The sequence below is a fragment of the Psittacula echo genome (genome assembly GCF_963264785.1).
Source record: "Psittacula echo genome assembly, chromosome: 2".
Classification (NCBI taxonomy): Eukaryota; Metazoa; Chordata; class Aves; order Psittaciformes; family Psittacidae; genus Psittacula; species Psittacula echo.
The window spans coordinates 71,333,227-71,477,405 of NC_137737.1; the positions used below are offsets into that span (position 1 = coordinate 71,333,227).

Below are 144,179 nucleotides of genomic sequence, written 5' to 3' on the forward strand. Positions count from 1 at the left end.
TATAGTTCATGTATGTGTGAACAGGATCTTTAATGCGATATAGTAGCAGCTCCAGGTAGGTCAAGCTAGAAGAGTGCCAGACTTAATCCAGCGCCCCTGCGTTCATATTACAGGTATTACTGACCTCTTCAGATAGTGAATGATTTTACATGTCCTTGTCAAAAGCTATTTTGGGTGTCTGTAAAGCTCTGCTTCAAGGTTGCTGATGGATAAAGGCAACGCAGCAGAGAGAGATGAAGGGTGTTAAATATGTGTCTGGATACAGTACTGATCTGAAAGATGGGGAAGGATATAGTGCACAGCCTTTCAGGGGCTCCTGTTTCCTGTGGCTCCTGTCTGTTCCCTCAGTAAACCTGAGGGACATCATTTTTATAATTCTGTATTTTCATGAGATTTGATCAGGGGATGATGCATAGTTCCTGCTAAAGAAAGAAAGCTACTGTTCAGATTAACTCTTTCTAGGCAAGAAAAGCCTATGCAGATCAAATAACCACAAAATCATTGCACAGTTCCATCTTCTGTTTAAAACCATAGTAATTCTTTTGTTTACAACAGAGGACATTGAGGATGCCTGGTATCTAACTCCAGCATTCCTAGAATTGCTTGTGAAGGTTTCTCCCATCATACCCAATCTTGGACCAAGAATCACTAAAGTGAGGCTCCCAAAGCCATGCTGGCAGGCCCTGTTTTGTAGTTTTACAAATGCTTCTGATCATCACAAGTGCTGAATTCGTAAATTCTGCTGGAACAATGTTAAGTCAGTGTGACGGGGGATAAAGTTGAATTTAAGGTTGTTTTGATACAAAGGGAATTGGGTGACTTGTTAGTAAAACATTTTAAAAAGCTACTGAGAAAAAAGGCTTACAGTGGGCAAAATGTTGTGAATTTATTGGGTAAGTTGCACATGCAGACTGCACGTTGTGCATTATGTGCATACAATCAGCTGTTTATATACTGTAAATATATTTTAAAGAAAGTATTTTTAATATTCCTGTTTGCTTTTACTGACAGCTATGTCTAAGCCTCCCAGTTACTTTCAGAAATATCAAACTTCACCACTATCTTAGAGCATAGGTTTGTTAGTTTACACAAATAAAAAAGTATAGATGAGGGAAAATCTGTAGCTATGATATTTGAAAAGTTGGAGATCATTTTGCTTTACTCCAGAGCCATGCGAACTGCAGTAACTGGTTTGGGGTTGCTTACCCGTTCTGGGCACCCAGCCAGCCTAACTTACAAAACTGCAATTACCGTGATTGTTAGGAATAGTTCCACTTCTTCCCTTGGATTTCTTCTGCCTTGCTTCTTTTCTTCTTTGAGGAAGTCTTAAATTTTCCTGTCAGTTCTGAGGAGACCCTATTTTCCCCTTAGGGGTTCCAACAGAGACACAGTGTCGCAGAAGCTCTCCCACTCTCTGACAAATGTAATCTTTCCAGAGGCAGCAGCAGGCAGGAGTGTTGCTCCTCGGGATCAAATCCCTGCTGGCCCCAACCAACAAAGCAGTTCCTGCTGCTGGGAGACCCACAGTGTTTGGGGTTTTTTAATTTTATGGTTTAACACAAAATTTCTAAATATACATCTAATTTGAAGGCTGAGAGGCTTTGGTATTTGTACCATTCCTCATTTATGGCCACACCATTTCTGTGGCAGTTGCCAGTGGTTTGCAAATGAACCCTCCTGTGGTATTTTGATGCCCCTCCACAGAACACAAATCGAAAAGAAAGAACTGGCACCAGGTGCTGACCACCCATCAGCTTTTGGACTGCAAGTACTTTGAGGTACCTATAGTTTGAAGGCCTTCTGGTGAGACAGTTTTTACTGCGCTGTTGCCTCTGGCCTTGCAGTCTCCAAGAGGAACAAGCCACTGCTTTTGTCAGGCTCTTCTCCAACTCTTTCCTGTCTGCTGCGCTGGCTGGATGTAGATGTGGATGGTTTGAGTTATCAGGGAGAGCATGCTGGATGGTGCAGTTTCATGTTGCTGGTGTGAGCTGGGATCACAGCTTGCTTCATGAGAAAGCCTGTGAGGTGGTGATAGTCTGTTGATCTAGAGGGGAAACTGGGCATGTCTGTAAACTTAGTAATGTACTCTGCCGTTTTATCATCAGTGATTTGCCAGGTCAAGCATGGCAGCTGTCCAAGCACAGCGCCTGCATGCCTTTGCACAGCTCTTTGAACAGGGTTTCTGTTGTGCATGGTAGGAAAAAGAGACGTAAAAGATTCTTAATCTAAGCCGTTGTCCTTGCAGAGGAGCTCTTTGTCTTTCCTGCTTTTCATGTAGATTCTGGGTGGGATGCTCTGATTCTCCTTTGGCTGTGCAAGTGCTTTCAGTTTGTGATGAGGCAGTGGTCTGAGAGAAAATCCAGCGCTTATCTTGCTTGTGCCTTGCACTGCTGTGTCTTCAGTGATAACACGTTTCTGTGGAACATGCCATGACTCTCCGTTGTTAGTACTGTAGCTCTTCTCAGGTTACAGTTCCTCTTCGTCAGTAGGACTTGCAGGAGCACTGGGAATGTCAGAGACAAGGAAATAGTGATAGTGAGTCAGGTTCTTGTGGATTGCTGGCCAGGAATCTTCTATCAGGGAATTTCATGGGTTCAAACCAATTTCTTGGGGTACAAAACTCTGGGTTTTCTGAAGTGCTGAATATAAAGTCAGATGTCTCTGTGCATGTCTCTTTCTAGACACTGGCAAAATGACATTAATTTTCAGCCAACCAACCTCTGGACAATTTTTATATGGCTTGTTTATTTTATACATATTAATGTTAGACTGCTGTCTTACTTGCTTATTAGGTTTTGAAAGTTCAGTAATCAAAACCAATTTACCAGAGGGGAATTGAAAGAGAGAGATGTGAAGGGACATGGTGAGAATCAGTGATTACTGGTTCAGTGGCAAAATTGCAGTTTTAGTGCCTCTGTGTCAGGAACTGTCGAGAGGCAGATGTGCCACATCTCTTGTTCAGGAAGTTTTGTTCCCAATGCGTTATCTTACCATGTGAGTGTTGGGTAGACCTATTCTGCTGTTAGGAAGTGTAGTGAGGGAACGGAATGGCATTTTAATACAGGCTAACCAGAGCTTTCCAGAAACTTGCATACTTTCAGGTTTGGAGGGATCTCATTCATAGCATTCTTCTATCCTTTTTTATTTTTTTCATTAAAAGCTGTTTTTCAACCAGTTATGTTTAAGCAGGTTAATGTCTGTGACAAATCTATTTGCTGTGCTACAATAGCTAAACCTGTAAGAGAGTATCAAAAGGAGTTAAGTGTGAAAAACTACTGACATAGAATTGTTTGGGTTGAAAAGGACCTTAAGGTCATCTAGTTCCAGACCCCCTGCCATGGGCAGTGACGCCTCCTGCTACACCATGGATGGTAGTGTTGCTGGGGGTATCCACTGTAGGGGAACCTGAGCTGTAGACCTTGGGCCTGCATCTTTTTAAGGATTAAGCACAATAGTTTATCATCTTGTGCCAGGACCTTTCAGAAGCATTGGGGATCATCTGAATTATTTTTTTAAGTATTTATTCTACTTCAGAGCTGGGTTACCCAAGGTCTCCAAGCTTCCTGCTTTACATCATTAGGACTAACAATTTGCAAAGATCTTCTGTTGAAGGAATTGCAGATAATTCTGCTGCCCCCCAGTCTGATAGCAGTAACTTCAGATGATTGTGATTCTGGGGGAAAATATATCTATTCTCATGAGCTGAATTAGACTGTCCAAAATATCCAAAAGTTTGTGGAGATGTTGCCCTTGGTTCATCCATCAGACTGGCTGGTGCAGTTAATTTTGCTTCAAGAAAATTGGTGTCAAGACCTGTCTTTTTTCTTTCTTTTCCCTTGGATGCACGGGCTTGTTTCATTTCTCTCCAGAATACAATTTTCTGTTAGTATGAATGAACATGTAATTCCTTCAGAAACATTAAGAAATGAAAGTGTGACTTAGTGACTTCAGTTATTCCTAGACACAGTATAATGCTGGCTTGACTGATCTGACAATCTTCAGATTACTCCAAAATACCTCTTGTGGCTTAGCTTACCCAGAGCTAAAACCCTGCTCTGTTTTCTATTTTTGCTCACTCAAGCTACGATATCAGCAGAAGCTGTGGTTAAGTGTACACAAATGGCTTTAAAACAGTTTCAAGTACATTCAACCCATGGCTCTCTGGTTTCCTGACCCAGAGAAAAGGTCTATTCTTTACTTCCAAACATAAACTTGAATGTGCTGGAACTTTTGTGAGGAAAGCGTAATGTATGGCCTCAAAACTGTCCAATTGTCAGTGCTTGTCAATTTGCTGTTTGCTAGTAATAGGTGAGCCATTACCTATTTCAGGAAGAGAACTAGAATGTCATATATTCCTACACTGCATTATCAAGGCTTCTCTGGTACTTTCAAGTTTTGGCACCAACATTGACAGTTACCTTACAGTGTGTCTATACACCCTGTAAGGAATGATGCAGATTGGATAGTAGTCATGCAATCAAGATAGCAGACAGTTTTGATAAGACACCTGAGGGACTAAGCAAGGCTAAAGCTAGCTAAATTTTTTATTCCAATATCACTAATTCCTAATTCTACTATCCACTGATTAGGCTTCTGACACCCAAACCGGTGCTTTAGTTTGCTTTCATATCTGAAGGAGTTAAAAACTGGGGAAAACATTTTCCTTGTTTACAAAAGTATATAGAAGTTCTCTTGGGCACAATTCAGAAAGATACTGTTTCTATGTTCTTGCATTGCACCCAGGTCCAATAATTCATGATACTCCAAAATTCTCCAGGTACAAGTTGTTCACACATCAGTACTACAATCAATGTATAAAAGCCATTTTTGAAGTACCACTGCTGCTGGGAGACTGTGACTCCAAACCAGGTGCAATCTATGCCCAAATGCTTCTTAGAGACGCCAAAGGAGAGATCTTTATATGAATTTGAGTTGAACTCCACATGGTTTAACTATACAGAACTGTAGGTAAGGTATCTTTCCTTCTGCTTTTCAATAAAACCAAATCTAACTAAGGAGTTCTCACTTTACCACAGCATTGTAGGGAAAATGACCCATTCCTAAGAGATTGCAAAGAAACATTTCCTGAATGTTATTTTAGAAGTGTAACAAAATAATTGAGAGCAGAATGACTACCTATATATCATCTTCCCCCATCTACCTCCTCTAGGAGAAAATGTCTATATAGTTAACACCAATAAATTAATTTTCAACTTTTCATTTGATGGAAATTAAGAGCTGATAAAAGATTAACAAAACATAAATATCAAAGTAATTTGCCAGATTTGTTCCAGCAACTCTTACTTTGAAATCAGAAATGAAATGTCTTTGAAAAAGACAACTCTAGGACCGAGCCACCTTTAAAATGTGTTAAGAAATATTAGTTTTATTTAACCAGTTTTCACAGCTGAATATTTATTCTATAAAAACTTTACAGATTGTACAGTTTATATATATAGTTCAAACTACTAAGAACAAAGAAGTAGGTCCCACAGATGCAAAAATACTGTACCAATCCAAGGTAAAGGCAGATTTACACACTGTACAGCTCTCCACTGGGAAGGGGAGGTGGGTCAGTTCCAAGTAAAAACTTCAAAACTGTACAAAAATAAGGTTTGATTTCTTTTTCATTCTTCATAATACATTCAATAAGATTGCAAGCACAGATACCCAAGTAATAATAGATATCTGCAGTCAGGAATCAATAACCACTCCTGAAAGGAATGCAAAATAGGTCTATTTACACAGGGCACTCTTTTACACCATACCGTATATAGTGTATATTTAAAATAATAAAAAAGCATAGACAAAGAACATTAAACATCTAATATAAGGTAGTTGTTTTTTTTTTTTTAAAAAGGAGTTTTTTGTTTTTTAAGTAATAGTGTGCCAAAAGAATTTTAACTTATTAAATAATATATTCTAAGTGAACCTAAAATTTATGAACATAAAATGCATTTTTGGTGTAATACATCAATTAAACCAGCAAATAAGAAAAAAGAACCAAAACCAAACCCCAAACTGTATATAAAGTAGTATTCTCACCCAGCAACAGAAGCACTTATGTAGTTATTAAAAAAAAACCAACAACCAAACAAAACAACAAAAAAATCAAACCCCAAACCCAAGAAAACAAAACAAAAAATCCCAAACCCAGAGAGATTTTTGAAAACCCCACTAAAACTAACTTATAACTTAGGATATTCATACATAAGATATTCAGTGATTCACTAATACTGCAAAACAAGCTCTTCTTTATTTTTTTTTTTCTTTCTTTTCCCTTCCATTTCCCTCCCACTTCCCCTCATTCCCTTTCCCTAAGAGACAGTGGTTTCTTCATGTTATCTGGGTAAGAATTGAACATATTCCTGCCCTCTTCCTCCCACCCCTCTATACCTCCCCCCAAAAAAGGACAGAGTGTTATCTTAGCAATAATCCTGAGCACACTCTCTTTTTGGGGATATATGTGATGTAAGCTTAACAGGGTTTAATTCCCCCATATTTTAGAATGTTCCATTGCTTGAGGTATTTCAACCTTCTTCTGAGACAAGGCGTTCTATCTTAGCTGACTCCTTGGGCAGTGAAAGTAAGGGCTGGCTAATACCCGTTTCAATGCTGTAATCTAATGAACAAGAAAAGCATTATTCCAGACTTCCCTGCCACACAGAAAATAATGCCAACACCATTCACTTTTTAATCCATTCTCTATTTGATACAGTACTAGCCAAAGATAACAAAAACTAGAGCCTTTAAAGAGATGTTTGGTAGTGCACTCTATCTTTTTTTTTTTTTAGCTTGTGTGTGTGTGTCTACATACACACTCTCACACACATATTACATTTTTTATATATATATATATATATAAAAAAGACATATATATACACACACATACATTTGTGTGTGTGTATATATCTATATGTAACAATCAGGGAGAAAGGAGTTTTGTTCAAATTTAAGTGATACAGTACTTTTAAACCCCTTGACAATAAAAGGGGAGGGTATCCACTCCTGTTCCCAAGCTGAGCAAGGGGTTAGTTTATATAGGTTTTTAATGGGCACTTTATGTTTGCCCTGATGTCCCAGAAATACAATTCCAGTGTCAATGGGCATCTCATCAGAACTCATCAATTTTCTTCTGCAGATATTTTAACATTGAGTCCATTCCTTGTGCTGAGCCCCAGATTTTCTTCAAAACTTCACATTCCTTTTCATTTGCTTGTTCCAAGTCCACCTTCATGATGTTCCGTACTAAAGCTTTGGATTCTTCAAGTACCTGGGCCAAACAAACAAAAAGGGGTGTTGTGTTGTGTTACGTGTGTACTTACAAGTTATGTGGGTGGATCCTGAAGTTGATTATGAACCTAAGCTTATCATACATAACTTATCATACTACAACCCTAAGAAACACTTCACAGTTAACAAGTACACGAAAATGTGGAAATGATGAAAATAGTAAAATTGTAACCATGAAAATATATATTTATGGTTTTATATTGATAACTAGAGAAAACTCCAGCTTCATTTTGGTGACATCTAATCATAATACTGTTATCCAGAACTGCTCCAATAACCAGGCAGACCTTGACAATCTTGGGCATTTAAAGGAGGCCGAAAAATCTCACTTGCTTTTCCATTTAGAAAGCTATTGATCCATTTCAAAATCCAAAATTTCCAATGCACAGAACAGTTAATTTGTACTTCATCTCTTCTCATAAGATTAAAGATGGGTAGTTTTGGCTATTGTGCAACAGCCAGTAGTGCAAACAAACATGGGGGTTGGACTAGATGACCTTTGACGGTCCTTTCCAATCCACATTATTCTATGATTCTATGTATGTGCTAGGCGTTTTGCAGTAAAATTAAGTTCAACATAATGTCAAAGACTGAATTTACTTTCTTGGTAATCTATATTATTATAACTGAAGACATTATAGTACAACTCAAAGATTTCTGTGCAGTACTTAGGGCAACTGTTTACACTGTTGATGAGAATAAGTTAGGCAACTATGGTAAACACAAGTATATTGTAAAGAGTCCAATGCTGTTTTCAAGTTCTTAACCAACATGTGCTATAGCATATGATAAGAGTCGGATACAAACTTTAAAAGCAGTCCTTAAACCCCAGGAAATAAAAAGACAGTGCTATATTAAAATGCTGTACTTATTTCATGAAAATGGTCTTTTTTTCAGAAGGATGTAATGATGTAGCCTAGTAAAACTGAGATTAATATTTATTAATCTAATCATAAACATGTATTGCAAGAAAATAAAGGAAACTTACAACTGAGTTACATGTGACCAGTTCCTTGATTCGAACCATTACTTCTTGTGTGAATGTCCCGGGCCAAAACACTTGAGAGACGAGTCCTTTGGCACAAGCTTCCTGCGCAGTCAACTTTCTTCCACTGAACAACATTTCATTGGCCTGAAGGGATAGAAAGTTACTTCTGGTATGAAATGTAATGAGACAAAACTCATTAAAGGAAAAATGTTCAAAACAAATAAGGAAAATGCCTGCACTATTTGAAATAGTTTTATTATAGCTCTTCCAAATTCTAACGAATAAAGAAAAAGACTTGCCTACAGGTAGGCAGCTGGTGGTGTTCACTATACTATGGCAGGTGTTACAAAAAAAGCAGAGGTCTGTGATTAAGGGTTAAATGTGAAACTGGCTTTGCTCATTTCCCATTACTGAGCATTCATTAGCTCTAGCTATCTTGCAGCATTGCTCACTTGATTAACTATGTAGTAATAGGTTACAATGCCCGGCAGATCTGTAAAGCAGTGACAAAGACGTCGTCTTGCCCTCTGTAGTAGTGTTAGTTGCAGCAATGAAATCTTTGCTAAAATCTGTCTGTAAATGATAAAGATAACCCAGGTTTGGTAGCAGACCTCCTGGGAACTGCTAGTTCTTGGTAGCCAACTAAACTAACTGCAACTAAATTTTGTTTTAGTACTGACTGGTCAATGTGGTTTGTTTTCAGCACTGCTCCAAAGTCTGCAGCAGGATCTCGTTTATAATGCAACATTTAAAATACCTGGATCATCTCAGAATTTGACCTCCAAATCCCACTGCACTGAGCAGGATATAGTCCAATTTCTGATCAAATTTATGGAAAATAAACATTCCCATTTTTTTCAGGAGCTCAATATGGAACTGATAAATCCTTTCAAAAGCTGATTTATCAGTCTAATTAAAAAGAAAAAAAAAACAAACCAGTATTTAAAAGCTCTGTCCATAGTTGAAAGGTACAGAACAGAGTTCTACATTCTGTGCAATAAGGTGACCTCTAGTTCTCTAGACTTTTTTATATGTAATTATAATACACTTGACTATTTATCAGCTTCCCCATTAAAGCTTCATCCTACAACCATTTACACTTACACTTTAATTCTACCTTTAATGAAGTTTCTTACATAGTTAAACATTTTGGTTGCAGTGACATCTGCATGGAAACAGCCAGTGAAGATAAAGGCAGAGTAACCGCCAATCTCAAAACCCCCAAATAAAAATGAGTATGACTGTTTCTTTATGACTAATTTATATTGAAAATATGCCAAAACCATCACTGGACTCTTGAAATCTGGGAAATGAAATCTGAACCTGACAAGAGCAGCATTTCTGAGGACAAAATTTGTAGGTTTAATGTTTTCTAATGCTGGAAATTTTGGCAATTATTACAGCAACTTTCAGTAAGGATCTCACATGATCTAATTGCTGTAGGAACTGTTCCCAGTTTTGCTATTTTACACTTGAAGCAAGTTGGAAACTCGGAGGCCTATTACTTGCCCCTTTGTAACAAAATATGAAGTCTGGGTTCTACTGGCAGTTGGGTTGCTGACTCCCAGTCCATAAAATTTACCAGCAGCACATTTCTCAGAAATTAATATGGGAAGTTAGGATTCACATACATCCATTTTAAAAAAACCAAGCCTCAGTCTAAGGATACAAAGTACATGCCTGTATAGTTCTACCTTCTCTGAAAGCAAAATCAAATATACAAGGTTTATTAACTATCATGACTCTCCTTCTAATTTTCCACATTACATGTGAATAACCTGAAACATTAGCTAGAAAACCATCTGTGCTACACACAAGTTTGTTTAAAAACAGAAATTATTTTCCTATGGAGATAATGGGGAAAAAATTTTTCCAAAATAATTTTAAAAGCTACTCCACATTTATATCAAAGACCCAAATGTGAAATCAATCCAACTGGAGTTAGGAAAGTCAGAAATTTAAATCAGCTGGTCAGGTCTGCACATTCTTCACATGTATTTTTGGTAACCGGGGTAAAAACAAATGCTAGAAAACCTTAATTTGTTTTCTAGAACTCAGTAGCAACCTGAAGTCCCACAAGTGATAGTGAGGCAGGTGCCTGTCTTCTGCCAGCTGTAACACAGCAGTAGCAGGAAGCCTCACATGAAATGAGTGCTCCCATGGGTTTTTGCAGTTGACAGGCTTTGAAGGGAAATGCTTTGCTCTGGCATCCCGACTTTTGATCTATACACAACATGTGCTGGAGACCCACTGCTAAACATGTTTTAATCCAATAATCACACCTTGTGTCTGCTGTGAAAAATAATACACTTGGTGGTTACTTTCCAAGACACATAATACAGCAATAGAAATGACAGTGATAAAAATATTCATAAATATAAGATTCTCATTAACAACCTTAATTTTCTACTTGGTCTCCTTCCACAGAGGAACTTCACAGGGACATCCTCTGGTCTCTCTTTTACAGCAAGTGCTTTGAGGCTTATAGCGGAGCTTCTGTGCAAGCCCACAGGCACTAGCTGCTGAGGAGCATTTTGACTCTCTTGCACTACGATCAGGAGGCTCTGTACCACCTGAGCCCCTGTCTGTGATGTGGACTGCGGGCACTGTGGAAAAGCGTATCCTGACTGATTGACTGACAGACAGAAGAGCATGAGAAATACTGCCAAGTGTGTCGGAAACTGGCAGGGAGACCCAGCGTGGGAAGCTTGAGCACGTGGCTCCTGTGCTTTAGATCCAGGACCAGAAAACCAGACCAAGAACTCCACAGCAGTCGCACAATAACAGATCTCCCCAAACAGGCACCACCTTAATCTCTGCGATAGATAATTTTCAAAAGCTAAGTTTAAGAATCCTTCTAAAATCTTTGGCATTCTCAATACAGCATCAGTTTTGAAACCTAAGGTCTGGGCTTCAGATATCCTGTAATAACAACCTCTGTTGAACATGTTCTGTGGAAAAACCCTCCACAACAGAGCTGCTCAGCAGCCACAACTGACCTTGCAGAGAGTTGAGTATAGTACAACAGTGGACACTCCCCCCTGTCCCTACTACGGAATTGTTGCCACTGGAAGCTTTCAGTTTAAATCTTTAAAAATGAGAGCATTCACAAACACACACGAAAGTGTATACTAGGGAAGAGCTTCTTGTATTTTTTGTACATCTTCTAAAGAAACAAAAAGCTACAACCACAAGTCTCTAAAGGACAGGGATGGATGGAATGGATGGATGAATGGACGGATGGCCAAATAAAAAGGGAAAGGAACAATCAGTTGCTTGAAACTTGCTAAGATATTAAAGCTACTCTTATAACTGCTAATCTATTTCAGTTACCTTTTCTCTTCTAATAACTAAATCCAGACATCATACAGTTAGTTAGTCATTAGGTCAAGTGCATTAGAAACTGATGCTTTTAATGTACCAAAATCTGTATTTTTAAATCAGTAAATACCTACAGAGAAAAATTTGCTTTTAGAATAGACAGTAATTTCGGAAAACCAGGTGTAGCTACAAGCTCTTGTTTCATACTGTTACTGCACAGTTTCAAACTGGAACGGGGCATAGGTCAAAGTTTTCAAAGAACACAGCATAAAAAATAGTAAGTAACGTGAAAAGAATGTAGGTAAGAGATTCTTAAATAGCTTTTTGTTAATTTGATTCTCACATCCAATCGGAAAGCAAGAAAAGGGATACTAAGAAACACGTGGCTTATATTTTCAGCAGCAGTGCAAAGCTTTTCCATTTTTCAATCCAGCAATACTGGAAATTGAGTCCAAAACTAAAAAAAAACCCAGTAAATAACCCTCCACAAAGGTGATCTGGGCTATTTCTTCCATAATGCACTAGTGTGAAACATCAGCAGAGATGTACAAAGCGAGCAAGTTCAACACGACTTCTTGAGAATGAGTGCACAAAAGCAGAATTACTTATCTTGCAGATCAGCAGGAGGCTGCTGAGAGCTGGTGCCACAGTGCTCTGCTGTGTAACAACACAGTGCAGAGCAACCCATTCTCTGCTATGCTTGGGTGCTGTTCTGAATGCAAGATATTGGTGGCTGGTCCTTACAAGGCAACAGCAAAGAAGGTGTGTCCTGGCATGCAGGATATAACCCTTCTGCCACTGTCAGGGTTAAGCGTGCCCATGACATAGGATTAGGTCCCTGCTTTTTGTTCTGTGCATGCAGGTGAAGACCAGGTTGCAACAGCATGGAGCAGAGAAGCTGTAAATACTGGATTCTCATGAAAGGTTTTCATGAGAGAAAAAAAAAGACAACTCAGCAAAGGTAAAAAGTCTTCAAATCACTCTGGATAAGTTATCACAACTGCATTGCCCCTACTCTGCAAGCTACTTACAGAAGCCAGGCCCATTATCCGAGGGAATGTAAGGGATGAACATCCATCCGGCCCTTGTCCAAAAGTAGTGTATGGTGTCTGAAACCAAGCCTTCTCGTTAGCCCAAACCACGTCACACAGAGGCAATATAGATGCTCCAAGTCCAATGGCTGGGCCATTTACTGCTACAATGATAGGCTTCTTAAACTGAATAAAAGTATTCACAAAATTCCTGAAGAGAAACAGAAACATGTACTCACTATGTATTTATAGAGAGTAAAATATAGCAGCCCTTGAAAACTTAGTAAGAATTCATCTCCACAGTAACATTACTTTCAAAACCAACCTGATAACCTTCCATGATGAGGTGGTTAGCTTGGATGAGGAGAGTGCAGTGGGTATTGTCTACATAGGCTTCAGAGTGAGGCAGTCAGCACTGTCTCCCACAAGACTCTCCCAGTCAAGCTGTTGATGTATGAGCTGGATGAGCAGACAGTGAAGAGGACTGAAAATGTCTGAATGGCTGGCCCAGAGGCTGGTGAACAGCAGCACCATGACTAGTTGGAGGCCAGTAATTAGTGTTGCAATGGCTGTTTTTGCATATCAGTGAAACAGAACACTTCTACTATATTGCATCCATCACTACAGGTTATCATGCTCAACTCATCCTAGCAAGCTGAAGCAGATGAATGCTGAAAACTTCTGGAATGATCTTATGCAATCCATCACGCAAACACTCCCAATTCAGAGACTCAAGACAATTTTAATCGTGTTTGAATATTCCAGAGACGACCATCTTAGCATATATATGAAAAATACCATTCCTGTATTTGAAGGGGGGGTTTAAGTTCCATTTATCCATTTTCTTAATAACGAGTAATAGGTGACAAATCAGTATTCTGGAAGGGACTGAATTAGAACTAGCGCCAGAAGCCCCGTGTTAAGAGCCTCTGTCCTCTGGCTGCATTTGAAGTCACTGCATGAGCAACTTTTACTTGGAATGACTGAAATATTTCCTTGGGGGGGAAGGCAACAAAAAATCCCCCCAAAACCCCAACCCAGCCAAACAGAAACAACAAACCCCACCTCTTATCATCTCTATGAGCCAAATGTGCCTCCAATGAAACAGACTTTACACATCAGAAGGCCTTTTTTAGGGACAGGAATATTGATAATGATAACAGAATATTGGTCTCTGAAGGAATATATATGCTCTGGAAAGAGAGGGTCAGGCCCTCAAAGCCAGTGTTCAAATGATAAACTGAACTACTTGTTTGTACCATTTAAACATGTCCCTAAGATCCATGCTTTTTTCCATATATATTCTTCTAGTTTGTAACAGTTCAGTTAATTTGCTTTAAATATAAGGTTTGGCACCTAGTGTTGGGATGATGGTCACTAGTTTTAATCTACTCCTCTAAAATATCCGCCATTCTACAGCTCTGAACGTACATACTAAGTTACGCAGTCAATGCATATCTTGTATTTGCACGTGTTAAATTTGTTTTCCTGAAGCCTTATAGATGTTTAAATCTTTTAAAATTGGTTTCAACTGGAGGAGTATGACCATACTAACAGTTTTCATAGGTAAATTTTAGTAGTAAAAATTGCAATGCATTAAATGGTAACCCAAATAAGAAGGGACAGGGAATATAAAGAAGTGCAGCACAATATAGCATATAACAGGGGGGTGTCTGAGATCACGTTGAATTAGAGGCTTTTGAAATAAAGATAAGACGAGGCCCACTACGTGAAGAATACCCACTCAGACGACGGAAGATAATCTTACATACCTAATAGCTTCTGCCATCTTAGTGCTTTCCTTTTTTCTATCATCCGTTAAACGTCGTATAAAATAAATAAAATCAAGACCACAGCAGAAAATGCTACCAACTGCACTGAACAGAACAAGTTTACTGTCATCTGCAGCTGCTGTGTTCAGTGCACTCTGGACTTCCTTCATTACCTGAAAATCAAAAATTCATTAGAATCTTTTTATTCCATTATTAAAATGTAGTACATTGCTCTCCTCCCCCCTCCTCCCTCTGAGAGCTTTAATTTCTCCTTAGGATCCACTCAACCAGCAGATTAGAAAAGTTCACTTTTTTCATCACCCAAACATAAGAACGTTAAATAAATAAAAAAAATGGTATGAGAAGCTTTGCATTTCAAAAATGTAACTAGACAAAGATAATGAAATCATTTAAGAACAGATCTATGAGATGTTATCAGTCACTAAAGCTCTCATTCAGCATTTCTGTAATTTGGACAGCAGGTGGCACATGCAACCAGTTCACAAAAACCCAGAACCTTAAATCAGGTTAAAGCTTGTTTCAGGTTGCACTTCGTAAATCACCACGTCGTACAAAAAGCAGCACATCTCTATGTTCAGATAACACAGTTCTTACACAAACAACTGATTTTAAGTGTAATTCAGTTCAGTTTAACATCTCACAAGCAACAACGTGAATCTTGTTTTGTGTACGTTTGTGCCCGAATAACAGGGATAAATGAGGCAAGGGCTTGGAACTCCCCCAGCACCCTTCCCCCCAAAATCTGAATTGTTCTGACCTCTGGATTTAGAGAATTATTTTCAGACGATTTTGTCGATAACAAAATATGTGTGAATCCATCTTGTTTCCTGACAACAATGTCTCTGTACCGGTAAGCGCTCTCCGTCTGCCTCACACTGAAACGTAGCCTTTTATCAAAAGGTTGATCTCTCCTGTCATCAATAAACCTTCGTTTGCTGGCTGTGACTCCTGTTACAGATGTCTGTATGTTGGTTGTACCATTGGCTGCTAATGCTTCCATAAAAGTGGATGTACCTGGAAATAATTTAAATAATAGCATTCTAGTAATTACATTATACTGGGGCAACAATTGCAAAATCCCTATTAGCATGAACACAGGCTAGTCATATTAAGAACACACAGTAAAGATGAAACTCAGTCCCCTGGAACTGAAATGTTACAGAAATAGACTCCATGCACAGAGCAAAATTAAAAGTGACAAAGGGATCCAACAGATTTATTTTACAGTTGTGAGAAAATACATCTTAAACAAGGCAAACACACCAATCATCATATACTTATTTTTAGAAGGAGGAAAAGGTTTATTTAACATTCCTAATACCAATGCACTTCAGTAGGTTGATGCTCTGCTTTCTCCCTTTCCGACATCTTTAACTCCTTTAGCAGCACCAAGACTGCAAAGAGAAAGCAGAAGCCTTTTGTTTCAAATGCCACGAGAAGTTAATAGATGGAAGAAAGTGACACAAAAAGCCAAATAAAGAACTTGATTGACAAGATCATATAAAGCATAATACTCTAAAGCAAAATGGAAATGAAGAAATACTGACTACCCTTCTTTGAGAGGGAAACAAGACCCATGCAGTAATGGATATTTAATGGATTCATAGACAATGAGATATTTCTCAAGTCTAACCAATTTTTGCTATTAGAATCGGCAAATAGAGCATTATGTCTTTCTGGTCTAGTTCCCAGTTACTTAAATAGACAGAATTTGAGGGCATGCAAGTAAACAGCCCATTCCTCATGACACAGAAGGGACAGGTTTTTCTGTATTCCACATTAGAAACATAATACCAAATAATTGGCACTTAGAGAATAGGAGAACATCTTAGATGTGTAACCCATCTGTATGTTAAAGGCTTCATGTAAAGTCTCCATGCAATCTGTCAGATTAAAGTAATGGAAGTATACATGGGGGGAGGGGGCAGCAGAGCTAAAATGTTGGAAAAATGTCTTGCAGGATAGGAAAGTTTTGAAAGCTTTTTCCTGAAAACTGAGGTCTAAGTCTGTTAAAACCTACTGGAATCCCGCAGCCCTTGTCTCACAAACAGGTATTTCAGAACATCAGGCATATGACATCTCAAAAAGTACAGTTGGACCAGAAGTTGTTAATTAAATGCCATTGATGGATCTTGCTTAATTCGGTATTATTTTTCTGAAGAAGCTGCATTTCTAACGTTCTAATAATATGCAGTGCTGTGAGTTTCAACTAAAAGACTTCAAACGCGTGTCCAGTGTAGACATTAACCAGGCTCACCTAAATAATTGGAATATCCTATATCTCTACACTCCAATTTTATTCAAATGTCGCTCACTTTGACCCACATGAAGTACGAGAGATATATTAAGAGAAAAACTAACTTAAACCCTAGAACATCACATGTTTTTCCTGTTATTTCAGGAACTGCCTGCAGATATAAATGAAGTCTTTATATAAAATATTTTAAAATAAATGAATCTTTGGTTACAAATCTGTTTTGATTAATTAGGCAAGTTGTCTGTCAAAGGAGCTATACAGTAACAAGGTTTTATTTTCCTTCTTAGGGTCTTTATTGGTGTATTAGTGATTTAATCCTTAGCATTTGTGAAGAAGACAACTCAAGGTTTGTCAATTGTTTAAAGTGAAGGGCAAGAAATTGAATTCAGTTTGTGATCAGAGACAGAGGTAAACAAAATGAAAAGGAAAGTTAATATTAAATACGGAAATTTCATGTTTATTCCTAATTTTTCACCTCTTATCAATTTCTTTTCATTACAGCAGAATAAATCAAAATTTGATGCAGACCAAGTAAGCAGCTGATGAGGGATGTCTTTGATACTTTTCCCTTCTAAACCACCTTACATTGATTACATTCCTTTAAAAGAATTCAGAATTTGCAAGAACAGCACCATTGTATTTCACTAGGAGCACAAGACTAAATGGAAAAATGGCTGCAATGGTTTGCTTTGCCATGGAAAAGGTAAATTAAACCAAATGAAGTCACCTCTAATTTCTAACCCAGAGACAAGATTTTAAGACTTCTGTCATAGTGAAAAAAGCAGAGAACCAGGAGAGCACAATAGACTAGACTAAGCCAAAAAACCCCCTAGGAGTCAGTAAACTTGTATAAGAGCTATGAGTAGGTCTTTTCCCACGACTCATACTTCCCAAAACATACTCAAATACCAGAAAATTACTTTTGAGATGTAAGCATCAATGATCATACACTTTGAGAGAGAACTTTTGGCAAAGAGACCAAGATATAAACACCCCACACCACTTTTCATGCTTATTGAACTGGCAAAGAGGCCTTCTGATTTTTTGTATAAACTCTGCCTGCACTTGTCAATAGTTGTAGTTTCAAACCACAAACAAGGGACAGCTGCAGTTCAGTGGAAGAAGTCTCCTACATCCAGTCTTGTAAACACACTTTGAGGCTCCTTAAGACTGGAAGATTAAACTTTACTGCCATAGATTCCCCCACATGAAACTTTTCCATTGAGGTTACTTATTTTCAGGTTAATTACAACTGTATTTTATAATATTGAAATATAGATTCAGTAACAAACCAAAAGCAGTTCTGCATTTTAATACAGCAATAAAGATAGCATAGCAAAGACAAGCAAAACACCACAGTACTCCTCTTTTAAACTGAGTCTTCCAAAACAATAAGGGCTTGGAAAAAAGGCAGTTTACCCTTGATATTGTCAACTAATGCAGAACTATGTTGTTTAAGAGGTAAACAAACTGCTCGTATAGTTACAAAGACCCCTTCCAATGCCAGCTATTAATGTAATGTGATCTTCTCAAAGCCGAAGCCATACTACTGCTCAAAGCTTCACCATACAGATGGAAAATGAAATTAAGAGGACTACTTGGTTTTGCAGCTGCTTATCAAAACCTGGTAACAGCCACATTTTCATGCAGCTGCTCTCCTAAGGAAGAGAAGAAAAACCCCAACAACCCAACAGATAAGAAAGGAGCTGGTCTTACTCAAAGACACAAAATACAGAACAGCGAAAACGTCTTCATTCCCATTCCACTGGCAGAAAACAGGAAAAAAAAAAAGCCACCTCTCCAAAATATGAGTGGGGTAACAATGAGAATGCCAGACATCTAGATAAACAGAGTTAAAACCAAACCATATAATGTGCAACTTCACAACAATCCAAAAGTCAAAATCCCACGCTTCTCTCTAAGCTATTCATGCCTCCCAGTTACCGCCTCCCAAATTCTTGAGAAGTTCAATTTAGCTTACATAGCAAGCCTTGAATACAGACACTTCCCTCCCTCCAACAATACTGGGACACATCCAAGCAGGTGCTCCAAAACCAGCTAAGCCTCTTTAGCATGCTTATTTTCAAGTACACACGTACGAGTGTTGGTACTTCCCATTCAAAGGCTTGTCTGACAGAGTAAGCTGTTTCTGAAAGGCTTAGCACAGATGTCTAAGGAACAAGTGTAAGAAGATGGGAGGTGTGAACGTGCTGCCTGAGTATTTCCCCCAACTCCAGCCACCAGAAATTCAGCAATTATTAAAATCCGTATGTCCAGAACCACTGGCTGCACCCAAGCCCACATAATTAAATCCTCATTCCCATTGGGATTGTCCGATTAACTTCTGAAACCACTACGGTTTTGTCTTCTGAAGTATCTTTTGGCAGTAAGTTCTGCAACCATATGTCTTCACTTTAGCCCTTTCATCACATCCTTTCTCCAGGTTGATTAGTCCCAGTCTTATTTACCCTTTCTTCTTTCAGGAGCAGACCAAGCCTGTCATTCTCCTTCATGCCTCTTCCTTTTCTACTAAATCTTGGAACAGGGTCCAAAGTGTCACGCAATATTCAAGATGGGGATTTATAATGTGGTATAGTCAAGCCTTTTGTCCTCTACTCCTTTTCCATAATAATTTCTAACTATTTTTTTAAACTAGCACCGGGCAGGTGTTTGCAGAAAGCTGCCCAAAACAAACCCATTGCCCTTTTCCTGAGCAGTAACATGGATTCAGGAGCCAGTCATTGTCCAGGCACGGGTTTTTGTTTTGTCATGGGCATAGTTTTGCCTGGGAGTCTGCTTTGTCCCTCCCCATTGCTTGGCATTCTTCTGAGCTGAAAGCAGTCTCTCGTTTTAAATCACAAAACCACTTGGTGTTTTCAGTTAAGTCTGCAGTGCCCACCAGGAGCTTCAGGGACACCCATGCCTTCATGTGCCACCCACATCCTCCCCTATACTAGGTGACAAAATGGTTAATAAGTGTTCTACCCGAATAAGCAAGTGAGAAACAGGGGCAACAACAATTTCTTACAGTGTTAACTGCAAAAATAACACTGTAACTGTAAGTGGTTATGACTCAAGTAACGGAGAGGGGAAAATGTGACGTGCAGAACTGATTGGGGAAAAATTGTCAAATTAAACAAACAAAAAGTGCTAGAAGTTGGGTGTATTTTTTCCAAAGTCCTTCCTATACTCCACTGCTTTACAGTCCCCTGTATACATAAGCCACAAGAATCCCCATTAGTTGTCCAGTGCAGGTTGCCTTATGTGCCCTTTTTGCCTATAAAGAGCAGTTTCCTATATGTTCATATGTACAAGCAAGCTGTAACTATAAACACCCTTAAGCTTTTCCAGTGTTAACTCTGCATGACATCAAATATCGCACACAATGAGATGCTGACCCTGGACAGTAATACCGCAGTGTAAATGCAGTATGTAACATCTTCCAGTAATTTTTCCACCTCTGCTTTAGCAATTACACAGAAAGTATTTCTCACAATTGTAGTGTATGGGCACAAATCACAGAAATTTAAAATGAGAGTTCTAAAAAAAACCTATGTATGCTCCCATTTTTTGTCTCAGTACATGTATTTATAGCATAAATAGCACTTACATTTTGGAATCAAACAAAAGTTCCAGCATCCTTTGACATTTCACTATAAATATTTGTGAGAAAAAAAAAAAATCTTAATTTCTTGTACATTTCACCTTAAATTCCTGTTTTGCTCTGTGTTTCTGAGAGTGTTCAGAAGGTATATGCAATTTACAAAAGAAAGGTACATTTTAGTTAAATCCGTCCAGAATATGGTGCTGTATTGATGCAACACAGAAAAATCACAGTTCGATCCATAATAAGCTGCATGTACCCTAGTGTTAGCACAGGCATCCCCAAAGATGCCAGGGAGGAGAGAGGTGGGGAAAGGGCAATACTTCTTCAAACTATGGGCTGCTGATCACTGTGATAACCTGCTGATGGTGCTGAAACCTCCTCCAGACTCTTACAGTTGGGAGGGTGTGTGTGCTGTAACGTTATCATTTCTAATAAGGCTTCAGCCACTTCTTGATTCTGTTTCAAGGAAATAGTTACACAAGCAACAATCAGATGTTCTTCAGCTGGTTCTGCAAACATGTCACCTTTCCATATTGAAAACCATGTGGGATTTAACCACAGATTAACTGGCAAATTACTGCAGTAGTACTTGGTGGGACATCAACTCAGCAGTAAACAGTCCTGCAGCAGCCAGCAGGCTTGATTGTCGATGTGTATCTTCAAATCCTAAAAAACCCCCACATTTTCTCATGCCCTGTAATGTCTTTACCATATATTTTGAAGAGGTGTTGATTTTGAATGTCACTTTGAAACATTGCTCCCATAAAAATCTACAGTTCTTATAGGACACTGTTGCCAACAAAATTAACACAAGGAGACACACATACCCCCACCTTAGTAATAATTCTCTACTTAATTAAAAGTCTTTCTATCCTACACCAGTTTTCACCTTTGCTGCCATGTCACATTTAGAGTAGTATCGTCTACAGTAGCCATTTTTTTCCCCTTTTGCAGCTAGCTTTCTCTGTTTCTTTGATTATTTACAGCATCAGTCAAATATATTTATATGTTTACAGAGAAAATGGCATTTCTCCACCCTCGAGTTAAATAGGTTTACCTTAGTAAAAGATGGGAATAACAAAATACTGGACCTAACACTTAAGACCATGCCCATAAAAACCAAAGGATAAAATTAACATGTAATTTGGCAACAAGTGTTTTAGAAAGTTTAAGTTTTACTACCTTTGAAAATGACCTGTGCATTTTTATGCATAAGGTGTTAAATAAACTTCCCATAGTCTTACAGTGGGAGACAAAGTCTCCCTCCTAACAACTGCAAAAGGCTTTCCAAATACATCTCCATTCTTCTTATTTCACTGGAAATACATAAGCAAACACTCCTCAGGTGAGCAAATTCTTTTTCTCCTTAATCATAGCATCAAGATAAATTAGGATTGTTCTCTTCCCCCTTTCCACTGCAGACTTAGACTCATCTGGGAGCAATTTTTCTCCCATTGACTCAGGATGCTACTGGCTGACAAGTAGAAAACAATGCACATAATTCTCACCATTTTAGCTGTTGCTCTAGGTGGCTGCAAGGAAAAAAAAAAATATGTAAAGATTCTTAAGAGCCTCTGATATTACTCCAGTCCAGAAATCCCAGCCATATTTCACAGGATGCTATTCAACCTATTTGATGGGGGAAGCAAAGAGTTGTATTTCTTCTTCTCACAACTAAGTACAAATAAGAAAAAACTTCCCCAAGTTACAGACACCTTTTGAAGGCCTTTTAATACTGGAAACATTTCATAAGGAAGAACCCTCTTATCCTGATACTCTTGGAGCTGCAGGTTATGATACCATTTGAGAGTTAAGTAAGGACATCTCTCGGGGCTCATCTACAGAGGAAAGATATCACAAAATAGGCTAAGGCTTACACTTGAAATATACCCAGCTATTCCACACTAACTCCTGAGGTGAATACATTCTATATCAAGAATACTTCATTGCAATTTAATCCAATCCAATCCCCAAAGTGATTTAAAAAATTACTTTCTTCCTGTGGAATAAAAGTGCCCTAATGTAAGGCTAGCCTAGAACAGATACTGCCAAAAGACATCCCAAGCAGCTTGCTGTGTGGACACAAACATGCACATGCCATGTATACATGACAAAATTCTTGTAATGACATCAAAGCTTTCTGAAACATTTTAGCTAAATTATCAGTGGGATTTACGTACATGGGTATAGCGCCACTGTGTCGGCAGAATACTTTCATTTACTTCTTTTAAGAACATGTCAACAGTCATATTTCATTCTTATCACATACATAAGGCCTTCGCTACCAGAGTTTGCAAGAGCTCCATTCACAACTGCCCCCAACATTTGGCGTTTCAATGCAGAAAAGCAGTAGACAAAGGAGGCTCGAGGGCTTTCTGAGGTTCAGGACACCAATGTGTAGGTATTAAACTTTACAGGAGATCCCATCCTTTGAGTGCTCAGAGTACCTGGAGTAGCCGTCCCTGCTGGGAAGAAGCACCTCTGGTTATACTTGTCTACCTCAAGGAAGTACATGTCTTTCCAGCTACTGTCTAGTATCTACTATTAACAGTATATGTCTCAATTTCCTGTGGGATATTCACCAGCAGGTTTATTAAGAGGCGGCAACAGGTTGCTAGCTTGCAGCAGAGAGGCCACCTTCCAGTACCCATGTGTGCACAGCTGCGTGCCTTAACACCCTGTACTCGGGTAACTTGCAATACATGAAGTTGCTGGCTGCTGCTAACATGGGGTGATCTATTCTGCCGCAGCACCCTCTAACAGAAACTACTGACCTTGACAGAAATAACTGACTGGGGTTGGAAGAGAAAGCCTGAAGGAGGAGTCTCTTGAGTCTTCACTTGAGGCCTTTTGGGTACATCTTAGAAAAAAGCTAAATATTGCAGTGATGGGTGTTTAGTCTTGAGCCAAGGGGGCTACTAGCTTCTGGAGCACTCCTACTGCCTCAAGGCTTGTGGAGCAAAAATCAAGAACTGGGCATTGACACCAGGGGGAGGAAATACGGGTGGAAAGAAGATGAGAGGTCTCAGGGAAGTACAAACACAGCTCTAGAGCCCTTTGAGGAACGGCACATTCAGAAATGCCTGTGCCAGGCACGTTCTTACTTTTGATTCAGAGGTACTCAACAGAAAGTAGTCTCCACTGAAAAGTCCAGGATTTAAGCCAAGATGATTTCTGAAAGACCCTGCCTTTAGGCAAAGCACACAACTGTTGTTTAAACCACATCTAAAGAGGCATTTGCAAACTCTTCTAGAGGCAATCTCTCCACCAGTTTTCCCAATATTCTGGGAAAATAAGCCCACACTAAGAGCAGGATGATGAAAGGTGTCTTTGGGTATCCTATGCAACAGGTGCTGAATAGCTAGGTGCTCTGAACTCAAGAAGTAATTCAGAGCAGTGTATCACGTAGCCAAATTTGTCCTTTCATATTGCTGCAGAGGAACAAATCCCAAATATGATCCACAGGCAACAGTTGAAATGGAGCATGATGGAAAGGAGTAAGTAAATAAAACCTGTGCTCTCCAGCTGAACCTGATCTTTCCTTGTTTTGGCAATACTAGCTAGGATCAGCAAGTATGTAAGGATATGCCCGAATTGAAGCAGCCATGGAGAATGTCTAGAATTCTTTATTCTTCCTGTACTAAACAACAATAATTAAAACAAACAAACAAAAAATCCCACCAGAGGAAGTCCTGAAGTCAACAGACTAATGAGAATAAAAGACTTGGATCAGATGTGTTGCATGAGGAAAACTTTTATAATATATCCTCCCTTGATTAGGCTTTGTGCCATATCACTGCAGGCAACTACTAGAAAATACAGGAGGCATTTGTCTTCACATCACCTTGCCCCACAGCTTGACCTCAGCACAAGTGGTATGGTTCTCTACATTTCGGGATTTGCAGAGACAGTGAAGATCCTGAACGTGGCCATGAGTCTTGGGAAAACACCCATCATAAGAATGCCTTTTCATCAAATTTTGAAATCAAGAATACATTGGCAAACACTAAACTATATAAAACTGTGTCCAGGGTAAATCACTTGACAATAACCACAGCCACAGCAGTGAACAGAGAAGGCAATGCTTCAATCTTGGCCAGCAGCTGGCAGAAACTGGAGGCAGTGAGCTGCCCTAACACAGCAGGATGGATCACACACATCATGGGTAGTAGTATTTGAGTGAGTACTCTCAATATTGCAGAGGAAAGCAATCAGCTTCTCTTTAAGACCTTAGTCTTTCTACTTCATTGACTGTTGTCATATTTATGAATAATCTATCAAAGGGAAAATCTCACAGACAAAAACCCTAAACTGGTAACTTCATAAAGCACTAATTAAGTAGTTAACACTTGCTGCCATACATAGAATGTAGTGCAGAGCTGCAAGTGTCTTCCCTCAGGCAACAGAACAAGTCAGTATAGAAGCCAGGATTACTAGTTACAGGTGGTCCCAATCCCCAAAAGCTACTTTTCCCTGTAAAAATCTGCATTTATAAAGAAGTCTTATAGGTCTAGATTTAAGTACAAGTAGCAATACTGATACTATTGCAGAAGAGAGAGTTACGGAAGCAACAGAATAAGCACTATGATATTTAAGTGGAACATATTATTTCAGCAGCACCAATATATTAATATGAAACCACAGCCTTGAAGAGATTATGAAGACCAATACTAGAAGGCTGAAATTTTGAAGGGGACAAAATAATCAATGCATTAGGAAATAACAGATGTGGCAGGGGGAAAAAAATAAAACCAACCAAACCGAACAACCCCCCAAGGAAAACCAATGTGGTTTAAGGCAAATTTCAGAACAAGTTTAAAAAAGCCAAACCAGTTAAGATCCATTTCAGAAAACAGGATTTAGCACCTACTATCAGCTGTGCCAAAACCAAGGGAGGCTTTCTTAGGTACCATAATGCCTGTTACTACACAAGACCAAGAACAAAGTATATCATATCTAATGCTTTAAATCAAAGTGTGCTGTGGCCTCAGAGATAATTTTATAGCTTGTGTATTTGCAGTAGGGAAAGTAAGACTTATTTGTGTATTTGGAGATGGAGGTAGGAACACATCTTTTCACAGGAGCTGTCCTGGTGTGATCATGGTTCAAGAGTCAATTTTAAAATGCTATCACTGCAAGGGCATGAAAGGGCTTGCACCCAAAACCTGGTAATTTGAGATAGGAGGGCAAAGAAAAGGGGAAAGATAAAATAAATAATAATAATAAAAATCTCCATTTGAATTCTGGCCTTGGTAATTGTTGCAACTCCAATTACTGCAATTCCAAAGCCCAGCACAGGAGCCTCAGATATTCAGCAGGAAGTTCATAAAGCTGTGCTCAGACTTACATTTAGTGATTCATGGGTGACAGGCTCTGAACATCTTTAAGATACAATAGGCACCTAAAATGCTGAATCTTGCCTTAGGAAACAATCCATTAACAAACACATAGAGAAACCAAAAATATTAGATGAAGTCACTACATAAAAGACAGGAGAATTACTACTGAGTAAAGCAAAGATCGTGTACACAAAAATAATGGGACTAGTACATAACTAGTCACAACTGAGAGCTTGATCCATTTAAAACATGTCATAGATGAAACAAAATGACAGATGACTTACACAACTGGTTGTTTCCTAAAACCTGCCAGGAACCACCTGTTCCAGACAGATTCCAACACTAAACCAAGAATACAGAAAATAAAAGCAGGCGAGTATCAGCAAATGGAATTGAAATTTAATTTCTACCAAGATGAATGCTGTGCAATTTTAGATAAATGCGTTATGTAAAAAGATATTGCATTAAATACTTTTTAGACAAATAGCAAGACAGCCCAGTCATAAGGAGAATGTGTATAAATGGAACTAAACTTAAACAGTAATTGAATTAATTTCTTCAGGAGTGAGATGTAGCTTCAATTAACTCCACATGGTTAAACAGGTCAATAGGAACTGAGGGGGAAAATAGAATATGCTATACTTACAAGAAAATAGGAAGTAAAGAACACTGGGAAGAATACAGGGAGATGCTAAAACAGATAAAGAACGGGTATTAGAAATGCAAAGCAAAACTCTAAAGTTCTCATAGTTATAGATGCTAAACACAAAATATTTTTCCAGTGATTTAAAAAAAAAAAAGAATAATTTGACCAAAAATAAGAGTGAAATGTAGTGTAAGTAACAAAGCCAACTAAAATATTAGTGGGGAAACCAGCATGCCATAAGAAACCAGAAAAGATTTATTATAATGAGTATGAATATATTGTACATATGACAGACTACAAGGCTTGAACATGGCAAGATTGCTGAGTGACAGTAAAAAAAGAGAAACAAACAAATATGATGGTCTACATGGGAAATGCATCAGAGTAAGTGAAATACCTCTGAGACTTGCTTGCTTAAAGATTAGAAAATTTGGAAGGTATCTTGAGTAATAAAATTTGTATTCATTTCAGAGGGAGTTGGGAAAAAACCTAAAAACAAGACCCAAATCCCACCAAAATGCTAAAACAAAAAAGGGGACAACAAATGAAAAGGCTTTAACCTCTGCAGTTTATTTCTGTTCATAAACAAGACTGCTCTCAAAGTCATGTTTCAAAAGTGTCATTACATTTAAAACCTACTGGAGATTCAAAGCAATACTCAGGAAAGCCATGCTGGATACTGCAAAGAAATGTCATCTTCTTATAAGGAAGGTTATATGGTTGTAATAGAAATATATGTGCCATATATTTTACCAATATTTTGCAGTTTCATACCATCAAAAAACATGCAACAGAAAGAAGCCTCCCCATCACATATACTCACATGTAATGTAAATGTCAGGCTTTGAAAATATCTCAACACAGAAGCAATCCTATTTTGCTCAGCATCAAAGTTGTATAAATAAAATGTAGTGATATAAAGTTGGAAATACATTGAAAAGTATTTTACTTTATAAAAATGCAAACATGAAAGTTCTTACTGATGTCAAAAAGTGGGAGTTAGTAACAACAAAGATTTCAGGGTTATTGCACGATAAGAATAGTAACATTCTCTGTTGTTGGGAGTTTGATATACGAAGCTGTAATAAACTCTGTATCTCCATTTGATCTCAGAATATGTTGCCATATGGTCAATAGTTAAGTGAAACAATGATATTGCTTACAGCTTTCTATTCTGTTATTTATCTATACGTCAGCGTATTGGTGATTTACAAACCCAAACACCTCGTCCATTTTTACTTACTATGGTAGGTTACTTTTCCCAGTGTAGCTACATCACAGAAAATATCACACTATCAGATATAACCCCCACAGCTCAATTAAAATACTATCGATATCTCAATGGAATTTATCTTCAAGCTGTTCTTTTGAATCATTCTAATTAAGAAAAATGCTGCAGTGGGATCCCCTTTTTCATTGGTTTGTAAACAATTACATGCTTACTGAAATTTCTAAAAGAAGGATTGTGGGCTTTGTTTAAAAGACAAAAAATTACTATTTCCTCCCCCCCTTCTTTCAAACCAATAAGAGACTATGAGAAAGCAACAGCACGTTCATATGCTGGCTCAGATCAGACCAACACTTCAAATGTATTAACCAAGTTCACCCCTGCTACAAGAAGGAAGAAGTCTGCCGCATGTTTGTCCTTGTGCTCAGCTGTCTTTGCCAGCAGACTGGCACTCCATTTAGCTGGCAAGTTCAGGAAAATCAGTCAAGGGCCTTCTTCCATGAGCTTCTCCATACCCCTGTGATCTGGGCAGGCAGCACATAATTAATTACTCATCATTAGTTAAATACCCATATAGTTTACATAACATGAAAATTAAGATTTTTTTCCCTTTGCTGCTCTGTTTCTTCCCTGTATAGTCTGTCAGACCAGAAACAAGTATTCATCACAGGTATTTCTGTCTAACCCAGAAACAAGGCAGCTGGGTTTCTTAATACCTTCTCTCCCTCCACCGACAGATTGCTGAACAATTCCACCAGAGCTTCCAAGGTTAAAGCAAATTCCAGTTTAAAACTATTTACCATCACCAGTGTTTTTACCCCCTTTGATTTTCCCAGTTTTAAGACAACTGGAATCCTTATCTAAATTTACAAAACCCATAATATAGTTAAATATAGTTCAACTGCACCAGGATAGCCACGCAAAAGTATTAGTGTTTTCTTATTCTGGGCTCACTATTTGGACAGAAATATCAACTTATGACTAGTAGCAAGAAATGAGTAATAAACTGACATAAACAAATGAAGATATGCCAAAAAAACCACAAGACCTGGCAAAATTAATTTAAGAGGAGGAACAAGCCAGACATTTTTGGGGGGAGCGTTCAGTTAGCTTTCAGATTGATCAGTGCTGTTGCTGACCAAGCAGGAAGCAAGAATGTGTGGGGAAGGGGTGGTGGAAAGAGGATAGGATAACAGAGAGTAATGTGAAAAGCATATCTAAAGAGAACAGCAATGCATTCCCAGTTTAAATAATACACGGACTAGCACATAAGAATTATAGAAAAAAGCAGGTATTTCTTCATGCAAAGCATTTAATTATAAGACTGAGTCCCAGTATTACAAAATTATTGATCTGCACAGGAAAGTGGAAGAACTGAAGTCAGCAGAGAACAGGTATCACTGTAGTGCTACCATATTCTTTCATGTTCTACACTCCAAAGCATTTTTAAAAAAACCCACCTGGTGTGAATCTATCTCCTAATATTTCAATAACATGGCTACATTAACATTGAAATTATGAACTACTTTTGCAAGCATAAGGCAACTTCCAGTTCAGAACAGATTTGTGTGAACTAGTTTATTTGTACTGCAGAAAACATCACGTGATGTAAAGTCTTTAAACTTTCTCAATTAGAAAAATCAAGAGAAAAACCGTTGCAGGTATCTGCAAGGGAAATACAGCACGCTTCATTGCTGGCATCAATTTGTAGTTTATCAAGGCTTATCTACACAGCAAAGAAATGAGAAAAGTGATCACAGAAAAGAAAATGGCATCAGAAGCAGACAGGATGTCCTCCTGAGACATAAGCTAGAGTGTGAGGTGGGAGGTGAAGCCACATATCCGCTGAGGCTGCCATAATCTACAGTGGTATGAAGCACAAGCAGGGAACATAAGGGAAGTGTGACTACTTGTCACCTCCTCTTCACAAGCAGGGTCTTCCCTGACTGTTAGGTCCAGGGCTGTCCCAGTAGCATGAGTTTTGACCATAATAAATTCTAGAGTAAACTGCATGGAATAGGAAAGGAGACCAATGTTCAAGCTGAGGCTCCATAAATTAATCTAACAAATGCTCCAGTGAGCCCTTGGAAAATGTTGTTAGAGTGCCCTGACATCTCTGAGAATTATATTAGCGCAATATGCACTCCGAAAGCAGATTCGGGACTGTTTAGTTGCTGACTTTGTCAGCCTTTTGAAGGACACAGAAAACACTGCAACTGATAAAGCCTCTAAAGCTGCTGGGAAAGTTGTTTTTTCTAAACTAGCAGCTAAGGTAAATAGAAGAAATGCGCTTTGACATGAAGTCTACTACATGCCATGACACGTTGCCTACCCTTTAAAAGGGACATGGTTTAGTGGTGGATTTGGCAGCATCAGGTTAACAGTTGGACTCTACCACATTAAAGGTCCTTTCCAACCTAAATGATTCTATGATTACCAGCCCATGAAACAGCTCTGTTTTCAGACACACTCACAGGGTGCCACTCAGGGTGGTTCTCTCACAACTGCTCTTTCCAAAGACAAGTCCTTCACCATGCACCACACTGTGTATACCAGCCAGCAAGCAAAGCCTTTTGCTTTATTTTATGCTGGTTAAGGTTTAAAACAGTACAGTTTAAAGTTTAGAATCCCCTTTCCTTTTCATCTAGCTTATATATGTTCCTTATAATATACGAAAAACAAATACGATGACCATGAAGTAGGACACAGTCAAGAACAGAAGTGGGCAAACAGTGGATTTTGATCCAGAGGGTGAACTGAGACACAATAAGAAACTTCAACAGGTGGTTCTTTTGTTTTTAGATTTACTCCTTCTAAGTAACATCTTTCAAACTGTTCTGAAACAAAACTAAAATGATGCTTCAAAACAAAGCCAGATGTGTATTTAATAAATTGGACTCATTTGTAAAGAGGATCCTGCTCGTCCTTGTTCTAAGCTCTGCTTTTGTTGCAACTTCTATTGTTAAAGCGTTGCTTATATCCATTCAGAAGTAAAATAATTATAGCATTTATTACTAGGGTTAATGCACCTGTTCTAATTACTTTGCTATATGAACACAAATACATATTATTGATATTACTTGTATTAAAGATAAATAAGAAACATAATAAAATTTGCAAACACTAATACAGCATTTACCTCACTAGCTTCTCCTTGAGAAAGGTTAAAATTCAAGCAGAACAAACCCAGCAGTACATCCTACAGGTAGATTTAAAATTTATCACAACTTTAGTCCCACATGTGTTTAGCTGAAAGCCAGAAATGATTCAATCTCAAATTCTGAGATTGGAAAGATGTTTCCCATATGTGGTAAAGGGAAACCAATGGCTTGAATTCAGGCCTGTGCTGTTTCAGGATCACTCTTTGAAAGGCTCTGTCAGTGATTTTACTCTGCTTTGGTGACATAAAAAACTACACGTCAGTGGTCACAAGGCAACTGGAAACAACAACTTCTCACAATTATATTCCTTCCAAAAGCATTGGAGAAAAACCTCCGTTTCAGTCAAGATTCCTCTACAAAACCCAAAGCATTTGTCCCACACAGCCTCACTACCCAACCAGGCAAATAACCAGGACCCATAAGCAAAAAGGGTGAAGTACGGTCCATTTAAAATAACAGACATCCATTACACTCTTTTTCAATCCCACTTTATTGTATGCCCAAGAGATGTCTTTTAATGTTCTTATACAACTAAATACTTCAGGAAAAAGTAAATCCAACCCAGACTCTGAAAGCAAAACAAGATTTTCCCATTTTGTAGTCCTCACAAGCAAAAATAGCTCAACAAAAAAAGTCTAGCACCTCCAGAGACATGTGATTTTCACTGAAAACTTCCCTCATTAAAACTCTTCTCCCCTGCATCCATGCCTAGCTCGAATCATATTTCTGATGTCCCAAGGGCATCTACAAAAGCAGATGGCATTGAAACTTTATTACACTACCAAAACCACCTTCTGCTCCAACAGATGACCCTCAAAAAGAACCTACCTCCATGCTGCAGCTCCTTACTTTTATTTCTGCAGTGACACAACAGCTCCTAGTCTTTTTACTAGCTGGCACATTCTTTAACCACAGAGCTACAGGTGTTTCCCAGTAACCCCGATGGATTCCCTTGCATGTGAAAACCATTTGACTGAATCAACAACAGCATCTGCACAGCAGTCTGGGGGGAGGAGGATGGATTAAACGACAAGGGTCTCTTCCAGCCCTATTTCCCAGTATTCTGTGATGCATATGTGATCACTCTATGTAGCATTTATGCCTTTTGTCCTGACCTAAAAGCAGTTGCTTTTCAACAAGATGGAATACAAAGACAAGGTACCCAGACCTATGGTAGCAGGTGTAGATTAGCAAACTGTGGATAATGACAGTCAGATTCTTAGCTAACTGCTGCTTTCAGTCCTGATGGGGAGCTCTCTGCCTCTGTCCTTGAATGAACCCTGAGGGTGAAAAATCCTCTTCTGTGGAGATGTTCATGTATTTGTCTGGGAAGCTGCAACCACAGCTCCAATATGTGTCTGTACCTCTGCTTAGGGTTTGATGCTATGTAAGGTCTTTGTAAGAATGCTCCTATGGATTGCAGTCTCCATTCCGAACTGATCATTTCTGCAATAATATGACAGTTACTCCTGTTTTATACATTATTTGTAAAATACTTCCAAATCAAGAGGCTGGACTCTATGACTGGGTACAAGAAATGATAGCCTTCTAACAGTTTCACAAGAATGAGAAAAATAGCCCGTGGTAAGATGAAACTTCTAATAATAAGTGATCAGATTAAAAATGACAACTCTCTTTTCTCTAAGGGTAAGGAACACAGTCATTCATCTGGGAAACTGCTAATCTCCTTTGGTTTCAGCACAACCAAAATACTATCTAAATTAAGTATGGGTGCTATTATCAGATAGACTTTGTGTAATACCTTTTGGACTGCTCAAGGGAGTTTATGACCAACTCTAGAAGTCATTCTTTGAGATGACCTTCTGCAATGCTTGGCGTTAAGCTAGAATTTGGCAGGGTTGCAGGAAGAGAAGTAAAGCTAGCCTGATTCCTCTGATATTATTGGCATTTAAGTTTGGACCATGGTAAAATCAACTTTCCCCTGATGTGGGGGAGCCAGGAACACCTGATAGAACAATGGTGAGAGAGGTGAGAGAGAGTTCAAGAGCAACATGTTTGCCTGGCTTACCATAGTCATTGAGGGGGGATGCCTACAGTTACTTTTTGAAGGTATATTTTTCTTTCTTGATCTTACAGTGGTTTTGTGTCTGCATGTGTCTCCAGTGTTGCCCACTATTGCTATATTACTTCTGAATGCTGAAAGTTACTTGGCCATACAAAGCATATTGGGGGAAGGGGAAAACAGGTTTTCCATAGTCCCAACCTAGCAGAGCCAGTTCTCTCTTGAGGGGCTTCAACTTCCTCCTTTCCCCCCCCCCCCCCGAACTAAATCAAGCAATACTTTGCAGGTAAAAATCAACAGGAGCAAAAAGAGTGTTCAGTAGCTGAACAAGAGTTTCAGGAGGGTCTTCCACCTTGGTGATGCTTTAGGCCCTCTGTCAGTTTGCAGCTGCTGTCCCAGGCTGGCAGGCAGGAGGCAGCGGGCGGGGATCCCCGCCAGGCAGATATTGCAAGGATGCAGCAAGGGCATGGAGTCACTCTTCTACAGTGAAGCACAGGATTACATTATAGAAAGATGGAAAAGGCTGATGAAATTCATCAAGAAGGAAAGGGGGCGGGGTGTGTGTGTGTGTGTGTGTGGGAGTGAGCGGGGAAGGAGTTGAAGCAGAAAGAGTCTTTAGCTGCGTGCCAGCAGAGGCAGCTACAGCTGGTTGTAATTTGGTGAGCAGCCCCTTCCCCACCTGGCCTGATCAAGAGCGAGCCTCAGCTGTCCCTCTTCCAGCCCACACAGCCCTCCTGGCACAAAAGGAGATGGTTATAAAACTCACCCCAAGGTGTTTCTAAAGAAGCCTAGCTAGCAGTGCAGCATTTCTATGCTGAGAATATCCATTCATTGAAAAGGAGACTGCTTCCTCTACTGTGAGCATCCTGTTAGTAGGAAACATTTGCAGGCGCTGTTATGTTAATCTCCAAGCCAAACTATGTTCAGTGTAGGCGATCTTCAGGCAATGTAATGGATAAAAAATGAAGAGGGTTTTGCTGAGAGTACACGCAGTCAAGTCTTTTTAGAAAAACTTAACAGGTGGCCAAGTCTGAAAGGATTTTAACATGATAGCAAAAGCACATCTCGTGACACAAAGGACAAAGCTCTGTTCAATTGCAAGTCGTTACACAAAGGCTCATCTAGGCCTGACAGTTCAGGTATTCAGAAAGCAAACTGCTGAGCAATACACGACATTCTCAGCATATGGGAATTCCTGACATCCCATACATTTCTGCCATGTAATTCCCTCTAATGCAAGCCCGATACTCACCACAGAAGATTCTGTTACTGACATTTTCCTTTGCTTTCCTTTCCCTTTCCTTTGCTTTTCTGGTAATGGGCTTAAGCTTGGGTGATATATGAAAAGTCTGATCTTTATGCCCCTCCTGCTCCCAAAAGGCAAAAAATCTCAAGCCACTGTCCCAGAGTTTAAATACTGCAAGTAAGATGGCCAGAACCAATTCCAGTCCCAGTAAATGTGATCTATAATGATGACTCCCTGTTACAGTTTCAATGGAAATCTACCCATCAGACATCGCTGCCACTGAAAGTCAGCCTATGTGAACATATACATAGTAAAAATTCCATGTAAACTTTCTTTTGTTTTAAAATTTCTTCTTGGAAAGGATGTTCCCTTATTTATCATAGTAAGTTATGCTAGTTTGCACTGAATATTGTTCCCGCTCATCTGCTTAGCAAAGCTGCATTTGATTATGATTCAAGAGACTCAATGACTGTTTAATTTAGTTTTTTCATATTTGTTTTTTGCCAGTGTAACTGATTCATTTATTCATTTACTGTGTGGATTTTAGTATTAGACTTTGTTAAAATCATTCAACACTGGCTTATCTAATTTACACCTATAACCTGTATTTCAAAAATCGCTTTTGTTATCTCTTGGCAAAGACTCATTTCTTGGTTAATTTAGCAATGTGACCATGTTAAAGCCTATTTTCTTTCACAAAATATGATGAAATATATCTATGTATAATACATACTCTTAAGTATTGCTACAAAACAGCAAATATGAAATGTAGTAAGACATAAACATTCAGAAGCACACAGATATTTCTCTGCATATACATATACATTTATCCCAAACATACTATATTGTGAAAATCAGTCATTCAAAGTAAATATTAACATCCCTATTGAAAGCTCAATGTGCTGAAATTTCATGAATTACTATTATTAATAATATTACTAATAAAACCACCCAACATTTACATATTGTCCTCGAACATCAACAGGAGATTTAGAGCAAAAAGGCCAGTGCAACTCAGAATGCACTAGCCAGACCATAACCTTATAAGATGAGAGAGTAATAATATGAACATTATGACACCATCAACATTATGGCAGTTCTAGTCACTAAAGCAGTGGAGAATAGATGGAATATTACTTGTGTTGTGCTTGTAACAACTGCAATAAAATTACTGTAACAGAATCCTGGGTATTCCAGGCAAACACATTTGGTCAAACAGAGTGTTTGTCTATGGAATTCTTTTGATTTATAACAATGTACAATGTTTTGAGAGAAAGATACGCAGACAAAGAAAATAAATGCCCTCTAAACTTTAAAATATTTGTCTTTTAGCTGTTAATCTCTTTCACAATTTAAAATTTCTAACAATTGTTGCACGAGGAAAAAACCAAACATAGTCCCTCAACCAACCACAAACACTGACATCCTAGAAAAATCTAAATATTTTGAAGATGGAAACAAGACCAAACAAGCAAAATAAAGAACATCCTTCTGTAGGCCTTTAGGCTAAAATTAACTGGCCAAAAAGGGGGTCTGTGGAACAGTGATCATACTTAGGGAGATTTCAGGGAATAAGATTTCCAAGCAGGAGATGTTTTACTGAAATTGTTACTCCGTGAAGCCTTGGGTGCTCTTATTAAATGTTCCTTGTCCTCTTACAGATTTTTACTGTTTAAATCCTTCAAAGTAAGCTAGAAAGTAAAGAATAACATGTTTTCTGCAGGTTTCATTTCTATCCCACCCTATGCCTTTTCACCTTACAGCAACTGAAAAACTGTGTTCCACTGTGAGGGCAAACCTGAAAACCAACCAACCAACCAACAAGCTAAGAAACCTATTAGTACCAAAACCTTACTATTGGGATTGCATTGAAAAGCTAAAACAGAACAGAAAGACTGAAGATAACATACAGAGAAATAAAAAGTATAAATCTGAACTTAGTATTGAGGCATCAGAGGAGGGTTTTTTGTTTGAGTAGCAGTAAGCTTAGGACAGTATCATAGCATCTGCCTCTACTGTAAATAAATAAACTGACTTCAAAGACAAAAAAAGTTTCAAAAAGCCCCTAAACCATATCTGCATATCTTTCCAAGTGAAATGCAACTTTTTATTAAAAACACAAAATAAAGCTTTGAAGAAATACTAGCTCTTTCATGGAAAGATCAGAGTACAGTAAACTATCTAAATAATTCTAAAGCAATTAATGACTAGAATTATGCACTTTAATTATGAGAAAACCAAACACCTGCCAGTGTGTTGACAAACGGTCATACTGGAAATGAGCACAAAATTCTGTTAAGAAAGAACATAACCATAAAATAAGATGAGCTATGTGACAGTGAAAGAGTACTATGTCGTTGGTATTTGCCTGTTTTAAACCAAAATCCTGATCTCAGGAATGCTACAATTAATTATCCATTATTGCAGGTTACTGGAAGAAGCTTATAAAATTGCTAACTCATACTCTGTAATGCAAACAAGACAGCTCCACCTCTCAGCTGAAACTATCTATTTTATTTATATTATGTACTGGAACTAGGTCAGAAAAGTAATTTCACATGTGTCATAGGAAAACACTGATGATATGCTCTCAAAAAATAGTAGTCAGAATTGCATCTTTCCTTTTTAAAACAACTGTAACTTTTACAGGCCACAAATCATTCAATGATTTGCTACTGAGCCTTTCTTCCACCAGACTGAATTTTGCTAGAATCACACGAGAAAACCATGGGAAATTCAAAAGATATGGAACAGACAGCAAAACCCCTTATGTTCACAAATGAAATTACTCTTCACTGAGTATAACTGTCTTCATCAAACGAAGGGATTTAGATCAGCCTGATACTTTTGCAGCATTTACTGTCAACCTGAAGAGCTGTCTTACTGACTTCACACCGAGTTTAGCTCCCTGGCATGACCAGACAGCAGAGATTTTTCATGTACTTACAGATGTAGTCTCAGGGGATCTTATTATCCTTACCTTTAATAACATGGAAAAAAGACAATAACAAATTTATCCTCAACATAAAAAGGACATGGCACTGTTGGAACAAGTCCAGAGGAGGGCCACGAGGATGATCAGGGGACTGGAGCACCTCCCATATGAAGACAGGCTGAGAAAGTTGAGGCTGTTCAGCCTGGAGAAGAGAAGGCTGCGTGGAGACCTCATAGCAGCCTTTCAGTATCTGAAGGGGGCCTACAAGGATGCTGGGGATGGACTATTCATCAGGGACTGTAGTGACAGGACAAGGGGTAATGGGTTCAAACTTAAACAGGGGAAGTTTAGATTGGATATAAGGAAGAAATTCTTTACTGTAAGGGTGGTGAGGCACTGGAATGGGTTGCCCAGGGAGGTTGTGAATGCTCCATCCTTGGCGGCGTTCAAGGCCAGGTTGGATGAGGCCTTGGGTGGCATGGTTTAGTGTGGCGTGTCCCTGCCCATGGCAGGGGGGTTGGAACTAGATGATCTTCATAGAATCATAGAATAGTTAGGTTTGGAAAGGACCTTAAGATCATCTAGTTCCAGCCCCCCTGCCATGGGCAGGGACACGCCACACTAAACCATGCCACCCAAGGCCTCATCCAACCTGGCCTTGAACGCCGCCAAGGATGGAGCATTCACAACCTCCCTGGGCAACCCATTCCAGTGCCTCACCACCCTTACAGTAAAGAATTTCTTCCTTATATCCAATCTAAACTTCCCCTGTTTAAGTTTGAACCCATTACCCCTTGTCCTGTCACTACAGTCCCTGATGAATAGTCCATCCCCAGCATCCTTGTAGGCCCCCTTCAGATACTGAAAGGCTGCTATGAGGTCTCCACGCAGCCTTCTCTTCTCCAGGCTGAACAGCCTCAACTTTCTCAGCCTGTCTTCATATGGGAGGTGCTCCAGTCCCCTGATCATCCTCGTGGCCCTCCTCTGGACTTGTTCCAACAGTGCCATGTCCTTTTTATGTTGAGGACACCAGAACTGCACACAATACTCCAAGTGAGGTCTCACGAGAGCAGAGTAGAGGGGCAGGATCACCTCCTTCGACCTGCTGGTCACGCTCCTCTTGATGCAGCCCAGGATACGGTTGGCTTTCTGGGCTGCGAGCGCACACTGAAGCCGGCTCATGTTCATTTTTTCATTGACCAACACCCCCAAGTCCTTCTCCACAGGGCTGCTCTGAATCTCTTCTCTGCTTTCCAACCCTAACTACTCTATGATTCTATGATTTAAATTCTACAGAATTCTAAATTTAAGGTAGAGAGATGGAGATTACTATCTCTTAATCATTTTGTTAATTCAGAGCAGCAGACTCAGGCAATGAAATCTGAATTCTCCCTAACTTTAGTGAAAAAAAAAACCACTTGATCCTAGAGTTTGGCCAGTACATTTTGTTGGCAAAAACCTGTTACACTGACGATAAAAACCAAATACTGTTGCTTAAAGAGGATTTAATCTAACTCAGGCACAACAACTCCCCACCTCCCCCAATTATTTATTACCTGTAGACAAAAAAAAAATCCTGACTAATTTGAATATGTATCACATCAGTAACAATGGTGATCTGTGAATTTATAAGGCAGGAGTCTCTGAAACACAGGACTGATTACAGAATTGTGCATCAGTGCTGGGAGTTTCATGGGGCAGGTAATATTAGACATATTTAATGTTAGCCACAATTAAGTTAATTCTCCCCAACATCTGAAATACGCTTCTAGTGGTATGTGTACACATTGCCGCAAACTACACTATCAAATAAATATATGAAGACTTCTCCTTAGAAAATCCACATTTAAGAATTGCTTTATGCCACTTCCCTCACAGGTGCACTAGAAAGAAGCCATCCCACTACAGCCTTCACGTCACAGTAGTTACAATTTGCCACTGACAAAAGCAAAAGAAATTTGCAATAGAATGCAACCACAGAAGGCCCTAAATTAAGTATTTCTGGTCAACCTAGAAACTAAGACAAGATTCTCATTTACACAGTGAATCAGGATACCTTTCCTATCACTGTCCTGTGTCAAAAGTATCACTTCACACTCCAAACTTTCCAGACTGCAGAAACAACTATCTCTTAGAAATGTATATTGCTCTTGGAGGTATATTACCTATTTCTTGTAGGAAAACGTTATCTCTGACAGAAGTATAAAGATCCTCCTATACATGCTGTGATAACCCACGATCTGCAGGCTACATTTAAGTTTGGAGATGTGCATTTTTATTTGTCAATCCATTGCACAAACATTTGAGAACAGTTGGTCTCTTTTGCTACCTTGTTGAAAAGGAAATAAAAAGCACAGGACAAAACCTACCAGTTATTTTCCTTAAACACAGATAATTTGTCATTACATTTACCTGCAAAATATTCTAATCCTTCTGAGTGGTGGCCATGGGAAGCTGGTTCTCAAAAAGCTTGAGGTCCTATTTACCTTGCAAACAAGAAAAACCCAACACAGCCTAGAATTGTCAACTTTCTAGAATGTGTTGCGATAGAGTCAAAAGTTTTTCAAGAAATTCTCAAGGCAATGCTTCATTGCTTATGGCATTAAAGAGGTGGATAAAAATCACTCTAACAGTTTTAAACGGAAAAGCATGTGGGGCAAAAAGACAAGCAGGTTTTCAGGAAACAGGTATTGTTTCTTTAAGTCTGAGATAGGAAGCCAGAGCTCGAACAGGAAAAGTTCTTAAAGTGTTTAGCAGGAATTCACTGAACTGAAGCTGCACCAATTTATAATTAGTGACTTCACCCATTGCACCTCTTTTTTTTTAAATCCTAACCAGGTATATTGTTTGAGCACAAAAAAAAATCCATGATTCTGTACAGTCAGCAAACAATCTAGAGCCAGATGCTGACATTCTTGCATTATTTCAAGCTAGGAGTGATAAAATAAAATAAACGCTGAAGGCATTCTTTCAGTACATATTTTAATATCATATAAATGTGAGCTATTTTGAGATTACTATTTCCCCTCAATTTAAAGGAGCTGAAGCCCAGTAACAAGACTCATAATTCACGTATTTAGGGTCTAAGTGATCTATAAATCATTTGACTTCACAGACAAAATGAGATTAAAATAACTATGGGACTGTTTTGTTTTTTTAAAGGATGAGGATCACCACCTGAAACAATTACAAAACATAAGACATGCCTGGTTTTACCAACAAAGTCGCAGCTCAGAGGATGGGAAATATGTGGGAAAATAAGCATTGTGACGGTGTTATGAGGAGGAACAAGCATAAACCCCAGATTATTCAAACAAGCAGTGTACAACTTCTTGGAAAGTCTGGAGCTAAAAATGGAACAGCAAGTGCAACTGATTCAGCAGTGTCAACTACTGAAACTGCAAGTACTGTGCAATAAAAGAATCTGTGCACTATGAACACCAGGAAGTATTTCCATGGAAAAGAGATGCACTGCCAATTACTCCTCCAAAATCAATACTTAAAGTAACTATAATTACAAAGTTCCTTGGTCAAAACATGTAGTTCATGCTACCAAAAGGAAAACAGACCAATAAAGTCCAACACTCCCAAAAATTTAAATAAAAGTATGTGTGGAGGAAAAAAAACAAGAAAGAAAAGAAGTGAATTAATGTGTGTTGCTAATATATGCAAACAACATCACCTGATCAGACTGAGCAAGCAATACGTCATAAAGACAAAGATCTACAGATCTTGGGCTGCTAACCTCCAGAGTGATCTTTAAAATCTCATAGGCAGAACATTTCAAATTTATGAGCAATTCAGGAACAGCACACACTTGGGTTTCAAAACCTGATCAAATTCACTGAACCTGATCAAAATGTGAGCAGTCATAAATTAAAACAGATCAAGGTCACCTTACCTGGGGCAGTTCAGAGGCTGTCATCACACACACAGCCCACTTACACAGAGGGCATGCAAAGACCTTGTATGGGAGAGGGGGCTACAATTTCACAGCCCACAGGCACTGCTCCTCTTGGCAGAAGAGGAAGGTAGGACAGTGAGCACAGCCCAATCCTGCACCTAGGCAATGAAATGCTGGGCCTTTCTGCTGCCAGTCAAACCCCACAACCACAACCCTAGCAATCTCATTGAGAGAAATACAAAACAAAAAAAAACCAAACAAAAAACTCAAAAGAGACAAAAAAGAAAACACTTTCTTCACGTAGTGGGATTGGTGCAGTAGATGCAAATAGGGTATTAAGCTGTGCTGTGAAATGTGTGACTTGTCTTTAGCACCTTTTTCCCTTCAGAAGGATAAAATCAGGAAGTCTGCAGAATCTAGAAGTCTTTCAAGTGACAACATCAGCCCGAAGTTTGAGAAACAACAAAACAAGGTTAGGAAAACTTGGAAGGTAGTCATCACGGCTAGACAAGACAAGCGGAAAAAGGTATGCTGTGACAGATCAGGAAGGTTACTGGGGCAGTGGTTATAGGAATACACGGAGGGGAGACTGATGCAAAAAAATCAGCGTAAGTATTACACTTCCACCTGTAAATATACTTGGACCACAGCCTTTTTGCAATAAAATTTTTACTCATATGGAAAAAAAATAAAAACATGCACTAGAAACATGGCATTACAGACTATGAAGCAGAACACAGAAAAGTTTATTTGGGTTATAATCAGTTATAAAGTGTACACCAGTCAACAATGCGATGTAAAAAAGAAGGGCAAAGCTCAATCGTGAGGTACGCTGGTAAGAAAATTGCATGTGCCAGGAGATGATGCTTTCTACTAAGTACTTGTGAAGTAACTGCTGAAAAAATCCAGTTTGGGGTACCATATGCAAAGGGAGATACTTTGGACTGTCTATGGTGGATCAGCAATGGCAAGAGATTTAAAAACAGGACATATGAGAAAAGATGAAAGGAATAGGTTAATTTTAGTACATAAGAAGGAACTATGGAGATCTGACAGCTGTTCTACAGCATGTGGAAGTAAAATTTGAATTGTTCATTGGAAGAATCACTACTGAATAGCATTGGCCAAGCCGTATCAGTTAGAATATATTGGGGAAAGAAAAAGAAGAGGACTTTTCTGATCAAAGCAGTATGAAGGGTGAGTTAGAGATGGTTTAATCCCCATTATGAATTTATTGTAAATTTTAAGAACAGGTTGTGCAAGCCCTGTAAGGGAAAACAAATACTTGCTCAATTCTGCCTCAGTACAAGGATGGACAATCTGATCAATATCTCCTTTAGCCCAAGCTGCATCCCTAACAACATCCCTGAGGTTTAAAAAAACAAATAAGAAAATCTGCTTTCCACATGCATAGTCCTGTTTTCAATGCTATTGTATTTTGAACAAAGGCCAATATTTATTGCTTCAGTGACATGTTGCTCTACACAGCTCTTAAGATGTTAGGCATTTCTAAATGGTGGAATAGCTTTCAAGTATCAAGCTTTCTATAAACACATGCCATCTTGCTAGTTTGAAGCTATTGGTAGAAATCCATACATATCAATAAAGACAGAGATCATGAGAGTCACTAACTCTCTAAGCTCCAGAACAGACACCACAGAATTCCCGTCTGGTAACAGCATCTATATGATCTCCCAAATTCTCCAATTTTGTAACAGAGACTGTGAGGCTACATGTCCAAATAATAAAATGATTCAAACGTGACTAGTATTTAACAATGACAAGGTCTGACTACAGTTTATAAGCTTAATTTGACTATGTGATTAGGTAGATGTGAGATTCTCAGAGCTAAGAAAGTCCCTCTTCCCCCACCACAATCAGACTTCCAAAGCTGAAAGTTAACAAGCAAAAACTATTCAGATTTTGGTTCCCTCAGTCTGTGTAGGATGGCATGACATATTAAAAATAAGCACCTAGCAAGAGCTGATGATCTTACTAATGTTGTATTTAACTACCTAACATGTGGCACTGCAGAAGCATATCCAGGTTATTCTTGAAAGTGCACATTAAAGATGAGGGGCAATGGAAATAGATTGTAACCAGGAAAATTCTGACATAGTCAAGCACTGGAGCAAGCATCCCCAAGGTGTCCAGTCTCCATCCTTGCAGATACTTTAAACAAGCCCTGAGAAACCTTCACAAGCATATACAAATGTCTGATGAGAAGCAAACCAAAAAACCAGGAATTCCAGCGCAGATTGACGCACATAATTTTTTTGAATAACCAAATACAACCCAATGTATTCTGTTAGAATACATTGCTTGATCTTGGTAATTATTCCTATTATACAGTTGAGTAAAGAATAGGGACCTATTCATTAAATACTGCCTTTTAGATTATATTTTGCTTCTATCTTCTCTGTGACCTGCTATCACATTAGTCTAATGAAATCAAAAGGCATCCTCCCTCATCAGCTGGTTCCAAAAAGTCATGCTGATTAATGGCCCAGACCACATTTTGCTTGGTCTGAATTTAAAACTTCTTGGCTGAAGTTTCAAGTCAGTTACTTCCATTCTTTTCATTCACAGGGACACAGCTGCCATAAGAAGATTGGAGATGACTACAGGAAATTGCCATTAAAAAGGCTCTATATTAGCTTAGTTGAGATATAAAGTAATCTTTCCACTGCTGTAGAACTCAGTTCAGAGGTTTTTATGTTCATGGATTACATACTGCCTGTATTTGAAGAAGCTGCTTAGTGACACTGCATGCTCCTGTGAAGGGGATAGCAGATTAGTATATTGCGTCAGGGTTATAAGCATAGAATCGTAGAATCATAGAAAGTTAAGGGTTGGAAAGAACCTTAAGATAATGTAGTTCCAACCCCCCTGCCATGGGCAGGGATGTCTCACACTAGACCATGTTGCCCAAGGCCCTGTCCACCTTGGTCTTGAACACTGTCAGGGATGGAGCATTCACCACTTCTTTGAGCAACCCATTCCAGTGCCTCACCACCCTCACAGTAAAGAACTTCTTCCTTATATCCAGCCTGAACTTCCCCTGTTTAAATTTGAACCCATTACCCTTTGTACTATTGCTACAGTCCCTGATGAAGAGTCCCTCTCTAGCATCCTGGTATCGATAATTAGAGGACCTTGGAGTTACTCATACTCATACTCATTTTGCTCAGTGAAGAAACCAGCTCCTAACCACTCTCCCACCACTTCAGCAGGTTTTTTTAGCAAGAAGTCTTTTCAAGACGCATCTAGGCCATGCTTCAGTAAGCAGCAGTACCAGTTTCAAGATCTTCCTGTGCCCAAGGCCTGCTTGTTTCAGCCCATTTGAGTAGGCTGGCATAAATTAAAGGATATGGAGAGAAGCAAGAAGCCAAACCATGAGGTGGTAAGAAGAACAGACAGAACGAAAGACATCATTGTGCAAGCAGATGTAGGAAGCACCTCTACTTAATGATTAATCACAGTACTTAACTGGGGGGGAAAGTATAGCTGGCTTGAGCTATGTTGTCTAAAAGAAGTCTGTGGTTGTATTTCTCCTTGCCCTCAATGAAGCAGTATAGTCTGAAGATTTTGAAGAAGCTGCATTCAACAGAGAGAATGAAATTGGAGAAGGCACTTAAGCAAGGCACAGGAAAAACAACCCAAGCAATTTTAGAGAAAAAAGTCCACTCTTTTTGCCAGGACCTTTCCTGCCTTTGCAAGGGTTCAGGTACAAGGAGCCTGAGGACAGTCCTGGAGCCAACTTCCAGAAATTTTAAGTTGCAAAATTTTAATTATGCAAGAAAAAATGCAATGTGTTTGTGAGACCTATCTTAAAATCTATTCACATTGGATGTCTCTGGCTTGGAGCTCCTACTGGTATCTCTCCAGGCTACAGCTCAGCCTGACACAAGTAAAATTAAAAAAATCTCTTTGGCAACATGCTATTCCATAGGCGCTTGCAACAAAACCAACCAACCAATCAACCAACCCGACAAACTCCCCCTCCCCCCAAACAACCCCAGCCCATTTTTGTTAAAAAGAGAAATCACAACCAAAAAAACCCCTCTGTACTTCTCTTGTATTCATAAAGGCCTTTATGCCAACTCAGCTTTCATGTTCAAGACCAAGTCCAGAGTTTATGTAGCAGAGGTTTAGCAAGGAATCATTTGAGCCCACCTCTGTTCTCTTCTTCAGTTGAGAAGGACACTAAAGGAAGAAATTGCTAATAGCAAAAGCAAACACTTTAACAGGATGACCTCAACAGAAGTTTCAGTAACCAGCCCACACAGTTTTTCATTGTCAGCACACTCAGGCATTCAGGGAGACACAACAATCTGCATAGGTCTTGGTGGGTAGACCAGAGGTTGCCAGAAGGAACTGTTTGGAGGACACGTTACCAGGGCTAGGCTATGTGTACATGGCTGAAACATAAGCTGCTTTTCTGAAAGCAAGCTCTTTTAATAGGAATCCAATTTATTTATTTATTCAGAAGCAGATGGCATCCTCTCAAGATGTTATGCAGAACATGACACACAAAACAAGTATTTTCATCTGAGCATATTTTTTTTAATCAACTCCCTGCTATTCAGCATTAAATGACAAACAAAAATTTAGTCTCCAGAGTCTGGTAATAATCCAGGCTAACTCAAGCTAACACAGGATATAGCAGTAAGTGATGAAATGTAATGACTTGTAATACACTGAAGCGCAGACTAGATGACCTCAGTGTCTTTTGACTTGGATGTTGTATAAAAAAAGCATTCCAATTGTTGGGGGAAAATTACAAATTGCAGCCTCCATGCTGATGAGCACATTTGATGGAGAAACCCCATGACCCAAGATTAGTCAAAAGTGCCTTAATGCAACTTTTTGTATTTACACAAAGGAAAACAAGAGGCAAGAAATCCTATCATAAAGCGTTGTCAGTAATACTGCCATGCAATCACTGTATTGTAGGAGTCTGTATGACACTCCTGATAGCTTTCATATTATATTTTTATGTAATTCCTCCCGAATCATAACCTTTAATTTCCATTCATTGCAAAGCCTAAGCAACCACTACAAGACTTGTGGAAAGATACCTTGTTAAAGAAACTGTTATCGCTACATACAGACAAAACAGAATTTAGAAGGAAGTCAAATACCACCAAATACTGCCTCCTCTCCTGACCCTTTCCACTCCACAACTCATTGCTTAGACCACTGTGTGGTCATAAACCTTTAATAGATTCTGCACGGTTTCCTTCTAATAGTCATATATATATCCAAGTGTGTTGATGTGCAGAGGTTCATTTACCACACATTAGTACAATGTATTACACCAAAAGTGAGTCATCCTCTCATTACAGCCTCATACAACTCATAATTAAAATATAAGGAACTCCCACAAACTAAAGTGTTTTTAGAATTTTCTGCATGAAGAACATGCATGGTCCTAATATTTTCCAATAACTTAACAATTTATAATTTTGTTTTTAAATAAAAGCATGCTGAAAGAATACCAATCCTAACTGAAAGAATTTTTACATTTATGCACTATTTCAGGGTCATCCAAATTCAGCAGTCATTTAATTCACATCCGACTGTTTAGGTCCCTTTTGTCTTCTGCCAGTGTTTCCATCTTCTTTTCAATGCCTCCCCTGCACCTCCACCCAAGATCAGCACCTTCCACTCTCTGTGGAAGGAGGTCCTTCCCCCTGCTCTCCCTTTCCTTTACGAGCTCTGTTTTTCATTTCTTCCATGAGCAACAGCTGCTCCTGCACACACCATCCTGAGACTGCTAAACCATCGCTCAAAAGTCAACAGGCCTGGGAGAGCTGCTGCTGTTAGACAAGACACACAGATGCTGCAGGAAGAACAGGGTAGCTGCTTCTGCTAGCAGCTTCCCTCTCACAAGCAGGAGTTGCAACCCTGGATCCCTGGGATGCAGGAGAAGGAAAGGACTTCAGGACTTGGACTGTGCTTCACTTTGTTGTGCCTGAACATGGGTAAAAGAACAAAACTGAGGGGTTTTTAAAATGTATGAATTCTGTCCGCTTCCCCACTCAGTTTGGTATCACCAGCAAACTTCAGCAGGGTACACTTGATCTCATCGTCTGGATCACTTATGAAGATAAGAAACAGCATCTGGCCCAAGATGAACCCCAGGGAGACCACACTAGTGACAGGTCACCAGTTGGAAAAGGAGCTACTTACCACCACCTCTTGAGTGGTGCCCATCAGCCAGCTCCCCAGCCACTGCACAGACCACTTATCTAGACCATAACATATTGGTTTCTCTAGGATGCGGCTGTGCGAAACTATTGTAAGCCTTGGAGAAATCCACGTAGACAATGGCCACCATTCACCCCACATCCACTGAGAAGGTTACTTTGTCATAGAAGACCATCAGGTTTGTCAAACACAATTTACCCCTAGTGAATCTGTGCTGGATTTTCCCAGTCATGTGCTTCATTTCACCTGTGACAACCCCCAGGAGGATTTGCTCCATAACCTTCCCAGGACTGAAGCAAGACTGATGAGCCTATAATTTCCTTGGATCCTCCTTTGAGCAATTATTGTAGATGGGGGTGACATTTGCCTTCTGCTTGTCTTCTAGGACACCCCCTGATTTACACAACTTCTCAAAGATTATGGTGAGTGGCCATCTCTCTTAACACTCTCAGGTGGATATTTTCAGGGCACATCAATATGTAGGGGTCAAGCTCTCATAATACCAACAAAACAAGCTCCTGTAACAGTTCACATACCAGCTCTTCTTCACTGATGATGATGGGTCTGTGTTTGCATCAACCTGGATTTTTGTTCCCAAGACCTAGGGCCCAACAGTGCTGGTAAAGGCAGAGGTGGAGGAAGTGCTGTGAACCTCTGCTTTTTCAGTATTGTTGGTGACTAATTCCCTTCTCCAGTTAAACAGCAGGACAATATTTTCCTTCTGCTTTTGTTTGTTGTTTACGTACCTGAAGAACTCTTTCTAGTAGTTTTTGACATCTATGGCCAATTTGAATTCAGGCTGAGCTTTTGCTTTTCTTATAGCACCTCTTCACACCCTGCCATTGCCCTTGTAGTTCTCATTGGTTATTAATCTGCTTTTCCATGTCTGGTACTCTTCCCTTTTGGTTTTGAGCAGACTGAGGAGCTTGCAGTTAAGACAAAGGCGTCTTTTGCGCCACCTGCCTCCCTTACCTTTAAAGGGGATGAACCAGTTTTGTGCTTCCAGGAGAGTGTTCCTGAAAAGTCCCAGCACTCAGCAGCTTCTTTATCCTCTGTGGAAGCTTCCGATGGAATCCCTTCCAACTGAGCTCTGAGCAAGCTTAAGTTTGCTCTTTTACAATCTAAGACCTTGTCTTAGTACTAACCTTCAGTGTGCTCAGCAGGATCCCAGACTTTTTGTTATCACTGCAGCCAAGGCTATCACTGAGATATTGCAAAGCAGTACTGTATTTAATTGTCTTTTCACAGCATCTAACTGATGTAAACAAGACTGATCTAAGGTACAACAAACATTGGGCAGAGCAGTTCTAGGACTTTACAGCAATTTCTGCAAAATCTAAATGTACAACCCCCTCTCCCCCTAAAACAAATCAAACCACCAAACCAATTTACCTTCCTAATCTCAATCCTACAGAACGTTTTCACTCTTCTAAGTGAAGCCAGAGTACAATTAGAGGAGAGTTAAAGAGTATCTGTGAAAACTGGACATAAGCCAAGGAACTTACTGACCTATAAACAAGTTTGTGAAAGTACACAACGATCACATCACTCTGCAACCAACAGAAATCCTCCTTAACTGCCGAGGATTGCCAGGGGTGCTGGAGTATGTCAGTTTTCATCCAAGGGCTCCAACAGCTTCCTCAAGGGCTTTCTCTAACCCTGACACAGTACTGCCAATCCAGTCTTGTGCAGATCCCTCCTCCCTGGGCAGGGGGAGAGTGGGTACAGCGCCTTAGCAAGGGTGGTAGGATCACAGCAGGACTCAGCCAGCAGAGAAACCAATGAGCACATACAAAGGGGAGGGGAAGTGCTTTAGAGATAGAAATATATAACCAAACTAATTAAAACCCATAAAAAATTGTCTTAGTGTAAGGGATTTTTCTTTTTGGACTCTCCAAAGGATAAGAAGCCTATCCAAACAATATATTAAATAATTATAGAAAGTAGGCTACTATTTAAGTATATTACATATATATATAAAAATATCAACACATACAAGACTGAAACATCTGAAAATGTAATCATTGGGTTTAAGTTGTCAGAAGATCATAGCATAGCTAATTCTTACACTGGCAAAATTTAAGCAAAAGTACAGAGATGTTAATGCCAGGTCAACCACAGACCCATTGAGTGACTTTTACACAGGTTTATCCTGAAATAAATTTTATTTAGTATTACCCCCATCCTTTTTAACCTGATCATATGTAAGCATATGGCCTATTTATATTACATTACTCTACCAGGTTTGTGATTTATAATATGTAATAGTGCAGTAATAATTTCTTCATATTACATTTTAACTGAAAAGAATCTGGAGAGATGTATTTTACTGGGGTCTAAATTTCAGCTGTCACAATCTAAAACATGATACAAAGTAATTTGGTACTAAACTTCATACCAGGAATTTTAAAATAAAAAAAAACAAAATAATTTTTTAAAAGTGGAAATAAATGCAACTCTATCATAAGTATTCATACGCATAAAACCTCTAATGGAGCATGGAGTGCTCCTTTACATTTTATGCATCAATCACTAATCTACTTTTATATCTTATTCAATCTTAAGATGACATTTCAAACTGGCCTGTGATGAAAAAAGAGTAACAGGGAGCCCTTAACTTTGACAATATATAATAAGAGGAATAATGATTTCTTGAAAATTACCACTGTGAGAGAGTAAAACAATACTAGAAAAGAAAGGACTTAAGAGCAAAATATCTTAACAAACCATTGTACAAGTCAATTTTCTTCCTCAACATTTCACACCAAGCCAAAAATCAAAGATCAGTGTGGGATACTGACTGGTGTTGCTTGTGTTACTTTACCAGAAGACTTAAGAGCTCAGCCTTTAATGTTAGCTACATCTGTATCTGGAAATGCAAATCAAAAGAAATCTGATTTCAAAAAATGCAGAGCATCAGCACTTCCCCATGAGGTCAATAAACATAACAGGTATCTAAACTGTCAATTGAAAAAGGAAAAAAAATGGAAAAGAGCATACCATTGATTTGTCATGTGTCTTAAAAGCACTCATGCTTGGATAATTTTACCCATTGCTTTCAAAGCTGATTAAACATAATATGATTGTTACTTTCTCCTTTTATTTTACAGCATCTAAAGGGCTGTTGAATCTAGCATTCTGGACAGAAAAAGAAAACCTTTGAAATAGGCATTTCCTCTGATTCTTAAGAGCAGAAACCTCAAGTACAACTAAATCAAGTTCAGAAAACACTCATTTCAAAGCATTTATTTCAGAATAGGTCCTCAATTCTGACCCACAGTTTGGGCAGCTACTTCATTTACTATCATCACTGTCTTATACTACCATGATCATTTAAGGAAACCCATTCTCTCACTTATAATAAAATACATATTCTAAAATTTATTTATACCTTTTTTAAATTGAAAACTTTCCACTTCCTACAAGAACCTCAGATAAGCAATATGTTTAAATTTCTTTTTTCTCTCTCTCACATATTTAAAATGGATTTTTTGCTGCCCTGCTGTTTGTGCTCAGAAAGGTCATTTCTAAAAACATGCCCCAAACTAACTGACTATACACAACCCAATAAAGCTAATGGAACAAAAAGCACTCTCAAGGTACAAAGCAAAGAAATAAGAAAACAAAATGTCTCACTAGCTTTCAGTAACACTAATTAAAGATGTGACTTGTGTTTTGTATAAAACTTTGAAATATTTAAACCAGGTTTTCAAGCTAATTGTCTACACATGCACCACAAGTAAAAATAAATGGTTCTCTAAACCAAAAACACAGAATAATCTGTCGTCGTTTGTATTCAGAAATTAACGGAGAAAAATCACAAAACACATGGTAAATTGTTTGAAATACCCATTATTACTGTATAAGTTTTCCTGCTTGTACTATATAACCCATCTTTGGGTTCCTTGGTGAAAGGGTTTTGCCCTGCACTGCCACAAATACATCTCCACACAGTCACCGACTTTAAGAGAAGTCCTAGCAGGATATTCTTTCCATATGCTGAAAATTACTTTTAAATTATCTATGTCAATAAAATGTTATGCCTGGTAAAATAACAATTAGCTTTGTGTTTACAGTTGGTTTCAGCTCATTCCTGTGTTTCTCAGAAGTGCCCAGTGAATTTGAAATCCATCCAGAAACCAAGGGAGGAGGGAAGAATGCAATGTAAGAAAACTGTTTACACTGCAGGAGGTTTTGTGCTAGCTATCCTGAAACACAAGGATGAATGAAGATCAGTATTCTTTACTTAAAGCACTTAAATTTTGTGTTTGTTTGTGGGGTGGGTTTTTGGGGGGTTGGTTGGCTTTCTTTTCCCCAGATGATTGTTTCATACAGTTCTCTTAGCGTCTTTTCAAGGATGTCCTGTATGAATCTGGAGAAGAAAAAGGTGCTTCACAGTAAGGACCTCAGCAGGAACCAGACCATAGTTCCACCTTCTTTCTGCTTTTTCAGTGCCTACACTACTATCTTAACAACAATTGGAATTTCTGAATGTTTGCACTGTATGAAAGTAATTTCATAAACAATAGTTGAGTGAATTTAGTTCATAAATAATAATGGCTAAAAGTGCAGAAAGAAGCATAAAAATTCCTGAATTACAGTTTTCTGGTATGTTACAAAATGTTTCCTTACTTCTAAAGCAAGACATTCTTTGTAAAACCATATAATTCCTATACAGTTTACTCTCATTACCCTTGTAAAGGCCTACAATTCTTTTAAATAACCATTATCTCTTCATCTCTTGTACTCAAATACATTTTAGCAAACAGCTCTCAGGACTAAATGGAAGCCATATCAAAAGCCATTATCTTTCTGTTCTGAATCTGACACTCTTTGATTTCTTTAGACGTTCCCTTGTCTTATTTATTAAATTCCAGAACAGACATTTCTAACTCCATCAGTCACTATTTCAAGACTATAATTATCTTATTCTCTAAAATATTTTCACTATTATTTTTTATCCTCTTTGTTCCTGTTGTTTCAGTTTTCATCAATGGATTGGCCTAGATTCTTCAATGATGTACACGTTGGAAGTCCATCTGGATACCTTTCGTATGGAACTACTTTTGAGAAGGCAGCCAGTCAGTTTCTCCACTCCCTCTTATTCTAGCCCATCTTAAAAACAATACAGTAATCCAAGTTGAAGTCTGAGGGAAAGCAGTGCTAAAGCATGGAAGACACTATGCCAGACAACACGTATTATCTACAGATACATTATACGCCATGCTTGTTTGAAGAGTAATGACAAATGTATGTGACAAATGGAGAAACCTTGAGAGCTTCTCTAGTCTGAGAGTTGCCCTTAGCAGTGTTTAGGTACTCGTATCTGTATCCCGGGCTAAAAACTGTTTAGGACCCCACAAGGTAAACAATCTTCTCAAGTCATCTTCCTGCTGTTCATCACTTTGCTTTGCCTCCTGCTTTAGATATGTCTCTCTGAAGTTTCTATTTTCTTACATCTTAAGTAATAAATAACTGTTTCTCTGTAAGTGTCGTACCTTTGCTGTTCACTGCAACTTTTTTTAAGTAGAGCACTCATAAATATAAGTAAGCACAGATCCTGTTGCAAAGTCTTATGACATCCCACTGCTAACCTCTGACACAACTACAACGAACTATGAAGCATACTCCATTTTCCATCTTTCCAGCCCTTTCTTAGCAGCCTTTTAAAGCACAAGTACTTACTTTCTTTCATTGCCTCTTTCAAGGAATAGTTTCAGAGAAAATAAATGACAATCTGCACTTCTTTATTCATGTTTCACTATGGTGTTCAAAGAACTCTTTATACAATGCTAAGATGCTCTTTCCTCCCCTTCTTCCACAGTAAATCTTAAAACTTCCCGGTTTGGTAGTTCAGAGCACTAGTGCTTATAGATTGCCTTTGTTTCTTAAAGGCATGTAAAATATAACAAACTTGAAAGCATTTTAAATTAATAATACTTACTTAACAAAATCCAAAAGCATTTTTATGCATTCTAAGATTGCAAAATTAAGAAAACAGTTACTAGAGCAGAATCAACTGTGTGATAATTTGTGGCTTAATGCATTTTAGTGTGTTCTTAAATACATTTACAATATCAATGGAGTGTACAGAAGATAATTTAGGTATTTTTTGCTTGATTTGAAAAAATGCATACAGTATCACAAATGTACGTCTTCTGTACTTATTTTCTTTAAAGAATAGCATTTTGCTGTATTATTATCAATAACTCACAGCAGCAGTTTTGGATCATGACTATGCCAGTTTGAATACTGCAACTTCTCTGGCTGGGTAGGAAGTGCAGCTATCCTAGAGCAATCTGGAATGTGGTGATTTTGTTAGTTGTCATTATGAAAAAAAAAGATATTTTTGCCATCACCTATAAAATACAAACCTGCTTCCAGCTGTTATCCAAGCAGCTAGCTTAAAAAATAAAATAAAATCTAAAATTTTCAGGTTTGCATCTCCTCAAATCTAACCATTTTCTCTCTTTCAAAAGCATTGGGGAAAAAAAAAGTTTGTTTACTAATTTTATGATATTTTACCCCACCTGTAGCAGTCCACCTATGAGGATGTTTTGTTGACTTTCTATTTTAAGTAGATGATATGATCAAGGCAGATCTTCTCTGAACCATATTATGAATGTTTTGGTCTGGTTTTTATGGATTTTTTTATCAACTTATAAGGATTAATCTTCTTTTCAAGAAAACACAGATTCGTAATGACAGTTCCCTTAGCAAACATGCACTCCGTCCACTTCACAGCCTTAACAGAGATGGGATATATAAGTTTTTTAAGAATTGAGACAGCAAGCGACCATCAAAGTTGTTGGTTACTCTGCCAGGCACAACTGCAAAAGGCACTGCACAAGTATTTCTGATTGCGCTTCACACTTCTACTGCGTTACCAAAAGCTGTCCTGAAATTCTACAATTTTCACAATGGTGGAATTAAAAAAACCTGTAGCCCAACGTTTTTACTCTATTGCTCAATCTGATCTTCAATACATTTTCTCTGCATAGATGTGTGCAAAGTAGGATGAAGCAAGCCCTGTAAACAGGGCCTTTGCTTCACAGTGCTTCATCTTCCCTAAGTTTCAACACAGCAAGTATGACAAATGTGTTCTCAGATATTACTTTTGTCTCATGTTGGTACAAGTACTGCAGGAGAATGTAATGGCTGATCATTATTGACCTCACCAGAGCAGTCAAGACAGACTTGTACTCCAGATCCTCAGTCTGTGTAAACTAATACATCATCAGGAGAACTGTACAGCCAAGAGCTTTATGTTTACCAGTGGGCCTGCAGGTGTAATATAAATATCAGTGAAAATAACAAGAGTTTTTCCATCAACGTAGGTTTGAGGATTTTCTATGCAAATGGACTATTTTTTGAGGACTTTCTTGCCTAGTTTGGGGTTTTCTGTTTGTTTGTTGGGTTTTTTTGTGCATGTGTGTTTGGGGTTTTTTTTAATATATTTTATCCAGTTTTCATTAAAGGTTTTTCAGGGACAGTATTAAAACAAGGAAAAAGCATGTTTCTGTCTCCCTCCCCAGGGACACATCCTCTCCCTTCTTAGTCACTTCCAGAAGGTTGATAAAAATAAGCCTGTCCTTAAAGGAGCAGTTGGTTAGGCCATATTATAACCTGTGGTTTGGGGTCAGGGAAGCAGGGGAAAGGAATGGGACCACTCTTTTCTAAGTAGCTACCTTTTATACCAGCTTAGCTTTATCAAAAGTCTACACTGCAGAGCATCCAACTGGGGCATCTCTGTTCTAAGCATTGGAGGAAGGCAGAAAAAAGAATAAACCAGTCACTTATGCCTTATGTTCTCAGGAAACAGCCTTAGAACTCAAGCAAACCCTGCACTTAAATCCTGATTTATTATTATGATAATCTATTGACATAAACCAATACGGCCCTGAATATGAGAGATTTTCACAAGGACTTGTCAACCCTCAAGCACCCTGTACAGTAACAATAATCTGTACCAAGAGCTGCACAAGCAGTGGGGCAGGGGCAAGACAAAACCCAGAACAGTGTGGGATAACAGATCAATTTTCCACACAATAGAGACCATCCAGTCTACCGTATTTCTAAACACTTTTGCATTTATATTAACCCAGAAAATACAGATAAACAAGAAAATGGCAACAATTCTGAATATTATTTCAGTTATATAAGCTGAAGAACTTGAAAATGACATAGTAATACAGATGGAAGAATTGCTGGTAGGTTAAAATGTTGCAATACAGTGCATTAGAGAAGTAATAATGTGAACTTTTAAGGAATAAAATCTAAATGAAATGCAGCTTCTGAAGAAAAAGAACACAAAGGTGTCTTTAAGATTGATTAAATGAAAACTGTTTTACTCTTTACTCTTAATGATTTGCTAAATGCATACACAATAGAAGATACAAAATTACACACTGCTGCATTTGACAAAGAAGTTTAACCAGTAATTTCAGAAGTTAGACAGGCTTTACAAAGGACTTTAACCCATTTCATAGGCTTTTGTTTGCACTAATAAAATACTTGGTTGCTTTCCAGATCACTCAGCAGAGATCAAGCCACCATCCAAGTGCAACTTACAAACACACTGAAAAAGGAAGTTCCTGTCTTACTGCTTTTTTTTGGAATCGCATTTTACTACTTAACCAAACAAAAACAAACAAAAGAAGAGCTCAAAGCTGCTTCTGTCCTTCCAGGATGCTAAAAAGAAATCCAAAAAACTTCAACTTTCCTTTAGTTGTACTGTCCACTCTAATTCACACAGCAACGAACTTCTACAACTCTCCTCTTGATATTGCTTTTTGAGAGGGTTATATGCATATAGCTTGTGGTCTATTTGGAAAATTAATGTGGTTCATGCCCAATACACCATTGTCAACTGCTATGCTCTTCCCATGAGACTCGAGAGTGGCCTAACGAGCTGCGCTGGTGACAGTGAACTGTTCCTCACGTAAAGCCCAATCCCAGACACAAAAAGAGTGAGGGAAGAAAGTAACTGGGAGAACTTGGGAGGGAAATGGGTGAGCTTCCCTCACCCTAGGGAACAGGGAGCCACTAAACTCTGTCCAGCTTGGCTTGGTATTGTACTGAAAATGTACATTTCTCCCTGGTTCCAGTTGCCTCCATAAGCACTTCTACACTTGCTTGGTTCCTGTCGAAGCTAAAGCTATCAGACACTTAACCAAACAACAGACACTATTTTCCCTGGGTGTTACAGTGGATTTTTGGTTTTCTGAATCTGTGGTTTTTAATCTCATAAGCTGCTTTAGGTAAGGGAGAGAACAGGTAAGAAACAGACCTTAAGTTGACTCATTTTTTTCTTGATGCCTGGCTTTTCTTTTGGTGCTAATACCATTGTTTTGCGATAACAGCAGCACCATTATCCAATTGAAAAAGCAGCAGACACCTTGTAGGGTGAGATACTGCAATCATCTTTGTATTCTCAGACAGTCTGCTACTCCTGCAAGTTATTCATCTGAATTAATTCATGCAAGGAGGGAGATGCTAATGCCGCTGTTCACATTGGCAGTGCTTGTCTGCCTAACAAGTGATGTAATTCATTGCATTTCTTGTATTTCTTTTCTTCCCGTATGCCAGCCACCAGCCTGCCTTATTCTAATTATAACATATGCAGCTAGATGTGCTCTTCAAGCTCATTTTATACTTTAAGCTTTGTATGCCTTCCTGCCCAAAATATCCCTTTTTGTGGCATTTATTCTCAATTACATCCACATGTTGGACATTGTTAGCTAAATAGAAACTGTAGCTAGAAACAGCAATAGACATTGTAGAAACTGTATAGGGTGACCCAAAAAACAAACAAAAAACCTAGGATCTGCCAAGCAATGGCACCTGGTTTATGGTCAAGCTTTGCAGAAGGTGAACAATCAATACAGGTATTTAGTCCTTTCTAAAACTGCAAGACAGCTCTCTAGCCCTGAGTGATTGACAGATGAGATTCCCTTTACAGTTTCACTTGTGCACTCTATTAAATAGAACTTCCCAATATATTAACAGTGTACTATGCCTAAAACATTTGCAATAAAATTTCAAAGCTAGTTTTTAATTCAATTTTGATAAAGGAAGCCTTCATAAACTTTGAAGGTATCAGAACTTACTGTTAAGACATAAGGCCACTTTTTCTCTTGCCTAGTTTTGAGTAATATACATAGCTTGTAGGTGCCATTAACATCTTTTCCACAACACTTCGTTTCTGTGGTGGTGTTTTTCTGTTTCATTCATCCACTTCAGGATCACTTCTATTAGCTTTTCATAACAGCTGATGATCAACACATATTTCAAAATACCAGAAGCACAGCAACGTTCATTCAGTGACCCATTCCCACTTCTTCCATATATCACCCTTCTTAGACTTGTATGTAGTATATTATCCCATTGACCCCGTTTTCAAGGCCAAACCTTTAAAATATGAACATTCAATACAACGGTTCTCTTTGTTTAAAAAATATACTTTGGATAGTGACTAGATTTTAGTGTGCTGAAAGCACCAACTCCCACAGGAAACATTACTGTTATTTTATTCCCCTGGTATTCCCCTGCATATTTGTATAAATATTTGCTGATGCCTTTTCTGAGACTGTAGGAACTTTGGAACAAGAACTGCATCATGGCAGTTTGTCTCGTGAAAAGCCAGACAAGGTATTACAATAACATCAGTATTTCCTAGTAATTGCAGTCATGGGATATTCCTATGCATACAAGTTCTTTTTTTCCTGATGTGTACTTTTACTCTAAATGAAATAAAAATAAAAATCAAAGCTGAGGAAAACAAAAACCAGAACAGACTAAACACTGAAGAGTTTCATCATCCTGAATTGGGACGAAAAAACTAGCACTAGTCACACAAAAGCAGTCACAGCAATAATCTCAAGATTAGGGACACTCTTTTCATATTAAAATTTTAAATTATTTTTCAAACACTATTTTAAAAAAGCCCAACACCTAAATTTGCTTTAATTAAAAAAGTCTAATTTTTTTAAGGCGTAGTATATATTTTTCTAGAATTTCTTAAAGATATGCCATCCAATTAACGATTTCTGTTTTGACTACTGGGTTTTCCCAACGGAATTGTTATAATAATAACTCCTAAACCAGCTCAAGTAAAAAGTTATTTTTCAAAACATGCTTTTGTCTTCCTGACAACATGCTCCATGTGGAAGTAGGAACTCTTTAAAATTAGCAGAAAGTGTATGTGGAGGAGGTGGGAAATTTGGAAAGAGTGCTCCAAATGCCAGATCTATCTATATTATTAATATGCCAGATCTGGTGCATGTGAAGATGAAGGTATGAATTTGACAGTGTTTCCCCTCAATGAATACCTCTCATGATGTATGATTCCTCAGGCTGGTGTTGAAAGTGTGATAGGTGTCCATTTAAGACAGAAGGAATGCCTTAAGTAAGGAGTGAAACGGGATCCTGCATTGTGACAGTCCCATGCAGAGGAGGGAGCGAAGCTCTGATTTGCTACATTTTGAATGAATAGCAGTGTGAAGTTAAAAATAAAAACAGCAAGAAGAGCACAGCTTTAATGAAGAGATAGAGAATGGATCAGCTCAGGAAGCTCCAAGGCCAAGCTAGCTGTAGGAGATAGGGCTGCCTCTCTTGGCTTTTCTCTAAATAAAGATTCACTCTGGCCATGCAGAACAGCTGAATTGGAGCCTGGGCTTCTGTGGAAAAGGTATCTGTCCAAGAAATTCTAAAAGCTAGTAAAAAAAGGCTGATGTCAGATATAAATGTAAAGGTTTTTTTGTTTGTTTGTTTTTAACTTTGTTTCTAAATTTCATAATCTGAGAATTACTGCACAATTTCGATGTTACCCCCCAAAAGTGTTGCAGATAAGCATAACAGCCTGCAAAGTTGTAGTAAATTTGGGTATTTAGTTTCCGTCTCCTAGTGCACTGAGGTGCTCAGCCTGGGGACTAGTGACAGTGTATCAGGACAAAGAGGGAAAGCCTCAGTTAATGTGTTTGTACTAATATACGCCTCCAGCAGCAGGCAGAAGGTAGAAACATATTCTGAATTTTTGGGAATCTGCATATTGTGACTATCTCAGTGGCTCTCCTTCTTTGATCTACACCTCAAGATTCCACGAAAATGTATGAGAAAAAACTCATATTGCCATCATTTCTAGGATCAATTGAGAGCTTTCATTGGTAGTTGCCCAGACAAATGCCTAAGAAGAGCTGAAGGAGGTGGTGATATTGAGGAAATTGTAACATATCAGTGAAATGGATAAATGAACCTTAGGTAATACTTTATGTGTCACCTCTGTTCCTGTGCAGGTCTTTCCACTTGATGACCCGTAACTGGGCCCTCACTGTACCACTATTATCTGAGCAAAAAATTGGTGGGAATGATTTACTCATTTGTGGTTACTCATCTACCCCAAAAAGGCCCTTTGTGTACCTTTTCTTTTCTGAATGCCATGAGGCAAAAGCAGAGCTTATCAATCACTTCACTAAGAACAACACCATACTCCAAAATGCATATTGATTGTCATAAAACTATCATGCTTGCACACACACTCCTCTACCTCACCTACTTAGAAAACTCTTGTACTGGCATTTCTTGCATTTTCCCCTCTAGCTTTGTTTGCATCCTCTAAGATTTACATTCCTTCTTTAGCCCATGCAAAGGAAGAGATATTCCTGGCATCTGTGTGTGCATTACCATGGTTACCTAGTTCATCTGCAGCAAAATGGGTTGGTCCATGACCTGACACTGCAGCTCCAAGAGCATATTCCTCCCTTGTCCACTGCTTTTCCCCAGCTGTTTTCTTGGAAAATCTGAATGCAACAGTGGGGCACCCAACACAAATTCTCCCAAAGACTTCAACACATTTTTCGCCTGTATAGTTTGTCTCTAAGCATGTCTTTTGGCAAGGCCTGTCCTTGGTTTTCAAGCAATTTTTCCAGCAAGCCATCATCAATAGCATACCTGCAGATTCTACCCGCGGCATTTTATTTATTTAAGGACACAGAATTACACTTCATAATTGAGCCTCAAAAGCATGCTTACAAGAACACCTGTGACTACAAAACAACCTGGGTCTGTCAGGGAAGAGCCAAAGTTTGGGGCACAAGAATGATGACCATGAAGTCTTAAATGAGGGTCTCACCTGGGTGAAGGGAACAAACAGCTTCCTCGCACCAAAGTAGTTTGGGTTTCACTGGTATCGCAAAATTTACAACACAAGCTGAATAACCTGTCATCTACTGAGATAATAGCAACCCAGGCATCAAACCTAGATAAGCTCTCAATATCAAATGAGATACAAACAACAAAATATTGATAAAAGAGAATGAAGACAGAATTCAATCCAGGCAGAAGGCATAAGTAGTTCCACATCTGGCTCAAATTTTCACTGAAACAAAACTTACCAACTTGGCTTTTTTTAAGCAACATCATTCTCACAGTTTTTTTTCTGGGCATATTTATAACAAAATAGATACATCAACTGTTATGAAGAATGCTCAAGTGAGTCCAGAGGAGGACCACAAAGATGATCAGAGGGCTCAAGCACCTCTCCTATGAAAGTGGGCCTTCTAGTACCTAAAGGGGTCCTACAAGAAGGGACTTTTTACAAAGGCATATAGGGATAGAACAAGGGAGAACGGATTCAAGCTGACAGAAGGGTGATTTAGATTAGATATTAGGAAAAAATTCTTCACTATGAGGGTGGTGAGACATAGGAACAGGTTCCCCAGAGAAGCTGTGGATGCCCCATCCCTGGAAATTCTGAAGGTCAGGCTGGACGGGGCTTGGATCAACACAGTCTAGTGGAAAGTGTCTCTGCCCATGGCAGGGGGGTTAGAACTAGATGATCTTTAAGGTCCTTTCCAACCCAAATCATTCTATGATTCTATGACCTATTCCCATAATTTATGTTTCTAATATTTATACCAAATATGACCTTTTTAAATAAAGCAATGAGTTAATCTCTGGAAATGGTACACTGATTATGTGTACCACATAATGTCAAGGCAAACACAGATGTATCTCATGGTGATTCTGAAAACACAAATATCAATGAATCTCTGCGAGGAAAACAAAAGCTGGCAAAATTCAAAATGGCTTTGTAGCCATATAGCTATGGAAAATAAAGTTGTGAAGTTCTCCAGACTTGATTTAACATGGCTGAAACAGACTGGTAATTTGTTTGCATCTGAACAGCAAAAAGGATCACTCAAATGAAAAATCTACACAAAAATGATCAACTCGTACACATACCTTTTCCATTTATTGTTAATGCTGATGCAATTGTGGCTGTTACTGGCACTGGCAATTGTGGCACTAATGGATGTATCCTTGGTCGGCTGCCCATCCTAGCACGCTCTGCACCGGGTCCTAATAAAGCTCCCACTGGTTTTTCTGCTGCTACTTCTGGTGCTACAGAGTCTTCTTGATCCTGTTCTATATGGTCCATTTTATCCGGGCTTTCGTTCTGGAAGCCATCAACTGTTGTCCGGCTCTTCATTGGACTTTTGGGCACTAGGATTTTAATACCTGATTTTGCAAGGTCCATATTTTTCCTTCCAGAAAGAGATGGTGAACTGTTTTTCCGGAACTTCTGGGTGGCAGAAAAGAGTTGATTATTTTTTGACTCATGGTCTTTACCCATAACTAAAGATTTAGTAGATGTCTTTGAAAAAGAACTATTGGTAGATCTAGAGATTTGTTTTCTGGCATTATTTGGAGAGGTCCTGTTTGTCCTGGTTAATGTGCTTTCTTTCTGCTTTTCATTGTGGCGTCTGTTAAATTCATGTATATATTCCTCACAATTAACAAGGTGCTGCTCTGGCTCCCAAGTATCATCTTCACTGTCGTATCCTTTCCATCGCACCAAATATTCTGTTTTTCCCTTCTTGTTTTTCCTTTTGTCAACAATTCTCTCTACCTGTCAAAAAGGAAAATTAAATATTAGACAGGGACATATGTAAGTAACTTGCATGCCAATAATTTGTTAAGTGGAGACAGATTTAAAGATACTTTTATAGTTCTGTAATTCTGTATTGGAGATCTATAGCTTACAGTCTTTCACTGCTGACAAGAAATTCCTCTCTTTAAACTTCTGATTGTTACTTCCATCTCATAAAAGATGTTCTAAAACACCAAAATTGTTCTTCACTAAGTATTTTGCATGCACAAGAATCTGAATATGAGACATTACAGTCAAGAAGCAGCACTGGCCCCAGCAAAGTTTTGACACCAACTTCAATGTGGATAGGATTTCCCTCTCTGAATATAGAGATCATGTTTAAATACGCTGTATAAACACAGTGTGTTTACCTTATAAAACGTATCAATTTGATATTGTTTGAATAATTTGCTTGCTTAGCATAAGGCATATGAGAGTATCCCTTACTTACAATGAGCTATCCTTCCGCTACCAGGGACAATACGGTACAGCTCAGAAACTGGGACAATTTTTTTTTTTTTTTTTTGAGGTTGTTTCTCTCGTGAAAACAGAGAACTTGTTTTGGCCAGTCTTTGATACACGTACTTGAACAAATTACCATGCCTCACTTATCTGCAAATAGAGATGATATTTGTGTCACAAGTATTAAGCATGCACATGCTACACCTGCACGTGGGACTCACAGGCTAGAGGAATTCAGGCACTGGGGGGCAAAGCCCACAGGGCAGACAGCAGCAGCTGCAGGGACAGAGGATCATGCCTTGTCCCAAAACTCATGCCAATCTTGCTACTCCTGGAGAAAGGGTATTCTTCTACAGAAAAGAGACGTAAGTGCAAAGCTAGTTTCAAGATTATCCCTTCTCATTTAATTTCTCCTACTCAGGTTGATCCTTCTGGTAAATCCTCCGGCCCATTTAATTTCAGCTAAGGGACCAAAACAGCTTTCTTCCCCATCTCCATCTTCTTTTTGGTTATTAAAAAAGCAAGGGGGAGGGATGGGACTATCACTTATTTCACTTATTAATTTAACTCCTAGCCCCTGATAAACAAAGACCACGCATGTAAGCCAAAACCACATATACCTAGAAGAACCTCTGAAGACCAGTAACATTTATTGGAGTGGCACTCACCAAATGAAGCATTTACAGAAATGTTTGGAAAGGGTGAAAATATGAGTACGTATGGTATACATATATATTGTATACACATATGGAATATGATTCATTACCAAATCACATTACTGTTAACAGTAGATTCTCTTAGGAGTACACCTTAGTCTTATATGTGACGTTATCATAATGCACTGCCTCGTTTTCTACAGTGAGGTTAAATGATTACTATTATATTGCTGCTGAGATTATAATAATTACACATCCTACAAATTCATGTGATACCCTGCAGGTGTTGTACTATGCTGTCCTATCATTAACATGTTACATAGCTCTCTTCGAATAGGTCTCAAAAAACCCAACCAAAACAATAACACACAAATAAAATCAAACACAAACTAGCTCCACCTTCACCTTGTTACTCAGTTGTACAATTCAATACATTTTACAAGTATTATAATGCAATACAAATTGTCCAAATATTATTTAAAATGTTAAAATATGTAAAAACCATTTTTATTCTGGTTATTTCACTTTTTAGTAAAGTCACTGTGCTTAAAAAGCCATGCAGCTACAAAAATGAAACTATTGTTTTTCTATGAAATGTTATTTAAGAGCATCTTAACAAAAATGCTACCCCTAATAATAAAGTGATTATGCAGAAATGCGCATCCTTTTTTTTTTTCAGTAGACACTGCATCCAAAGACTTTCAAGTATTAAGCCAGAAATGTTAAATTAAAACTTACAAATAAACCAATGAATCAAACCTGATATATTGTCAAAAAACCACCAACACCCCAATTACCACTATAGTCTTGGTTATCCTCTCTCAACCTTCTAAAATAGATTTTAAAACTATGATTCTCAGAGAAAGATCTCTACCACTAGAAAGGCAGCTTTATTTTTTAGCAGGAAATCTTTGTAAGAAACAGCATTGATTACTAGGCACAAAGTTCTACTAATGTCTTTCAATACTGAAAGGCCACCCATAAACGACATGCCCTTTTCAAGTACAAAGCTATCCCTCTCATCCAAAAAACCAGATACCTTGCAGAGATAACAGATGAACTCTAGAACAGGAGATGCAAAAATCCATTCCCAACCCCATGATTTATAGAACAAACAGAAATGCATAAAGAAAACCATTATATTTAGCTGTATTGTCCAAGCCTCCAACAAAACCTACTTTGACGTGGCTTCTTTTGATTAAAAGGAGGTATTTTTCCTAACCCATTAATTCTTCTTGAAGACAACTTATTTCTATTTTATTTACAACACAAAAATTACAGCAATTAACCTGTGATACACAATTTATCCTGTGGCTTTAGAGCTTTAGTGAGGGACTTTTTGGATTGCCTCAGCTTGATTAGTCTAATTCCCCTAGGACCACTTGAAAAACTACTTAGGAATATTCTGCCTCAATACTTTTGCTGATGATGACAGCTACATAAGTGTTTTTCATCCAGAGCCGGGAAGAGGAAGCTGGAATGCTTCCATGACGTGCACAAGGTTTGAGTATAAAACAGGAATAGGAATATCCATCCTGAACTAGTGGCTTATTTAAACTTTCATTGCAAAAACAGTGACTACAAACTTGTATTTCTCTTTTTCTACTGAAAAAAAAGAAAGCTTTTCAAAGTCTCCCACATCTACTTTGGTGTACAGTCATGTGACATAATATGAAATACAATGCAAGACACGTCACAGTCTTATGTTAGAAGATACTAACAACTTACATCCAAATATTAAAAAAGCAAACAAACAAAACAACCACACACATAAAAAAAGGGAATCTAACTGGATAGGGAAAAAAAGTCTAAAGTCAGCTAACACGCTGGAACACTTAGGTAACATCTGCATGGGTAGTATTGCTTTTCCCCTCACTACCGTTAACTTGGAGCTGAGCAGGTGCTTTTCGGATTTTATGCCAAGATAGTTCAGAGTTAAAAACTGGCAGAGTGCCCCTAAGCACCAAGGGAAGAGCAAGACCACATCCTTTGCCATAATCATGGCAGAAATGCTGGTAACAACTAGTTCATGTAAACTACCATTTCCACAGTGTCCAATGCCTTGTGCCATGGGGTAATATTTCTTTTTAGCAATTAGAAGATCCTGCACTGTCAGGATTTGCCATTAATGGTTAAGTTTCCAAGTGTTGCAGTAGAATCAAAATAGAATGGAAAATTATATAAAAAGAAAAGATAAAAAAAGTACGAGGGAAAGTTATCAGGCAAAAGATAACATCTCCCAGTTTATTTTAGCATGCTAAATTATCACTTTCCCCACATGGGGTAGCGATCAATAACACTCAAAACCTCAGCCAACAGAAAAACTAACAGAAAAACAACATGCTGCTCAGAGGTATAATCCAACAGTGGAGTGCCCAAATTATAATCCCACATACCATAATTATATCTGAGATTTCCCGTCTGTAAGACAGTAAATTTCCCTTCCTTGAATGTGGTGAGAACTGGTTCATGTTTGCTTTCTCTCCCGGAGGAAGCAGATACTTTGATTTTAATTGCTTTTATTAGCAAAATATACCACATTTACACTTTTTCAAAAACCAGACAAGAACAAGATAAGGTTACAGGCCAAACTGCTGTACGGCTACAGCTATCCTGGTTGAGAATGGCAGCACTGTAACTGCTCCTCCTTGCCCTGTACTGAGACAACAGCTCCTCCCCATCTGTAAGCACTTCTTCTGTAATTATTCCCTAATGTAGTTCTGTCAAAGTGACCTGGTTTACATATTAAGAATACCTGAGCTAATGTAGGCATCCTGAAATAACTGGTTTGGAGAGCAGCCGCGTATGCAGTATTTTCTGACGCATCTAAAAGCACTGCAACTTTCAGCAGAGGACAACAAACACCTATGGGCAGGACAGGCACAGAAGTCACTTCATTATGCTGTGGTCAGAAAAAGGACATGCAGTCTTAATTGATGGTGGAAGATCTTTAGTTCAGGTCAACAAAAGTAAGCATAAAATTCAAAAGGTAGTTCTCAGTCTAAAGCACTGTAATTTGGGCATATTTGTAAACTCTATAAGAAGGATATTCTCTGTGTGTAAGTCTATATGAATCCTTTATATATATAAAAAGATCATACTTTCATTTAACAGATTTCAAGAGATTAAACTAAAAGTACAGTACTTGGGGGAGGGCAACAAAAAACAGAATGAGCAAAATAAACATAAAAGTAAGCATGTAAATATTCAAAGCACTGCCTTGTTTATTACAAATCCATTTTCTATTCATATCATAGAATCACAGAATCATAGAATAGTTAGGGTTGGAAAGCACATTAAGATCATCTAGTTCCAACCCCCCTGCCATGGGCAGGGACATCCCACACTAAACCATGCCACCCAAGGCTCTGTCCAGCCTGGCCTTGAACACCTACAAGGATGGAGCAGTCACAACTTCCATGGGCAAGCCATTCCAGTGCCTCACCACCCTCTCAGTAAAGAATTTCCTCCTTATATCCAATCTAAACTTCCCCTGTTTAAGTTTGAACCTATTATCCCTTATCCTATCACTACAGTCCCTAATGAAGAGTCCCTCCCCAGCATCCTTATAGCCCCCCTTCAGATACCGCAAGGCTGCTATGAGGTCTCCACGCAGCCTTCTCTTCTCCAGGCTGAACAGCCCCAACTTTCTCAGCCTGTCTTCATACGGGAGGTGCTCCAGTCCCCTGATCATCCTCGTGGCCCTCCTCTGGACTTGTTCCAACAGTTCCATGTCCTTTTTATGTTGAGGACACCAGAACTGCACACAATACTCCAAGTGAGGTCTCACGAGAGCAGAGTGGAGGGGCAGGATCACCTCCTTCGACCTGCTGGTCACACTCCTTTTGATGCAGCCCAGGATAAGGTTGCCTTTCTGGGCTGTGAGCTCACGCTGAAGCCAGCTCATGTTCATTTTCTCATCGACCAACACCCCCAAGTCCTTCTCTGCAGGGCTTCTGTGAAATCTCTTCTCTGCCCAACCTGTAGCTGTGCCTGGGATTGCTCCCACCCAGGTGTAGGACCTTGCACTTGGCATTGTTAAACTTCATCAGGTTGGCATCAGCCCACCTCACAAGCGTGTCAGGGTCCCTCTGGATGGCATCCCTTCCCTTCGGCGTATCAACCGAACCACACAGCTTGGTGTCATTGGCAAACTTGCTGAGGGCGCACTCAATTCCACTGTCCATGTCACCGACAAAGATGTTGAACAAGACCGGTCGCAACACCGATCCCTGAGGGACACCACTCATTACCGGTCTCCAGCCGGACATCGAGCCATTGACCACAACTCTTTGCGTGCGGCCATCCAGCCAGTTCTTTATCCACCGAGCGGTCCACCCATCAAATTGATGTCTCTCCAATTTAGAGACAAGGACAATCATGTTCCTCTCTGTCCTCATATTCATCTCAGGCTAAATTAATTTAATAATAAGTTAAACAGAATAGCATCTACGTGACTCCATACTCTGTTGTCTTTAAATAGAGAAGAAAGTCTTCAACTAACATAACAAGGCTATGTTTACATTAGTGCTTTGGTTCAGAGCAATAGCACAATTTAGAAGCAAATCCTTCTCCCCTCCACACTATTTCCACTTACTGTGCAATGGTTTTATTCACAGACCACTCTTTGTATATGTGATGAGGATTCTTTATGGAGAAATATAAACTGGAAACAGAAATGTGCCAATGCAATGGTGTTATCAGTCATGCTTCAATCCCTAAGGGGCCACACAAGTCCAAGCAAATAACAGCTCTGCACAGTTTCAACACACATTGTAGCATGTATATTTGATCTTGAGAGGCTTCACTAAATGTAGGCCAAAATAGAAGTGCCACATAGCAGAGTATGTAGAGATGAGGTCAGAGCACCAGCTACAATACTCAACGGATTTTCTCCAGTTGAGACAAATTACTACAGTAGACTTTCCCCAGTTCAAAGACTGAATCTAGAATATATGCAAGTCTTGCACACATGTGTGTACTATATGTGAACAGTCGCCCTTGGTTAATTTGGAAACTGTTCCATATACAAATGGGACCTAAATGATCATCCATAGCAAATCAGCAATGTCTGTGAACGACTATGTCCTCTATTTATTGCAATCTTGCAGAGGTCAATGATAAACAGTATTCAAATACTTCTCACTATAAATAAAATAAACACATTCAACATTAAAATAATGCAACTCCTATATAGCAGCATACAACGCATGAGAACAGTTAAGTGCCAAGTTTTGCTTAAAGAAAAAGGAGAAAGTGGTTTTGGGGAGGCAGTTATTCAAAAGAAATTTAATGATGATGTCAAAATGCACCTGAAGGTCTGAAGAATTTGCACTAAAATCTTCAATTTATACATTGTATTAGAAAATACATTACTTACAATAGTATGGCTTAACTGAGTTTTGCTCATTGGTCACAGGAGATTGCACCAGCAGGTAAATTTTAAAACCAGCTTAACACACATATGTTCAGAATACAAAAGCCATAGTAGTGTGGTTTAAGTTCAAACAACATCATATAAAAATTACACTAGAATACCATATACATCCTGGAGTTCATCTTTACCGTAACTCCCAATATTTTACTCCCTTCGTGTTAGCCTGGGGGTGTACATGTAAGCCTGCCAGCATGTGCTTCTGGAGCTGACTGATTTGATTAGCAGGACAGAATGATTGGATTAACAGTTGATGAACAGCTGTAAACTGAGCCACTGCATCCTTATGGCATAACTGGCCACAGCATCTACACGGTGCAGGACTCTGGCTATGGTGATGACTGTAGTACATATATATTGTTCTGGAAACGAGAGCTGTACAAAATTAGTATGGATCAAATGTGGGCAGATTATTGCCTTTGTGTCAAAATAGCTAGAGCAGATGATATAGCTTTTGTGTTTCTTTTATGACAGCTCTGGGATGAGGGATGATACCTGATCTGGCCTAAGGCCTGCCAGTACAGAGTTCACATGCTCAACTGTCTTCTGGCAATTGGGACCAGCAGTATAAGTTTATACAGGATCCTTGCTTTGCAACCCGCAGCCACTCCTAACCTGCTTTTGAGGAGGCAGTGTGTGTAGTGAAGCTGGAACACATTCACACCCATGAACAGGAGTCACATAAAGGACTAATACACTTTAGGTAGTCCTTCATGTTAGAAGTGGAATCAAGAGAACCGTATATCTCAAACTTCCTTCCAGAAAGTAAATAACTGTGCTAAAACAAATTTTAAGCTTTCTCTTTTCCCCAAGCTTTACTTCATTCAAAGAATGTCCATTCTTTTAGGATTCCTGGACACAAGTCATGCAAGAGCTAACTTTGTGGCTCTCTGCAACACTCAACTACTATACTGGCCTGCAGGTCACAACTAAAGTTTTAATTCACACTCTGTATAAATTTCTTATTAAGTTGCCTATAAAAACACAATTGTTTCAGTGAAGCTCATAATTTATCATCAGCTTTATAACTTATATCCTTTCAAAGTGTTAACAAAGACAATAGACAAAATAATTACTGCATTCTCATCAACGAGCCAGTGGTTCCAGGGAATCACAGCTGTGGTGTGTGCCATGCCTGGCTGCACACCCACCTCCTGAAAAGGCACTTTAGGAAGTTCTATGCCTCGTACTTACATTCAACAAACTCGGTATAACTGTACCTGCAACTCCTTTACGATCTACTGAAAAATACAGTTTGCAATCAGAAAAAAGGCCTTAGTAAGGAGCCTTTTCCATAGAGGACACCAGGGAAATTGGTGGGGAGGGAGTGCCTGTGACACAATCATTTTGCCTTAGAGAATTAAATGAGAATGCTGAGATTTACTTCCTCACAAGTCAGCGCTGATGATTGATGCTAAAATGTGAGCATCACAAATCTTTCCAGATACAATTTACATTGAAATAATCAAGCAAGTTGCAGTGCAAGTTACAGCCTAGTACAGAATTGATCAACTGCTTTAACTGTAGTTATCCAACTATTGCAAAAATGGTTAGAAAAATCTCGTCAACTCACTGTTCATAATTGTTCAAACCTTTTTTTTTTAAAAAAGAGATAAAACAGACTTACACATTTTCTACTGGGCACAAAAGCAGACTGAAAATACATGAAAAGCTGTACAAATACTGAATATAAACAAACACCTGCAACACTGGATTCTTACCAAACATGCACAGTTTGAAGAAAGAACAAGTAGTGTCAAATAGGCTTATTGTCTTAAATGGAAATGGCCCTAATCAAAAGGAACTATTAAAAATTACTAGCATTTGATTCAAGATATACATTTTGGGCAGTCAAAGCTATTACACAGGCATTATTGTGTTATTAAGTTATTAAAAAAATTCTCATTGCTCGTTATTAGAAGATCTCAGCATCACCTGCACACAGAATTCTAAAGGAAATGCTTCCCATCTTCAATTCATTTGTAAAAGCTATATCCCACGAAGCAAATCCTGGATCTTATATTTTTTAACTCTAAGGTAAATATTCTGCCTGCACTTGTCAAATTCTCTTGCTGGTATCTCTCCACAGCAGTCATGAGAAGTGCAGGTCTCTAACATGGCACAACCAACACTATACCAAAGAAAAAAAATAGAAAACTATATCATGTATTTATTACTGGCAACTGGCAATACAAAAGACAAAATTATCACCCAAAATTGGTCATGGTTTTGGATGTGATAATTCAGGAAAACGTAGTAATCAACTAAAGCTACCTCACAGTAAGAACTTCAACAGCTTGATTACTATTTATTTAAAGTATAAGACCAATAGAAACATTGTTACTTCATCCTTCAGCTAGAATAATACAGAGTAGCAGATGAAGAATTTGTCAACACTAAGCATCAAGACTATGGACTTTTACTTTCAAAGCAGGAGAAACTGAACCTTGAATCTTGAACAGTGCTAAAATACAGACTCTATAAAGACAAGTGACTGATAGAGATTCAAAATATTTTATCTAAAAAGAGTGCTTTAAGGAGAGAGCAGGTCACAGCAAAACCGCACTCCAAATACGTTAGAGAACACTGGCACAGCTAAGCAAACTTCAGAAACGGGAACTGTAACAAGAAAGAGGAACAGAAAAAAAAAAAAGAAAAATCACAGGACTGTTGAAGAGTGAATTTGGTATGCTGTACCCACTTTATCAAATTCCACTTAATTCTACAATAACACTTCTATCCACCAACACCAAACAAGGCTTTTTAGCAGCCTACTGCTTGCAGAAGGGACAGTGGCATGAGTCTGCTACTGTAGGTCAATAGACCAAACCTCAGTAAGAAGGGACACAGACCTCATAGAAGCTCTTTGAAGCTTCTTAGGAAGCTCTTTTTCCTTTTTTCTTGCAGAGGTCCTTAGATGCTTGTCCTAAATAAAGATAGTAGAGATAGCTTTCTTGGGAATCACTGCATACAAGACACAATATGCACTTGTAACCTCTTACCAGGCTCTTCTCACCTTTGCACCAAAAGCTTATTTCAGCAAGACATAATTCAGGCTTCTAGATAAAAGACCATGACTGCATTTTTGTTTTCAAATACAGAAAAACACATTAAACAGTTCCAGACAATAGTAAAGAATAACATTATTTACTGGGTCTTCCTGTATTCCTTACCTCAATTCCACCACCTTCTAGAATGTGCTGTATATTAGCACAGGTCCCCAGTCACTCTGTCTGCAATATGACTTCCCTCAGTACTTGAAATAATCCCATCTAGAAAAGCTAGTGATATGAAAATTTCCCCTAATTAATCAACCTCAGGGCTGCACAGCTGCCTCTTAGTTCTGACATTAAGCTTCTCTATATGATTTATTAGTAGATGAATTATATTTCCAGTTGGAAAAAGGCATTTCTCTGGTTTAGGCCTCAAGTCCCTCTACCTCCCCAGCTTTTAGTCTTGACCTAAACTCTTGTTCCTTATTTAATACCACTGCAGTGGAGTGTGACTCCACTCTAATTTTCTTTTGAAACCAGGCTGTGTGGTACCAATAAAGCCATGCGATCACTGGTAACTCTGCTTGGCAAAGATTCTTCCAGCTTGCCAATTTTAAAATTTATTCAAAAAAGCAGGGAAGTTTTATAATGTCCTTCCAGTGTGTACATTCCTAACAACAACAAAATCAGAGTACATACAAGTAAGTCCGTGATCTTTGGCACATAATTAAGTTTTAACTAAGCCAGCACATGACACATTAATAGAACAAGTTTTGCAATAAGGTGTTCAAATGACTTTCTTATTTCACCCATGTTTGTAACTTTCCTAAACCTCATTTTTTCATCCTTCAAACATGCCAATTGGAAATAAAACTAGCCACATTTCATCACTTTATAACCTCCTGCTGGCATAATTAGACTGAAAATATATTTCCAATAATTACGAATTTCCCAAATTGTATCTAATGTTTTAGGCATGATACATACTTTTTAACATCACTCGTCATTCAGCTTAACACATTACACTGATATTACAAGTCCTGAATTAAAGGGACTGATGCCTACAAGATTTTCTTCTATTGTCTTTTGAAGATATGCACTGTCTTAAGCTCAATTATATACTGATCCTACCCAGCACCCATTCCTATGTGCATGCTAAAAGTAACATACACTAGATATTAATCTATGATATGAACCACTCAATGCTGGTTCATAAAACATGTTGTTTCATCTCAAAATCCCCCATGCCTTGTAATGCCAACAAATAAGCATGAAAAGTGGTTTAGGCTTGGAAAATGGCAGCTTCATTAACAAGTTAAACTCATTTTTCAATAATTCAGATTTTTTTAAAAAAAGCTAGGTAGCTGCAACTTCTCTATTACATGGTTAACAATAATTTCTGAGGTAATAGAGACATAAAAACTTTCTGCAGAAGAATCTCTATTCACTATGCTCTGGAACGAAGTAAAATAAGAAAAAATACACAACTTCCAGAATTGGGTAATAAAACAAACAAACAAACAAACAAAAGTTATTTGTTACTCAAAACACTTCCTGTCCATTATTTTTGTCCAAAAAACATTGTCTCAAAATTGGCCGTAGCATGAAGTAGCCAATGATCTCTTAATAGAACACTCGAAAACTGTGCTCTTTGAGGTCATAATGCAGACATTAAAGAAACCTAAACTACTTGTTCTACAGATTTTGCCAATGCTCTTCAAAGCATGTGCAAAGCCAGAGCTCGCTAAAAAGAACCATGGCTGAAATCTTCATATAGGCAGAAATGATATGCACTGCCATTCTCAAGAACATAGGAACCAAGCACAAATTTCCTTCTCTACTTGCACTCAAGTCTTTCCCTCTGCAGAGATATCATATAAAATAAATTGTCAACTTTCTATTATTACTATGAAAATATTTTAAGTAAACTACCATGTGCTGTTTTTCAGAGGAAGCACATATTTTTTCTCTATTTTCCATCAGATATGAACATTGTACTGGCTTTCGGTGCATCCTCAGCCTCCCGCTGTACTCACTTCTAAGATAACTCTGTTTAAAAGAGTGGTTCTTGGTGGAGGGAAAAAGAAATAAAAATAAATCTCTCATGCCATCTCCTTTGGTTTCAGTTGCTTTTTATCCCTTTCTCTATATTTGTCCCTGTCTGTATCTGATACAATTTGCAGTAATTTTCCTAATTCCACATCATAGTTTGCTCTCCAAGTAATGCATTGAGGATTTTATACTATAACAGTGTATTAAACCCTTATTAATTTCTCTAGTTTCAATACAGAAGTAATTTGTAAAATATCTTACAAAATAACAGTTTTTATTTTAAAAAAACAAAATCATTGTGTAGACTAGTCTATGCAGCTGTTTCTGGTACAGTCACTGTTCACAAACAGTTTTTATTATATATAAGGATTTTAAGTTAGGTCTGAACCTTTCTTTTTGCTATAGTTACGTATACAATTTCACTGATGGATCACAAGTTGTTATTTCTACATGGTATAAGCTGTAGAGAAAAAATGACTGTGTCACTTCTGTGTTTATGAAATAGACAAATTCACTAATGGGTGTGTGGAGAAGACTTAAGCATGTAATAAATACCCTGGCATCTATTTTCCCCTTCACTCTGTCTTTCATATTTAAAGTCAGTTTAAATATGCACTTTTTTACCGAAGAGCTGGTTTTGGTATAGAACATCTTAGCACTATTACCCTTTCTCCGCTGAAAAAAACCCTGATATCCAAACTAATGCCACAAAAAAGAATGTAAAATTCACATAAAATTAGCTTCACATTGCAACACAAACATCATTCACAGATTGCCTGCTCTGAGAAACAGTCATTGCAGGCCACTGTCAACAGGGGGGAGTTACCCTTCCAAAATAGCTACTGCCTCACAAAACACCTTTCCTGTACTAGTAATGCCAGTCAGTGTCTTTACACAAAGTCCTCCTCAAATTCTGGGAATGTGCAGGCAACGTGTAAAATGTTGGTCTTCCAACTGTCTAGCCTTGGTAATCCCTGTCTACACAAAACACAAACAATGTACTTAAAAGCAAGTTGCCAAATTCCAGAAATACGGCATTATACTTATTTTGTCATAGCACAATTAAAATAACATTGAAATACAGAAGCATATTTCACTTTCAAATTTGACTGGAAGTGCAGGTGAGAGCTCCTTTCTTCCTACATGTTTTTCTTTGTATCTAGCATTATTACTGCATATCTCTACTGCATCTGAAGAATTTATGCCGAAAATTCCTTGCCAAGAGTCCATCTGTTTCTAGAAATAGTCACATATTTTGAAAATCTTTTGAATTCAGGATCTTCTTTAAAAATAGATAATTTCCTTTTTTTTTTTTTTTTTTTTCCTTGATACTGGCAATCAAGTCATCTGTTGGCAATGTCCAGTATTGCTTGCAAATTCAAAACAGCTTTTTTGGTTAACTTGAATATATTTGAAACCATATCTTTAAAAAAGATGTTTGCATATTAAAAGTCTTTTGTGATAGTTTTTGATAGCTTTTTAAATACTTTAGCACTGTAAAGTCCAATTAGTGCAACTCAGCACAGGATTTAGTCTTCTCTCTCTATATATATCTAGCTACTCAAAAATTAAACTAAATTAATTTATATTATTACCATTACAGTGATGCTACAGAACAGAATTGAATGTCTAAAACAAATGCACAAATTCAGATGTAATCTAAAGCACTGAAGATTTTGTAAAGGCTTTCCTGGAAACTGTGTCCAAACCGCTGTACTTTGTCATATAGTTCATGAGCCTGCATCTTCCATACCTTGCTACTTGAATAACACAAAGGTTCTGCTTCTTCCTTGCTATTTTTATTATTACTCATCAGTGACCAAGATATATACCACTGACAAATTTAGACTTTGATTTTAAGGCTATGCTTTTCATTATATTGAGTGACTATTGATTAGAGAAGATGGCTCTGTTACTGTAAAGAACATGGCTGATCCCTCCCTTTTCCAGAAAGAAGCAACATTATGAATTAAACTGGTGAATGGATCTGCCTAAAATAAGTACATCAGAAATGTTTTGGTTTTCAACTGGTTTACTGTGTAATCATACCTTTATGTGACGGAAGTGGGACAGAGATGGGGGAGTAAATGGAGATTCACTCCACTTACTTTTTACTCAAAAAAACAAGCAAGCAAACAAACAAACAAAAAAAAAAGTGGAGATTTACCAGCAGTGGTGAGTTTTTCTGGAATAATGAGAATGTGGAATTATGGCGAAAACTGCTACAGTTCCATAGCAGCATGGTTTATATGGGTTTGCAATGAACACAAAAGAAATTTAATCCAGAGTCCCTCAACCTGACAAAAAATCAGGGATGAGGAAGTTACCTGAATGAATGCTTTATTTTTGGAGGTTACTTTAAAGACTGAATGCTGAGTTTATATGCATGAAATGAATTATATCAGTATTAAAGATAAGTAATTGCATAATCAAGAATTCTTTAAAGACTAATTAATTATGCTTTATAGAATACTGGAAAGTGTATGAATTAAAACCTTCCAATTTCTAGATTGCATACGTTTCTTTCACTCCTTGTTTTTGAAATTGCCAATTACATGTGGATGATATCACAGTTTTGAAAATGCAAAAGCTTTTCTACCCAAAGTCTTTAAGTTTATAGCACAATGTCATTTTAACTTACAATCTCACATTCAGACATAATTATTCAAGGGCCATACTGGAACCTTCACTCAAAGTGCTCTGTTTCAAAAACAACCGACCAACCCCAAAACCAATGCATGACTACTTCCAAACCAGAAAAGCATTCAAGTCAAGCTTTTTTGTTTGTTTTTCTTCTTTTAAAAATCCAGCTATTCAGATGACAATTTCTGAATTGCATTATTCTTCTTGACACTTCCAGAACTCTGTGACACCTCACTGGAGTGAGGAGAAAGGAAAGTGAAACAGACTCCTCTTTAATCCCAAATGATAAAGTTACTGATGAATGTGAAATTTCATTTCAGTTTCCACTATACACAGAGAAGTGTCACTTTCAAAAAGAAATCTGGGGAAAACGGTTTATTTCTTCTAAAGAATTTTATATGCATCTCTCTCTATGTTCCTTAGAGACACCCTGCTAGTAGCACCACAACTTGTAACAGGATGCTTTTTTTCCTACCTACCTATCACAAGATATGAAAGAGATACTTTTGCAGACCAACTACCGCTACAGCACACATTTATTTTGCCTTTTTTTTTTTTTCCTGCTTAATATTATGAGAGCAACAGCTCTTTTGCTGTGTGTAATGTGTGTACTGGAAGCAGTGTAAGTTTTTTTCTGCCATTAGCCTTAATTTGCCTGTTTCATTCTGCTTCCTTACATCCCAAAACACTGCCGCGTAAGTTCTGCTAGTTCTAATACCTTCACAGCTTTCCAAGTGCCAGTATCCTGTCTAGACCAAGGCATCCAGTTTGCAGTCTACATCACCATTTCTCCTACAAAAAAAAAAAAAACCAACAGATTCACCAGTGTTTCCTTTTCCCTCAGAGGATTTTTCCAAGGCAGCATATGTTTACAGTGAAATGCTTACTACTGCTGTTTTAGATGTGTCAGTTTGGATAAGGGGGTATTTGGATATCATGATGGATAGATTATTCACATTGTCAGATTGCTGTACTACTATCTGGATTGAGCAACCGTGAAGGGTTGCTAGATCAAAGGTATTTTGAAGAATTTGATATGTGTATTTAAGTAAAAAGGAAAGGAAACTGAGCATTCAAAGTACTGTCACAAATTAGGGAAGGTGTTCCAACAAAGTGGAGTAAGTTCTTACTTGAAAAAGATATCAAGTCTTTAACAAAAATCCTATTAAAAGTTGCAACCAAATTTAGATAAATTCAGTGTGACAGATAAAATTAAGAGAAATAGGATGGAAGCTACTAACCACAGTAGTATGTTTTGCAGTAATATTTGTCACTTTAATAATGTTAATTGATAATATTTTTAACTGTTACCAATTACTGGGGGAGAGGATTTACTTGTCCTACACAGCAAGTACTACAAATTGCTGTTATTCTTATCAAAGAGCTTGGAGCCAGCTTTGATGAACCAGAGTGGTAATACCCAGAATTAAAGAGAAATCCTTCAAGATTTTCCTAAACTAACAGCTGAAATTGAGGTTCTGCTGACTGTATTTAAAATTTAAGTGTCTATGGGTAGGGGTGGACAGGTAAGACAAATAACTTTAGAGTTCAGCTTCCTAGAACAGATGGCACTCTGAGGGGCTTCATTTTTGAACTCCTGCTATTTGCAAGGGTTGGTAAGTTGAGTTACACTACGTGTAAAACAGAACCCTCTGCTGAACCAGGCTTTAGATCTCAAAGGCTCTAGACAGGTCTTTCTAAAGACCAGTGTCTGCCTGAGTTTGCTTTTGTCTTACCCTTTTCCCAACAGCTCACATCACCTCCCCTCAGAAACACATCTAAAGCATCATCTTTTTTTTTTTTCTTTACTTCCCAGCGCCATTGGGCTCTTCTTGCTTAAACAGCTCATCACAAGTATGAAAATGTTCTGCTTTGTGGATCAGACTTTTTTCCAGCCTGGAAAATCCCAGAACACAATTAAATTAATGAACTTTTTGCAGTTTGCTTGAATTTCTCAAATACTAAATAGTATAAACCTGAATACTATCCACATCACATGTGCAGTTGTCTCTCCATCTTTCTTTCAGAACAGGTGATCTCAAGTAACAAGAGCTATCAGAAGACTGTAACTGTTCCCAAAGAAGCTAAAACTAAATAGACTGACTCTTCAGTCTGGGGAAGAGATGAACAAGGTTAAGACGTATATAAAATGATGAATGAGAAAATGTACAGGAAATATTTCCTGTACTTCCCATAACAACAACAACAAAAAGCAGAGGATATCTAGTGGGAAAAAAAGAATTAAACATAAAACCAAGTTGCAGAACATACTGCTACAACACATAGTGGAGAGACTAGACAGATTTATGATAGGTCCATTACAGGTTGCTAAATACTGAATGCAAACTGTAGCTCAGGAAGTTCTTAAATTAGTTTCCCTGTAACAAGAAGGGTATGCCAAAGGAAGAGTCACTCTGTGCTGTCCTATTCTTTTTTATCCATTCACTACTGTCATTTCAAGACAGGACACTACTTAGGTGGATATTCAGGCTAGTCCAGTAGAGCATTTCTTATATCAAAAGCCATTCAGTATACTTTTTTAAGAAGTAGAAAGATGGCAACTGATACTTCATTGACAACAGGATAAAGAAGCTTTATGAAGCCAAGGCTATCTGCAGATCAAGTACTTGAACTGGAGTAGTAGCTGCTATGTTCACTGCTATGACACTTTAAAGTTAGGGTTACAGAGGCATTTTGGAAAGTATAGGCTAAATAAAGATAACTACTTATTAAATTTAAATGTTGTCAGGAATTTATCAAATAAAGTCTTCTCTTATCAGTAAGGCAGTTTTCATTAAATCAACCTTTCCATTGAATTTCAGTTCTCCTGAAAGTTTCTCCAACAAAATCACTTTTTCAATCTTTGTCTGATCTGAGCTGGAACACCTCAATGCACTCTGCTTTAGTGCAATTCAAAACCAATTTAACTTTCTTTCCCTACAAAAGTTGACATGACGGCCTCTCCTCCAGGCTCCTAAAGTTCCCACTCTTTTCAGAGGATGATAAGCCCTTCCTCAGAAGATGATGCAATTCATCACATTATACAGGCATGCCTCCTATCTGCTTGCAGGAAACACAAGACATACATAACTCTTAGCGCATACTGGGATAAATAACTTGCCCAAAGATCCTGGTTCATTTGGGTAAATAATATACTGGGGCTCCTATATGACAGCACCCTGAAGACGACATGCCACAGAGGCAAAATGCAGGTTAAAGTACCAAAATTCAGCTCGACTTCAAGATTCCAAAAAAAAAAAAAAGGCAAGATGAGAATTTCTACTGTCAGTTAATTTCAATTAACTTGCACCAAGAAAAAGCCTCATTGTCCTCTGCTGTTCCCCCCAGACCCAAACAAATACTGTTTGTCAGAATTTCTGTGTGTTGGAAATTCTAAGTTTTAGCTAGGTCTTCACAGAAATACTTTCAGCAAGGACCCCAATGTTTGAAGGTAGATTAGCTTCCAAGAGAGCAAAGCAGAAGACATTTGAAAACGTGTAACACCTTTAGAGCAGAAAGTCACCAGACAGATAAAACCCAGATTTCCCCAGACACCAAAACTTCTATACCTACACAGCCTGCTACAGTCTCCAGATTCAACACCTTCAATAGAATTCAACCATACCCTACAACAAGGTAATATTCAAGCAATCACATAACTAAGATACCAATGCCAGAAATGAGTGGCAATGCAAAAGCTTTGCCTTCTAAATTAAAACAAAACAAACCACACAACCTCACACATATATTTCCATAAGAATACATTAAAAATACCAGCATAATTGAGACAGTATCTAACACAATGACAGGAGGTACTTCTCTTTTGGTATGGGCACTGATGCAATTTAAGCAGTCCCTGTGTTTTGGACCCTCCCCCAGCACAGGGCTTTTTTAGACACACAATGAACCAGTCAGGAAAACAGATCTAGCTTTAAAATATCCCACTAAAGAAAAAAATATTTTCCAGTATCATGCCGCACCATTACTTCGGAAAAACTTTTCCATGCACAGGGGCAGGAAGGAGCAGCCAGGTACAGGAAAATAACTTTTCTGCTTTTTGTGGCACCAGTGCTAACTTATGCTGATATAACATTAACTTTAGCTGTGGTGTGATGGAACAGAATGAAGGTCTACAGATGCTTACAGGTAAGGTCTTATGTTGCGGGTAAATTATAAACTATTACTGAAGCAGGCAGTCATAATTTCACTATTTGTCTTCCCCATCGCCTATATCAATTACAGGGATGTGGCAGTTCCTGAAGAATCAGTTTGATTAATCAATTTAAAGCTAATCATTCTGAGGAATAACTGTGTTATCTTTCCTTTTATTTTTTTTTTTTTCCCCCATCATGTAACAGGCATCAGAAAGGCTTTTTGAATTACTTTGAACCCAAGAACTTTGACAGTAACTACATGATGAAACTGAAATTGAGAAAGTTCTTCAAAAGATAACTGGGTCCAGCTCAGAGACCTTTTTATTGGGTTTGATGGCCTTTGCAGGCAGGAGATACAGTTTCCACTGAAGACGGCTCTTCCCTGGAATTGCAAGATCTCTCCTGCTTGATGTGATTTGACAAACCCAGTGACTGCAAGATATGGCACCACTCGCTGATAATCACAATCATTCTTTTGCAGATACCAAAATCTCGAAAGGCATCTCATAGTGGGTCATGGAACATTCTGTCCCACTGTCACAGTTTATTCTGTCTTACAGCCACTTTTTATCTTCCCTGTCTCCTTTCCTCTCTTCCTTTTCACAATCAAGTACCTTCTAATAACTGAGCCATTTAGATTAAATGAGTAAGTATTAGAATGTTCCTACCCTTTAAGCAAATAAAGCCAAAGCCTTCGAAAGGCCATTTTATCATATCACCTAGCCACTTCTCTGGCTTTCCTATAAGGGAAGTTTCATGACAACAGCTGAAGTATTTCTGCCACAGTCCTATTCTTCCCACTCCCAGAGTGTCTGAGACCCTTCCCTTGGGAACAGCACTGGAGTCCACCTGATCTCAGGGAGGGAATTCAGGAACCTTTCTTCCCACCTGTACCCTCACCTGGTATAAAATTCACCATCTGTCCGGGTTGCCTTGCCAATAGATCAGCTCATCCGCAGCCCTCATACAAATCAGGAAACTGTAGTTTGGGGTGGCTCAAGAGGGAGAACAGACAGAGTCCCATCACAGCTCAGCTTAAGAGCTGCAGTGGAAATGAACCTTGAAGCTGCTCATTTCCATCTCCTATTGTTTGGATACCTGGGTCCAGCCCCCGGTAATTGAAGACCTTTTCAAATGCGGAGTCTCCCGACTCCTGACTCATCCTACACTTTTTGCTGGGTAGTTAACTCTTTACTTGCTTTCTCAAGTAAGCTGAATGAGTTAGGTGGGCTTTTTTGTTTTGGTTGTCAGAAAAAACTTAACAACTGCATACAAAGAATAAGAACTAAACCAAATTGCATCAAATAGAAAGTCAAATTTAAGGAAGAAAATAAAAGAATGTTCCAGGTACTACAAATGGGATAGAACAAAGTCCAGCTAGCTCTTGCTCAACCTGCTTTTTAAATTTATTTTTCTCACTCTATCCTTCTCTTCATCTAGCCAACGATCAAATTTACTTTAACTCAGATTTGTTCCCACCTTCTTTCCTGCTCTTTTTAACTCTCCTGGACGTACATGGAAAATGGAAATTAAGATCAGTTTAGTGGGAGTTGCTTTCTCCAGCTCAGTTCAATAGTCACATCACTCTTTTTCTTTAAGCACATCCGCAGCTTCCAAAGATTCAGAGTCCAGTTTTGTTTTCCTTTATAATTCAGTTTGTTCAGTTGTTCTTTCTGGGGATACCCTTTCCTATTCACCATAGGTGCTTTAACAAGAATGAATAAACTCAAGAGGCAGCAGAATGGATTCTTTGGGAGAAAAAAAAAAAAAAAAAAAAAAAAAAAAAAATTAAAACTAAACAAACTAAGACCATCACAGGTTTTAATCCTGGTTTAAATCAAGGTTTTCTGCTTGCTTGAATCTTACATTTTGACAGCAGATGCATCCTGCATTTTAATAAGAGGCCCATTTTCAGTGGTTGGTATTAAGTCACAATGATAAATACCATATTTTAACCAAAGATGGCAGGTTTTGCAGAACAGGATGCTACATCGCTCACATTTATTAGTGTGATGATAAAGGTGTGAAAAGATTTACCTGATTTTTTATTTTTTTTTTTAATTCAGCCAAGAAATGCACAATTCTTAATCCTAAAAGAATTACGGAAACTCTGACTTTCTGGGGTTTTATTTATAACTTACATGGATTCTTATTTGGATGTAAACTAAAATTTAACTATAGTGCTTGAGCTTACCTTTCCAATTGTTTATTTTAGTATTATTTAATGAAAAATAGGTTATGCACATAAATAATTGATTGTTTTTTGGCTTGGTTGGTGGGGGCTTTTTGTTTTTTATTTAACATGATTCTATTATAAATTGTTTTAAGAAAATAATCAGCAGCAGGGAGCTAAACTTGGTTTCTTGTTTATGCTTCAGGATTTTTGAAGTAAAATATCTTAATTCATATCTGTTCTTTCACTTAGACAGGAATATATGATATTGATTTCTGAAATCCAAAATGTTTTCTTAGCTATTAATAAGTTAACTGAAGTGCTTTAATAAGTTGAAATGAAGAAAGTACCTCTGTGCATTTATGAAAGTTCTACTACTGCTAAGAATGGATCAGGTACTTGAAACTCAAGTTTACTTAAGCTCAGCCCATGACTGATTCAGTGATGTAATTCTCTGGCAGCAAAATACAAAGTGCTTTATACTTTTCCGTAGTTTTCTGTACCTTGGTAGGCTACAGAAAGTTCAGTCGTTAACAGGTGTATTGTATCTTAAGTAAGATTTTCATATGCATTTTAAAAATGCATGTGGCCATATCATCACATATTCAGAATTTTGTATTAGTCTGTATCTTATTTGCTGATCTAGTATAATATTGTCACTTTCATGTTCTGACAACAAGAGATTTAAAAAAATTGTTCAGATCCAGTTTTCTTACAGCTACCCAAGAGTTACTATATCTGTTAAATGCTATTACTTCACTGCCTAAGCCTCTCTCCCCAAAGAAAGAGTAGTTCTAGTAGTAAACACCAGCTAAATTAAACTCAGACCAAATTCTAAATTTAAAAAACAGTTTCAGCCAATTTTTTAGACTAGCAGTGGGTATCTGCTAATGCACAACAGCTGGGGACAGCTATTTAAATCTAGGAAATGAACAGCTCAGTTAGGGAAATATGTTAAGGAACATGAGCAGCCCCAAGTACAGCATATGAGGATTCATTCAGATAACCATTTTCAGATCTGGGAATCAACATACACTCCTTTCACATATCGTGAAGTGTATCCGATACGTGTACACCTCTGTCACTGCATCTGGCCTAAAAATCTGCATACATATATGCTTCAGACTTCAAAAAAACACCAAACAATTTTTTGAATGTATCTTAAAATTGTCCGGAAAAAAAAACCCAACTCAGTCTAAAGGACCGTTTTCCTGTGTATGCATTTTCCACGTAAGTAAAAGTTGCAGGATTGCCTTTGCCTTTTAGAAACCAGAAGTGGCTATTCTACTGCTAGCAAGGCACCAGCAGTTACTTTATCCTGAATTGTTCCAAAAAACTTTTCTTAATGGTGGATCCAGGTATAACGGGCCTAATGACAACAGTATCTGCTTTCATATTTAAAGATTAGTGTAGTAGAATATATACAATTTTAACTACCAAGCTTTACATTTAGTGGTGTGGTTCAATCACGCCAACACAGTTTGTGAGGCATTTTGCTGACTACCAACAATGCTAATGCACCAAAATCAGCAGAAACAAATCTTTCTGTGACACCAGAGGAAATCTAGAAAAACACTCAGCTTGGCACCTGCCAAAAAACCTGAAATCCTGCTGGTAAGTGCGTAGTTCCATAGCTGATACAAAAAAATTTAAAGTACAGTAAGAGAAGGAAGAGGGTAGAGAGGACAAGAGGGTCAACAGAAGGGCACTGTAAAGAGTACACTCTGAAAAAGAGCATTATTTAAAAGACAACTCTGCATCCCTTGCTGTGTTCAGTTCTTAATGTGGAAGAATAGATGGTATTTTTTTTAATAAGAGCTTAAGGAAATAATGTTTGAAAATAAGGATTCAAGCAGAACGAAGAAGGAAACTGTCTATAAAAGAAGCCAAGTAAAAAGAAGGTGAGGATTAGGATCGAACAAAGGTTATAAAGGTTGCACATAGAAACTACTGTACAAAAGCAGTTTCATCAAAAAGACAAGCAGGGGGCTTTTTAGCTCAGTATGCAATAACAAATTTGAAGGTGACTTGGAGTAGAAGGTGGGAGTAAAATGGCCAAAACGGAAAAGCAGGAAAAACATTATGGGTGAAGTGGGCTACAGCACTGCAAGCAGAGCTGTTAAGACAGTTGCCTTGCTGAGGCTCAGCAGCACCGTGGCTTTTGAATCTAGATGATAGCTTCTAGTTAAACTCAGTCAGGACTCACAAAGGATTAAGGATGTGCTTGAGCCCCAGTGACGACTGTGGTCTAGAAGCTATGCTCAGACTACAAGTAATACCCAGATTTCACCAAAGTCTATACAAAACTCAGCTGCTCAAGATTTGTTTAAACTGTATTTACACACTTCAGAAAAACAAAACAAAACAAAAACAAAAACAAAAAAAAACAAAAAAAAAAAAAAAAAAAAAAAAAAAAAAGAAAAGGGCAATTTTGAGATACAGCACTAAACCATCACTTAGTTTTTCTCTCAGGCTAAACAAGAATTATTCCTACAGTGGAACTGGACAGTGTTGAAATAATCATTTTCTTTAAGTATTGCCTTCCAGAAAGGCGTTCTTTTTCTCAAGAGAAGCAGACAGATGTTTTGAAGTATCTTCAGGGTAGTGCATTATATTCTTCTCAAAACCTCCTGTCCCCAGCAACTGGTCTAAGGTCTGAACTTGAGTTCTCAACATGAAAGAATGTTTTTCATTATTTGCCTTGCAGAACAATCCTTACTGTCATTCCCAGCCTAAGAATGTACTGCAGGTGTAAACAGATAGATGGACAAATATATTTCATCAAGCTTTCCCATAATCTGGCACTGACAGAGATTTGGCAACCTTCCAGTAATCTTTAGTGCCTTCTTTATTTTATTATAATGATTATGAAGTCTTTTTGAGCAATATTCCTGCACAGCACTGAGTGCATTTTGAGAACATAGTATTCTTGAGAAGGTTTCTCTGATTCCAAAACACTTCAGAGATTATGAACAAACAAATTCTTAAAGACAAAACAATTACCCGAAGAAAGAAAGTTTTCTTGGGAAGAAAATGGAGGAGTAAGATTCAGAAGCCTTATAAAGCCTTTTGTCAGTGCTGCCAGGACAAAACAATTTTTTATACTACTGTGAAAATAATAGAGCCTTACAAGCAATCTTTTGCCATCTCTCCATGTACATCTGTTACCACTGAGACCTAGATTGTCTTTGAGAGGATGTCTAAACTCAAGGGCAGAATTTAAGGAGGTACTAAATGCTAGCAGTGAAAATGTTATCTACTACTCTGGTTTGCTCTTAAGAAGAGGTTGCTGAACTGTCTCGGACAGCACCACAATTACAACGAATTTAGAAACCAATTTGTTCTTCCTGAAAGCTGAATGGCAGAGTAGAGCTTCTTCAACACCTGGCTTTGTTTTCTACGAATCAGAAAAATATGGGAGGACAACACAAAGACCAGTCACAGCCAGATGTTCATGCTGAGAATTCATCTTACTGAGAATGAACGGGAGCCCTTTAATGGAAGCTTGTGGAAAGTGTTACCCACTGGGTGACCTGCTACCTGGTCATCCTGCTTCCTTCCTTTTAAGAATCTTCTTTAAGAATAAGATAATAAGAAGAAAAGGACCCCTTCTTCTTAAAGTTCCCCTCTCTTTCTTCCCTACCTCTGCAATGGCACTGTTGTTGCACAGATACATACTGTACCCATTTGGAGAACTAATTCTGCTGAGAAGCAGATCAGGATAATATTTATGTTTTGGCTGAATTTCTGGACCTGGTTCACAGTCAGCCATAAAAACAGATGAGCCAGCACAATGGAAGAGAATGCACTGGCGGAAAAAAAAACCAACCAAACAACAACAACAAAAAAACAACCCCTAAAAGCCAATGTCACCTCCTCCCCCCACATCATGCAGAACTCACTTAATACATGTGAAAACTACAGCCTAACACTCAGATGGAGAAACACTAGTTTTATATCAATAAAGTAGAGAAATACAGGGAGACCAAAGGCTGACACCATTCCCACCCCTATATAAACCTTGAAAGAACCTGCTCACCATCCTCTGCAGTTTTCCAAAGAGCGCTAAAGCACAAGGTGAGTCAAGAGACTACCTGACTTCTTTTCAGGGCTAGCAGCTTGTCCCCCACATAGACAGCAATGCACATCATGAGAAGATGGGATCCCCTCCAAAGAACTCTGGTTCCACATGGTTCCTTGTTCCTCTGTTTTAGAACGAAGTATCCTAAACCTCAGATGAGCAGGTTGTGCTGGTCGTTGTCCAGAGAGATACTGCCAAGGTTCAAACGCAAGATTAGACTGCTGTTCCGTAAGAATGGATCGAATCATAGAATCACAGAATGGTTTGGGTCGCAAGGGACCATCTAGTTCCAACCTCTCTGCCAAAATTGATGAGGGGCTGCTTTCGGCTTATCATTTCTATGCATCAACCTAACTTTGCTCATGCTAAGGCAGTCAAAATCAGCCCTTTATGTTGCTGTGTTTCTTATTCCAGGGAAGTTTTTAGAAATACGTTGGTTCACAACAAAGGACAAGAAAATCACATGTCTGAAATATTAACCGGTATTCCTCTGGAAGTGTATTTCTAAACAACTGTTTTGAACATTTTTAAAGCAAGCTTATTTCTGGAAACACCAATATGCAGAACTGAGTCATACACATCACTTGTGGTTGTTTGAGAGCTGCCTGCTGATACAAGGCATTGTCAAGATATTCTCAAAGTCAGCAAGGTACAGCCAAAAGGTACCAAGTCCAAAATGTACAGATTTCTTTTGATGCATGGCATAACTGGGATATTTCTGAGAAGCATTTGCGCTATGTGTTCTTCAGAAAATGAATGGAAAATTTTACACATAGCAAGCTGTGAATGGAAGGACTGATTATGTAAAGCGTGGTTCTCTGAAGGGGGCAGAGGCCCTGAGGTTGAAGGTGATTTAGGGTATGAAAAATTTCTTCTTCAGTGATGACATCAGTTTTTAGCATTTTGTTGGGATGTGTGGTGGTGTGCTCCTATCAATCCTCTGATGTCTAAGCTTTTCCATCAGTGGGGTAAGGACTTTAAATTAGATCTTGATTGTCACAATTTGGAATCCATCAAGGCAGAAAACTTCTATTTCTATAAAAATGACCAATTTTTGTGTGGTCAAGTAATTTTCAAAATGAACAGCTAAAAGGAATTGGTAAGGAAGTGAAAAAGATTAGAAACTGACAAAAATCCTCCGGCTTTATTTCCATGTATCTACTAACAAATGTACTTCCCAATTAGAAAATTTTACTGTTAGAAGAGGTACAGAGGACAAGCACTGTTGCAGCTGACAGTGAATACACAGTTCTGAATTTATGTGTAGATTAGCACCATGTACCACAAGAGAAAAAGTAGTCTACTAATGTTACTGTCAGCACTTTCAGAACTGTTATTACCAGCACAACAAAGAGACCTTTCTCTTTTCATACAGTTGGTTTTCAATTGCTCAGTCCAATTATAAAATCTTGTGCTTTTACAAAGTAGGCACCAGAGGGAGATCTGCACTTTAGTTCAACTATGAAATAATGCTGGCAGGAGTCATTCAAAAGTGGACAATCAAAGCCTCTTGGCCAATAGACCCTAGGTGGTTCCAATGAAATTGTGGCTAATGGGAGCACTTAGAGAGGGACTGGCATTTGGTAATCTTCTCTTTTCTAATGGCCAAAAAAACTTAAGAGTGCTCCATGAAGAAAAGCAGGATCCCAGATTTTAGGCTGCAGATGAACATAACCTCAATCACATTGAGCATAGGTGGGAAAGACCTGTTCTTTGCTACCTATGCCCCAGCTCCTCATCACATCCTGCTGATGGTTACCACTTCCCAAATCTTCTGACTAAGCTGCCTATGTAAGAACTCCCTAAACATGTCAGTCAAAATAAGCTAGATCAGCTTAAGTAATTTAAATAACAAATCTTTCCTAACATGGCTCAATTTGACTGAATTGGATTAGGGAGAGCTCCCATGAGCAGCTCAGCTAGCAGACCAGAGAGGGCAGTAACCCCAGGTAGAGGGCAGTGATGAATGCTTTGGTGTGGACTTGCTCTTCCATTGATAAAGCTACTGTTGAAGGAGGACTGTAAATATGTATATATTGTAGGCAGGTTAGTATTGTTTTCTAAGCCTGATAAAAGACAGCAAGAAAAGCTATCTGGTCAGGGAATGCATTATTCTCTTAAAAATGTGTACTCTCAAATGCAAGTGGGGAAAGGCAAGAGGCAATGACTTCTAGAAGGCAGGCAAGAGCCCAGAAAAACTGATCCTGTGCACATGGAGTCAAGCACACTAACTGGAGTCCATGTATACAGATAAAAAAAAAAAAATCATTGTTATGAATGTTAGGTCTGTTGGTATGGAAGAACAAATGACTCTTTACCTGTACAGCTGGATACAAGGTTTATAGTTATGATAAAAAGAGTTATTGATGGGAACATAGAAATGCTCACTGAAAGTACTACCTATACCACATAATTTTTCTCAGCTCCTCATACACATTCCAAGTTAAGAAAATTGTTGAACAAAGAACAAGGAGCATATTCTAGAAGAAAACCCAAATTTAACTCTGCTTTGTTGTGATAAAAAAACCCCAGGCAGTCAATAAATCTCTCAAAAGTTTGGGTTTAACTTCCAGGTTGAGAATTTGGGGTTTGCATTTCTGTGTTAAGTAGATTCAACTCAAATTTTTAATGAACAAATTCATTCTAGATGCTTCCCCATACAAATACAAAAACTTGGCATTTCAACTACAACTACTATACCTTTAATACAATTTTGCACACTACTTTAAAGAAATATCATTATAGGGGAGTTGGTGGGGAAATCATGTTAAAGTTTCATTACAACTACAGAGGTTATACAACTTCCAAGTTGCCAGCAGCTTCTGAAACTCAGCAGATTGAACTGTCCAAGGATGCTTTTCCACAGCTGCTTAAAGCAATACTCATGGGATTGCCAAAACTGAAACTGAACCTGCTCTTAGAGAAAATCTAGCCTCAAATTAACCTTTTTGAGCAAAACAGAAGGGGAAAAAAACCAAAAAAACCCCACAAAAACCCCAAAACAACAAAACCCAGAAGTGAGAGGTAGTGAGGGAGAATAATTTTCAGATGGATAAACTCCCTAAACTGATTCTATGTGAAATCCTGAGTGCCAGTGTTGATAGAGGAAACACCCAGCTGAGGAGGTGCCTTTCCATTTTCTTGGAAATACATGGGAATGTCTAGTCCTTGAGAATAAGGACAAACAGGAGAACTTAAACATATCAGTACTCTGGTTTTTTTCTTGTAGCTTACACTTCTCTCCTGGGAGCACTGAAAGGGAAGTACCCCTTCCTACTGAATTAATCCAAAAGGGTAAATTAGCTGTGTACCTTCTAGTTCTCTTTTAATTACAACTGCAAACAGTTTTCTTCCCTGGCTACAGGACTCATGATCCAGTCTGTGCACAAATAAGATACAAAAGAAAAGAATTAAGAACCCACAGGCAACCATAAATCTGGCATTTCCTCAATCTATAGTGCTTGAATTTGTGATGTAAGTAACAGTCTTTTTACTATGTGGTATAAAATCTAAAGAAAAAAAATCTACTACAAAAAAAGGAGATGCTCAGGCACAGCCCTTGCCTTACAAAGCTCACAATGCTCCTACTTGCAGGGGTGCAAGAGTTTTATCAGATTTATCAAGTAGGTATGAACAAGGGTCTAACTTAGATGTGGTTTGTTTATATGCACATGCTTTATCAGGTGAGCAAAGTTAATTATCATTTGGTGGTAGCTGAACTTGCAATAGCTTTTTATTATTCCTTGTGGTAACACATAAGCCTTGCCAGTTACCTGTATCACAGAGCGCACTGGGTATAGCTTCAACTGTATTGTCTCACCTTTTTTTTATTTTTTTTTTCTTGCATCAGTCAAATAGTCTTTCTAAAGTGGGTCAAAATAGACAAGTCTGAACTTGTCAATTAGACAGGTCTAGGCAAGTGGTGTGTGTGGTAGTGGGGAACTGGCCGACCGGCTGCACCCAGAGGTTGTGGCAAATAGCTCCTTTTCGAACTGAAAAACAACTGACTTGTCACTAGTGGAATCCTCAAGGGACCCTTTTGGGCCAAACACTTGTTTAATATCTTCATAAGTGATCTCCAGATCCAGATAGGACCAAATGTACCCTGACCAAGTTACTAGGGATACCAAACTGAAGGGGGAAGTGGACACTTTGGAAGTGAGAGTCACCCTGCAGGATGACCTGGATAGGCTGGAAGAATGGCGTAATCATTATTAAGTTCAACAAGGACAAGTGTAAGGTCTCACACCTGGGAAAACACAATCCAAGAATGCAGCACAGGCCGAGATCTATCTGGTTGGGGAGCAGCTCTGTGGAAAGCGATCTGGGGGTCCTGGTGGACAACAAACTAAATGTTTTTGAACAATGGGTAGCTGTGGTGAAGAAAGCCAACAGGATGCTGGGTTGCATCAACAAGGGCATCGCCAGCAGAGATAAAGAAGTTATTACCCCACTCTACTCAGCTCTTCTCAGGTCACACCTGGAATACTGTGTTCAGATTTGGTCCCCACTATGTAAAAAAGATGTGAACAAACTGGAGAAGGTCCAGAGAAGGGTCACAAAGATGATCAAAGGACTGGGAAGCCATGAGAGGAGAGGCTGAGAGAGCTGGGTTTGTACAGCCTTGAGAAAAGAAGGCTCAGGGGAAACCTTACCACCATATTTCCATCCATAGTTACAGGGTGGCTACAAAGAAAATGGAAACTCCCTTTCGGAAATGAGAGTTAATGGGCACAAGTTACTCCTGAGGAGATTCTGACTAAAACACTAGAGGAAAATTTTTCACAATGAGAACAATCATACGTTGGAATAATCTCGCCAGGGAAGTGGTGGACTCCCCAGTGTTGGACATTTTTAAGATTCGGTTGGACAAGGTGCTCGGCCATCTTGTCTAGATCATGTTTTGCTAAGAAAGGTTGGACCAGATGATCCTTGACGTTACAGAATCATAGAATGGTTAGTGTTGGAAAGGACTTTAAGATCCTTAAGATCCAGGTTCCAACCACCTGGAATTCTATGATTCTGTTATTAGTTATTTTAAACGTTATGGTGAGCTAACAAAATGTGCTTTAATATAAGGAATGTTTGTGTGTGTGATTACACTTTCTAGTTTATTTCCATGAATAATGTTCAAAGGTAATCTGGTCTATTCTCAGTCCGCCACCAAATCACCAAGTTATCACAAAATGTAGTACATTGTGCCTGCCTTACATTTTCTCACAATGATGGTGTGCAGGGAAGTGGTGGAAAGAAGGAAAAGATTAGGCCTGACCAAATTTCACCATTTAGATACAGTGACTATACTCACTAACTGCAAAAAACCACAAATTCATACAGCTCTGAACTCTGTGCAATTCATTGTTGTTTCTCCTATTTGGTCATGTTTTCCTAAAGAGCATGAGAAGCTAAAGCCACATTACAAGGAAGGGCATGGCAATTAAAGAGGCAAGATGCTTGTATTCTTCCCAAAGGATGCAGTACACACTTATGTATGTACACAGAGTAAGCATAAGCTCTATAGCATATCCCAAAGATATATAGAATTGATACACAATACACAATCTCAAGAGGCATATCACAAAATAACATCCAGAGATTGCTGCAAAGAACTACCAAGATACATAAATCTGTCTACTAAGTCATGCCAATTTAGAAAGTTAAAGTAGATTTTCCTTGATGTATCGTTTTCAACCATACTGTCTTTAAAAAATGAGATATTTTCAATCTAAGATGAGTGTAGGCCTTGAAAGCAGAATTTCATTCCTCTAAATATTTTCAATATGATCTTAATTGCATTACTAACACATCTTGTGAACTGAAGACTCTTGCAAAACATAATTTAGGCACAACTTCACTCTTAGATAACACTACAGCAATTCAGACACCTTTGTCATAGTACACAAAATCACCATTCAAACCAGAAAAACCTAGAATTCTGGAAATCAAAATAAAGATTTCCTTATAAAGAAATCAAAACATCTGAAAGAATCCAGACAATCTGAAAAGCTACATATCAAACTCAAATTCTACTGTAAAACTGCCATTAAAGTGGAATAAAGTCTTTTAAATCATAGAAGTATTCAAGAACTTCTGAAAAACTGTATCTGTGCCATTCACAGAAAGTAGGATTTTGTACAGAGCCTTAACTTTCCCTCTCTCTTAATCATAAAAAAGTTCATTTTACATGCAATTCCAGCTTTTGCCCACCGTTACTCTAATGCAGTAGTGCTTCTGGAGTTTAACAAAACAGAATGTGACAACAGCAGACAAAAATCTGCATCCAAACTGTTAAAACCAATACAGAAATTGCATAAAATAAACAAAAACTGCAACCAAAAGGGATTCTGACATATCCACCTCTACATTCACTGAAGAGAAAGACCTACTTAGTCTTTTCTACACTGTTTATGAAGTAAGTTGAAGACTAAGCTCCATAGCTGTGACATGGTTAAAAATAGCTGTATGGCTTAAGCATGGCAACTCATACTGCTCCACAGGAAGAATTACTCCCCTGGTCAAAATATTTGCCTTTTCAATGAGCTGAACTTTCAGGTCATCTGTTAACAATGTAGATTCTTTCCTATCTAGAAGAACCTTATTGTCTCTCCTTTAACAAATAGCAGGGTATTATTCCTAGCTGGTTGCTAATTCACACAATTATCATGTAAAAATCTTTCAAAATGCTGTATGCATCGCTTGGGTAATCATATGTTTTGATTTAATAAATCTCATAGTTAATTCCTCTGTATATGTTAAATAAAAATTAAACTTATTTTTATTATACCTTCTCCCCAGATCCCCAACCCTCCTTTCCCCTCTCTTTTCAGGCTTCCCTTCAAAACCACAGATGCACGTTACAACTGAGTGCAGGGTGCCTTTCATGCTGAAAACACCTTTGTCAGATTTTGTAGACAATGTATGTGAACGATGACTGTTTAGTTTGTCTTCCTGTATAACAGATAACTTCACTCCAAAACTCCTGCAACAGGACATCATATTGTGCTTGAACTAAAGGCATCTTTTTCGAAAAATTCACATCTTTGTTTTCAATGAATCAAAATATCCAGAGCATCCTTAAATAAATTGTTCTGATAGATAACTGCCTTCAGTTTTATATTTTTTCTGTTTCTAGAAGAAAATTCACCTTTCAGCTTTTGGCTCCTGTATTTTGTCATACCATTGCCTACTATACCTGAAGGACTGATATGTCTGAAATCTTTGCCTCATGTAAGTACCTACAGGTCAGTCACTTCCCAAACTTCCCTTTGCTGAAACTAAACAGACTAAGCTTCTCCAGGCTCTTACCATACACCAGGGTTTGTTCACTTACTTGTTTTTAAGGCTTTCACATGTTAAGCCTCACACGTTTAAGGCTTGACATGTTTTTTCTGCATCTTCTTAAGTTTATCTAGGTTTTAGGGGGTTTTGCATCTTAAGCTTAAGCAGGATGTAATTTTCTAACATCACTTGAGCTATACAACAAAATAAAAGCACACCTAACTCCACTTGAGATCCGCTATATCCATACCAAGAGACTGCACTGTGCATTTTAGCTACTGCATCATATCACCGTGCTACTCCTTTCCAAAGTACTACTCTCCATCCTACATGTATGATCTTACTGTCTAGACGGATATATTTAGCTATATTAACATACGTTGAAATGATCCCCATTAACTAAGTACAGACCATCCTTCACACTTACTAATCCATCCATTTATTGCACGAATGCATTTTACCAGAGATTATATTCTATGTTCCTCCAGATCATTATCCAAATCCTTAAAGCAATGGGCTGTGAAAAACTTATACAAAATCCAACATGAATGTCTTTCATCTATTACTGCTTTATGATCTGCCAATTAACCAGTTTGAGATATATTTAATAAAGGCCGTGTTGACTTAGCAAAGAGCTAGGCTTTAAAAATCAGAATGCCATGCAGTATTGCATCAGTATGGAAGCTTACTGTACCCATGCAAGTATCTTTGTCAACCAAAAACTTTCAGCCTCATAATAAAGAAATAAATGCAGACACGTTCTAATCAACACAAACAGCTGGGCAAGCAGTGACTCTGCTTTCTTCAATTTTCTGCTAAGCAATTCTCATTTCAGTCTTTCCACAGTCCTTTCTGTGATCCTTATCAACCTGTCCAGTCTAGTATTTATGTTATATCCTGGCCCATCCTATCTCATTTACACTTCTACAACAATTAAAATAAAACAAAATACAAAACCCAGTACCTTAGATACCTTTAGTTGCCTGAGTGTATGTTTGCTTGTTTTAAATCCTGACTGCTGTAGATTAAAGAAAAAATAAATAAATATGTTTGTTCCTACCAGAATAAAGAAATATTTTTTGTAAGTCACTGGAAATTGTGAATATAATATCCAGATTTTCACCAAAGAACAATAATACTTTGACTCACAGCATGTTTTTTAAAGAATCATAGAATAATATTTTTAGCAGTATTTTAGTCTCTTCTCACCTATTATTGCTTATCCTGTCTAGTAGACGCATATCACTACTGGCATTTTGTTGCTCTAAATGAATAAGAGAATTTTCATATTGTTTTTAACCCCATTTATAGAAAGTTTATGACTAGTGCCTATGTAGAATCATTGAATTGTTAAGGTTGGAAAGGACCTTAAGATCATCTAGTTCCAACTCCCCTGCCATGGGCAGGGACGCCTCACACTAAAACATGTTGCCCAAGGCTCTGTCCAACCGGGCCTTGAACACTGCCAGGGATGGAGCATTTACCACTTCTATGGGCAGCCTTTTCCAGTGCTTCACCACACTCACAGTAAAGAATTTCTTCCTTATATTCAACCTGAACTTCCCCTGTTTAAGTTTGAACCCATTCCCTTTTTTTCCTACTGTTACAGTCCCTAATGAAGAGTCCTTCTCCAGCATCCTTGTAGGCCCCCTTCGGATACTGGAAGGCTGCTATGAGGTCTCCACGCAGCCTTCTCTTCTCCAAGCTGAACAGCCCCAACTTTCTCAGCCTGTCTTCATATGGCAGGTGCTCCAGCCCCTTGTAATGTACTATGAATGGTCTTTTTATTGAGACAGCTCGTAGCCACTCCTGCTTACGGCATTTTCTCTGAATCTTCATTCATCTGAATTTTTCACCTCTGCCTTACTACACTGACAGTTTCACACCTATCTCTAATGACTTTTCTTTGTAAGAATTACAAATCCCCTGGGTAACTTCTGTTTTAAAGTAATATAACTTTGAGACAAAACTGTTTCCTTCATATTTACAGCAAAATCTGTATTTTGTCATTTTTAGGAAATCATCTTTTTAGAAAAACTGATTACGTATTAGTGGCAAGGCCTCTAATGGACAGAGCAGATTCAAATAAAAAATGATAACTATTTGTTCTGATTGTTTTCATGGAAGTAATCTTTCATTTAATTTCATTTTTGCTAGAAGAATAAAGTTGAGGAGAACAGAATTTCCCATTCTCAGAAAAGTGTGACAAATGACCTGCACATATTAGAAATTCCAGGAAAATTTTATTAACCATCACCTAATGTAATCACTCTGAAATAATAATGCATAGTTTCTTTGCATCTAGATATTTACAGAAAGATTCCCCTGTCACATAAATCACAGGAAATTGTACCTTTATCTCTGTAAAATGAATGTTCACACCTTACTGAACTTTCTGAGGCAACTTTCTATCCTTAAGCGTACAATTTGTTTAGTTGCTTATACCTTGCAAATAGTCAAAAAACCAGAATGCGGTGTTTTAATCCTTGCTTTCTGGAAGTAAGAAACCTGGTGCATAGGCTGACTGTTCAAACAACATCAGAACTGAACCACAAACGAAAAACGGAAGGGCCAAATACAATGGCTTGATTTTATAATTTGGTTTTACTCTTAATAAAGTCTGGCACTCAATAAAAACTGGCAGAGTGGAATTCTGTTTGACTTAGTAATTTTCACGTATGTAGTCAAAAGTGTTCACTGTTGGGTTTTGGTTTTGTTTAAAATACTTTATTGGCAAGTACGTAAACTGGAATATATTGGACTGAGTTTCCAGACAATGATCAACAGAATTTATTCTTTTTTGACTGGCTGTAATCTTGGTTTGTACCTTAAAATTATTATTTAATAATTTGTTGGGCGGGTTTTGGGGTTTTTTTTGGTTTCGTTTTTTTTGTTTGTTTGTTGTTTTGGTTTTTTTTGGTTGTTTTTGTTTTTTTTTTTTTTTTTTTTTAACTAAATGAAGGATCAATGCCAAAGTTGGCAATGCCATTAAATTGTACTGGTTTAGAAGTGAAGTACAGCTTTTAAACTTATTGCTACATGCACCTGTTAAAACAATGAGTCATTTGAATATACATTCATGCAATCTTAATTTTTGTGTGCTACACCCATGAAAGAACCAATATTCTATTCTATGTTTTTATACCACATACAAATGCAGACTACATTTGTAAACAACAAGTGTATAAAGTCATTTAATAAGAGAAAAATGTGTCTTAAATGCTGAGTACATAATCTCTTTTTATCATCATATTTAATATTTTGAAATAATCATAGAATCATAGAATCATTAGGGTTGGAAAGGACCTTAAGATCTTCAAGTTCCAATCCCTCTGCCATGGGCAGGGACACCTCACACTAAGCCATACATTTTTTAATTAACTATTAGCTACACATATACAATTCACAGAATAGTTGTGCTTAATACAAACAAAAATAAGTGGCCTACACATAGAGAGAACTGAGAACATTGGATTTGGGGCACTTAACCTACTCGGCTGTTTTCTAAATTCTCACTGAATTACTAGCTCTATGTTCCCACATCCTTCCATAATATATTACTAGCCTTGTAGTCTTTATTATTAACAGATATTTTTCTTTCCTAACCAGTTTTTATTTATATACTGGAAGGAGGTAAAGAGCAACATAGTTTACTTTCTCCTTATCAGTTTTCCCACCTTCTCATAAACATGCTCAAAGTGAAAGTAATTTGTTCCTGCCCATGAAACCGAAACCAAAAGTAATTAAAGCGTAAGTTTTTCTACCCAAATAGATATTGACAGCACTTATACTTTGAAGTTTAATTCCATTGAAGGGGCTAAAATAATCTTTATGAATATCAGCATTTCAAATGAAATGCAGCTTAAAGGGAGCTCAACTATGAGGAGACATCCCACTCCATGCCCACTGCCCACTCAAAGAATAATCAGAATCCTTAGAAATAAGTTATACTTTTAACTACGTGTGTATATCACATCCCCACGTTCAGAGTGGCATCAGACCATAATTATAATACAACCAAGGTGGGCAGGCAAAAGACAAGCTTACAGGGCTGCAGAATATCCATCACTTGTGGCACACTGAAAGTAACAAGAAGTTTAGGCAAACTTTGTAACTGCTATCCTTAAATAAAATGCAGAGAAGTATTAATAAGTAGCAGTTACCTGGCACTGAGAAGTAACTGGGATCCCAAATTGTTGCAAACAGGAGTTTTTCATTTACAGGTTAAAGTGGAAGCCCAACCAGCTACTAAAACAACACAGCACAGCATCTTCTGCTCTGAACATGATCACCCCATCTCTCAGTGCAACCCCTTTCTCAGGGGCACTGCTCCTCTCCTGCGTGGTGCGGCATGACCTCAAGGTGCAGTCCAGGAATACGGGCTCTGTGATTCAGCACAAGCCAAGGGCAAGAAGCTGTGCAGCCACACTACAAGTCAGTCCAGCAAGTGGATCCAGCTGAAAATTAAACATGCAGTTTGATGGATTCTTTTTTTTTTTTTTTCTTTTTAAACAGACCCAAGCCATTGCTGCAACCACCCACCACATCTACCCAGATTTTTCTCCTGTCTCCCTTCCACTATGCCATATATTCCTGCTCCTTTACTTGAAGTGGCACCTCAGAAGTGGTTGGATTTCAACCTCAAGTCAGTCAGAAAACTGCCAACAAACTATTTCTACAAAAGCATTGGGTAGCCTTTGGCTAGACAGCCTTCCTTAAATGGCATTCACCTGACCCTGTGACACAGATCACTGCCAGTGCAGAAGGAGGGGGAAGAAGGAGTGGCTTGTTGAAGAAGGCAGTGGTGACCAGCAAGGCCTATAGCACTTCAATTTGCTTAAGTTGTAGAAAACAGAGCCCTCAGACTCCCACTTGAAAGTGGACAAGGAATAAATGGTCTTCTTCCCTAATATTTAAGTTTCAAACCCAACTTCTAGATATCATACCACTCAAAGAAACATTAAGAGAGGAAAACTGACACAAATGCTGTCAGTATACATAAATTTCCCCAAGTCTCAGGGGTCGCTTACTGAGGCTGGTCTATGGCTCAACAGCATGAATGACCTTTCACACCTGCTTCGTCATCCTGACAAGTATGTGCATGGACACGCACTGAACCAGACTGAGGAACTGATTCAACCAAATAACCATTTTTGGAGGCAGGGTTTTTCGTTTGATTTGGTTTAATTATGCCAGATTGATTCTCCAGTCCTCCTAGCACATGACCAAGCTGCTCTTTTGGCTCATCAGAAGGAACAGCTGACTGTTTGGAGGAAAGACCTGTGAAGTCAATTACAAAGCACTACCACCCAAACATCTTCTGAGATTGAATGTAAAATGAAGTAAAATACAACAGTTATGGTTTAAAAGCAAAACTTCAGTTTTGTTGATCAGTTACTGTCACTCAGTAAACAAATCTTAAAACAGACCATAGTAGCTCAGTGCTGTGCCTAAACACTTTATACTTCAACATCAAAATCCCTTAATAACTTTCACCTACTAACACAGTTTACAGTCCCAGGGGAAGGCTGTAATGAATGAAATATTTGGTATTATCCTTTAGGTTCAGAAGACAGCAGAAAAAGGAAAAAAAAACCCAAAACCAAATCCTGCAGTGCTTAGGAGGTCACATTTAAGTATATTCAACTTAACTGACTAAATTAACCTGACTAGCCTTTCTATACCTCTTTGTAGAGAAAGGGGATGAAGTCTGATGACCTTCCAGAGAAATTTTACTTAGAAGGTCTGAACGGCCTCCTGGATGACACTCATCACTGATTACACAGGATATCAAAGATAACACTTGATTCTAGTTAAATACCTCTCTGCAGGTAGCTCCACCAAAACCAAACCACACCAAAAACATAAAAGGGAGACAGGTTTGTCTGTCATTTGTACTTCCAGCACAGCTTCTCTCTCTAAGACCCAATCAGCCTTTATTCTAAGATGTTCTGACAGTACTCACTTGGGGGAGAAAAGGGAGGAGAAAAAAGGCTTTACTCTGCTTGTGCTTTGGTGCAGGGATTCAAACTTTGTCAGGAAGATGAGCAAATGATTAGCAATCACCTCTGAAATATTCAGTTTGAGTGATATGCTCAGTGCCAGCCTGTGACAGAAGAAAGAGAATTACATTTTTCAAGAGAGTATCCATGTGTCCTAATGATGAGATCCTCCATTTTTCCTGAATAACCAGTTCCCATTCTACAGAAGATAAGGCAGTTATACCAGGATATGCCTTTTTTCCCCTACATAACAAAGTTCCAGTTTCTTGCTCAGAAAAATAAAAATCATCCTTACTTTACAATCATTAGACAACTAATTCCTCACTGAAAGTGCCCTTTTCTGAAGAAGTTGGATGGAAAAAGTCTTTTCTGGTGGTTTGACTGAAAACTAGAGAGACAGGTATTGGGAAGACACTGGGAAGGCAGAGCTCAAATAATTGACAAAAGGGACAAAAGATGAAAAGAGAGCATTCATTTAGTGAAAAGCAGAACATAAAATTATGCTTTCACAGTCCAATAACTACTTTCTTCTTCCACTTCTCATAATTTACTACATCTCAGTATACTTTAAGACTTTAATTAGCATACAAAGATCTAAAATCCTTCCCCCAAAATTAGTCACTTCTAGTTACATCTTAGTTCAAGCTTCATAAACATAAACAAGAGCACAGAAGAAAAATAAGAGAGCCAAATAAAGCATTATTTTACTAATGGAAAGAATAAAACCACATAAATACATGAACGTATATATATAGGTCAAGATACTGACTCATTAATTCCCATTATTTATGAAAACATCCATCATGAGCAAGCAAAAAAGTCAAAGGGCATTTTTACTTGACAATAAGAGTGTCATAATAAAGAAAATTATTTTCTATTCATGCAAGGAATCATTTTGTTACATTTAATAGCTTTGATTAAAAATATATATGTTCAAGTGCAGAAGATTAAATTCTTTAGAATAAACTAGGTTGTAATTACTTGAGTAAGGACTTCAATGTTGAATAATTCAATTAATATTGAATATATTCAAATAATATACAGCAATTAAAACAGGAACTTCCCATTTCACAGACCAATACCAGTAAACAATGACTAACTTACATCTTCACTTGCACAGAAAAAACCCAAACACTATTGAAGTGTAACTTCAATGACAGCTGTCCATGACTCCTTGCTTTTCATCAGTATCCAAAGGTATGAAGAACTAGAGCATAGCAAACATTTTTATCTGAAAAATGGAGGAAAATAACACAGGAATAGGTATAAACAAATAAAAGTAGCTTCATCTGTCACCACGGGTGGATCAAGACCTAATGTTCATGGGGACAACAATATGAGGTCCTTGTGCTTGTTCTAAATGCATGTTTTGTCACTAATGGCAGCAGAGGAAACCTCCAAAAACACCGTCTTAGTCAATATGCTTGCTCTGCATTGCACCAGTTTCAAGGCAAAACTGAACTTAAAATTGAAATTGATCCTTGTAAAGAATTGGTTTTAAGGATAAGGCATTTTAATGATTTATCTCAACAAGCCTTTTCTTAAAAAAATCCAATAGTCAAACAACCCTGCTATTAAATCTTTACTGATAAGAAAGTAGAGAAGCATGGCATGCTTTGTATACAGTTATGACACATGTATCCTGCTAATGAAAAAATGAGCAAGATCTTATGTTTGTGTGGTTTTAAAGATTTATGGAGTAGTAGTTCTTCATGTCCATTGGTTTCTGTAGTCATAGCCATAAGCTATCAATTCAAAAACTGCTCAATGCACTGGCTTCCATGTTTTAATACTCCTACAATGCTACATTTTAAGGAATCATCCTTAAATATAATAATTTTCATCTTCTCATTCAAAACCTAATATTTTATTCTTGGATAGTTGGAATAAAATGCACAAATAAAGCACAAACCTCAGGAGATCTGATGAGTACAATGTGGGACAAAACAAATCAATTTAGGAGCTGCCCTTATACAAGAGAGATGCCTCTAACATGAGTGAAATAGAATCTGAAACACTGATGGATCTTTCAAAACAGGACACTACCTTATTTGCCATCAGCATAGGGAAAAAAAAAAATCTTTGTTGTTACTGATCATGATTCCTTGACGACTGGGTAAAAATATACTTTTTTCCAGTGTTAATTCTCTGGAAGTCATGCCTTTCAAAAGTCATGTGATAGTGAACTCATCCTAGCCTTCTGTATTACATTGTCTAATGGACTTTTTTCCAGATTAAAAAGGTAGATACAGAAGTGTCCTTTACTCTCCTACTCAACACATACCCATTACTATCTGATTGATGCTATCAGATCAATACACGAACTACATAACACTAAGCATATGAACCACACAAAGGAAAGAAGAATGTGAGAACAATTTGTGAGCTGGGCTCTAACCTTCTCTAGCCATTTCCATAGACTGTAAAGAACCTGGTGTGCACTGATGGTTTGAATTTTAACTTGGAAACTTTTGACCTCACTATATCGTAACTGAAAATTGATTTATTTCTCTAAAACTGCACTAATTTAGAACTTCTGTTGCCCTTAGGAATATCTGGACGTCTAGTTACCTCTTCAGCTGCAAAGGATGATGGTGAGCTGTTCCTATGGACGCCTCATCAGTCTTCCACAGGAAAAACCTCTACAGCTTCACTTTGAGGAAGCATGAGAAATTGTTTAACTGGAAATGCTCACTCAACTAACTGTCGAGTTGCTTTGAATACATCTATTTAGAATAACTTCCGATCTAATTCCACAAAAAGCAGACTAAGTTAAAAAGCTCAAGGTTCTCAGTCTGGTGTACACATCACTGCTTTTATTGTCTTTCTGTTTCTTTGTTCTTAGAAAGCACCGTTAATCAAAGATCGAGTTTGGTCCTTATCTGTGACCCAAACAAGTGAGAAGAAATGTGCCAGCCCTGAAAACACGAAGGCCCATCCAAGAGTACAGAGTTACTGTTTGGCTGAAAACCTACAGAGAAAAAAAAATCTCTGGGTTTGTTTGGTTTTTTTTTTTCACTCATTAAGGAAAAGTTTTCCATCAATCTTCCTAATTTTAGAAAGATTATGCTCCAGTACAATCTACTATAGTTTATACTTAAGTCTGACAAAATAGTATTAATTTCAAATAATGAAGTTAATTCTTAGAATTATTATTACACATGTTATTACAATTTGTTTTATTCTGTGGCCATATTTCTCTCTTTAGATTTTTTAGACTAGGATTCTACTCACACAAAGCAGTTAGCTAGGCCTTATTTTGGCATACAGACCCTAAGCATGTGAAGTCTGCACTGAAGATTTTGCTGATATCTGAAGCGTACACTGCTGATTATTTCGGATTTCACTCAGTTGGTGTTTCTGTTTTGGTTGATCACATACGCTAACATCCTCTTCTTGAAAACTACAGTTCAAGTTAATACATTGTTCAGGAGCAGCAATGTATTCAGTGATTATGACTCAGAAAAGACTTGTGCTAACACCTTATATTCTACCATTTGAACAAGACCCCAGCAAGTACTTAGAATATTATCTGAAGAGAAACGATGACAGCTGAGCCTGACTAACCACTGTGCTAAGACGAATGAGTGACCTGGCAGTCATACCGTACTCCCGTTTACCACACCCTGCCAGGATCAACAGAAACATGCACAGCACTGCTCTTTCTGCAGACGTGCCCACCTTTGCTCAAGCCTGCAGCCGCGACCCCCCGGCAGACATGTGCAGGGACTGAAGGTGGGCTCTGGTCATCTAGGGAACTCAGGTCATGCTACTGGCATTTCATAACCAAGGCTGAAATCTGCCTTGGTCTCAACAAAACTAACCATGAAAGCTCCTGATGATTACTGCTGTGCCACATTTCCCATTTCCCTCTCCCTACAGTAAGACATTACAGACCTGTGATAGGAATCAGGGTGCTGAGCTGGATGGAAATGTTTGTGTCAGTACATATAGACTTACGTTCTCATGAGGCTAGTTTTAACCTTCTGAGGCACCTAGCCACTAAAATATGATGGAAGAGTCATGCTGTGCTAGCACGAGCTATATTTTATATATATATATAAAACTGGGGAGAATCAGGTGCTGAAATTAAAGCACAACAAATGATCCTGATTTAGCAGCCAGCCAAACTATAATATAGCTAACTTTCCCAAAGTTACTTTGAATTGTTTTGTACCCTTCATATATCTACATTACTACTGGTTAACAAAAATGTTATCAATCTACAGACCATGTTGCATTGAAGAACTCCAGTTTATGGAAAGAACTTCAAAAAACATAGACTTCTGTATATCCACTAAATGCAACATTCAACACATCCTTGTGTCAGGGAAGTATTTTGGAGTTAAGATATATTCATTTCAACACTCTTAAGAATGTACCTTAATGGTTCCCCATCACACATATTTACAAAATGTACACCTGACATTTTTCTGTGATAAACACATCACAACGTATTCCCATAATTTGCTTTAAACTATGGCATCTTCAAATTAAAGCCAAACTTCTCATTATTCCCTAAAGTAGGCAGATTCCCATAAACCAATGTCTTACATGAAGTGGAAATGCTTAAAGAAGTAGTTAAATGTCTTTGCAAAATAAAAATGACAATCACTTCAAAAAAAAAAAAAAAAAAAAAAGCACATTTCCTTCCTTCCCTGTTCATTCAGGATACTCAAAAAAACCACCCACAAAAAACCAACCCAAACCCTGGGGTTTGATTTTTCAGATGCTACTATGACAAACAGTAAAGACTGAACATTAAGACTTGCTTTCCTTAAAAGCAGTGAAACTTTCAGAAACTGTGGGGGCAGAAGAGTTGGAGAGGCACAACTACAAATGTGGTTAGGCCACTTAAAACACATACCTTATCTTTCCCCACAAACAAAAAATGAAACAAACAAACCATCAGATATAACATGGCCAAGAAGAAAGATTTGATCAGAGCTGTACTGATTAATTTTATGAAGTGTGATTATAAAATGTGAAGCCTCAGTGAAGAATCACAACATAACTGATAGTTATGGTAGTTACTTTGTTTCGTTATTCAGTAAAACTGAGACATTTAATAAATAGTTGCTTTATTTAGCATTTTATGCTGCCAAAGTGACTTGAAAATCATTTAAAAATGTAAATCTATGGTTAATTTTTTTTCCATATCCATTTTATGTATTCATACATATTCATAGATTCCTTGAAAAAGATCTACAGTAGGTCACCATTAAGGGACACATGTAAATCTTCTGAGGATGTTTATGAAGACAGTAAATATTCTTGCCTTTATAGTGTTCTGAACCAGTAACATGCCAATTTTCTTTTCCTCTAAGTAATATGGAGAGAAACTCAAAGAAATTATTTCAAAGAACACGAAATTCTTGGTGTAAATATTTAAAGACTATCAAAAATTAGACAAATAAAAGCTCTTCTTAGAGAAATACTATGATGCTGGAGAATGCATTTGATAAAGAAAAATACAGGATTCCTTTTTTTAAGATAGTTTCTGGGCTAGCAATAAACTGCCAGAGAAAGCACATGGTATATTTAATATGGGAATTATTATTGCTTAACTCAAAGACAAACAAAACCCCCAACAACCCTGTATTTATTGACAAATAAGGTTATCACGTGCCAAACAGACACTCAAGACCTCAAAGGCGCAAAAGAAGTTAACAGGGAGAGGCTTGTGCATCCCTTTTCACCTTGCACATACCGTCTGTGGAGCTCATGTTTCCAACAGACATCCCAAAATAATACATCACTCAGTACCACCAGGTTTGGATCCTATTACAGAAGAGTGGCATTATAGGCCTGCATTATCAGTTATATCCAACAGATCTGCACATCCACAACACATATTTAAGAAGTCATTCTGGTTGTCAAAAGTTTTAAATCAGAGTTTTGCAAGTGTGGATCATTTATCAGAGAGAGATGAAACTGTAACCACTAGTAACTTTGTTTTTCTAGCACTCTGGCACAGGTCAGTCATGCAGCAGCAGTCAGGAAGAAATGAAGCTGCACCTACTGGGAAGTCAGAGGGATATGCCATTGGTGATGCTGCTCCAGCTACACCAATCTTCCTGGGGAACAAGGGGCTGTAGCATGTCTCATTAAGTCCTTTGTGTCCAGTAATTTATCCTCATTCAAGAGGTACTGAACATCAGCGTAGCAGGAGCAACCTTCCGCAATAGTACAGTCTTGTAAGCTGGAAGCAATTATTCTGTAACTCTAAACATGACTGGCACCACATTAGCCAATTGACCAAAAAACTCAAGAAATGAAATCACAGTTTGCTGTGAAAGACAGAGACTGTAAAAGAATTATCAGAGCCTCACGTGCTTTATGGATGGGACATCTTTCCCCCTCTCCTGCTTCCTCCTGTTTCTCCATCCTTTCTTTTTGTGATAGACATTGGCAATTTGAAGCAAGTTACACAGAAAAATATGACATATACATGTGTGTGTACAAAAGAATGCATGAAAAATGCTAAAACATCTTCTTATCTGTGAACCATTTGCGATCCTACACAGGACCCCATCAGATTTTAATTCCTTTGGCCACAGATGTCTGAACTCTGGAAGCAGCCACTAAAGCCATGTCAGGCCAGTGGCACTGCAGAAAAAAGGGCACACCAGAGAAACCCCCAGGGGCTCAGGTATTTCCCCAGCGGCAGCAGAATATGGGACACTCGACCTCCTCAATTTTGTCTGAAGCTCTAGGACAGGAAGTGAGAGAGATAACTCAAGCTGGTGAAAAGCAGTGTGGCAAGGAACACAGAAAAAAGCCAAGTTTCTTGCACTGAACATGGTGCTCCATTTCTGCAGTGCTCTTACATTTGCGCTCTGGTTTAAAGAGGTGAAAGTCAGCAGAAAGGGATTAACACCTAACCCTCAACTCTATTTTAAGTCAGATGTACAGTTCCTAAGGGGTGGAAGCAACGCAAACAGGTCTGATGTAAATTTCTAGTCTTACTTAGTTAGCTAGGGCTAGTCAAGCAAGTCTTAGTCTTTTATTTCTTTTGAAACATGCAGTAACATTCGCACCACTTGCTGTCAAAATAAAATCAGAAAGATTCAGGCATTACAGCTCAACAACTGTAAGACCCCCTTTATGAACAAGTGTCACTGATGTTTAACCGAGATCTGAGGAACCAGCACATCAGAAATAAGCAGCAGAAGACACATCCCAAGATATTTTGGACTTCCTGAGAGACAGGTTGAATTAAAACAATCCATTTCAATTAGGAAAAAAATTGCCCAAATAGGCAATTCTGACTTGTTGTTAATAGCAATTCTTGTTATCAAATAGCCAAAAGGAATTACAACAAACTCCAAGCTGCACACTGTAGATTGGATTTACCCTTTCAGTTAACTTAACCAAAACAAATGTTTAGACATTCCAGTAAATGCATGCAAAATATGATGAAGATCTGATCATTGCAGTGTTACCAGGGTTGAGAGAAAAACTTTAGTTTTATGTGGGTAATTCCCATGCAGTATCAAATTTTCAACTAAATGACAGCATTTCTCCCTCAGTTTTCTACACTCTATCATTTCAAAAACTAGCACAGTAGCTGAAGAACAGCCCAAGGGATCACTTTTTTTTTACTTTGGCCCAATACTGTATACAGAAAGTTTAAATTTTCATGGAATAAGTGTCTTTAGGTCTTACTTAGCAGGTGATCAAACTTGACATATAGCCTAATGCAAGGCCATACAACTTCAGCCATTAGCTCCCGAAATTAGTTTCAGTTTGTAATTTTACTGTACCTGTATAATTTAATGTGAAATGCTTTAATTCTAAAAATAAAACCAAAACCACTGAATCATCATTGGACGCGAAGTATCACCTTGAGAATACTAGACATTGGGATGCAAAAACATATCCACACATGCGTTTTACAAGACACTTGAAGAATTAAAAAAAACATTTTCCATTCTATAAAACATACCAAAATGTATAATTTTGAACTACAGGACTTCAAATATATCCATGGCAATCAATTAAGTCACCTTAAAAATGGTAGCTTTATGAGCAATATCAAGGTGAAATACAGAGCACAGAAAAGACACTGATGTACTTGCAAAGTTCACAGTCTTGCTTACTTCTTGGTAAAACCGAATAAAAATGTTTTGATATGAGTAGAAATCATGGCCCAGGTCTAACCACAGTTACGCAAATGGGATCCAGTGAACCATGTGTATCAGTTGCACCAGTAATTGTCAGAGGAAAGATGGAAACACTCGGCCGTTTGATTAGATACAATCTCCAACACACAGGGAACTTCAATGTATTTCCACTGCACTTAGTACAAAGTGGGATCACTTCCACATTTCATCAAACAAATTTATCATGCCAACCACAATTCAGTATGACTTCAATCCTGGACATCACTGCAAGGGTCTGCCAGAGGAGATCAAGTGATTTGCCTGCAGAGTAAGTAAACATAGTTTGCTTCCAAAAGAACCTTCTAAATGAGGTGGATATCCCACTTCTAATTACTCCAGTGAAGATGATGACAATAAGCAACAATCTTTCAGGGGGTGGGAATCAGTCAGTAAAGCAAAGCAAACTTGTCACAGCGTAAAAGAAAGTAACCCTACTATTTGCCCAAGCAGCTGTACAAAGGACTTTCCAAAAGCCACAGTAATGCAGACGGCAGCAGGCACCCACAAAGAAGTATGCTGTAAGATATCAATGCCTACTGAAACAAATCTGGGGGAAACAACTCCCAATAGCACCTTTTCATATGTTTTCCTTTACCTGTCTTGTTCACCAGTTTCTCCATGTCTGTCTACCTCACCAACATATTGTCACTTGAAGAATCAAACAAACAGAAAAACTGTGTTATTCACCTCACCCATGGGGCTTGGCAACATTACTACTTGTTTCAGTTTCCGTCTAGGAAAAAAGAGACTCCCCAACATTTTTCAATGAAAGTTTCATATTTTCTTCAAATCTTCTCCCCGCCTCAAAAATGCAGGTAATCATCACCACAACCTCTAAAGTGCTTGGGAATGAATGACATACAGGATATACAGGCTGCCCAGCAATGTCATCCTTCCTGCCCAGTAGTGTATTTCAAGGTTTCAATCTCTGAATTCCACCTCACTGGCTTACAGTTTGGCTTCTTCTCTCCCACAAACAACAAATGAATACAAAAAGATTTTTTTTTTTCTTAAAAAAAAAAAAAAAGGAGAAAAAAAAGAACTTACCATCATTTTTATTGTTTATAAGAGGATTTCTCATTTGCATTTTGGAAGAACCATGACACATATCAACAGGAGTAGTTGGTATTCATACTTTGTCTGACAATTGCAAATAGATTATACATCTTTTTTGACTGAGACACAAGATCAAGATTCATAAGGAAAGATGAAGGTATAACAAATGGCACTGGATTTCAATCACTAGATTCAAAGAATATTGAATGGTATTAATTACAAAGAAAACATCCATGAAGCAGAAGTAAACCCCTAGTCAACAACATGGGCAGTTCACAGAAGGGTTTAAATTAGCTAATATTCAACATTTCAGGTCAACTTGCAGTTACACACTTCCTAAATTAGTGTTCACTATATTTCAGTTACTTATTATTTTATGAATTTTCAGCCATGGCTATAACTTTCACTATAAGACAAAACTTGTCAAAAATGAACATCAATTTAGAAAACAAAAAAGTAGCAAAAAAGACAGCTTGACCATATCCACATAAACTTTGCACTTACACAATTAAAGAATGTATCTGATTTTTAAAATTAAAAAGTAGTTTATCAACTTCAGGTACTTTGCAGAAGAGGTTTTTGCCCAGCAGATAACACACGCTGCCTGCCCAGTGAGGACAGCCATGCTCAACAACCTACTGAGCCTTTTGCACAAGTCAGCATTTTAACAACCAAGAGTAATGAGCAGTGGCCACTCTAAACCTCAGCCCAATATCCAGCAAATGCAATTCTTCTGGTCACTTCTTATACCTATCAAAATCGATATCCCATTCTCTGTCTTTGATCAAACACAGCAACACACAAAGAACAAGTACTGGCCACAGAACAGTCTACGAGTCCAAGTCCACAAACCCAACAGAACTTCATCCAAAGTCAAAGCAAGTTTTTGGCAATCCTGTTACACACAGACCGGTCCCTAAATTTCTCTCCTGCTTCCAGGAGAGATCCCTTCAAGACTGGCTTAAGCCACACTATGAGGATGGGGAAACTTGCCAAAGCAATTGGCCATGATTTATCTTGTCTTGGGAATACAGGCCTTCGGTCTTCTACTTTATCAGTTCAGCACCTCTGCTCGGCAGTCAACTTGCTTAAAACATAAGCCCACCCAGGGCACCTTTCACTGGCTTCTACAGGTGTGTTCACCCACAGCAACACAAATGTAACCGCATTAACAGGAGACACACGTGCACCAACAGTACAGTAAGACATCTTGTTCTGTCAAGTGTCCTGAAGGCTGCCTGTCTCCCTTTGACCTTATCCTTCCAGCCTCTGGATATAAATATTTTTGATAGAACACTGCCTGGATGTATATTAACTAGGAGATAAAGCAGTTTTGGGTTTGGGTGGCCACTTCTTTACCCAGAAGACAAGAATGGCTCCAAAACAACAACAGCTTTTCACTCCTAGGGAAGATTTCTTGTGAAAATAAAAACAAGGAAGTTAAATCCAAGAGAGCCATAATGCTTTTCAATTAGGGGCAAGGATGTGAAATTGCCACACATAAGACAGGAAATTCAAAGTTAGGCTGTCACCTCATTCCCTTCTTCACCCCAAAACCTTCCTCTCCCATCAGCACACCCTTTGACCAGCTCCCGAGTGATGAGCGAAGGACGGCATGTCAGAATCTTAACTTTGAATATTTTTGGCTTCTCTTGCAACCTTAACCGTATCGTTAGAGCACGGAGAGCCGAGGAGTTTAAATTTTAATATTTTGCATCATCGCAGCTTACTGCATGGCCAAGGCACAGGATGGTGGCACAGGACTTCGGTACAGACACCAATCCAGCAGGAAAGCCCCTCTTGCCCTCCCTTCCCCTCCGGACACATGCAATAACTCGGCTTTGCACGCATTTTTGCACACCGCCGGGCTCGCACTTCGCCGTGCTCACTCCCGGAGCAAGTCGCGGCTGTCAGCGCTGCTCACCCCATCCAGAATCCTCTCCCCCCCGCCCCGTTCTCCTTCTAGAGTCAAAGTGCTGTGTGAACGGGGGGGTTGGAGGGAGAAGGGGACAGTGCAGGCCACTGGTAACACTTTGCCGTCTCCTTTCAGTCACATTTCCGTCCTCCTCCAGCAAAACTGGGGAGGGAAGGGGCGGCAGGGGGAGGACGGGGGGGGCACACACGCAGGCGCCGGGCCCAGCGGGAAGGGGCAGCCGCAGCAAGTGTGGGTGACAAGACCGCCGGCTCTCCCGAGAGCAACAAAAAGGCGGGTGGGGTGGGGTGGCCGGCGGGGCCGGGGGCAGGGCCGGCGCTCGGGGGCTGTTACCTCGTAGAGTTCCTCGGAAGCCATGCTGGGGAGCCTCACAAGGTGGAGTTGGGTGCTGGTTTGGAAATACTTTGTTTCAGTTGGTGTCCGTGTGGCCTCCTCCTCTTCCTCTTCACCCTCCTCCTCCTCCTCCTCTTCTTCTTCTTCTTCTTTTTCTTTTTCTTCTTCTTCTCCTCCTCCTCCTCCCGCTATCCTTCTCCTCCTCCTTTTCCCCTCCTCCTCCTCCTCTTCTTCTTCCTCCTCCTCCCTGCGCGTCTCTCTCCAGCGCAACTCGCAGCTCCGGTCGCTAAAAGCCGGTGAGGTGCTGCCGCCGCCGCTGCTGCTGGTGGCGGCGGGTCTGCGCGCACGGCAGCTGCGCAACTCGCTGGCTCCCCGCTGGCTCCCCGCTCGCGCCCGCTCCCTCGCGCTGCCTCTCTCGCACGCCCCGGCAGGCCGGCACGCACGCACGCACGCACACACTCTCTCCCCCTCGCGCGCGCACACACACACACTCTCTCACGCGCGCACACACGCACTCGCGCACGGCGGCGGCACCCCGCACCCCACCACCACCCCTCCGTCCCTGGCTCGCTCAGCTCGTTCGCTCCCTCCCCAGGAACACTAATCGAGCTCAGAGAGCGCCACACGCAACCACCCCGCCCCGGCTCCAGCCGCCCCCGGCACCATCCTCCTCTTCCTCCTCCTCCTCCTCCTCCCCCCGCTTTGATCTCCCATTGTCTGCTCAGCTGAGTCCCGGCGGCGCGCGGGGGCCGGCGGGGCCGCGCCCGGGGAACCTTGGGGGGGGGGGTGCGGGACGGCCGCGGAGTTCGGAGAGGCGGGCGGGAAGCGCGGGGGGGGGGGGGGGGGGGTGGTGTGCTGGGACACGGGGCCCACGCACGTGCGGGGCCCTCGTTGCTTCCCCTTTCCCCTACCCCGGGCTTCTGGTACCCGCAGTCGTCCCTCTCCTCACCACCATAGCTTGTCCAGCCCCACGAGGCCATCCCAACCTGTTGGCCAACTCTACCTCCATATGTACAAGCAACGATGTAGTGCATCTGTCTACGTTTTCTTCTGTCCAGACTTACTTGGTGGAATGCATTTGCCATAAACGAGTGAAGGACGTGGGCAAATCCACACGAGAGCTAAGCAGCCCTACATGATCATTGCGCACAGCTTACGTCTCCCAACTGACCGTGTTTGCAAAGTCAGGGAGGCACTACACCAAGACCTCCCTGGTATGATGGCTCAACGGAAAGTAGATGAGCTGTTGACTTTCTTATGAGTCCAGTACTGGTTACACCACAAAACTTGTCATTGCACCTCATGTGTCATCTGGGAGTGCTTCATAGGAAATTGGGCCAGCAAGGTGCCGTGTATTAACCCATTAGCTCAATCAACTGAAGGCATCGTTGTGCAAAGGTAGATGTGACAAGTTACTCCTTCAAGAGCAAATTCGGCGTGACAGAGTTTCTGATCTCAAAAAGGCGTAAGGGTGGGACAAAACCAGTGCCAGGAGAGGAGTGCTTTACTCCGCCTTTCATCACACCTATGCATTTGTTCCAGTGAGTGTTTCCTATTCTGTACCATGTCAGGAAAATGCAGAACAGCACAAGTTAAAGAATAGTCCATCATGTTTGTGTGATCAATGAACCCATTGGCTCAACTAAATTTTTATCAAGTTGCCTCTTCTTTTTTTCTTTATTATTTTGTCAAAGTCCTTCAAAAACATTTCTGAAAAGCCAAGAAAATCCTCAACATTCTACTTTGATAAACATGTTTTGGACCATTGTCCAGCAAGAACCCATTCAGAAGACGTTGATCCGTTTGTAGGCTTTGGATTATTTATGCAGAAAGAGCTGGAGATTCCCATCTCAGAGGTGGTTAAGCTGGCCATTCCTTGTCACAAATACATCATGTCTCCAAAGTCAACATTGTTCTTCTGAATAACTGAAATTCTGGTTCTGGACTGCTAGACAGACATAATTTGTGCAGATAAGACATCTAACAACATTCATACTTTTCATACTTTCCTAATTTCCTAACCAGCCTATTAAAAGGTATTTGAACCACTGCTTGAGATCTTCAAGACCGAGTCTTGAAGTCTAAGTGGTGCAAAGTGGGGTCGTTCTGTGACAGTAAGAGGATTGTTGAAAAAGGATAGGCCTGTATAAAATGGGGACAGTTAAGATCTAGGAACTCTGTGACTGCCTTCTGGAGGTGAGCATTTAATCACAGTTCCTAAGTTGTGGTCTGAATCCTTTTTGAGCTGTACATGTCATGCCATCATTGTACCCACCTTTGAAGGACAATCTTACCTTAAGTTAATAGGTACTCATGTTTTAGCGGAGAGATGGCAGCAGTGGTTGCTAAAGACATTACTTTGCTTGCACAGCATGAGAATAGAACATCTTAGTTTTTACTAATGGTCTTACTGCTGCAGTAAACCAGGTCTTAGGTATTTTGATCTGGGTGACTAAAAAGAAACACAATTCATCAGTACTGCTCTATTTTTAGTATTTCAAGGAAACAGCAAAAGCTTAGAGCTATTACTAATTTTTAACATTTCAAACACACTCCATGTTTCATCTTCAGTGAAAGAAGTTCTCTTACACATATTCATTGCTTGCACTGCCTCTTAATTCTTCTCTGGTTTCTATTCTAACCTTTTGTCCTTGTTGCTTTATAAGACTTTTCAGGAGAATCAACCATGCTGTTATAAAATACCATGCAATAGTGGTGCCCAGGTTTTCCAGTTGGACTTCACTTCACTAACTTCCATGATAGCTTGCTCTCGTCTTGCTTTCACTAGAAAAAAGTGTCCAAAGGTTGTATGGTGAATTGTCTAGATCACCATTTCCTTCTTACTTCTTACGGTATTTCACCTTTACTCACTGAGGCAAGATTGTCAATTTTTAACAATATTTTGGTTGTTGAAAGCCATCTTCATGCCAACTTCCTAAATGGCTTTACTAACTTTGCATACAGATGTTTCTAGTAGAGAAGTTGTATGGAATACAGTAAGGAAGCAGTCTAGGAAAAGTGGAAAGCCAGGCCAGTTTGGGTTTTGACAGTGGCAGCAAATATTTCTAGAGGTGCTTGAGACAGCCTCAGTTAATTTAGCTTTGGACAGAATTGAGCAATGTCAGCTGAGCGGGAAGCATTACCATACACATATGACACTTCCAGTTTGAAGTGAACAACCACCTACAGTGACAGTCCTGGTAAAGTCAGGAGGACAGTCATTCTTCTATTTAGGAGAATGAAGAATGTTCTAAGGTACATAAGATCATGGTATAAAGCTCATTTGAAAGGTCAACTCCATTTTGACCTCACTGTGTGCCCTTGCAATGTCTATGAAGATCTTAATGGATGGTGGAATAGCTGAATTTGAGATAGTTAATGGTGGCAGGCCACAGCTGGCTGGAAGTTTATGGTACTGGAAATACTATAGAGATCTGTATTAGATAGGAATGGGTCTCCATCTCCATGATTTGCTCTAACCAAGGGATCACAGCCTTATTTGATATGCAGGTATTTATCCACAAGGTCATAACTCATGATAATAAAGTGTCTATCAATAACTTACAATCAGTTATAATAAGGTGATTATCTACTTTTTAGTATTTGGGAGTGGGGCTTGAAAATGAAGGATTTAGTAGCTGAGATAGTCAGTGATTAGCTAAAGGATTTCAAAAGGCAGTAATGATATGGCTAAATGTGATGGTCTATGCTATAGGCATTAACATCTGATCAAATCATCCTACGCTATCTTTTCACAGCCAATGGAAAGCTAGTCAGCATAGTCAACGGGATTCACAGCATGCTTCATCTCATCCTAAAGTAGACGCCTCTGTCTGATCAGATGAATTGAAGTCTAAATTTGATTCACTTTGTTGACTTTAACAATTTATTTTTTTTTTTTTTTTTTTTTTTTAATTTTTGCCAACTGTAAGTATGGCACCTGTTCCGCAACTGCTTAAAGATAGTTGAGATTAATCCTACTGATGTTTCCAGGCTTCCTTGATCTAAACCAACTGGGTAATGTAAAACTCCATACTGGCCAAACTATGTTGACAGGTTAGATATGAAATACGTAATATTCCTTTGCACCTAATATTTTTTTCTTAATTTGGTCATATGCTCCTTTGTCCTCATCTCAACACCCAGGACGTAGCTCATCCTTGTCCTCTGATATTCTCCCTAATTTCTGTCGCTCTTCCTTTCCTCACCTCTTCTTCATCTCCATCTTGGCCTCTCACCTTCTGAGTGGTCCAAGATGCTTAAGTTCAAATGAAGAAATTAAAATGCTAGAAAAAAAAGCATTTCTTGTTATCCATATCTTCCAACACAACTGCAAACTGTTTTTCCCATTTTGTAATGGGAGCAGTTTGAACAGATATCATTTCAGGCAGAAAGACAGATTTAGTTCCGTGCCATGTTGAGGAAAATTGGATCACTTGAACGAACAACTGTTAAAACAAAATTCTTTACATTAAAGTCTAGAAGAGAGAGCCTCCTAATTCTCTAAACTACTAAGACATTTCCACACACACTCAAACATGGGGTAAAAGTTGGACTTGATAACCTTAAAAGTCTTTTCCAACCTAGCTGATTCTATGATTCTATGACATTACTTTCACTGATCTGCAAAACACTTAGAGGGTTGGGCTTATTCAGTCTGGAGAAGAGAAGGCTTAGGAGAGACCTTGTAACAGTCTTCCAGCACCTAAAGGGAGCTGACAAGAAATCTGGAGAGGTAGTTTTTACAAGGGCATGTGGGGATAAGACAAGGGGGAATGGATTATAATTGACAGAGGAGAGATTTAAGTTAGACTTTAGGAAGAAATTCTTTACTACGAGGGTGGTGAGACACAAGAACAGATTGCCCAAAGAAGCTGTAGTTGCCCCATCCCTGGCAGTGTCCAAGGTCAGGCTGGATGTGGCTTTGAGCAACCTGGTCTAGTGGAAGGTGTCCCTGCCCACAGCAGGGGAGTTGTAACTAGATGATCTTTAAGGTCCCTTCCAACCAAAACCATTCTGTGATTCTATGATGATCCTATGACTTTTAGATTAAGGCAGTAATACAATCAGATTTAAATATCCGAAGAAAAGAATGGTAATCGTGGTTATAAATAGATTCTTAGTAATTTCTGTTGACTGACATCATCATACCTTACCTTATTTACAAGCTCAGGAGTGTTGCTACAAGCTCAGGAGTGTTGCATCCCAACTAGAAGGAAGTGTCGCAGGAGGGTCAGGAAACCTCCTTGGATGGATAAGGAGCTGCTAAAGAAACTTCAAGCGAAAAAAGAAGCATATAAAAGGTGGAAGCAAGGACAGGTGGCCTGGGAAGAATACAGGGATGTTGTCTGGGAAGCTAGGGACCAGGTTAGGAAAGCTAAGGCCAAGTTAGAATTAAACTTGGCTAGGGATGTTGAGGATAGCAGGAAGGGATTCTATAGTTATATTGCAAATAAAAGACAGACTAGGGACAGCATGGGCTCTCTCCAGAAGCTATCAGGAGAACTTCCTACCCTGGATTTGGAAAAGGCTGAAGTTCTCAATGACTTCTTTGCCTCAGTCTTCACTGGCAAATGCTCCAACCGCACCACCCAAGTCTTGGAAGCCTGATGAAGGGACTGTGAGAATGAAGACCTTAGGCCCACTGTAGGAGAGGATCTGGTTCGAGGCCATCTTAAGAACCTGAACGTGCACAAGTCTGTGGGACCTGATGAAATCCATCCGGGGGTCCTGAAGGTGCTGGCAAATGAAGTTGCTAAGCCACTGTTCAGCATATTTGAAAAATCATGGCAGTCAGGTGAAGTTCCCGACGACTGGAAAAAGGGAAATATAACCCCCATTTTCAAGCAGGGGAAAATGGATGACCCAGGGAATTACAGACCAGTCAGTCTCACCTCTGTGCCTGGCAAAATCTTGGAGCAGATTCTCCTGGAAGGCATGCTAAGGCACATGAAAAACAACAAGGTTGTTGGTGACAGCCGGCATGGCTTCACTAAGGGGAAATCCTGCCTGACCAATTTGGTGGCCTTCTATGATGGGGCTGTGGAACTGATGAACAGGGGCAGAGCAGTTGAAGTCATCTACCTGGACTTGTGCAAAGCGTTCGACGCTGTCCCACACGACATCCTTGTCTCTAAATTGGAGAGACATCAATTTGATGGTCAATGGCTCGATGTCCGGCTGGAGACCAGTAACGAGTGGTGTCCCTCAGGGATCGGTGTTGGGACCAGTCTTGTTCAACATCTTTGTCGGTGACATGGACAGTGGAATTGAGTGCGCCCTCAGCAAGTTTGCCGATGACACCAAGCTGTGTGGTTCGGTTGATACGCCGGAGGGAAGGGATGCCATCCAGAGGGACCTTGACACGCTTGTGAGGTGGGCTGATGCCAACCTGATGAAGTTTAACCATGCCAAGTGCAAGGTCTTACACCTGGGTGGGAGCAATCCCAGGCACAGCTACAGGTTGGGCAGAGAAGAGATTCAGAGCAGCCCTACTGAGAAGGACTTGGGGGTGTCAGTTGATGAGAAAATGAACATGAGCCGGCTTCAGTGTGTGCTCACAGCCCAGAAAGCCAACCGTATCCTGGGCTGCATCAAAAGGAACATGACCAGCAGGTCAAAGGAGGTGATCCTGCCCCTCCACTCTGCTCTCATGAGACCTCATGTGGAGTATTGTGGGCAGTTCTGGTGTCCTCAGCATAAAAGGAATGCTGAATGGAACTCCTGGAACAAGTCCAGAGGAGGGCCACGAGTATGATCAGGGGACTGGAGCACCTCCCGTATGAAGACAGGCTGAGAAAGTTGGGGCTGTTCAGCCTGGAGAAGAGAAGGCTGCGTGGAGACCTCATAGCAGCCTTCCAGTGTCTGAAGAGGGGCTATAGGGATGCTGGGGAGGGACTCCTCATTAGGGACTGTAGTGATAGGAGAAGGGGTAATGGGTTAAAATTTCAACAGGGGAAGTTTAGATTGGATATAAGGAGGAAATTCTTTACTGAGAGGGTGGTGAGGCACTGGAATGGGTTGCCCATGGAAGTTGTGAATGCTCCATCCCTGTTGGTGTTCAAGGCCAGGTTGGACAGAGCCTTTGGGTGTCATGGTTTAGTGTGGGATATCCCTGCCCGTGTCAGCTGGGTTGGAACTTGATGATCTTAAGGTCCTTTCCAATTCTAACTATTCTATGATTCTATGATTCTACCTAGGTCTTTACTGATAAAGACATAGTTTCTTTCCGCAAATTGGTGCTTTCAAAGAATGCTAGCAGATACTCCCAGGTTTTCTTGTGTACTGCAATGATAGACTTATTGGAATATTTTTTTTAACAGCCATTTTTTCATCTTCACCTTCTGCCCATGAAATGAGTTCATATTATCATCCAACCTCAACCCCTCTAAAACTGAGACATGAAATTACAGCAAATATTGTCAGTGATGTCCACTGATTTCTCTGATTTCTATTAAAGAGGCCTAGATTAAGTACCTCAGAGAATATAGTACCTTTTATTTCAAAAGTGGCGTCTTTATTGGTATTTGTCGCAAGTGTAAACACTGGATGCTTCTGTGACACCAGCTAGGTACCCAGTACCTTGAATTGAGTTTCAAAAAATATGTATAGAAGCCATCCATGACTTACGTGTTTTAAATGACTTGCTTAGTATCAAATGGAAGCTTTGTGATGAAAGTATGACTAAATTATAATCTCACAGGACAATATGCATGTTTCATCTAGAGGACCTTCTTTTATCTTCCTCCATTCTCCTGCCTCTGCCCCCACCCACCTTTCTAGTTCTGCAACACATGAAACTGGAACCTTAAAACCTACAGCTTCCATCAGTATACGGAAACAGACATAGATAGCTGTGACTATGAGAGCCCTGCAGTCAATGGTAACAGAGGTGAGATTAATATCTGTCTCTTTATGTCCCTGGTAAATCTATCTGCTACACATTCCTGATATTTTCCTAGAAGGCCCTCTGTGCCTTGAAAGAGGCAAAAGCTCCATAGAAGAGCTAATGTAAATAGCTGATAGGAGAACACACATAGACAGTGAAGGTATACAAGTATTGCCTACCTTTAAGGAAGTTTATGTGTAAAAGTCCCTGACTTTGCCTGAAAGTTATTGCCTAACTTTAAAGAAATTTATGTTTAAAAGTCCCAAACTGGAAATCTAAAATAAAATAAAAATGATCTTGTGCAATCATGTTGTTCACCCTTTCAGCTCACCCTATGGGTCACCAGGATAGTTTAGATGTTTAGGTCCACATCAGAGATAAAAAGTTGTAGCTACTTCTTTGAACTCCTTGGCTCTATTCAAAGTAGAGCTGTCTACCACTGGAATGTAGCTTCCCTTGCCTTGGTGATGATGAGAATGAGTTTATAAAACAGCTAAGAAAACAAAACCCTAGCTAAATAGTTGGGTTGGGAACACTTCAATTGGTTGATCAGCCATAACAGTTTGCTCATTCTCATAATCAAGTAGAGATCATTATGAAATGAAGAAAATTGAACCTGAAAATTGAATTAGGGGATATCCTCTTCAGTTTTTGAAAGGAGGTGTCATAAGCTAAGAAAGCAGTAGGTGGGGAACTGATGTAAATGTAGGTACCATGTCTGAGAGAGATCCATTCTTTGCTTTTTTCTGGAATCCGTAACTTACGTTCTCATGACTAAATGCAGTTTTCAAGTAAGTATGTGGAGAATAGAGACAGGTGAAATTCTATAGTTTTATAGAGGATACAGCAAGCTCTACAGATTTTTAATGAAGTAGATATTGGAATACAGCTCATGCAGGTGATTTATTCATAAAGGATTTTTTTTTTCCCTGGCTCCAAGTATGGTATTTACAGGTTGGCTTTTCCAGAGTTTAAAAATCTCCAGCTTTTTTTCTTTTTTCCTCAACATGATCTATCAAACCTTTTCAAAATCCTATAACCAGTGTGCCAAGTGAAGAGAAAGTTAGTCTGGGTGGTAAACTGTTAGCTGCTTTCCATTATAAGGACATTTGTAGATTTTGAGAAAGAACCAGGTATTCCCTCCGAATTGTAGAAACACTAGAAAACATCAACTACTTTTCCATTCAGAGGAGAAAAATAAGAAGCTTAACTATCTTTTCTCCTTAAATAACTGAAGAAGGGGAAACTGAGAAATGCAAAGGAAAGCTATCTTTTAGAACAACAGAAATGCACTATTATCAACAAAAAGAAATTTTGGATCCAACAGTAAAGTTTTGAGATCAGAAATTGGTCAAAGATCTACGTTTTTCCTTAAGTTTCAAGATTCAACCTTGTATTTTTCTGTGACTGGAAGAGTAATTTTATTTTAACATGGTGATGTCAGAATACCAAATGCTGTGGTGATGTCTCAGCCACAGTTGCTGGCAGAATGTTACAGGTTGTGTTCCTTTCTTTCCTCAAGTTCACAGGACTGCAACATGTCTTCTGAAGTAGATGACGAAGAAACAAACATCCATGGTATCATCTGCTTAGGTCGGATCCTCTGGTTTTGTGGCTGCCTCTTGGAATTCAACAGATCCTGCAGCTTCCCCTTAGTACTGGGAATATAGATGTAGATACGTGGGATCCAGGGTTTGATTTCCCTTGAATATCCAGAGGAACATTTTCTATACAGTGGATTAAATTTAGACTTTCTGTAATCATCATAAAGTAAGTCTATCCAGTGCACTGCAGTGTAGCTGAGTTGTACTAGTACCTCTTACCAAAAGTTTTAGTCATGTATATAAGAATATTATGCTAATTGGTTAGGTCTGGTGCTTGATAAACTTCACATGAAACTGTGCAAGCTGCATAGGGAAAGCATAGTATCTGCTTGATTCATCATTAGACTGCAGATTTGACTGTGAATTCAATATAGCCTGAACAACAACAACAAAAAAAAATCATCTTCTGTAAAGGTAGGGGAGCAGAAGGTAAGGAATCTTTAGTGAGAAAATTAATGTCTTTCCTTGGAGGTGGTTTGTGAATGGTTCCTTTTTGGGGAAGTGTGTTCATGTCAGTATATAGCTTAGTAAAAATGTGATAAAGTGGAAGAGGTAGTGGTCTGAATGTCTTTCATTTTCTTTCCTATCTTTCTCTGAAGTTGTCTGTATGGCTTATTGATCGGACTGGATTAATCCATAGATGAATTAATGACCTTTTGCAATAATTGTGGTGATATCAAAGATCAGAATTACGCTATGGCTTCTTGAGACTTATTCAGAACTGGCACTGGAAATAAATTTATTTCCTAGGGCTAGACCATGGCATTATGATCCTTTAACATAGAAGCTTAAGTCAACTGACTACTCTTCTTGGGTCAGTTTAGAGTTGGAGATTTTACAGCTGAGAATTAATGGCTCTGAAATTGCAGATTCATGCAATTTTAATCTTTTCAGGTAGCCCCCACTAACAAAGGCTGGCACATACAGTCAATAGCCTTGTTGTTTAGCCTGGCAGGACTGGAACAAAAGGCCTTGTTCCAGAAGTTTGCCTGTATTAGGATAGGCTGAATTCTACTGGATTTGCTTTGTTAAATTTTAGCAGCTTCTAACTGGTGATCATTTGGTATCATTATTCAAGCTTTGCTGTCAATAGACAAGGCTAATTCACTAGCACACACTCTACTAGGTTGTGCCATCAAGCCTTTATGGTGACTTTGTCCTTACACAAGGAGATTGTGTTTTAGCAGGGCATGGATATGTTTTTATCAGTCTTTCTACAGCAGTGCAAGAGCGAATGACTTTTACTTTAGAAGGTCAGGCATTAATACAGGCACAATGCCTGTCTTTCATTTTGGCATTAAAACTTCATGTTGCAGCATAATAATAATTATTATTTTAAAAAAAATAAAAAATTAATAAACAAAAATGGTCTAAAGTCACATCTAATCAAACTGAAAAACTAACTGTCAACTGTGTTGGTGTATTTACGTCACTTTGGCATACTGAAATTCCAAAAACGATCACTGCTGTAATTTGAAAGGAATTCTTGTCGTTAAAAGTTCTGTACATCTATCTTTTGTAATCTTACCTGGAGATCCCTATGCAACAGTAAGGAAAAGAAGTCAGCAAAGGAGATATGAGGACACTCCAGTGAGTACTTCCTCAAGGAGTCAAGCACCTGTCAAGTTGCATTGTTGGCACACCCCAACAATGAGACTACAAAAGCTGTTGAAAGAAGAACATGTTTTTCCTGAACATTGTTCTGGGGAAAAAACCCCACAACCTCAAACTGAATCTTTTCAGGTAAAATATTCTTTGAGAGGATTCATCAAAAAGCATATACGGAAAATGGTTTAAACTCAGCGAAGACAACAATGTAACGTGTCTTGTAATAGAAAGTGCTGAGCAACATTGACTATAGGCATTATTATCTGTTATTTGCTATAATAACATCAGTGTAACATAGCCTGGAATGCACTCCCCAGAGATGCAGTCTCAGATCAGCACAGGCATGCATAAACACTACATAACATAAAGTTTTTTGAAAATAAACATGGAATGATTCTGTTACTCAGAAATAGAATGTTTATTAATAATTCGTACAGGTCATCCCAAACGAGCACAGAAGATAACGTCTTTATGTATCACATCATAGTGTTATATTTTTTCTATATAATATATATAACAGAGAGGAACTACCTGAGGAATATTTTTTAAATATTGAAAAGAAAACCCCAGTATTGCAATTGTTGTCTGTATCTTTTGAACCTATAAAGGCTGCCGAAATTAACATGACTGTAATAGTTCAAGGTTCAGCAGATAAGATGAAGACTTAGGAGTAATATCTGCAAAAGACCTCAGAACCACTTAAAATGTCTCTGTGTATGTGAATTTTAAAGTGCAATAAAGGATTTTCCACACTTACAAAGGCTGGAACACCAATACTTTCCATGGGAATAGACTTTTTACCCAATGCTCTGCAGAATGGCAAGGAAAAAATCCCTGTCAACCATCAAAAATGTATCAGAAATCAGTTATATTTCTATTAAAAGTATCTAAGTCTAGAGCAGAGAATAGTGATTGTTCATCTCCCTGGCTCTATTCAGAGAATCTGTCATGTAGAACGTGTCAAGGAAACGGGAGGTGGCGTCACAGAAGAAACTTCCCTGCTTCTGCATAAATCAGGAGAAGCTAAGGGCTCAGGGCCTACTTCAAATCCTATTCTTTACATTAATTGCTCTTCAGCATACTTGAAACATCCTAAAGAAAATCATAACAAGTTGCATATAATAAGACAAAACAGATTTTTCTGCTTTATCTACATACTCCATTAGTCAGGTGATAAAACTCTCATTGACTTCAAAGGGTCAAATTTTTATAAAGCAAATTCTAAGAGTCAGCAGACATAATTTTGCTAAAGAGAAGTATTCATTCTCAGACAGAGAATGTATATGAATTCAAGGGGTAATAAACTCAAAAGGTGGTTTGATTTGGTTTTTTTTCTTGCAGAGAGTTGTAGGCCTAAGAATAGATAGCAGAGCCAGTATCAGCTTTTACCAGAATCCAAACATGTCATTTTCAATGTTACAGGAGTGAATTCACCTCTGGCTCCTCTCTGACTTGTCTGATCCTGGGCTTGTGTTTGTGTACAATCTTGCTTTTATTTTCTGTCAGGAGGCAAGCACTATCTTGTATATCCTAATGCCTATCCTGCAGATCTGACTGGTTTCAGGCACCTGTTTTTCTTTTGATATTGTCAAACAGTTCCCTTACAAGAAAGCATCTTTATTTAGCAGTTGGAATAAAATATGAGAGAAAAGGGGATTTTAGAAACACCAAAGAGCCTAAGCCCATAATTAGTTTAATTTTGGTTAAGGTCCAGCTGGAACCAATCCACTTCACAGGGATATGCAGGAATAACACAGTCATGCTGATAGTCATCAAGCATCTCTCACAATTCTCCCTCATCCCCAAGGACAGGCAACCTCTAACAACTGACACAATCAACTGTGAAAGAGTATCTCAGGTCAAATAACCTGAGTTACAGGAGTGATTTTAAAAACCAGTGGGGATATTAATGAAAGTACTACTCCATTATGGGAATACTCTCATCCACAGAAGGTTAGCTCAGGTGTCCATATGTATGTGTCTGTCACCTGGCTGGAAGTGAAAATGCACTTCAAAGACCTGAAAATCACATGTCCAGTGCCTTATATACAGCACAGAAACTTTATATTAAGGCCAGATCCAAATACAGCATAAAAAGATTACTCAAAGGCACACCCACATTTGTAACATCATAGTTACATTCCTATTGCATTGTGTAAGAAGAAAACAATATCTGGCAAAAATAAACAGAGGCACATAAATGAAAGCGAACTGGTTACAATACTCTCGCATTTATCTGATATTCTAAGGTCAGTTAAAATACGTGTTTGGTGCTATCATGGAAATGTCACTTAAGAAAATATAATACCAGTTTACTTACAGAAAGTTGAAGAGGAGAATGGTTGGAAGAATGTTCTCAACACAGATGAAACAATGCAATAGTTATTGAAGATATGTGTATATATTTTCAAAGTCTGCTTTCCACCTTATTTATTCTGTTCCATAAGAGTCTTTCCTAGCTTTCATCATGGGTACTTTCTCAGTAACATGAAACACAACTACAATCCAGATGATGAAAATGTAGAGTGAACAAGGTAGGAGTAGGTTTATCTTCTGTCCAACTGGTTGAGGAGAATTTTCAAACCTGTCAGATAATGTGGAATCTCAAGGGATGGAGGAAATTTATGAAGGTGAAGATGAATAACCAGCCTCTGTGCTATTCCTGACACATTGAACCATATTTAAAACAGTATTTGCATAGCTGTTAGGATCCTTGGGTTTTGAAGACTTGCCCAACCTAAGAATTTGTTTTGCATTTTAGGATATAAAGGAAACAATTTTTGTTGTAAGTGGAACATAAACCTTAGGCAAGACACCTATGCACATACATGGATTTTCCCATTCACTATAAATAGTCTTCAACATGAAAACTCATGCCCTGCTGATTCAGGCTTGCTAAAGTAATGCAATTTCTATTTAAATCTTGTTAGGGAATTATAAATGCTTTTGGGGAAGGAAAAACAAAATAAAAAGTCCCCACATGGCTATTATTCCAGAAAACAAGAACATGCCTGAAAAGAGGGAGAAAATTCTATCCCTCTGGGGAATTTTAAGTTCTGGCTGTTAAGTGTCCACTAAAGTAAAGGTTGATAAGGAATTTACATTTTTGTATTATTGTTAACTGGTAATCAAGTAATAACATAATTTATTCCTGAGTAGTCAACTAACATCCACAACCCGAAAGCTCAGTATCTGTGCTTGATGACAATTCTTGTAATTTCTTGGGGTGTTTATTTATTTTTTTTTTTTTTATTACCTTGTCTTCTTTGGTACCAATCCTGAGTTCCTGCCATTTGTGATACAAATCCTGTCATCAAGATTCATGTTGGCTTTGTTTAAATTTTTTCTCATCTCTTTTCTGCATGCAACAGCATCAAGTAAATGGATTCCTACAGTTTTTCAATTAGTGACAGTAGTTATTAGAGATATAAAAATGACTCAGTGTCGCGGAATGGACTCAGTCAGAGATCACTCAGATTGGTCGGCTCTGACTTAGATTCATAGCTGAACATACCCCGTCAGATTTCATTGTGTACAGTTTTCAGTGACTCCTAAGTTTTGAGAACCTCACTAGCTCCGTAAGGCTCTACTTTTGTTTCCTATTTTGCAACTGGTCGTTAGTCGAATAAATTTAATGAAATCTTTCCAATCCAAAGAGAAATAATAACAATAAAAATAACAACAGCAGCAATAATAACAACAATATTCACAGAAAAAAAAGTAATTTTTTTCAGCTGTGATTTGAGGGATAAAATTTTCTGATACTTTCTTCCTCTTCACTTTAGACTGCAGCATGTTAAATAGGAGGTGATAGTTCTGATCTCAGAAACATAGTCCATTAAATTCTAGAGCAACTCAGTTACACTTCAGGAGTCATTAACAATCTGTGGAAGCTTACACTGCTACTACTTTATATGATTTTGCTCAGACAGCATATTTTAATTCAGTTTAATTTATAACTGCATGGGGGTGAGAGAACATATCTCATGTTATTTTATAAACCTAACCAGAGGATTAATTGTTCAAACCCCCCCTTTCAAATCCAGCTTGGTATAGATCATTTGTTACTAAGATTCCCTTAAAACTGGATTTTTCATATTTTTGCGATGTATAGAGTGACTTGAGAAATATGTAGAAGAGATTGTCATCACTGTCATACTACCAAGTTGCTATACACTTATGCCAAATAGCCTTGGCATTTATGGTTTTCAAAGTGTGAATAATGTCAAATTTGCTCTTCAGAGATTTTCTGATATCTTTTTTTATCTTCAGATGTAATCTCCAGGCGCAGGTGAGCCTGACATGTTTGGTGACACATTCAGACTATTTTATCAGCTAATGCAATGCATTCATGGGAAATAATGACACATGGCAAAAAAAAACAAGTACGTTTTTTGGTGATACTTTCCCTGGAGCCTTTGCTATCTCACTCTGTGATACAGTAGTACCCACAGAATCAGGTCTCGAGTTACAGCTAAACAAGCCTTTCAAATGTGTGAAAGTCAAGGGGTTTTTCCTAGTTAAGTGAGCATTTAGTCACTTGGAGCAACTACTCTAGCAGTGGAACCATCTTCTAAAATGTACTAATATTCACAGGTATTTCCACTATCATTTCAGAGGGCCTCCAGTAATGCTGACAATCTGGGCGGATTGATGTAAGTATTTTCCTTCTTATCCACCGATAAGTCCTATTGCTCAAGCGGTTTATGCGTTCCACAAAATTGTTTTGGCTGTGTTTTTGTTGTAGGCTTCTATAATAATGAATGTGTTCTTTTGGTCAATACACATTCAGTTGCACTGATCCTCCAATGTGTAGTCTGCCACAAAATAAACATATTAAGTCTGTGTCACGTAAATCATATATATCACAGGCAGCAGTTGCAAAACAACAACAAAATGAGCATCTTCCCCAATTAACACACTAGCACGAGGTTCTGATGGAAAGGGATGCTAACCCACAATCTTGACTAAGTTCTAAGATATGCATCTTCTTCTAGATGCCAGTGCTAGGAACAAAGGCTGAAGTAAATCTATCCCGTTGCTCTGCTTAAAAGCAAAATATCACTAAGGCCTAAAGCCTCCCACTTCCAGTTCATCCAGTTAATTTTTGGCTCTGGAAACTGAAACTAAACCTTCTTAGTCATCATTACAAATTACTTTTTTCCATCTGCAATATCCTTTGAGAACAAGGATGCAACTATCTTTTATTTGAAGAAAAGTGGGGAAAATAAGTTGCCAAACCAGCTCGAAAACATCCCATCACACATACGATCAACCTCACAAGTGCAAATAGAAGTCATTCAACTTGTCAATCTGCTTGGTTTCTGTGATATCAAGAATAGCAAAGGGAGAGCCTCTTGTTGTCTGTTCCAGTCTAAAGAAAATCACTTATGTTGAGACAAACTTATCTGTGCAACTAGCTGGTTGAGTATTCTGCTATGAGCCAGGCTGTGACCAATGTGACAGTACTGCTATCACCTATCAGTCCCTTTGGTGACACCAGATCTGGTTTACCAATGCAACCAGCCAGATAATTCTTAGAAGTCTGCTCTGCAAATACAGCTGCCAGTTGACCGTATTCAAACTCACTTTGTGTAGGTACACAATCTCCAGGTAGATGTGCCTGTACAAAGGAAACGTTTCCTCTCTGACTTTGTTGATTTTGAATTTAATTACCAAACCAAAGTCCACTTCCTATAAAGGCAGAGTGATTCTGTGAACTTGGGGTCATCTTTTGCAAGCCTTACACATTCTCCCTTGACAACTATTAAAAATTTGTTCACATTTATACAATTCAAACAAATTATGAGCACAGTAACATGAACTTTGTATATGGAATTTCAGGTAATTGATATAGTTATTTAAATAAGCTGGCTAGAACTGACTTTTCCTTCTCTGCCTCAGAGTGAAAAAGAAAGTGCTATTGCTCTACCATGGTGGTACAGAGACATTATAATTTATACAATACAAAGAGTTCTTTTTGCTTTGCAGGTGCCAATAAGCAACCCCAAGGGAATGTTCAAGAATCCTTGGTGTGTTTAGAGTTTTATTGCAGGAAAACAGTATGATGTAAGTGCCTTTCATTTCACTCTCAGCTATGGAGGCTTTAGTTAGCCTGCTTATACATATAAAACACACATGCCTCTCTCTCCTCTTTCCTCAGCCTTTCTGAAATACTTAAGCAGAGATTCAAAACAGCTTGTGTACTACTACACATGCACAGAAAACATTAAGGAACATTATGAAAGTTGCGAAGTCAAAACCTCTAAGTTGCCTTAATGGAACTCTATTTTTATAGACATTATGACACTGCCTTTAGTTATACAATTGCATACTTTTTGTTTTTCTAAAGGACAACTTTAAATCTTTAGCTCAGAAAGTTCATTTGACAAGTTTCACAATGTGTTGATGCAGCTTTTTCTTTTTAATTTTTTCTAGAGAAATAAAGGAGCATACAAAACTCGAAAAGTTCCTTGTGTGGCATCATGCAGATTGTAGCATTACTGTTCATTACCAGGGTTAAATTTTCTAGTTACGGAAAAGAGGTTCTTACCATTTCAGCTAGTAACTAAGTGTTAGTAAGCTGTCCATCTCCGTATGGTCTACCAATAGAGGGGAAAGAAGGCATCATTTCAGGGTTGTTTTAAGTTGATGTAGGACCAGGTAGTCCAAAAAAATTTGAGTGGAGGTGTTTCCTGCATTCCCATCTGTCTCTTCTGCAGCTTCCACCATTTTAACTTTTGTTGATATGAGTAATCATGTAGAAACACAGTAAATCAGACCAGCTTGCTGATCTTACTGAAAGCTCTCTCTGCAAGATAGTATCTAGTGTCTGATTAGATCTGTGAGCTGCATCAGTTCTTACTGTGGATCCATACTCGTTAGTGCTAAAGCAAGAAAAGGGCAGCCAGAGGCAGGAAGGAATCCATGTTCATCCTTTTCAGTGGCAGTGTGGTCTTAAATCCACTTAAGAATACATACTGAGATACCCAGATGGTAATGAGTTTCACAAGTACTGGCTGACAGTAGAAGAATGTTACAAGTGAAGAAACTTAGATTCAGGTCTAAGTGCTGCCAGGGTGTGATCTAGTAGGCATAGGACTTTATTCACCACAGCTAGATGTTTATGTCCCCATCCACTCATATCTGTCTTGCCGGTTCTCTTTTTTTTTTTTTTTTTTTTGTCATAATCTTGGTACAGTCTCTCTGTCATTGACTTCTTGCCAAACTAATAGATGTCTTCAGTTGCAGGATTCTTCTTGCAGCTCCAGCCCCCCACTTCCCATTCTAAGTTTTTGGCTGTGGCTCACAACCAGTTTCCTGTTCTGGTCAGCAAGCTTAGCCATTCCCAGGCTGCCCTTGCTCCTCATTCCCTGTTCTGTTTAATTCTTGTCAAACACACACACGATCACAGTTTCTTCTCCCAGTCCCACTATCAATTTCCACCAGCTTTTTACCTGCTTCACTGTCCTCCTTGCAAGTTCCCCTGTCCCAATCTTTTATTCCCCCAACTCAGACTTCTTGCTCCAGTTTCTTCATTTAGTCTCAGGATTCCCCTTCAGCTTCCTGTTGTGATTCAACCTTCTCATCCCCTAGCTATCTTAGTCCCAAATCTCCCTTTCCTGAAGCTGATTTCCTTTTCTCTATTTGTCAACAACAACAACCAGCTGCCTGGTCTCCAAACTCTACCCAAACTCCTCCAGTCCAAGCTTTTACTACTTTTCGGCATTTCAGATGGATGGATTTTCCTGTCTTTCTGTACTTCACTCAGGTTCTTTCTCTAGTACTTACTTGGCAGTAAAGGAACACCAAGACCATAGAGAAGAGTCTTCCCGTTTTCAGCTCTGATGCCTGCTCCTGCAGTGCTGTCCAGCAACCTGGAGTGGCAGTGGCAGGGACTGTCCAGCTCAGCACCTCAGTGCAGAAAAGACTCTTAAAGAGACTGCAGCTGTCAAACTGTGGTAAGGCACTGCTGAGCATGTGCAAAAAGTGGCTCTCATAAAGGGCTTATCATTGTGGCAGTTCATCAGGGAGATTACAAAAGGCTCATACCTATCACAGAAGCCGTTTTACTGCCAAACTTAAAGTCCCTCACCCGCACTAAAAATACATATAAGCATCTCAATACTTTTAGTATTTTAAGCAACACAACAATTTGGAATAAATGCATTGAAAAGAAGGCATCACTTAACAACTATTATTAAATATTTATTTATTATTATAATATTATCATTAAATCTATTAGGTCCCTCAGAGTAAAGCTAAGAAAAGAATATGTAGAATATTTTTTTCCAGCGAGGGTTAGAAAAAAGGTGCTTCATAGACATCTAACATTTATCACTATAATGTTGAGGGGGAGACATTGCCTTAGTCACTAATAAATAGCTATTTTACTTCTGAAATATTGTAGAGCTGTTTGTCACAACAGTTTTATTTCTATTTTAAGAGAGTTACATGCTAACTTATTTTATTTACATTTGCATAGCTGAGAATACGCAGACTGTCAGTTACTGCATTTTGCTGATAGATGGCTTCTTAAGAAGCATCCTGGCTTCTCAAGATCTTGTCAGCTTGGGTCTTGTTACCTGACTGTATCCTAAGTGTTTGTCTACATAGACTAAAATTGTCCTTTGTGTGAATTACAGCAGTTGCATAGCTACGTATTATAAAGTACTCTAAAAGAAAATGCCTCATTTTGGAAATGAAAAGAGTGCTTATATTTGGTAGCCTGATAAATTATACCTTATGTGATATCTGTTACTAGAGTCTCTCTAATGACCTATAAACCTGTTTAATATTTTCAAACAGACTTAAGAGAAGGATAGAGGTCTCACAGCTCCTTAAAACGTAGTGAAAATCAGCAGTAAGGTAGTTAATGCCATCATGTCACCACTGAGGGAAAGGTGTGTTACTATGGTGTGGATGTTCAGGGATAAAGGGCTAGAACCAATAGAAAAGCAGGCTTCCTTAGTACTCCCCTTGCTCACAGGAGAATTTATTCATACATAGATTAACTCTCATCTCAAGCTATACAAATTAACATTTAAAAAGGTATTTTTGTTATAGGCAGCCTCCATAGTTGCTTGACATGTTCCATTACAAGTTTGTTTTCACTTGCCTGTTATTTTGAAAAACTTAAAAGCCATCTGAACTGAAGTTTGAACTTACCCTGGACTTACCCTTTTCCAGAAAGTCTGTTTCAGTTTGAGCTTCTGGGGGAAGTTTCTTCTGAAGCCTAATATAAAATCTTCATGGGATTTTTTCTCCAGTGTTATAATAAAACTAACTATAGATGATACATTCCGGTAATTTTGGGCAAAGAATTGAATTTGGCAAGGTTATTGCTCTTCCTTGAAATACTCACACAGTAATTATTAGGCCAAATGGCATTCTTTGGAAAAGCCTAGAGAGAGTTGCTAGCTAAATATGGTAACACTCTTCCGTTTCGCAGCTCCTTTGTGTGACTTCCCCTCCAAAGCATCTTGGCACATTCCTGCACAAAGTTTTAGGAAAATCTAAATACTAAATGAAGCTACTGTTCCTTGTTGTCCTATGTATTATACATTTCTACATGTAGAAATACTGACAGGAGAACAACAATCACTCCTTTGTTGTCAGTTTTTCCCTAGCATTAAATTCAATCCTCTATTTTTTGGTCCCTCTAAACTTAAAAGCTTTATTAGTAGTATTGATTTTCAGGGATTTTAAGTATACGTACAGCCCATATTCAGGAATAAAGTAAAGTATCACTGTTTAGGATGACCTTTTTAAGTTTTGTGGCAATCTGTTTCCTTTCTTTTCAGTAAAGCGTTGTTAATGAGGATGCACAAGTGGGACCTACAGGTGGGATGTCGCATGAAAGCTTCCTGATAGATAGTGGATGGTTTAGGTTGTAACTGAGGCCACCTGAGAAATCAGTATTTGAATCAGACAGCTGAGTAAACTGACTAAGTAAACTTTTTGTATGTGATAACTTTTCCACCTGAGTTGGGATGGAAAGTTGGCTCAATGGAAACTGGATGTCACAACACTAACTTTACTTATATATCTGCTGTATTGCCATTATTTACTTTATGTCAGTCAGCTTTCATACAGTTTGAAATGTAATCCTATTTAATTTTTTAAACAAAGCCGTAGTAACCATGGAGCTGAGGAGTGAAAAAGAAGCCTACAGACATGCACCTAATTGAGCAAAGGTGAAATGTGTAACTCTCAAGGTTCAGACAATGTATGTGCTAGCACAACCTCACTTCAGAACATAAATTCAGGTACTGCTGCTCAGATCCCCAATGACACTTCAGCTCTGCTTGTTGCCAGAAACTTGGATTAGGGTAAAACCCCCACAGATTCTTTTTTAACCTCAGGCAATATTGCTGGTCTAGGCTGTAACACGGCCCCATAGCCAGACTGGGCAACAAACTCCAGTGCAAAAGCAGGAATGGATGGCCCAGGGCAGGGGAGGGTAAAAACATTTTAAGCTGGTTTTTCCACCATAAGAAAGGTTTGTGTACTGAAGCCTAAGAGGGACTACAGGAAAGTTCACAATAACTGACAGCCCGTGAGGCAAACATCTCTTGATCATTGCAGTAAGAGAACTGTATGGGGCAGACCTAGATTTTTTTACTTGATTTTAAATGGATAGTATTTAAGAAAGGGACCTTAGCCCCTTTAGAGTAAATACAAAATAGCTCACACATACTGACAGGAGATGCATTAAGAGGAATTAATAGAAATTAATAGAGATTCTCACATTAGTTCTTGGGGATTCAGACAACCTGTCCACCTTGGTGTGTGTTCACCTACCCTCATTCAAAGTCTATCAGTTTTCAAAAAAACTTCACTATCAACATGGAATTTAAAGCACTTTCAATAATAAAATCAGCTATTTCCTGAGGAGAGCTACATCTGAGGAATGCCTGCACTAAATGTCTCATAACTTTCCTGCAGAATAAAATGATTCATTGCCTGGACACACCAGTATTCAGTTATGTGTATAGACTTCAGAACACATTTAAAGCTGAAAGATGTTGTACTGTGGGCAGTGCATATTGGAAGTGCCTTAGTCAAATGAACTGAAGTTTTTACCAGTAATTTTGCTTCAGTCCCTACTATTACAATTTTGAAGACAACGCACTTTTGTATGTAAATAAAGCATCTTGCCCATGAAAATAAGTTCCTTTGTGCAGAAGAAACAACTGAAGCAAAGTATCTTAAACTTGTACTTTTAGTTCTCCCCTTTGCTAGGCACATCAGTTTTCAGAACACCTTGGGTATGCACACTGATTATAAAGCATTTTGAAATACTGGCACTTAAACCTGAATCACTGTTTTAGGGCAATTGTTCCTGAAAGAGCTCATGCAGAATGCAAACAACATTCATAAAAATTCTTAAAAATGGCAAGACTCAAATTCACACTATCCGGTTTGTGATTGATGGCTTCAGCATGTTACCGTAAGCCACCTATTTATTCTGGTGCTAGCCCGTCTGCAAACACTTTGGCTTGCAACAGGACTCCGCTCCTATTGTACAAATTATTTTATTTAGGTCATTCCCCAGACTTGACTCCCCTCTTGTCTCTTCTGAGGAACTTATTCTGATTTCCCTATGGAATTTGCAGTGCTATTGCCAGATTTGAAACACGCATTTATTGTAAAAAGAATCAGCATTAAAATTTGGGCCAAAAGGCACAAAAAGTATTAAAATAACTATGGTAGTTTGTTGTTATATGAGTGTTTTAGAAGGATGGTGTTTTTAGAGAGTCTTGTTCAGTCTCATTTTTTTACCACAAACTTTAGCTGGATCCTTAGTAGGTTAGAACTGTAGTACTGCAATGCAGAATGTAACAGATAGATACATATATAATCACCACAATCCAGCTTTGTTACACAAACTTGTTGGAGACAATTGCTTCAGTTAGTTATGTAATTTGTGTAGTTATATTACATACGTAACTTATAGAATCATAGAATAGTAAGGGTTGGAAAGGACCTTAAGATCATCAAGTTCCAACCCAGCTGACATGGGCAGGGACACCTCACACTAAACCATGTCACCCAAAGGCTCTGTCCAACCTGGCCTTGAACACCAACAGGGATGGAGCATTCACAACCTCCCTGGGCAACCCATTCCAGTGCCTCACCACCCTCTCAGTAAAGAATTTCCTCCTTATATCCAATCTAAACTTCCCCTGTTTCAGTTTTAACCCATTACCCCTTGTCCTGTCACTACAGTCCCTGATGAATAGTCCCTCCCCAGCATCCTTATAGCCCCCCTTCAGACACTGGAAAGCTGCTACGAGGTCTCCACGCAGCCTTCTCTTCTCCAGGCTCAACAGCCCCAACTTTCTCAGCCTATCCTCATAGGGGAGGTGCTCCAGTCCCCTGATCATCCTCGTGGCCCTCCTCTGGACTTGTTCCAACAGTTCCATGTCCCTTTTATGCTGAGGACACCAGAACTGCACACAATACTCCACATGAGGTCTCACGAGAGCAGAGTAGAGGGGGGCAGGATCACCTCCTTCGACCTGCTGGTCACGCTCCTTTTGATGCAGCCCAGGATACGGTTGGCTTTCTGGGCTGTGAGCGCACACTGAAGCCAGCTCATGTTCATTTTCTCATTGACCAACACCCCCAAGTCCTTCTCTGCAGGGCTGCTCTGGATCTCTTCTCTGCCCAACCTGTAGCTGTGCCTGGGATTGCTCCCACCCAGGTGTAGGACCTTGCACTGGGCATGGTTAAACTTCATAAGGTTGGCATCAGCCCACCTCACAAGCATGTCAAGGTCCCTCTGGATGGCATCCCTTCCCTCCATCGTATCAACCGAACCACACAGCTGGTGTCATTGGCAAACTTGTTGAGGGCGCACTCAATTCCACTGTCCATGTATCCTGGGTTCACCAGTAGCAGTCATTTTTCTCCTTCTTAGTAGCTGGTGCAGTGCTGTGTTTTTGACTTTCAGCTTGGGAACAGCGCTGATAACACCAATGTTTTTAGTTGCTACTCAGTAATGTTTATTCTGACCAAGGACTTTGTGAGTCTCATGCTCTGCCAGGGAGGAGGGGAAGCTGGGAGGAAGAAGAGACAGGACACCTAACCCAAACTAACCGAAGAGGTATTCCATACCACAGCATGTCATGCCCACTATATAAACTGGGGAGAGTTACCCAGAAGGGTTAGATCACTGCTCGGTCAGGCTGGGTATATGTCGGCGGGTGGTGAGCGGTTGTATTCTCTTCCCTTGTTATTTCCCTTATCATTATTATTATTGATGGTAGCAGTAGTGGTTTGTGTTATACCTTAGTTACTGGACTGCTCTTATCTCAACCCGTGGGAGTTGCATTCTTTTGATTCTCCTCCCCATCCCTGCTGGGAGCAGGAGAGGAGAAATGGGGGGGAGTGAGAGAGAGACTGCGTGGCTGAGTTTAAACCACGACACCATGTCACCGACAAAGATGTTGAACAAGACCGGTGCCAACACCGATCCCTGAGGGACACCACTCATTACCGGTCTCCAGCCGGACATCGAGCCATTGACCACAACTCTTTGCGTGCGGCCATCCAGCCAGTTCTTTATCCACCGAGTGGTCCACCCATCAAATTGATGTCTCTCCAATTTAGAGACAAGGATGTTGTGTGGGACAGTGTCAAATGCTTTGCACAAGTCCAGGTAGATGACGTCAACTGTTCTGCCCCTGTCCATCAGTTCCGTAGCCCCAACATAGAAGGCCACCAGATTGGCCAGGCAGGATTTCCCCTTAGTGAAGCCATGCTGGCTGTCACCAACCACCTCCTTGTTTTTCATGTGCCTTAGCATGCCTTCCAGGAGAATCTGCTCCAAGAGTTCGCCAGGCACAGAGGTGAGACTGACTGGTCTGTAATTCCCTGGGTCATCCATTTTCCTCTTCTTGAAAATGGGGGTTATATTTCCCTTTTTCCAGTCATCGGGAACTTCACTTGACTGACATGATTTTTCAAATATGATGGACAGTGGCTTAGCAACTTCATTCACCAGCTCCTTCAGGACCCGCGGATGGATTTCATCAGGTCCCATGGACTTGTGCATGTGTAACTTGTATATTATGTTGTATACAATATAATATACAATATTGAATATACAATATACAATATTGTGTATATATATACTATATATATACAATATACAATATTGTTTATACACCATTGTGTATTGTGCATGTAATTTGTATAGCTTGATGAGACATGAGAATAATTACATGATCTTTAAGGTCCATTCCAACCAAAACCAATAGAGGTATGGAGAAACTAACTAATTGTTGTCTGACAGGATGGTCCCCACTGACATGCTCTCTCACACTTTTTGTTTCCTGCGAATATTGTAACACCTACACTGTTTGTGATACAACAAGAAGTAAGCTCAGGTCTGTAAGCACACCATAGTTTTATTCCAGTATTCTTCTAATACTATGTATATTTAAGTTATGAAGATAATTACTTCCCTTCAGATGTATGCTTGGTCTTAGCAGACTTTAGCAGCCATACGAATGACCTTTCTTCAGTTTTTCAGCCTATTCCCATGACACTATCTCATGTCTGGAGAATATCTCTGAAGATCAGCAGTGCGTTTGCAGTGTAAGACACCTTCCCACAATGCACTTCCCTTACAGAAATAGTGAAATATCTCTGTCTCTAAATATACAGGTAAGAGGCTCTGCAAGTCTTTGTCTCTTGGATCCAGGACAATTGTGGATAAGATGGATCAAGAACCAATGAAGAAAAAAGATTTTTCAGAAGTTTGTGTTGCCCAGCAGGCAATGAAGAAACGTGCTTTTGAAAAGGGTATATGCAAAAGAACATGCTAGAGCATGCAGATAACTAAGTATGAGTTTACATCGAATTGAGTGGGATGAATGGCTGTTTTTGCCTGTTTATGTCTGTGATCAGATGAGCACCATCACTAATGCTAATGATCAGCCTTTTGCCCTTGGCTAGCAATTTTCCCAGAGTAGCATCACAACACATGCAGTCTCCAGATCAGCCACATGATTTGTTTGGGACAATTACATGTACATTCTCTCCTGAATAATATGTGACAATAATCAAGCACAGAGGTAGGTATGTTCTCTGTACCACTCACAATTCTGACAAAGCAGTTATCTGTTTGTTCTTGAACCATAGGATATTTCTTTCCTGCTGTTTCTTATGTGCCACAACTTCTAATTCATGTTTACTTCTCCATCCCCAACATTCAAAAATGTAAAGGCACTTGAAAAAAGCCTGACATGGAATGATCTGTGTTTACAGTGAAACAGGATTATTTTGAAATAATAGATAATCCATTTCAGTAAGCAGCTCTCTGAAAATTTCCCCATGATGACACATCTTGGAGGAGACAAAGCAGAATTTAAGGCATAAACCTGGGACAGTTGCCAACATAAGCATGAGTATCAGGTATGTATCACAGATAGCTGCCATATTCATTGAGTCAGCTTCTCTACCCTTTGATGTCAGTGCCTGCATCTCTTAGGTCATTATACAAGTCATCCACAGATTCCAGGACAAACAGTACCATACAATTTAATGGAAAACTTTTTTATTTTCATGCTTAAAGTATTTACCATTAATCTGCTGATATCATTAATTAAATATCACAGGGAGGCATTTTGAAGCAAACAGATAATATAAGAAACTGGAGTGTACTGACTGATCTCTGTAGCCTATTTATAGCCTGCTGACACAATTAAGAGGCCATGACTCTAAGTGCAGTAATGACTTTAGAAGCACTAAGGAAGAAGGAGTCCTTTATGTCATGGGCATGATGTCATAGTGAAGAAAAAAAAAATAAGGAAAAGGTTGAAGTCAAGCTAGGACTAATGAGCGATGAGCTTGTGTTCAAATTTTCTCTGACATACTGAAGAATCTACTACAGAACTACGGGTATAACCTTTGGGATGTATTCTTTGACATCCCTTTCTTCCTATCTCCTATTTTCTAGTCTCCTCTATCTTTCTTACCTTTTGAATCACAAACAGAATCTGTTTATCTTCTTCCTCCATAGTGTCTTCACTCCCTTTGCTACCAACAAATACCATCCTCCTCCCTAACCTATCCTAACCACTTTACTTACGATGCTATCTGCATTTTTCTAATACTCTAGTTTTAGAAGAATAACTGCTTCTTCAGCACAGTGACTTTTTCTTGGCAAGTTAATCTAATGTCTCATTTGTATATCTGTTTGTCTGTACCTGTGAGTTACTTTAAAGGTTTGGTGGAGTTTCTGGTCAAATAAAATACTTTTTCTGTAAGTGAGTGAGGAAATGACTGTAGTTGTCATTTGACTGCAACATCACTTTTTCTGATTTCATCTAACAATGGCACATGAAATTTAAAATGGGGGTAGAAGTCTTTTGACTTGTCAATGTAAGTGACCCAGTTATGTAGCTCCTCTGGCACCTAGTTCAGCTAAGCAAAAAAATATTTCTTTCTCCTTTCTCTTCTTTAGAGAAAAAAATCAGAAGTAGGAAGGGAGGGTAAAATTCCATTCAAAACCAAAGTGCTAACTCTGGAGGAGACCCTGCCTACTTCATTAGTCTACATGGCTCTTGGATACCTACCAGCAGTTTAGGAGGTTCCTAACCTGTCCAGTAGGAACTGAATCTAGAAATTAGTTAGGAGGATATTCTTGGTAGTGACCAGTATTCTGTTCACTGCAATGGGAAACGGGAGAAGCAGGGTGAGAACTTGGCAGTAAGGAGACTTCATTGATTAAACAGAGCCCGTTTCTTATGATCTACATGCTCAGCAGCCTGCTCGAGGTCACAGAGCTTTAAAAATTACTGTTTTAAAGCTCTTATTTTGCAAGACCATCTGGCGGGTCGATTCTTGATAACACATGAAGCCCCATTAACATAAATGGGATTTTGTGCAGGTGTAAGAACCCTCCCCAGAGAATCAGCCCTGTAGTCAGTATTGTTGAAACAAATTATTTTTTGGTAACCAAGTATTTAATTATCCAACACATAATAAAATTTTCTGTACATCCTTTGGAGAATTCTGATCCATCGACTAGAAAGTGTTGATTCGCAACGCCAGTTATAAAAGCTAAAACATTGACATCACAAACAATTATAGAGATGAACTGAAATACAGTTGTAAAAAAAGCTAACAGGTCATGGGTGTGCCATTTCAGTAGTGCTGGTAGATAAAATCTGTTTGTGCTATTTCAATCTTTAATTAGGGGGAATACAATTTTCCTGAGAGCTAGATTCACTGTGGGGGCTGAATTCTATTCTCAGTCTTTTCACTTTCCAGAGGGAATGGAGACTGTGCTTTTGAAAGTGGATAGGAGCCTCTCCCCCCCTTCGGCTTAGTCATTTTCCCTGACTTTGCAGAATTGTGACTTATGCAAAGTCATAGAGAGCCAACGTCAGAGCTGCAAATAGTTCTTCCATCCTCCTGTTGTGACTATTAGATCACTATTCCAACAGTGCTCTGGATCAAATGTAGGTGTGTTTTGAGGAACCTTCATTATCAGACACTTAATAACCTTTAATATCATGCTGCAACTAAACTGGCATGCTCATAGAGTAAGACTCCTTTGAGAAAGCTCTAACTAACAAGCCAATTGAAAGTTACCTATTAAAAATGCACTAAATTAATCACGTGTTTTTATTGTCATTCCCTAATATTTTAGATAAAGGCTCTCTAGCTAAAGATAGCAGGGGATGTTTCAAAAATCCCCAAAGTTTATTTCTTCAGAGAACAGACGATACTCTCGATTTTCTGCTTCATACAAATCAACTCAAGGTATTTTAGAGGTTGCTCAGTCAAATTTTGCTTACATTTTCTGCAAAAAGCGTGATGAATTGGTCTGTGAAGATTTCCCTAACATCCTGATGGCTGTTGTAATCTGGTGTTTCTTGAAATACTACCAAAATGTTTTCATGTTACTTATCCCTGGCCAAGGGCTGGTAGCCATTACAAGTAAAAGTTACTACATGAGTAAGATAAAATTTTACCTGGCTTAATTTCTTCTCATTCTAGACATATAAAGGTTATTAAAGTTTATTTATTTACTCTCAGCTAGTCATATAGATTTCCTTTACAATCAATGGATAGAGTTTGGAACTTCAGAAAGGACTCAGCTGATGCCTTCCAGACATTTATTCTACATTTCAATTCATCACTGTTTGGAAGTGCCAGTCTCTCTCTGTTGACTATAGAGGGAGCCTTGACAACTCACTGAGACAGGTAGAGTCTAGCTCTTATATGATTAATATTAGTGAGCTGAATCCCACCCTAGCAGAGATCAGAAAGACAGCAAGCAGTCTATTGCTTCTTAGTATTTTCCCTTCTAATCCTATTGTCAATGTCACACAAGCGTATTATTCCAGCTGTGTTCATGTTTTTAACTTTAAAAACCAGAAATAGCATAAAAGTATCCATAACCAGAAACCTTGCTGCTTTCACAGATGTGTTTTGTAAGACAAATAACCAAAATCCTTATCCTGTTTGATTTCGTCCTCAATATTCTTAATCCTCTCCAGTTAATTTTGAATTCTTTAAAAAGAGCTTTTGTAAGGATATGAAATGATAGAAATTATTCCAGTTTTGCATTCAAGAGCTGTGCTTGAAGAATATTAACTGTGCATGTGCACGATATATAGAACAGACCATTTCAAAATTTCAAATCTCTGTGAATGTTAACCAAAGTATCTATTTTTCTTAACCATTCTGTACAGCTGAAAACTATCAAACACAAGTGATCCACTCGTCTCAGAAAATGGTGACTACCAAGGGATGCTTTATTATTCCATATATTTATATATAAAAGACATCGTAGAATAAAAATATCTAAAGGGTCCACCATACCAATAAATTGTGCTTGGACCTAATATGCTAGAGTGAGACATCAGTTTTACCACTGGTGTCTCTGTAGAAGTACAAGTGGAACCAGAGGTAGGATCTGTCTGACCAGAAGTAGATGTCAACAGTGCCTATCTCTGAGCTTTTTGTCTAGGCTTCTTTTATAACCAATGAGAGAGAAAATGACACCTCTAGACATGATTTGTTTAAGCATAAGGTTGATATCTAAAATAGGTCAGGTGAATCATTCCATATAAATTCTCTTTCTTTTTTGACCAGAGTGAGCCCAATATGACTAACTCAGATAGAATAGCTTATTTGGTAGAATTAATCATAAGCGTTGATGAAGGTTTAGGGTTTCATTATTAAAGGTGGGATTTTGTGAGAAGCTGATATGTGTTAAAGCAATGGAAGAAATGTTAAGTCTTGTTAGCCCCTGACAAGCTAAATCAATCACTCAGCACTCAATAGCAGGGGAAATTTTTTTGGAGCATAGAACCAGTCTCAGAAGTAGAAAGGAAAGACTTCTGAATGGCAAAACATTTACCAAATTGTTTGCTCTATTCAGCTTCTGAGTATACCTTCATATTTCATACATCTTTCATGTTCTCTAAATACCTCTCCATATACCTCAGAAAGACTGTCAGTTACTGACAAAGAAGGAGCCTATAACAAACTGCATGATAACAGTGAGTCATGAAACAGAGAATATGATGTGAGTGAACAGATTTTTTTTTGTGTTTACACAGACACACACGGAAGCATTGGTCAGTAAATACAGATTTAACATTATTTTAATCTACATCATTTTATCTTAAACTTAACATGTAAAAGAAGTTTCAAAGAGGATAAATTTGGTCCATTTTGGTGACACTGAGCTATTTGTGAAGTGTGCATATGAGATTGCATGTCAAGAAAGAAAGGCAATAAGGAAATGCTAATAATTATTTTTAAATATATCCAAAATAATAGACATTGAAAGTAAATAATTAAGAGAATTTCCTTGAAGTATCAGTGAAATTAACAGTACTTAATAATAACAAAGGAGTAACTTGAAGAATATTTAGCCTATCTTCTACCAACAACTGGAATTTTTCCTACATTATGTTAAAATCTGGACATGTATAAAAACATGAGGATTAACTCCTGTGTTATTTCACAGAATCTCATAGAATACTTAGGGTTGGAAAGGACCTTAAGATTTCTATTACTTTGATACAAACAATGATGTCCAGAATAGAAGTGTATCAGGTTTTCACAGCAAGGTTTTGGTAGCAGAGAGGGCTACAAGGGTGGCTTTTCTACGAAGCTGCTGGAAGCTTCCCTGTGTTTCATGGAGCCAATGCAGCCAGCTCCAAGACAGACCCACCAGTGGCTAAGATCAAGCCCGTCAGTAAAGGTGGTAGCACCTCCGGGATAATGTAGTTAAGAAAGGGAAAAAAATATTGTGCAACAGCAACTGGGGGGAGTCAGAATATGTGAGAAAGAGTTCTGCAAACACCAAGGTCAGTGAAGAAGGAGGGGGAGGAGGTGCTGCAGGCACTGGAGCAGTGATTTCCCTGCAGCCCGTGCTGAAGCAAGTTGACTCTCAGCAGTCCGAGGGGGGAGATCCATAATGGAGCAGATCCACCTGTAGCCCATGGAGAACCCCCCACTGGAGCAAGTAGATGCCTGAAGGAGGCTGTGACCCCATGGGAAGCTGGAGCAGGCTTCTGGCAAGACCTATTGCCCCATGGAGAGAGGAGCCCACATGGAGCAGGTTTGCTGCAGGACTTGTGACCCCACAGGGGACCCACACTGGAGCAGTCTGTTCCTGAAGGACAGCACCCCATGGGGGACCCACACTGGAGCAGGTCATGAGCAACTGCAGCACCTGGGAAGGACTCATGTTGGAGCAGTTCATGGAGGACTGCCCCCTGTGGGAGGGACCTGACACTGGAGCAGGGAAAAGTATGAGGAAGGAGCAGCAAAAACATGTGATGAACTGACTGCAACTCCCATTCCCATCCCCCTGTGCTGCTCAGGAGGAGGAAGAGGTAGAGAATTTGGGAGTGAATTTGAGCCCGGGAAGAAGGGAGGCGTGGGGGGAAAGTGTTTTTAAGATATGGTTTTATGTCTCATTATTGTACTCTGACTTTTAATTAGCAATAAATTAAATCAAGTTTTATGAGTTGCATCTGTTTTGCCCATGAGGTGAGTGATCTCTCCCTGTCCTTATCTAGACCCATGAGCCTTTCATTATATTTTTTTTCTCCCCTTTCCAGTTGAGGAGGGGAGTGGTGGAGCAGCTTTGGAGGGCACCTGGTGTCCAGAAGAAGGTAATGAAGTTAATGAAGTTAATTTGCCTCTGAACTACAAGAAGTTAATGAAGTTAATTTGCCTCTAATTTGCCTTCTCAACTAAGCAACCCTGCTAGTCAAAATGTTTCTTTAAAAATTGTGTGACAGTACCAGTGTTTTAGAGCAGATAAACTCTTTATATGAGTTACTTTAAGTTATATCTTATGTATAATATTCCAGTGTCATAAAACCAGATGCCTGGAACAGGAATAGTGAGGAATCGTCTGTAACACTGTACACTTAGAAAAGACCATTAACTTCAAGGTCACCTCCTACTTTTTTCCAAATGTTATCTGGCAACTGTTCTAAGGAAAGAAGCAAGCATTTCCATGACCTCATGTATGATTCTGCATAACACAAATCAAAGAATTTCATCCTCTAATTTCTTCACCAAGACCTTAATGTCTCTTTGAGACATCTCATATACAAAGGCATCTAACTTTAACTTGGGCCACAAGTGACAAAGAATCAAATATATCCTCCTAACTTAATTTCAGTTCAGTTAAAAATAGAAAAGAACATCTTTTCTACCTGAATTTATCTAGTATCACTTTCAAACACTAGGTTTATT

General features: G+C 38.8%; 1 protein-coding gene across 2 annotated transcripts; it reads right to left on the bottom strand.

Moving 5' to 3' along the window:
* Positions 1-5,247: 5,247 nt before the first annotated feature.
* CDYL (chromodomain Y like) lies at positions 5,248-111,878 on the bottom strand. Of its 2 annotated transcripts, XM_080610414.1 has the most exons (8): positions 111,330-111,878; positions 76,873-76,946; positions 61,227-61,893; positions 15,184-15,440; positions 14,406-14,578; positions 12,634-12,844; positions 8,282-8,425; positions 5,248-7,273 (listed from the first exon to the last, which is right to left on the bottom strand). In XM_080610414.1, the coding sequence occupies exons 2-8, from the start codon at positions 76,915-76,917 to the stop codon at positions 7,115-7,117; spliced, it is 1,656 nt and encodes a 551-aa protein (XP_080466540.1). In that variant the 5' UTR covers positions 76,918-76,946; positions 111,330-111,878; the 3' UTR covers positions 5,248-7,114. The 2 variants fall into 2 exon arrangements, with proteins under 2 accessions (XP_080466540.1, XP_080466541.1); XM_080610415.1 differs by lacking the exon at positions 76,873-76,946.
* Between the last annotated feature and the right edge of the window lie 32,301 nt (positions 111,879-144,179).

Coding starts and splice junctions, on each gene's coding strand:
- CDYL (XM_080610414.1), bottom strand. CDS start 76,917: ATGCCTTGGTCTAGACAGGATACTGGCACTTGGAAAGCTGTGAAG. Junction 15,441..61,226: donor ATTAACAATAAATGGAAAAG/GTATGTGTACGA, acceptor AATTATTTCCAG/GTACATCCACTTTTATGGAA. Junction 12,845..14,405: donor AAGATGGCAGAAGCTATTAG/GTATGTAAGATT, acceptor GTTTCTCTTCAG/GAATTTTGTGAATACTTTTA.